We start from the raw sequence: 144,179 nt of genomic DNA, 5'->3' as shown, positions 1-144,179 counted from the left end.
TGAAGTTTGAAAGGGACATTTGCATGAGGACATGCATCCCCTATGGCATGGGGGGATGTTGGGCACTACTTTTGTGCCCTTTTTCACATCTTATCCCACTGTTTTTACTATCATTTACCTTACTTTACCCCTTTTTGGTACCCTAAAACCACTCCACACTAGTTAAACCGCATTACTTTACAATGGAGGTAAGATTTATTAATAAGTGTTATATTCATATGTCTTTGATTGTTTGGGTAGATGTTAAATAACTTTTTAACTCTTGATTCAATTTAACTTATCTATAGAAGGAATCTAAAATATAGGCAGACATTTGAAGTGCGTGGAAAACTCATCAATGATCCAACACCCAGTCCAGCAACGCATCAAGTAGCCATTTTTGGAGCAGTCATTATGTACTCATTTTTGTACTTAAATCAGTACTTTACTCAGCATAAGGCAACCAGTCAACCATCAACATCTCATAATAGTCCTTGTTCTCGAACATGGAATTAGTTTCTTTGGTTCAAGGATAGTTCCATGATTGGGATTGTTTGGTTACAATCTGGGTGAAATAATCCTGAAGATTTCACCTGGCTTAACTTAGTTTAAATCCTAGATATTTTTACTCTCTTTAGTCAATTAGTTGTAACTATTTGATCAGTCTGAACTCCTTAAAAGACTCAATGTTTTGTATGTAAAGTTACACACACATATATACATGCTTAAGCTGAGTTGGTGATTGTGGCACGACACTCTTTGATTCTATCATGTTATGACTGAACTCTTAAACTGATGTTTTACTAATTTAAGTTTTTAATATAATTATTGTCTCGATTTTTGCTCTTATTTAAGCATTTATGTCTTTTTAATATGCAAGTATTGAATTAGATTAGGCTTTTTCTAGGTTGTGGCAAGGTCCCACCATGAACCTTGATCAAGTCCTGCAACAATTTTAGTGTGTAGGAAATGTGTTTTGATTCATTAGATAGAACTGTGCTTAAATTCTCATTTGCTTTCATTATTGACTTTCAGAATTTCTGCACTTGATTATGTAGTCAAGTTTCCTTTGATGTTTTCATAAATCTGAGTTAAAGATAACAAGTGTAATGTTATTGAGTCTTCACAAGCCTATGGAACATTGTTATGATCATACTCTGTACATGTTACTCTTCCGAGTTCGTGAATGCTGGAAAAGGAAGTTTTGATTTAAAATGAATTGATGTGTTAACATTTTGGGAATTGCTTGTCATTTACAGTGTAGTTGTTTGATTTCATGTGTGATATTTACTTGAATTGTAGTGCAACAATCATTTGAATAGACATCTCATTATTTATGTGATTTCGTAGTAAGCTTTAGTAGATTTATTCTTGTTTGTCATTAGATAAATTGAAGTTGTATGTGTTGATTCAAAATTGGTTCTAAGTTAGAAAATCATAAGTTATGTCTTTTAAATGTTGAGTTTGCTTTGGATAAAGGGAATGGTTTGAGTTATTATTGAGTTTACCTTTGATTCATAGTACCCTGGGGATTAGCTTTGTGTAATGGTTTTGAATAGAGTTAATGTTAAATTGGTTTGAGAACATAGTTAGTGATAGTTGTCCACTTTATTTCTGAATGATTTTTTGAGTTAATATATCATAGTTAGGAATAGAATATTGATTTGATTTTTGAACACAAAATAGATTTTGTTGACAGTGATTTAGATTGCAACAAAATAGGTTTCTTCACTTTAGCAATTCTAGGCGTGATTATTAGGAATAGAGTTTGACCATTTTGTACTTAATTTTGCATTAAAACTATATAGGATAAGTTTGAATCTGAACTGAAATGCATTGCAACTCAAATTTTATCAACTCCGGTTGAGATTTTAATTTAGGGAATTCAACAACATATAAAAGCCCTAAAAACTATAGCCATAAAATTTCGACACTAAAGGATTTCCTTATTAATTGTTGATATACGCTTTTAGAACACTTCACTCATCTTTAGGACAAAAAACTCACATTTAAGTTAGGAAGAGTGCCAAACCAAGAATGTATAGAGAAAGGATATGACCATTTGGGAGCATGATGAGGATGAGAACGTTTGTTAATAATTAATAATTTTGTATTCCAACTAATAGATGAAATGACATTTATGAGTGCATTTTTTTGGTTGATTTTAACCAAAATCCGATAGAGATTTTTAAAAACTTGATATTAAGTTGTTTAATCTGTAGAATGTCAATGCCCCAAGGGTTTTTCATGGTGTTGAATCCATTTGTGCATTCAAAAATCTATTTTAATGTAAAAAAAACTCGCAATATTCCTTAAAATTGTATTGCTATATTTTTGTGAAAAAAATACCATTTTGTAGACTATGCTAGAGTCCATGGGATTTGGATAGATGGTGATTAGGTGTCTTCTTAAGGCACTCCTAGATGTTAAGTCATTGGTTCAATTCCTTTCCCTATCTGGGTGTTATTCTTGGACATGACCATGATATAGCCTCACCATGGTTGAACTTTACTAAAAAAAACCAAAACAAAACAAAACAAAAACAAAAACAAAACAAAAAACAAAAACAAAAACAAAAACAAAACAAAACAAAACAAAACCAAAAACAAAAACAAAATAGAACAAAACAAAACAAAAACTATGTCACTATTTGTTAATAATTAATAATTATTAATTTCAGAAAGTAAAATTAAATTAGAATAAATAGAAATAATCAAAATAAGTTAAATCAATGAAGTTATAGTGGAATGAAAGATCAAATAAAATAACAAAATAATATAATTTCGTTATACTAAGATCAAGACTAATGAGGTAAGGGTTAATTATGTATACTAAAAATAATAAAAAAGATTATGGTTAATATCAAAGGAATGAGGATTAATTAATTTATTATTTTATTTGATATTATAATTAAGCCTCATCTGCTCAGATTGAAGCTACTAAGAGTGTCAAACCAAGAATATATAGATATATAGAGAAAGGATATGACCTTTAGGTAGCATGAAGAGGTTGTGAACATTTTTTAATAATTATTAATTATTAATTTCAGAATGTAAAGTTAAATTAGAATAAATCAAAGTAATCAAAATAAATTAAATTAATGAAGTTAAAGTGGAATGAAAGATAAAATAAAATAATAGAATTAACCCTCCAAGATAAGTACAAACTACATGGTGCTTATAGAGTGTGAGATAAACACAAGTTATGCTCATAGTATAGGGCTCATTATGTTGATTCTGGGTTTTGGGGATGTTAGAAAAGGTTTTTCTCCCTCCTAACTCACACCATGCAGCCTAAACCTTAAAATCTAAAGCTTAAAGGTTGAAAGTCATGTGCTCACAATGGGGCATCTATATGATATATACAACACTGACCTATGGGGATAGAGTAATTAGATTGAAGGGTCTTTTGGTTGTTCAATAAAAATAATAAAAGTGACACAACAATTTTTTGTTTGATTTTGAGACTTTTTATATAGTTTGTTTAATGTTAATATGTTGACGATAGATCCTGATTTTTATAAAATGGATCTATTTTATGGTTGTAAATGGAAATCTCTAATGGACATTTATCATGGCTCATGTGAATTCTATAAATTCATAATTGAATCTAAACATCGCTAGGTTTGGGCCTTTCAAATTCAAATCTTAGAATGTCATTTAGAGAGATTAGTCCTTGTCAAAATATCATAATTTTTTTTACAACACATGCCTTTGTATATGATTATTGGTTTACCTTTATATTGATATTAGAAATATTAGAATTCCCCAAATCCTCATTTTAAAGTAAAGATGTGTTCATATTTCTTTTGTTATTTATAAGATTGTATCTCAATCTAACTCATCATGTTGAAAGTTGAGATCAATTGCTCCTCTTCAAAATAAATTACATCTAATGAGTTTGAGCATGTTAATTGATAAATTTTGTAAAATAATTCAATATGACTTGCAAAAACTCTGAAATTACATAAACAATGATTATGCATAATTTCCAAAAATCATTAGCTAATTTCATAGTAATGAACATGATTCAATATATTTGTTTTTTAATGTATATATCTATAATTTTAGATGATTTTATTTTGCTTCATAATGAAGCTAAAATTGATAAGATAAAACACACAACTTATATCAACATAAAAACTGCTTTAGTAAAAAATTTAAGAAAACAAAGATAATGATAAAATTTAAATGACATGCATAAATAAATTTAAGGCATAAATTAATGTAAAACGCGTGGCAATTTAAAAAAAAAAAAAACTAATTTACTTGACAGGACCGTCCAATTTATACCTTGGGTGAAGTGTTTGGACGGCTCGTATGGTTTTACCCATTATAAGAGAAGAAGGCCTTAACATCATAAATGCATTTAAAAAAAAATTAATTGAATATTAAATTAGTGTAAAAGTTATATGTATATTAAATTTTTTGGAAGTTAATTTATATATATTAAATTTGTTGAAATTTTAGTCATAAATTTGGTTCTAGTAAATTTTTAAAAAGTTAGGATTAATCACATCATTATTATTTGGTTGATATATGGAACCCACTAATATGGTTCATTCTCAATATAAACATGAAAAAATCCATTGATCTTAAAAAAATAAATAGCAAGAATGCATCAGAGTCCAGAATTAGCCACTAAAAACTCGTTGTTAGGAATTAGTTATTTATTTAATTAAAAACTAATTAATATAAACTAGCTATTTATTTATATAAATATTAAATTATTTATTAATAATATTAAATTATTATTTATATATTATCTATCAAAATATAATAACAAATTTATTTATAAAATGATCAAAGCTAATAAAATCATAAACATATTCTTATTAATTAATAAATTAATCTATCATAAATAAATAAATAATAATAATATATAAATCTAATATCTATTACTTTTTAGTTATATAATAATAATATATAAATATAATACCTATTAATTTTTAGTTATATAATATAATAATAATATATAAATATAATACCTATTAATTTTTAGTTATATAATAGTTGCTCAAAATTAGCCTTTTAATTGTTTATACATATATGAAATTATTTATTAATAATAATAAATTATTTTTTTATTATATATATATATATAGATATAGATATATAACATATTTATAAATAAAAACATAAAGGGTTAAAAAAATCTTTAAAAAAAATTAGAGGGGAGAAATAATGCGGAGAAATAAGACGAAGCCGGAATCGAGCTCTTATTCAATTTCCACCCATCATCTCTATTGAGATTGATTGTATGTTTCTCAATCTCAATAGCCTCTCTTAGCTTCATATGGTGGAAGTGATTAACCCTGTCAATGACCTTCACATCCTCAATGCAAACATGGTGCTTATATTTCTTTGTATACTCCACAAGAGCTGATAAGCGCGATCAGTTATGTCTGATGTCTGTTGCATGCTCTTGGATTCTCTGTTTAATAGACCAATCAGTTTCCCCAATGTAGGGAATCCCACAGGGACATGAGATTGAGTAGACCCCTTTCATGTCTTTAAGGTCTATAGGGTCTTTAACGAGTCTGAGAGAATTTCTAATGGTTTTAAGGGGTTTGAAAGAAGAACAAACTTTATTCCTCTTAAGAATATGGGCAATCCTATCAGTAGTCCCTTGGATAAACGGGAGTCGCGGCTTAGAGATTGGGTCATCACGAAAAGGTTTAACCCTTGATTCTTTATGGGCACTTTGAAAAGCTTTGAGGCCTTGAGATCTGCTATAGCCATTATTTTCAAAAACTTTAAGAAGATGAGATTTTTCCTCTTTTAGGTGTTTCTCATCCGAAATTCTTAAAGCACGGGTGGCTAGAGTACTTACAACCCCAAATTTTTGTGCCAAAAAATGATGAGAATTGCAATGAAGATATTGTTCCGTGCGAGTTTTTTTGCAAAATTCTCGGTGAGAAACGAAACCATCATTCATTCTAGAGAGAAGGATGCCAAGGAAAGGAAGACACACATTCACTTCAACCTCCATTGTGAATTTGATGGAGTCGGATTGAGAATTAAGATGGTTAAGAAACAAATCCAATTTTTCGCATCCATGAGGCCAAACGACACAAGTATCATCAACAAACCTCTCCCATTTCTTAGGGAAAAATTGGGCAAAGGCTAATTCTTTAGTCTCAAAATCTTCTATGAATAAGTTAGCAACTATAGGGAAAAGATGAGAACCCATCGCTACCCACAAGTGTGTTCAAAGAACTCACCTTGGAAACTGAAAAGGGTAGAGGTGAGGTAGAGATCAACTAATTTGGTAGTGTCATTGTTAGTGATCCGATTTATGACGCCAATGACCTCTTCCTTATATATTTACATTTGATAATACTACATTTGGGTGGTATTTTTTGAAATATATATATATATATATATATATATATATATATATAATTGGATTTTGTATTTTTATGATATTAAGTTATTTCACCATTACCACTCTAATTTCTTGGATGAAGCGAGTTGACTATATCATTAGAGATTTGAACTTACATTTACTTTACAAACTATTTTTAGTTTGGTGAACCTTAAAATATCATTTCATTTTATTACCTTTTCACATGCTTGCCAAAAATTTATTGATAATATTATACAAAATTTAAAATAATTATTAGCTAATTTTTAATTGATAATATAAATTCTTAATAATGTTATTTATATATTATTTTTTAATTAATAATATAAATTTTTAATAATAATTATTTTGAAATTTAAAATTTTAACAGATAAAAAAATGTTAGTAATCTAATTAATAAAAGAAATGACTTTAATAAATACTGTTTTTTATTAGATTTAAACCATATAATTTGGAGCAAAATTATGATTTTTGTTATTTAGAAACATTATTTGAATGAATAAATAAATTCAATTCCTAAAACACTGCTAAATAATCAAAATTTACTTATTAAACAACTTCAATTTATGATTTTTAAAATTTTCTACCAAATTTTAAATAAAATTTATTTCATTTCAAAAAAAATATATCAAACATTTAATGGTTATTTAAAAATTCATATTTAAATATATAAACAAATTCAACTCTCTCAAAAACTATTAAATAATCAAAATTTTCTTATTAAACAACTTCAATCTATAATTTTTAAAATTATCTAACAAATTTTAAATAAAATTTATTTCATTTCAAACAGACCAACCATTGTCCCACCGTTGTAAAATTCAGTGTCGGGTACCGTTAGAAAAGGAAAAAGAAAAACTGCCGACCATTGTGCCGGCCACGCGTTGTAAAATGTATTACCAGTGTGGGGTACGAGCGAGGATTAAAGTCTGCCATATTTTTGATTGGATGTTGGAGACCCCCAAATTCTTATCTTTTCACGCGGAATTTGCAATCCACCCCTAACCACATACTCATTTCATCGAATCTGCTGTGCAGCAGCATTGGATACAGTTATGGTTAATTTATTTTTATTTATTTTTATTTTATTTTTTTAATTTATATTTATTTTTTATTAAAAAAAATTGATATTATAAAATTAAACTAATATTAAAGAGACAATACATCCGTTCAATTGCAGACCCTCCTTAAACGTCATGTAATAGTCACTGAATCTCATACGGAAACCACCTTTAGCAAGTGGCCGACCAAGGTGAGCTTGCCGTGAGAACCCATGTCGGTGCTTCATTATTATATTCATTATGAAAAATAATAGTAATTAAAAGCCACATACATGAACATCAGGACAGCTGTTAGTAACATAGGAAAATGTTTGGAAAATATAAAACTTTTAAAGTTTTTGGGATGTTTTAATGAAATGAAATGATATTTTAAGGTTTATGAAATTAAAAATAGTCTATAAGATTATTAGTTTTTGTAATTCAATTCTTTTTTAATTCAAATTGATGAGTTGGTGGAACCTTCCAAAAATCCAACAATCTCCTGACTAAAAAAACAATGCCAAAAAATTAATACTAACATGTTTTCATGACTCTCTGAAAAAATCACATTCCATAAAAAAAAAATCACAGCATAAAATAAATATCAAAACATTTATTGAGTATTAAATAAATATATATATATATACATTTAAAAATTATTATATAATATTTTTGGATTTTTTTTCGCAAGGAACCAATAACAATCTTATAATACCCACAAATATGAATGCAATATGTTTATTGCAATAACCTGGAAAAGACAGCTGATCAATGACCAAGCCAGCAAATGTAAAATGAATTGAATTGAGGAATTTTAATGATGTCCACAAAAAACAACACTATTTAAAAATCCATATATTCAACCAAAAAAACATCAAGTATAAAAGGGTACACAAATTAGTAAGTATAAAAGCATACACAGTCCCTAAAAGATCCAGATATTCAACAAACAAAACATCAAATTAGATAAGTATAAAAGCATATACAAATTAGATAAATATAAAAGCGTACACAGTACACTTGTGAGGGTTGTCAAAGAAAATCCACATCAATTCACTTGTGAGGGTTGTCAAAGAAAATCCACATCAATTCAGAAAAGTTATCAGAAATAAATAAATCAAAACATTTAAAAATTATAATAAAAATAAATATATAATATTAAATTATGAAAAACGGATGTTAAATTCATAAACGGTAAAGTTAATAAATTCATATACAGTAAAGTATAGTGATATATTTCATAGATAAAAAATAATTTATTTAATTGTAAAATATTATTATAAGAATATATTGAATTTAATTAAAGTGGAGAAATTTTTTTATTTTTCACAGTTAATTCTTATTTTCGATTTTTATAAAATTTAAATTAGAATTATATTTATTTATATATATATATATATATATATATGAAAACAATGTTCATTAAAATTTCAATAATTAATTTTCTTAAAATTAGTTTGTTGGAATTTTAGAGGTTACTCATGGAGACACAGTTAGGGCTTATTGCAGAAGATAAAGACATAATTTGCTTTATAGAAACACATTAGCATGAAGGGTGCAAGACACCTATGTTTGAAGGAAACTGGAAGATAGAGAATGGCAAAGGGTACAGGGGTATCATGGTTTTAGTAAGGGAGAAAGAATGTTGTCTCATTCAGTTAGAAAAAGAAGACTCAAATAAGCAATTCATTTGATTTAAAATTTCAAAAAATGGAAACCACGTCAGAATTGCAACATGTTAATGCTTGGTTTGACGATAAATGCAAAAAGGCAAGGAGAATGTGGAAAGAGTCAAACAATGATAACATAAAGCTTACAAGTAGTTATTAAGCAAGAAAAAGGTTGATTTCATGGTTTCAAGGAGAGAAGAACTAATCTTCCTTGGGAAAAATAATCCCAAATTATTATGGAAGGAGCTCCAACCGAAAAAGATACAAACTGGAAATAGTATTACAGCTTCTAAATGGTTTGACTATGCAAGACAACTTTCTGAGCATGATCTCAAGGTTGACCCCCCCCTTGGTCAACGCGGATACCGAACTCTTCACAATGCAAGAAGTAGAGATGGGTATCAAGAAGTTGGGTGTTGGAAAAGCAAAAGACTTAGTGAACTCCAAGCAGAATATCTAAAGTGAGGCTCAAAGATCCTTGCACCTCACATTACAAAAAATTTCAACAACATCATACAACAGGAGCTCCCCACATATTGGACAACTAGTCTGGCAATACCTCTTTTCAAGAGCAGTGGCATCAATAATCCCTCAAATTATAGGACCATCATGATAAACCCTTTGTTTGCAAGGCTATTTGGAAGCATGCTAGAAAATAAAATTAGTAGTTGGGAAGAAGAAAGAGATAAGCGTGCTAAAGGGAAAGCAGGTTTTAGACCAAAACATTCCATAGTTGATCATTACATAACTTGAAGGCACATCATTGAAAATGTTTGGGAGAAAAAGGAAGAAGTCCTTTGTTGCTTTGTTGATTTCAGAAAAAGTATTTGACTCGGTTCCTAGGGATAATCTTTGGCACAGAATGGAAGAACTTGGGGTTCCTAAACATTTGAGAGTAGTTATGCATAGGCTGTATGGAAAGGTGAAAGTCAAAATTAGAACTTCAGCAGGCATTTCTGAAAGTTTTAGAAGCGATATCGGGGTCAAGCAAGGTTGCCGACTATCTCCTACCCTTTTTGGTTTATATATGGACAAGCTTGAGGAGTGCTTAAATTTGCAAGGGGGTGGTGGCATCTATTTGGGCAAGTTTGTTATAAGGCTTCTTTTGCATGCAGATGACCTTATTCTGATTAATAAATTGGCTTTTGGTTTGTAAGAGCACTTACTATCCCTTGAGCATTTTTGTAGAAGTGTGGGGCTGCAAGTCAATATCAACAAAACAAAAGTAGTGGTTTTCTCTAAGAAAAGGAAACATAACCAGCATAATTTCTACGTTGAAAGCAACATTATGGAAGAAGTTGTGGATTACAAATACCTCAGAATTGACTTCAACAAAAATCTAAGCTGGGATGGTTGTAGAAAGAAAATAACTTTTTGGGGTTGGAAAGCATTTTATGCTCTTCAAAGGAGGTGTAGAGAGGCCAAGTTATGAGACTGGAAAACCACTCAAACTATTTTTGGGCTTCTAATGATTCCAGTGATTCTCTATGGTTGTGAACTATGGGCCAACAGTACATCCGACATGCAGTGGAGACAAATTGAGAAAATTCAGAAGCGTTTGATTACAAACAAATTCAAGATTAAAAGTGCAGTTCCTTATGCTATCTTGTTAAGTGAAACAGGGGCTACTCCTATTGAAGCAATTGCTATGGTGCGAGTCATAAGGTATTTAAAAAAAAATGAGCAAATGGAAGAGGGTAGATGGCCTAAGGTTGTCTTTAATGACAGATTGTGCAAAAAAAAAAAACTTGGATGCAACAAAATAACAAATGGTTTAGTAAATGAGGTATTTGCTTGAATGTGTGTCCCATAAATAGCAAAGAGATAAAAGCTTTTGTTATGGATAAGTTCCACAAGCGTACTTGGGATAAGGAGCTAGCAAGAAAGAAAACGTATTGTATTTAAGTGTTTAATCCCACTCGTAGTCATCAACCAAAAGCATACATAGAGGTCAATATCTCTTGGAGAGAAAAAATTATTATTGCTCAGTTAAGGACTAATTCTAATCAACTCCATTGTGAAACAGGGCGCTGGAAAAGGCCAAAAGAACTGTGGGAAGAAAGAGTATGCATTTTTTGTTCTTCCGGAAAAGTGGAAACAGAAAAATATTTCATTTTAGAAGGTGAGGCCTTCAAAGACAACAGGGAACATTATGCAGATATGCCGGCAGCTAGCTCTTGGGATAATCTATTTAGCGAGGGGTTTGTCGAGAAGCTGAGAGCATTTATTGTGAAGCTTCACAGAAAAAGGGTCAAATACATCAAGCAGATGAAGAAGCAATATGTCCCATAGGCTATCTTTAGCCTCGTGGACGTTAAAATAATTTCTTTCTTTCTTCTTTCTTCTTTCTTCTTTCTTCTTTCTTTCTTTCAAACTCTTCATTATCAAATTTGAATTTGAAACTTCAACCGCACATAAATTAACTTAACTGGGATATAAATGTTATACTCATGATAAAACTCATTGTAAAATTTGATTTTATAGTTAAGGCAACAATGTTCACTAAAATTTCAATAATTGATTTCAAATTCCTTGTTATGAATTTTGAATATGAAACTTCAACCTCACATAAATGAAATTAGGTGGGATAATAAATGTTATACTCATGATAAAACTGACCGTAAAGTTTGATTATTTTGATAAGGAACGAGTTTCCTAATAACTCGGAAGAAGAATTATTTTAATAATAATTATTTAATAAAATATCCAGCACTGATATGACAACATGCAATAATTTTAGATTTATTTCACTTCATTCACATAGTTTATGGAAAGCAAGAAATGGTATATCATACACCTACTTTACCTGACCATCAACAAATTTCGTTCTATATATACTCTGCCACGATTTAGGCCACTGAATAACATAAGTAGTTCTCAATTGCGAGTATTGAGAAAGAGAAAACTACAGGTAGCCACTTTTCCAGTTGGGTTCAAGGGAATCTAAGTGGGAAAAACCTCTTCCAATCTATTGCATTAATATAAAGGTAAAATTTCTTTCTCTTTGAATGAGAACTTCTAGCCAATACTTAGCCATTATATGCCTTCACTAGCCTTATATTTCCTTGCACAAATCTGAGTTAATTGGAGCTCCTAAATAATAGGGAAGTCCCTATTTCCTTATGCAATTCCCAAGGAATTGATCTCCTTCTTGCATGTATAATTGTACACTCAACTGGGAAAGTGTAATTGATCTCCTATGAGGAAACCGCTTTTTCGGATGGTTAATTCTTGCACTACTTGCCCACCCAATATCGACGTGGACCGTTGAATCCACGACGGGTTGATCAACAATGGAGGTTGATCGTGCAAGTGGTGCTCAGCGATTCAAACCCGAAAAAGTTTAGAGAGATGACCTAAGGTTCTCTTCGGGTCCATAAAAAAGGTTAATATGTGGGGCTGATGTCGGTCCGAAAGAAGCGCGTGATCGTTGGATATTGGAAGGTCGGATCGCACAATCTTCGAGCTAGCAAGTTTAATGAAGATTAAGGTTAGTCTTTGGTTGCAGTTTTGTGGACCTATGATGGGTCACATGTGGCAGTTTTGTGGGTCTTAGATCTAAGGCATTCAGGTTTTCATTTGATGCACGACAGCACGACTAGCAGGTTTCCTGGTCGCTATATGTCCAAAGTGACTAGTATCAACTCCTCGATTGTCTTGTTCGGGCTTTTCATGGTTTTGGGTGTTAGGTTCGGAATTCTGCCAGCCCAGCTACCTGATGAACTCTCACAGAGCTGGTGCGGCTCCATGTAAATTATGCATCTTGGCTAGATTAATAGAAGGTCCCACTCTTAGCAAAAAAAAAGGAAAAGTTTGTGGTATGTAAAATTGTGTGAGTGAAAATTAATTTAGATTTAAATCTTTGAATCAATTTGTTTATTAAAAAATATTAATCTAATAAAATATTATGAATTATTTATTATAGAAAAGATGGCGGCGACGGTGGCAGACCTTAAGAATGATGATGATGATGATGATGACCTTAAGAAAGAAAAAGATTAATTAAGAAACTCTAATATTTTATTTCCATGATTGAAAAGAAGGGCAAAAATCACTCCTAAATCACTATAGTTTTGTTGACTTAATAAGTCAAGAAAAGCACTCTAGATCACTATAGTTTTATTGAATTAATAAGTCAAGAAGGTTGGTAGTGACAATGATGATAATGATGATGAAAAAAAGCATCCACTATGAATAATATGACTAATAGGACCTTAAGAAAGAAAGAGATGAATTGAGAAACTTTAACATTTTATTTATGTGATCGAAAAGAAAGGAAATAAGTGCATAGTTTTGTTGACTTAACAAGTCAAGAAGGTTGGTAGTGTGGAAAATATTTTGAAAATTAGAATGAATGTGAGTAAGAGTTAGGCAATCCAGGAGAAAGTGTTTTTCATCTTCAACCCTCTTAGTATCACAAAGGCGACAGACTCTTTGTCCCAAGGTATTTTGGAAATCAACAAATGCCTAGTTTCACTTTGAAGCTTATGAGAGTTAGTTCTTATCTAGGCAATGTTCATTTCCTTCTTAGCAGTGGTCAAGATAGAAAAATAATTCTGGTTATCAAGGGTGGCGTTGATCGCCTTCTTAGAATACCTTAGCCTCCTTCTCCCCTTTAACTCCTTATTATCCCACAATTTATCCTTAAATTTGGAAGTAATAATATTTTTAATATTATCCTTATTCTCTTAGATGATCTCCTCCTTCACCCCCCAATTGTCTAGCTAAGATTAGACATCCTTATGCCAACCTCTCTTAAGCCAAATGTGGGGGTTTTGGCTAGATTTAGAAGCAATTTTTGTAGAAATTTAACCTGTAGATCAACTGATAATGCAATGTTCTAAAGCAGTATACTAGATCTCCTTTTACAATCAAACTTTGCGGAAGCTTAATCTTCAATGAGAAATATCAAACAAGAATACATATAACTGAGAAGAGAAGCAAACACACATGAACATAGAAGATAAACACTGGGAAAATCCTCAACCTAAAACCCCACTCTCTGTATTATCATACAAGTGGAAAATATCTCAGATTACAGAAAGCCTTAGCTTGTAAACCAACCAGCTCTCAGTACAATCTCAGAATACCGCTCACAGACTGAACAGACAACACATATGTCCATCCACAACCCTCCAAGCCTCCTATTTCCTTGTGCAATATTTCTTGGGGTCCAATGGTGTCACATGTGTGAATTGGCCTCATCACACTCACTAAACTGAAGAAGTAACTGTGAAATCTCCAAGGAATAAATTCCTTCTGCATGCAAGAGATATTCATAATAGAATATTCTTGCAACTGATAGTACACTGTCCCTCCATCTGATCTCAACTGGGTCTCTGATAGAACTAACATGCATGAGTTATTTATGAGAGAACATTGAGTTATCTGAAATGAAGTAGTTACATGCATGCAAGCATTAATTAACTGAACTCACAATCAGTTCCTCCAACTGTTGGAACTAATCTAACTGGACTTAACTTAGTTAACTGAGCTAACTAATTACAACTCACTCTTATCTCTTTAACTAATGGATAAATCCCTTAATCAAAAGAATAACTATTGCATGTCCTCACATAGACTTCATGTTTATTTTTCCTTAACTAATTAACTCAAGATGAATTAATTAATTAATTTACAAATAGTTGCTAAGATCAAATTCAAATTTTACTTCACTATTTTAGTTCAGGGACTAACTAAAATAGGAAGGTATCCCTAAATGCCAGTTATGGCAGTGCTATTTTTAGCATTTCTTGTTGCTATTTTCAACACTCCCTCTCAACAAGAAAGGGATTATCAGTCACCCCAATCCTGTCTCTGTGGATCTCGAACTTGCATTTTGACAATGCCTTAGTCAAAATATCTGCATCATGTTCCTCTGTTGAAATATACAGCAATATCATGATCTTCTTGAAGATGATGGTACCGGATATCTATTTGCTTGGCCCTGTCATGAAACACTGGATTCTCAGAGAGTTTTATGCAACTCTAATTATCGCAATATATCACTGTAGGATCCATCATCTGACCAAACAATCCCACTAGAATCTTCCGCATCCAAATGGCCTCGCATGCTGCCTGAATGGTAGCCATGTATTCAGCCTCTGCTGAGCTAAGTGCAACTAACCTCTGTTTCCTGATGTACCAAGAAACTGCAATTGAACCAAGGTTGAAGATTCCTCCAGAAGTGCTCTTCCGGTCTGATGGACTCCTTACCCAATCAACATCTGTGAAGCCCTAAAGCTTCACTCCCTCTGTCCATCTGTACCACAATCCATATTGAGATGTGCCTCTTAGGTATCTCAGCACATGCTTCGCTGCCTTCCAAAATAGCTTGGTTGGCTGAACCATAGCTTGACTCAGTTGGTTCACCGAAAAGCACAAATCTGGTTGTGTGTTCACTAGATACATGAGTGAACCCACAAGTTGCTGATAAACAGTAGCAGCTACTACCTCACCTGCAGTAGCATCCTCCTTCCTCTAGTTACTAGCTAGAGGAGTTTGCATGGGCTTGCACTTCTCCATGTGGAATCGCCTAAGTATCTCATTAGCATACTTGCCTTGAGACAAATGCTTCCCCATCCTTATGCCACACTTCCATGCATAGAAAGTAGTGCATGAGGCCCATGTCCTTCATCTCAAACTCTCTTGCAAGGTCGTCCCTGCAAGACTTGATCAACTTATCATCACCTGTCAAAATCAGATCATCAACATAAAGTACAATGATCAAGGGCTTACCTTCTACCATGATGTGGTAGAGGTTTGCATCTGCTTCACTCTTTGTGAAGCCCAACCTGGTGAAATAGTTGTCAATCCTGGTGTACCAAGCATGGGGTGCTTGCTTCAGCCCATACACTGCTCGCTTGAGTTGGTACACATGTGACTCATGATCGAAGGTCTCAAATCCTTCAGGCTGCTCAATGTACACCTCTTCCTCAATCTTCCCATTGAGGAACGTCGTCTTCACATCCATCTGATGGATCTTCTAACCCATCTGAGCTGATAGTGCCAACATTGATCTGATATATGAGTACCTTGCTACAGGAGCAAAAGTCTCATCATAGTCGATCCCCTCGACCTGTGAGAAACCATGGGCAACGAACCTTGCGTTATGTTTCTCAACACTACCATCAATTGCCTGCTTTGCCTTTAAAGCCATCGGGAACTCACCATTGACTTGTCCGCTGGTCTTGGGACAACATCCCACACACTGTTCCGAATGATAGAGTCATAATCCTATACCATTGCATCGGCCCAGACTGGTTGTTGCACTGCTTCCTCGAAAGAAGAAGGTTTGGTCGCTACACAGTCCCCAACCAGGGCCATGTAACCAGTGTACCACTTGGGAGATCTCCTCTGTCTGCGCTGAGAGGATGGCTGCCCCACATTCTCTTGCGCATCTATCATCAACCTGTCAGCTTCCCATGAGCATTTCCTCCCATCTCTAGAAGACTATGCATTACTGGATGTCTCCACTCCCAGATCCTCTGCATGTGGCTGCTCTGCATCATCCTGAGGTTCCTCATCCTTTGGAATCAAAAATTCCTCATCTGCATGCAACTTGAGCTCCCTCTCAAGTGATACTCGCATGGCTTTCTGCTCGTCAAACTTCACATCTCTGCATACCACAGTCCTCTGACTAGTAGGCAGGAACACCTGATAGTTGTGGGGTGTATCTGTGTACCCCACAAGTATCCCCATCTTAGCTGTAGGATCTAGCTTCTTTTAGGCATCTTTGGTCACATGGCAAAAAGCCGATGATCCAAAGATCCTGAAGTGACTCACATCTGGTCACTTCCCGGAAAAGGCCTCCATAGGTGTCTTCATCCCCAATATACGGTGACGAATTCTGTTTTGCAAGTATACTGTTGTATTGCATGCATCATCCCACAGATGAAGTGGTAGGCTTTGGTCATGCAACATCGCACAAGCTGCTCCCATAATAGATCGGTTCTTCCTTTCGGCCACCCCATTCTGCTATAGGTTATGAGGTGTCGTCAACTCCCGTTTAATCCCTTCTACTACACAGAAGTCTTTAAACTAATGGGAGACATACTCTCCACCATTGTCGCTATGCAAGGCTCTTATTTTCTTTTTAGATTGTCTCTGCCGAGGCTTTAAACTCACAAAACCTCAAGAAGGTCTGATCCTTCTTTTGCATAAAGTAGATCCAACATCTACAAGAAAAATCATCAATAAAAATAACATAGTACCTTTGTTTAGCAATGGAGGTTGTAGAGAATGGTCCATATACATCTAAGTGAACTCGCTCTAGGATTTCTCTAGCTCTACTGTCTCGATCCAGAAAGGAAGCTTTCACATACTTACCCAAGGTACATCCTTTGCATGTATCCACTTGATCCAACTTTCCCTTGGGTAGTCCGGTAGAATTTGATGCATGGTCTTCAAGGCCTCGTGATGCAAGTGACCCAATATTCTATGCCATAAGTCGCTAACATCTTGGCTTTGCACCACCTCTGCTTTGGAAATCAGTGCAGCACAGTCATCTACCTCCAGCTTGTAGAGATTCTTTACTCGAATCCCAATTCACTTAGTCTGTCCAGTGCTGACATGCCTCAAGAATACCTTTCCTTGACTAAAGACTACATCATAGCCTTCATCTTCTAGCATAGCAATGGACACAAGATTCTTCTTTAGACCTGGTACATACTTTACATTAGTAAGGGTGAGAGGAGCTCCATGCTCCCTCTGAAACACAACCATACCTTCACCTGAGACACGGTACTTTCCATCATCGCCCATCTCGATGTGCATCTGGAGATCCTTCTCCTCAAGGGTATTGAAAACTAGTGTTATATTATACATACCTGCAAGCAAATGAGAACAATAAATCTTACAAAACTGGTGTTATATAATGCATTACCTTAAATATTAAATGAAAGGAACAAATCTTTATCATTCTATTTTAAGGGTGCAGAAAGCACCTCTCAACCAACCAAATCATTTTAGGGGTGCATAAAGCACCTCTCAACCAACCAGATAAAAAAACAACAAATTCCTGCCCCTAAAATTGAAGACTATGAAATCCTATGGGTTCATACGAAAAGAAACATTTGTAGTCTGTATATATGAAAACAATGATTTCCTACGGATAGACGTGGGGTTATTTAATGCATAACTTGGATGTTATATAACACGTCAGCAGGAACCCATCATTGTTTAAATCGTCCTTACCCGTTTGCAGGAACCCATCATTGTTTAAATCGTCCTTACCCGTTAGCAAGAACCGATCATTGTAACACATGGCGTTCACCGTATGACACAACAAAGAATCCCATCATTGTACCACATGGCGTTCACTGTATGAAATTATAAAATAAAATCACAGATGCATGTTGAGGGAAAATTGCCACTTCAATCACCTTGAGACTCCATGCAGATTTCTTTTAAGATAATTTCCAACCTGTTTCATCTGTATCACAGATGCATGTTGAGGGAAAATTGCCACTTCAATCACCTTGAGACTCCATGCAGATTTCTTTTAAGATAATTTCCAACCTGTTTCATCTGTGACCTATTACACGCAAATTATTTTGTCCGTGCATAATTTGTTTTCAAGGTATTGTGTAATTATTTTATTTTTCAAATTAGAAGATTTTTTTTCTTAAATAATTTAAAATATATAAATAAATTCAATCTAATGAGAAACTTTTGAAACATTTACAAGTTTAAGTCTCTAATTTTTTTAAATTTTAATTGAAAAATATTTCTGAAAAAGCTCTAAAATGTAAGACAATCAAACTACAGATACTTATTCCTATAAACTTCCTATTCTTATAATGTATTATAAATCTAAATTTTATTATTATTATTTATAGATTGGAGTGTAAATATAATGGATTTTTTTAAAAAAATATTATTATTTATTTTTTAATTAGAATTAGAAATTTTGAAAAATGTCATTTTCAACTTTTTGTTTTTTTTGGAAACAAATTATTCAACAACTTTTTATTTTGACAAAACCTTAAAATATTATCTAACTAATAAAATTATAATTTTTTGATTGTTTAAAAATATTTTGAACATATAAATGAATTTAGAATTATTCCATTTTAAATCAAATCTAAAATTAAAAAATAAAAAAAATATTTAAAGTGTCTGAGAATGTTTAAAAAATAAATAAAATATTTAAAGTGTCCGAAAAGACATTTGTACCCGTACATATGAAAACAATAATTTCTTACTGGTCCACCCCTAACGACATCACTCATTTCATCGACTCTGCTGTGCAGCAGCGTTGGATACCAGTGGTTACGTCTAGAATTTGACGTTTTACATTTATTATTTTTCCGCATTTATATCTTATTTAAAAAAATAATATTATAAAATTAAGCCAATTATGTCTAGAGGAAGAGTTGTTTTTAGTAAGATTTTTTAAATTTTTTGGTGTTAAAATAGGGTTAAAAAAATTTAATGTGAAATTTTGATTTGTGCTCTTTAAACTGGTTTTTTTTTAATTGTATATAGAGATTCAGTACCTTGAAAAACTTTTAAGGCAATTTCATTATGCCACTTGCATTATGCAAAAATTACCAATCAAAAATTGTGATTTCAATAAATTCCAACCAGAATTTAGAAAAATTAAATCAGAATATGTCACCAAAAAAACTTTTCAAAAATCTCACTAAAAACAATTTACTTAGAAAATATATATATATATATATATATTCTAAATTATAACTTACTACAAATAAATTTGAAAATTCTAAACCTGCCCACTGCTGTGGAGAATTGACCACTGCAAATTTCCAGGAATTTCCACCTTTTTTCTTTCTGCTAAGTCAAAAATGGTTGTACCGCATCTCTCCGTTCCTGTTGTTTTCATCCTACCTTCCTCCAATATTTATTTAAACATAAAATTAATTACACCCGTGAGGGTTGTCAAAGAAAATCCACATCAATTTAGAAAAGTTATCAGAAATAAATAAATCAAAACATTTAAAAATTATAATAAAAATAAATATATAATATTAAATTATGAAAAAGGGATGTTAAATTCATAAGTAAAGTTAATAAATTCATATACGGTAAAGTGATATATTTCGTAGATAAAAATAATTTATTTAATTGTAAAATGTTATTATAAGAATATATTGAATTTAATTAAAATTTAGGAAAAAAATATTTTGCAGAGTTAATTTTTATTTATTTTTTATAAAATTTAAATTAGAGTTTAATATATATAATTAAAAAATTAATGTTCACTAAAATTTCAATAATTTATTTCTTTAAGATCAGTGTGTTGGAACTGCAAAGGTTATCCATAGAAAGGAGGACATAGGTTAGGGCCTATTGCGGAAGATAGAGACATAATTTGCCTCATAGAAACACATGAGCATGAAGGGTGCAAGACACTTTTGTTTGAAGAATACTCTAAGATGGGAGTGTGGAACAACACAGCAGGGAATGGCAAAGGGCACGTGGGTATCATGGTTTTAGTAAGGGAGAAAGAAGGTTGCCTCATTCGATTAGAAAAAGAAGACTCAAATAAGCAATTCATTTGGTTTAAAATATCAGAAAATTGAAACCACGTGAGAATTGCAACATGCTATTTTGTGTTGCGAGTTTCAAAAATCTACAAAGGTAGAGGACTTGACCACAAAGATCCATTCGCAACCTTAAAAGCGAATATTGCAACATATTCGCAACTAGGTGAAGTCCTTATAGTGGGTGATTTTAATGCTAGCACTGTAAGTGAGCAAGCTAACATTCTTTGTTGTAAAGATGATTGCAACCCTATTTGGCTTACAAAAGAGAGTAATCATCAGTGGGAAAGAATTTCAGAGGACAAGGGCTGCAATTTCTTTGGTGAACAATTGCTTACTCTATGTGGGGCCTTTGATTTAGTCATTTGTAATGGCTTGACTATATGGGCAAAGTTCAGTTATTTCACTTGCAATACTTACAATGGAGCAAGTGTAGTAGATTATGTAATTTGTTCGCATGGTTTGTGTGATAAAATGGAGGAAGTTTTAATTGAAGATCAGTGGTGGGACTTAAAATCAAATCAAAAGCCAATTTATTTATGTTTCTCTTGGACTAGAAAGAAACAATTAGAGTCCAAAATTCAGCATGTCCAACAAAATCTCCCACAGGGTAGAATTCTTTTGACTCCACAAAATTGTAATACCTTCAAAATGACGCTAGAGAGGCTATTTGAGAAGGAGAAAATCATAATTCACAACCTTCATAGTCATGAATCAACACATTTAATTCAATGCGCACTTGCAAAGTGCAAAAGAGCATAAATTAAGAAGTCTGAGACAAATTTATTTCCGATTAATACTTGGTTTGATGAGGAATGCAAAAAGGAAAGGAGAATGTATAACTTTAAGGCACATCATTGAAAAAGTTTGGGAGAAAAAGAGAGAATTCCTTTGTTGCTTTGTTGATTTCAAAAAAGTGTTTGACTCTGTTCCTAGGGATAAGCTTTGGCACAGAATGGAGGAACTTGGGGTTCCTAAACATTTGAGAGCAGCTGTGCATACGCTGTATGGAGAGGTGAAAGTCAAAATTAGAACTTCAGCAAGCATTTCTGAATGTTTTAGAAGCGATATCTAGGTCAAGCAAGGTTGCCCATTGTCTCCTACCCTTTTTGGTTTATATATCAACAAGCTTGAGGAGTGGTTAAATTCGCAAGGGGGTGATGGTATCTATTTGGGCAAGTTTGCTATAAGGCTTCTTTTGTATGCAAATGACCTTATTTTGATTACTAAATCAACGCTTGGTTTGCAAAAGCACTTACTATCCCTTGTGCATTTTTGTAAAAGTGTGGGGATGCAAGTCAATATCAGCAAAAAGAAAGTAGTGGTTTTATCTAAGAAAAGAAAACATAACCAGTGTTATGCTCCTATACCAATAGGTGTCATATTTCATGATTGGCATTGATGAGTTCTTTAATATGTTCATACCTTTTTCTGGTTGCAAAGGTTTTCCATATTGTCACAAAATCAGAAAATTTAAAAAATGTAAAGAGGGTACCCTAAAAGAAAAATCAAAGGGCAAAAGAATGAAATGGTCAAAAAATGAAAGAAATGAGCCCCAAATCAGATAGACCAGGAAAGTGTGCGAGTTCAAAATGCCACTACTATCCCATTTTTGCAATAATCTGATGGTGTGCAGCTTGCTGATTCATGCCACCATTGATGTATGGCCAAACAGCTTAATCTTGGCTAGTTCATGTTTCAATTTACTGGTTTTGGAGATAGAGAATAAAATCTATCCAAACTGTTCAATCTTGGCAGATAAATAGATAGGTAGAGAAGCAAAGGAGCTCAACAGGTAAACCTGAGCCCTTGGAAGAGATAAGTGCAGGCTTAGATAGGCTTATCATGCAAAGAAAAGAAAATTTATGAGGGTTTGCCAATCTAAGTGCACCCAAAGAAAAGAAGAAAAAATGTTAGGCAAAGTAGGTTGGGTAGGCAGAATGATGTTAAAGAATGTGACCTGTGATGTATTGTGTGAATATGTTAACTTTCAGTCCCATCACAAGTGCAAAGTAGTTACTTTGATGCAGCTCAGGTGAGGCAGATTTTATGACTAACTCCCCTTCACACTTCTCCCCGATCACTTACTAATCTCCCCCCAAAGATATTAAGAATCTGCTTAATATCACCAAACAACTCCTTCCATCCATCTCATTTCATTTCATAAACATTTGCCTAAGGTAAATTCCCATTTTACTTAGGAGAAATGCACAAATATCACATAAACCCCTCTTTTCCCCTTTTAAGCCTAAGTTTCCTAACATTAAACTTCGCGCTTCTAGTCTTTTTTCATATTAACAATTAACTTTTATTCTATAATTCCCGTGCAAATATACCCTTCCCCGCATTAATGTAAATATAATATAATCCTCAAATATTAATATCCCGCCCCTGGTTAAACTATAACCATAGCACTGTATAAACGAGGGTTTAATGGTTCATCTGGAATTTATTAAAAACCTCCGCGTGCAAAACCTAGAGATTAATTAACATCTGATTAATTAATAACCTAACTTAATCACCCCGCAAGCCAATCAAATCCGCCTCGATACCATTGAAAAATGCATTTTAATATATCGGGACCACGCATTTAAACCTCAGCCATCTCCGCCAAGCGCCCGCCGTCAGATCTGGGCCCGCTCATCCAACGGTCCACAATAATATCGCGACCCCGCCATCGGCCGCACGTTAAGTCTTAGGGAGCCGGCGGTATTACTCCCGTACCCTGGACACGGTCGCGCTCCCCTGTGATCGCTGCCTCCCCGCCCGAAACCGCTCGAACCCAAAAGATGTGCGGGGGGAAATCGCTTACCACCCTTTGCGTCACGACAAAAAGTCCCGTCATTGTGACGTCACCCATGCAATTAATGCCAAAACCCCCGCCAAAGCCAAATTTTGTTAAAACCTCGGTAAAATGTCATTTTCGCCCATTCTTTCTCTGCAAATTGTTTTCATGCATAATACGTCCAGTTGATTGCAAATCACGTCCAGTTCGCCACTGGGCCAAAACTCCAGCGTCTTGCTCTCCAGTTCGTCGGTCAACCTGAAATTGCACTGTTCGCCTCTAAAGACAGGTATTTACCCCAATTCTCTTCCCGAACCGGTAATTTCGTTCTTTCCTCTGCGAATTTCACCCAATGAGCTTAATTCAAGTTAAATTCAGTTTGTAACTCTCGTATAAATACACCCAAAACTGTGGTTTTTCCCATTGATTCCACAGGAGCCCGACCTCCAGTTTGAAACACAAGAACCAAACATGGAAGCTCCCGTAGCCCTGAACATCGCTCCCCTCAATGCACCTCATAAAGACCAGCACTATTCACCCTTGGCTGACAGAGATTTTCAAATAAAGGAGTTATCTGGTGACATGAACCACCTCCAGGCATTTTGCCAAATTAGGAATAGTTATCTGAGCAACTCTGATATCTATGGAATACGGGAATCTAATCTTCCCATGTATTACCTTCCCTCAACCAATGTTTTCCCAGATATTATTCACCAATGCTGTGCCAACTATGACCCTATCCAGAGAGTAGTTATGACCCTATTCCAGACTGTCCTTGAGTAAATAACTGCTGAATCTATCAATGAGATGTTACAATTCCATCCCACTCAGCCCCTTGCTCCCCTCTCCATGAGATTTTTGCTTGAGAAAGGCTCTAAATTGTCCAATTCCGAGATAACCCGTATTGCTCAAACGTTTATGAGACCAAATTGCCAGCCCCAAGGACCACCTCCTTATCTGCATGTTTGGTTCCCTGAAGCTGGAAGACTCATTATTGATATGATATCCTACATCTTGGGATTTAAAACCAGTGAATTTGTTGATGAAACCACCTTAGTTCTGTTGTTAATGTTTACTCCAGGATAGCCCCCTGCTGTCAAATATGACTATGCCACTTTCATTGCCAACAAAATCAATGAACAATTCATAAATCTAGACAGAGAAGGAGTCTTCAAGTACACCTCATTCATATACCACCTTCTGTTATATCATCATCCAGACAACGTTCAATTTCACATCAGAAAATTGGATTCCAAAGGAGAGCGGAGGTCTGTGATCTTTTGGACCTCAGTCTTCCACAATGTCTATGAATCCCCTTATACCTACTGTGAATTCATTGACTTGTTTATACATCCAGCCACCACTCTATTGACAGGGGCTCCTCCTCCTAGGCTTTCTGGTGATATAAAGAAGATTTTACAGCTTTCCAGACAGTACAGGATAGGTGACTGGTACCTCTACCAAAATCACACAAAAATCAGATTTTATGGATGTGAACTGTGTCCTTTCAAATTGCCCAAATATGTATCCATGAGGTTATTTGCATTAAAATATTTCAGACAGCTTATCAATGCAAATTTAACCCACTTTTGCAATGCAAAGAAAAAGGCTCAGCTGAGAATAAAAAACCAGTTAGGCCCCTTTATCATCCATAAGAGGGAAGCATGGGAAGAGGCTAAGAAGATTATAGGGGAACACCTTCAGTTAAAGCAAAGTTTTTACTGGGCACCATATGACCCAAATAAATTTATAAGTGACAAAAAAGTAAGAAACAGGCTGTCGGTTTATACACATCATATCATCCCTGAAATTGAACAGTTTGTTAATCAAGATGAGTGGGTAGAGGGTACATTAGTAGAAGAAATTACTGAGCAAGAAAAAATGGAAAAAGATATGAAAGACCTTGAAAAAACCCTTGACCTGGATTCTTTTGGACAGGTATCTTTCAATCTGCCTCAACAAACAGAAGCTGGTACATCCTCTACTAGAACTTTTCAGCAGCCTGTACAAGAGACCAGCACACTAGTTACAGGGTCTTCCAAGGGCAAGGAGGTGGCATACACAGAGCAGCCAGCAATGACTGATTAGAAAGAACAAATTCCTCCAGTCCAAACCAAAGCAGCAGAGATTCCTGCATTGCAGACTCCTCTAAATGAGGAAAAAGGAAAGAAGAGGGACAGGGAAGAAGGCACACCTATCAGTGGACCGACATAGCAACTTGGGGCAAAAAGGCAAAGACTAAATCCTCTGTCTGAAGGGGAAATCATTAAAGAAACAACAGACAACCTAAGAGGGGAAAAGATAGTCAGCCAGTAGACATCCCCGGTGGTGGATACATCAACCAGCTCACACAGGCAGGAGCTAGAAAGGCAGCGTAGTGTGGAAATTTCATCTACTAGGCCACATAGCAAACATGCCTCCGACATCAAAAGAACATTCACGGAGATAAAGGCTAGAAATGACCAACTGAGGCTGCAAATTTACAATCAATACCTTAAGATGGCCCCCACAAACCAGCAAAGGTTAATGTCAGCCTTTGACATTAAAGAGGGCAAAATGGTTATGAGTTACTTTAAGCCCAAAGTGCAACAACCACAGTCAACAGCTGACTACATCGGGACAAATCTAGAGGTCCTAGCCAAGGACATTCATCCTATAGACCAGATTGATCTTCATAAACAGACTGGTGAGATGGTATATTCCACACTGGCAGATAAAGCTATGTTGGCTCATAAATTGAAAAACTCCTTGGAAAACACTTCTGCTCAACTAGATTTGGAGAAAGCCTCTTCTCTAGCCAAGGACAACAGGATAAAATCTTTGGAGGATATTATCATTGAACTGGGACATGATCCCAAAGATGCCAAAGGCATAAAGGCACTAATGAAGAAGAAAGAAGAGGACATTGCTGCCCTCAGAAAACAGCTGAAGATGCCTCCTACCATGCATCCACAGACCACAAAATTTGTACAGTAGAAATCAAAGGAGGACATGATGGACCTGCTCATGAGACTGAATGAGAGATTGAGTGAGACAGAGCAGGCATTGGAGAAAGCTCTAAAAGAAAAGCAGGGAGAGTCAACCTCCCAGCCACCTGAAGTAGTCCCAGCAGTTACAACTGCCCCCTCCACATCTGAAACAACATTTCCTCCCAATGTTCCAGCAACAACAACACCAGCAGCACCAGGCAGCAGTACCAGCATGACCACAGAGGAATTGATAAAAGCCATGGAGGAATTAAAACTCCAAGTATCAGAATTGAAACAGGTCAAGGAACAATTAGCAAAAGTAGAAAAAAGTTATGATAAATCCAAGATAAGTGTGGCAGAGAAAATAAGGGAGGTTAAAACATTAGAGAATAAAGTGAAAGCATTGGAAAAGGATCTCTCTCTGGACAAACCTCTGGCAGAAATCAAAGGAATTTTGTGGGCCAACATCAATCAGTCCCTTGGTAATGTGTGGAGATCTATCCAAGTTATTTATGAGCAGATTGACTTGATAAGAGCAGCCCAAGTGGAGATTCAAAAGACAAGAGCTTTATTGGGACAGATGCCTGAACAAGCTAACAGGCTAATACATTTTTTGAACACCAAGACCAGTGAAGAACTAGAAGCACTGGAAATCACAGACAGGACAGGCACCATTCTGGAGATCAAGAGAGTTCTAACCAAGAGAACTCTAATGCAAAATTTGGAAAGGAGATGCCAGGACATGCAGGTGGAAATTAATTCTTTCACAGAAAAGTTTACAATTTTGCATAAAAAAGGTTTACCAAGTCCCTTGGGAAGTAATGATCGCCTGATGAAACACATAGACTATACACATAAATTGGATAAGTATGTTACTGATCAAATTACTGCATCAATAAGTACTTCAGGAGTGAAGGCACTTCCATCTAGCCAAAGCCTCCACGACAGCTTGGAAATTTATTTTACATTGAACACGAGGTGAAGCATCTATTCACCATCCCAACTAATTTCTTCAGGTACACAGAGACTGATGAAACTTTGAGAAAGCTTGAGAGACATAAGTTACCAGAAGAGCAGTGGTGGCAAAGTATGTTGGAAATTCTATAAACTTGTTTTGGTATCTTTGGTATCTTTGGCAAATGAAAGTTTAGCACCATTTACCATAAAGTGGTAAACAAGAATGAATGAGGGTCGTATGGGTCAAAGTGTATCACATCAGAATTGAAGACACCCGAGAAAGCCGGAGCAGCGAGTACAGAATATCAGTGGAAAACAGCTATAGACTGACTCACAGAACCTAAGGCCAGCACATCTGACCAAATGGAGTAGCCAACACAACATCATTTATTTCTTCCCTGTTTTCAAGACTACGTGTTTCTATATTTTGTAAAAAATGATGAATCATCACTAGATATTATCTCCTTGAGATATTTTGTAAGATTTTTTTGTATAATACCCCCCTTAACGAAGTATTTGGGGTTGGTGATGCATTTCTTAGACATCGCTATAATATTGAAATTTCTGAATACAAAAGCGGTTGGAACTAATTGTTGCGGGACTGACTAGATGTGGAATCGAAGCAAGGGACTTATTACAGAATTCTTGAATCAATCAGTGGATCAATAAGTCCCCTTATCTTCTGTTTTGTAGTTTTTCTAGTTTCATTATATCACCTATGTTTCACAATCTAAATGGTAATGATAAAGATTAATTCAGAATTTGCTTGACTGCACTCTGTGTTTCATTCATTATCATTCTCTGTGTTTTCTTCAGGATTAGAATAAACAGTGTAACTCTTAATTGCTCCTGTTTCCTAATTCTATCATATTGATTATTTGCTAGGGAATTCTTAACTGCTCCTTAGTAGTAATCATCCATTTTCCTGTGTTAAATATGTTGAAGGATTCTTAACTGCCCTTCAACCAATTTAAGCCCATTCCATCCGATACAAATCTTTGTTTGCTCCCTGTTTGACTACCTTGCTCTGTGAAACCATCCTCTGTTAAGAAACCAAATCCAGAAAGCCATCCTCGTTGACTCCATTAGCCCAATGGACTGAACTTCTCAGATTTACACCCCTGTTCTATTGAATCTCACCATCCAAAATCAAACAAAACCCCTGAACTTCATAACTAGCCTAATACCTTTCAAAACAAAGTTAAATCATAAAGAGAGAGCCCTCTCTGGATACAGATTGGCTAGAATCTGTGTCTAAAAGATTGGTCTGTGGTTACCTCGACCGTATTCCCTTTCTTACAACTTTTGGGAACAACCTGAGTGATAACATCATTGGCGACTCCACTGGGGACGTATACTTGTTTGTTCCGGTTGTCTACCTTATAAGCTACAGACAGAGCCTGAAGTTAGCCAGGAAGCCTTTGAAATTCTTTTGTTTTGCAATAGCAGAAGTAAATGAATGTTACTTCAGTCTATCTCTCGTCTAGCTTATAGATTGAACAGTTAGTTTCAAAATGATAGATCAGTTCCTTGTTTACTAATCTTTAAGAAAGTTCAAAATTGTCATACCAAAAGTCTCTTAAAGAAACTATTAAAGTTGTAGTGTTAAACCCATTTACCGAAAACCAATAATACACCTATAAGCCTGGCTTCAAAAAAGATTCGTTACACTAGATCAAATCCTGATCCAAACCCACCACCTGTGTTTGAAAATCCTAATCTGATTTCTAGGATTCTTAGAAGACAGTAGAGCCCAGAAAATTCTGCTATTTCTCGGCCTTTATCCAGATCAAAATCCTGTCCTGTAAGGTCAACTTACCTTGAGGACAAACCTTCTACTAACTATCTTGAAAACCCTTCATTTGAGACCCTTTCCAAATCTGGATTAGCCCAAACAGTTCAAGATCCAATATTCACTGAAAATTTATAGTTAGAAGCCGTTACTCCACATCTTGACCGACATTTGCAGAGCTCCATCCAACCTGAGCTTACCTCTGAAAGAACACCAAATCTTCCTGTAATTACTACCCCTTCTCCAAGTTCACCATTAGCACCTCACTTTTCCCAACCTCAAGCTACCCCTTCCACTCTTCCATCCACTGTCCATATTCCTGTTGTTGTCCCTACTGCACCAGTTGTCACATATATCCCTGTTAACATGGCAAACAGATATGCTCCTCTGAACTTACCTACCAATCTAGGGGCTATGCCCCAAGACTATCAAAGAAAAATCACTCCTTTTGATGGTACAGGCTCATACACAGCTCAACAGCATACTAAAAAAATGACAGATTACTTTGAAATAAATGAGGTTGATGATGATGATGTTAGAATGAGAATTTTATTCAAAGTTTGACGGGAGATGTTAGAACTTGGTTTAGAGCCCTCCCTACAAACAGTATCAATGACCCACAAGCTCTTTATCAGACCTTCTTGAACAGATGGGAAAAGAAGAAAGATCCTCTCCACATTTTATCAGAATATGAAGGCTTAAAAAGAGGTACACAAGAAACTGTCCAAGATTACTGTACCAGATTCAATAATGTCTACAATGCTATTCCTCAAAATCTTAGGCCTCCTCCTGATCTAGCCCTGATTAAATTCCCTGATGCATTTGACTCTGACATGGCGTATCAACTTAGGGAAAAAGCTCCTCGAGACTTAGAAGAAATGCAGAGTATAGCTGTTAGCGTCGAGGCCAACCTGATTTCTAAGCGAGCTCGGGCCAGAGCTGAAAGGAGGATACCTTTCAAAGAAGAACCTTCTGCCTTTGAGCAGAAATTGGATGTTATTATTAAAGGTATGGACAGACTTGGTGATAGAGTAGAAACAATTGAGAGGAAATCCTCTTGGGATGGTCAACCAAGTAATGTTGGAAGAAATCCAAATTTCAGGAAGAACCAGAACCCTAACATGGGAGAGTCTGGACCTGACCAAAATATTAGGCTCCCATTCCAAGAAAATTTTTCTGAAACCTCAAATTCTCAGGAACCACCAGAAGACACTCAAATTAACTTAATGGGCCTCAATAATGAACAACAAGTTTTCTTGACCCAAGAGGACCAAGAAGCCCACACTCTTGAAAAATTCCAAACGCAGTCAGGTGAGTCATTTGATTTCAGGGAAGGATATGATACAACAATTTATGAAGTCCATAAACAATAAAATCTGAGAAGCAGAAGAATAGATGTCCCTGAAACCAATAAACAGAAAAATACTAAACAACCCAACAAAGCCAAAGTCAATGATCCCTCTGCACAAGTCCCTCCTGGAAAAGATCCTAATCCAAACAATCCAATAGTTGAAGACATATCAGATAATCAACAACCTAACACAGAACCTTCATCTTCCATTCCTCCTAAAGGAAATGTGGAAGACACCCCAGAAACTGATTTGGAGGCAACTTCAGTTCATAACACTGCTCCTCAAAAAGAGAAAAACAAACAAAATACAGCAGAAAAAGAGAATTTCATTGTCAGAAATGCAAAAACTCAAACTGAAAAACCTTTCAATCTTGAGATAGAAATAGGCAAATTAAAGATAGCCATTCATTTGTCAGAATTGGCTAAACATGATGTCTACAGAAGTCAAATCAACAGATCACTCCAAATTGCTGAGGACAAAGATTCAGTAAATGTCTTTGATGACCAGCCTGAATTAATTTTTGGCCCTGAAGTAAACGGAAAATCAGTAGATGGAGGTGTTCCTCCTTTCTATGTAAGTCTGAGTATACATAACAAAATACTCCATAATACAATGTTTGATTCTGGTGCTTCTCACAACTTGATGCCTAAATCTGTAATGGAGAAGTTGGAACTAGATATTACCAGGCCATACAAAGATTTATTCTCTTTTGACTCAAGCCAGGTCAGATGTCTAGGATTGATCAAAGATTTATGTGTGTCATTAGTCCAATACCCTGCCAAAACAATTTTAATGGACATAGTGGTAGCTGATATTCCACCAAAATATGGCATGTTATTGTCTAGGTCCTGGGGTGCAAAGCTTCAAGGATCACTACAGTTGGACATGTCCTATGCTACTATTTCAGTATTTGGTCAACCAAAGAAGCTATACAGGGAAACTTTAATGAAATATGTGGTTAGTAGTCAGTAGAAACCCCAGAATTTCCCTATCTACTCCATGCATTCTGATTTGGACTCCTTCATTCTCTATAATGCTGAAACAGACCTTCCAACTGATCTCAAGGTTTTAACATTTGAACAAGCAGAAATTTCAAATGAAAACTCTAGTGCCCACATTCCAGAAAATTCCGAGAACAACGATATATCAGATACTCAAGAAAAACCAGTTGAAACTAAAGAAATATATCTTCCCATAAAGCAAATTACTAAGACTCCTGATACTGACTACAAACATGAAACCCTTTGGTACTTAGAATTTGACGGTTCAGTTAACAAATTAGGGGCAGGGGCTGGAATTTGGGTGCACAATCTAGAAAATGATCATGCCGAAGGTCATGCTTACAGGTTAAATTTTAATGCACCAATACTATGGTTGAATATGAGGCCTTATTACTAGGACTTAAATTGGTCAAAAGTTTAGGGGCAACCAGGATATTAGTTTTGGGGATTCTGATTTGGTCCTCCAACAGATAAAAGGAAATTTCCTGACAATTGATCCCAAACTTAGAGCTTATAGAGGAACAACAATTGACATCCTCAACACATTTCTTGAAACACAGCTTGCTAAAGTTCCAAGAAAGCATAATTTGCATGCTCACAGCTTAGCAACATTTGCCAGCACTTGTAAATTACTGTTTGAACCTAATCATCAGTTCACAGCTGAGATTAGACATAGGCCAACAATACCTGACAATATAAAGAACTGGCAAGTGTTTGACAATGATATTCAGATCAACAATTTTTTAACTCTAGAGGAAGAGTTTTCTAGTACAAATATAGACATGGACACTGTCAGTGAGTCTGATCAAACAAAAGAAATACAAACAAACATTTCAGCAGAAAATGCAAGTCAAAGGCTTCACCCAACCAAATTTACCAATGAAAAAATGCAAGATCTTGAGGAAATGGATATTGAAGAGATAATTGTTTGCCCAAAGCATTAACTCCGTTAGAAGATTTCTTTGATTTTAATGATATCCCAAAGAAACCCAAAATGAAACCTCCAAAAGCTGACATTGAAGACTGTAACATAGGTACTGAAGAAAATCCAAAAATGATAAAATTATCCAAAACTTTGTCCCCTGATCAAAAGCTTAAATATATTGAACTGTTCAAAGAATTCTAGGATGTTTTTGCTTGGGGTTATGAGGATCTCAAATCTTATGACACCTCTGTAATCCAACATACAATACCCCTCAAAGAAAATCAGAAACCTTTCAAACAAAAACTCAGAAGAATTAACCCTGTACTACTTCCCTTAATTGAAAAAGAAATCAAACGAATGTACAAAGCAGGGATAATTTCTCCCATTAGGTTTTTAGAGTGGGTGTCTAATTTAGTACCCACTAGGAAGAAAACTGGAGAAATTAGACTGTGTGTTGATTTAAGGAATGTGAATAAGGTTTCTTTAAAAGACAATTACTCCTTGCCCAAGATGGACCACATTTTACAAAGAGTATTAGGTGCCTCTAGGATTTCACTTTTAGATGGATTCTCAGGTTTTAATCAGATTCTGGTCCACCCTGATGACCAGGAAAAAACTGCCTTTACAACACCATGGGGAACTTTCAAATATGTTAAAATTCCATTCGGACTTAAGAATGCAGGGGCAACCTTTCAACGAGCAATGGATATAGATTTTGCAAAGGAAATTCACGATTTTCTAGTCATATATATGGATGACCTTACTGCATTTTCTAAATCAGATTAGCAACATCTAGATCATTTGAGACAAGTATTTTTAAAATGCAGTATGGTATTTCACTAAACCCTAAGAAATCGTTGTTTGGTCTAGAAGAAGGCAAATTGTTAGGCCACATCATCTCCAAAGATGGCATCAGAATTGATCCTGATAGAATACAAGCCATTCTACAAGTACCTCACCCCAGAAATGTCAAAGAACTTCAAGCTTTCCTAGGGAAGATCAACTTTCTAAGAAGATTCATACCCAATTTGGCTAAATTAATCAGATTGTTAAACAACATGTTAAAAAAGAATTCCAAAGTTAAATGGACAGTAGAAGAAAAACAAGCATTTGAAGAAATCAAAATGGCTTTGACTAAAATACCGGTCCTTACAAGTCCAAAGTTTGATAGAGATTTCATAATATTCTCATCTACATTAGAACACACCATTGCTGCTGTTTTACTACAAAAAGATGATCAAGGATGTGAAAAACCTATAACATTTTTCAGTAAAGCACTTAGAGATGCACCGTTAAAATACCAAATCATGAAAAAACAGGCTTATGCACTTGTGAAAGCTATTAAAGACTTTAGAGTTTATATACTATACTCCCATGTAATAGCTTATGTACCAAATGCTGTCGTCAAGGACATCCTAACTCAGGAGGGAATTGAAGGCAAAAGTGGGAAATGGATAGCTAATATTTTGGAGTACGATATTGAAATAAAACCAACAAAGCTTATAAAAGGCCAGGGATTAGCTAAACTCATGACTAAAACCAATTTTCAAGCCCTTGATATCAATGAACTGGATAATGAACAGGAGATGGCGACTCCACAGATCAACCAGGCCTTCTTAGAATCACCTTGGTATGCTGATATAATTCATGTATTATTAAACCTGCAAGCTCCTCCAGGGTTATCTAGAACAAAGAAAAGATTTCTGAAAATGAAAGCTTCAAAATTCTGTAGTTTAGATAATGCTTTATTTTGGAAAAATCATGAAGGTATTCTACTGACTTGTTTAATAAAAGATGAAGCTGACAAAGTGCTCCAAGAATTTCATGCAGGGGATTGTGGTGGACATCTTTACTGGAAATCAACAGCAGATAAAATCCTAAGGGCTGGATTTTACTGGCCCACCTTGTTCACAAATGCAAAGAAATTTGTTACTTCTTGCCATAAATGTCAAATTTTTGAAGGCAAGAGGAAGCTTTTACCTCTACCCCTTAAACCAATTTCCACAGAAAAGCCCTTCCAACAATGGGGTTTGGATTTCATTGGAGAAATCCATCCTCCCTCTTCTGGCCAGCATAAGTGGATCCTCACTGCCACAGATTATTTCACCAAGTGGATAGAATCCATTCCTACCAGACAAGCCAATGATATAGTTATTATAGGATTCTTGGAAACCAACATACTCTCCCGATTTGGCTATCCTGAAAAGATCATAACTGACAATGCTGCTATTTTTAAATCCAGGAAAATGATAAGTTTCTGTCATAAATACCATATCACTCTAGGTTATTCCACAACCTATTACCCTCAAGGTAATGGTCTAGCCGAGTCTTCCAATAAAAGTCTTATCAATATTATTAAGAAATTCCTAGAATAAAAAAAGAAAAACTAGAACAAAAAGCTTACAAATGCACTATGGGTAGATAGATTAACTACAAAGAGATCCATTGGAACAAGCCCCTATGAGTTGGTTTATGGCATGGAGGTTGTGTTTCCTTCATCTTTAGGAGTCCCTGTAATGAAGTTGCTGCAAGAAGTTCAGGTGGAACCCAATGACATTCAGAAAAGAATAAATCAGACCATCCATTTACAGCAGACTAGGCAGGAAATATATCAAAAATCTCAAGTGCTACAAGAAAAACTCAAGAAGATATTTGATAAGAGGACCAAGGCAGAAGATTTCTATATTGGAGATAAAGTTTTAAAGTGGGATTCCAGGAGAGAAGACAAAGGAAAACATGGGAAGTTTGACTTCCTATGGAAGGGACCTTATATTATTCAGGCATTGCAAGGGAATAATACTTACTTTTTGAAGAACTTGGATGGCACAGAGATAGAGGAAGGGCCAGTCAATGGTCGGATGCTCAAGCACTACTTTGATCCGACTGTCTGATGTATTTTTGTCTTAACCTGTACATACTTTATATTTGGTAATGTATCCGCTTGGATTGAAAGTAACTTGCTGAGGTTAAAGCCTGAAGAGAAGGCCCTAAGCTTCACAAGGTACAACTATCATCAATATAATAAAGAAAACAACAAAAAGAGGTTTTAGAGCACAGTCAAAAGTTATGGAGAAGGCTAGCTGACCTGTTGTTCTTGACTTTCCATCAAGGAAAGCCATCCCCAAGTGGAGCCACTGTTATGCTCCTATACCAATAGGTGTCATATTTCATGATTGGCATTGATGAGTTCTCTAATATGTTCACACCTTTTTATGGTTGCAAAGGTTTTCCATATTGTCACAAAATCAGAAAATTTAAAAAATGTAAAGAGGGTATGCCCTAAAAGAAAAATCAAAGGGAAAAAAGAATGAAATGGTCAAAAAATGAAAGAAATGAACCCCAAATCAGATAGACCAGGAAAGTGGGCAAGTTTAAAATGCCACTACTATCCCATTTTTGCAATAATCTAATGGTGTGCAGCTTGCTGATTCATGCCACCATTGATGAATGGCCAAACAACTTAATCTTGGCTAGTTCATGTTTCAATTTACTGGTTTTGGAGATAGAGAATAAAATCTATCCAAACTGTTCAATCTTGGCAGATAAATAGATAGGTAGAGAAGCAAAGGAGCTCAACAGGTAAACCTGAGCCCTTGGAAGAGATAAGTGCAGGCTTAGATAGGCTTATCATGCAAAGAAAAGAAAATTTATGAGGGTTTGCCAATCTAAGTGCACCCAAAGAAAAGAAGAAAAAATGTTAGGCAAAGTAGGCTGGGTAGGCAGAATGATGTTAAAGAATGTGACCTGTGATGTATTGTGTGAATATGTTAACTTCCAGTCCCATCACAAGTGCAAAGCAGTTAATTTGATGTAGCTCAGGCGAGGCAGATTTTATGACTAACTCCCCTTCACACTTCTCCCCAATAACTTACTAATCTCCCCCCAAAGATATTAAGACTCTGCTTAATATCACCAAACAACTCCTTCCATCCATCTCATTTCATTTCATAAACATTTGCCTAAGGTAAATTCCCATTTTACTTAGGAGAAATGCACAAATATCACATAAACCCCTCTTTTCCCCTTTTAAGCCTAAGTTTCCTAACATTAAACTTGGCACTTCCAGTGTTTTTCCATATTAACAATTAACTTTTATTCTATAATTCCTGTGCAAATATACCCTTCCCCGCATTAATGTAAACATATAATATAATCCTCAAATATTAATATCTTGCCCCTGGTTAAACTATAACCATAGCACTGTATAAATGAGGGTTTAATAGTTCATCTGGAATTTATTAAAAACCTCCGCGTGCAAAACCTAGAGATTAATTAACATCTAGTTAATTAATAACCTAACTTAATCACCCCGCAAGCCAATCAAATCTATCCGATACCATTGAAAAACACATTTTAATATATCGGGCCCACGCATTTAAACCTCCGCCATCTCCGCCAAGCGCTAACCGTCAGATCTGGGCCCGCTCATCCAACGGTCCACGATCATATCGCGACCCCGCCATTCGCTGCACGTTAAGTCTTAGGGAGCCGGCGGTATTACTCTTGTACCTTGGACACGCGTCGCGCTCCCCTGTGATCGCTGCCTCCCCGCTCGAAACCGCTCGACCCCAAAAGTTGTGCGGGGGGAAACTGCTTACCACCTTCTGCGTCATGACAAAACGTCCCGTCATTGTGACGTCACCCATGCAATTAATGCCAAAACCCCCGCCAAAGCCAAATTTTGTTAAAACCTCGGTAAAACGTCATTTTCGCCCATTCTTTCTCTGCGAACTGTTTTCATGCATAATACATCCAGTTGATTGCGAATCACGTCCAGTTCGCCACCCGGCCAAAACTCCAGCGTCCTGCTCTCCAGCTCGTCGGTCAACCTGCAATTGCACTATTTGCCTCTAAAGACAGGTATTTACCCCAATTCTCTTCCCGAATCGGTAATTTCATTCTTTCCTCTACGAATTTCACCCAATGAGCTGAATTCAAGTTAAATTTAGTCTGTAACTCTCGTATAAATACACCCAGAACTGCTGTTTTGTCCATTGATTCCATAGGAGCCCGACCTCCAGTTTGAAACACAAGAACCAAACATGGAAGCTCCTGTAGCCCTAAACATCGCTCCCCTCAATGCACCTCATAAAGACCAGGACTATTTACCCTTGGCTGACAAAGATTTTCAAATAAAGGAGTTATCTGGTGACATGAACTACCTCCAGGCATTTTTCCAAATTAGGAATAGTTATCTGAGCAACTCTGATATCTATGGAATATGGGAATCTAATCTTCCCATGTATTACCTTCCCTCAATCAATGTTTTCCCAGATATTATTCACCAATGCTGTGCGAACTATGACCCTATCCAAAGAGCAGTTATGACCCCATTCAGACTATCCTTTTTTACATAACTGTTGAATCTATCAATGAGATGTTACAGTTCCATCCCACTCAGCCCCTTGCTCCCCTCTCCATGGGATTTTTGCTTGAGAAAGGCTCTAAATTGCCTAATTACGCGATAACCTTTATTGCTCAAACGTTTATGAGACCAAATTGCCAGCCCCAAGGACCACCTCCCTATCTGCATGTTTGGTTCACTGAAGCGGGAAGACTCATTATTGATATGATATCCTACATCTTGGGATTTAAAACCAGTGAATTTGTTGATGAAACCACCTTAGTTCTGTTGTCAATGTTTACTTTAGGACAACCCCCTGCTGTCAAATATGACTATGCCACTTTCATTGCCAACAAAATCAATGAACAATTCATAAATCTGGACAGAGAAGGAGTATTCAAGTACACCTCATTCATATACCACCTTCTGCTATATCATCATCCAGACAGCTTTCCATTTCACATCAGAAAATTGGATTCCAAAGGAGAGCGGAGGTTTGTGATCTTTTGGACCTCAGTCTTCCACAATGTCTGTGAATCCCTTTATACCTACTGTGAATTCATTGAATTTTTTATACATCCAACCACCACTCTATTGACAGGGACTCCTCTTCCTAGGATTTCTGGTGATATAAAGAAGATTTTACAGCTTTCCAGACAGTACAGGATAGGTGATTGGTACCTCTACCAAAATCACACAGAAATCAGATTTTATGGATGTGAACTGTGTCTTTTCAAATTACGCAAATATGTACCCATGAGGTTATTTGCATTAGAATATTTCAGGCAGCTTATCAATGCAAATTTAACCCACTTTTGCAATGCAAAGAAAAAGGCTCAGCTGAGAATAAAAAACTAGTTAGGCCCCTTTATCATCCATAAGAGGGAAGCATGGGAAGAGGCTGAGAAGATTTTAGGGGAACACCTTAAGTTGAAGCAAAGTTTTTACTAGGCACCATATGACCCAAATAGTTTTATAAGTGACAAAAAAGTAAGAAACAGGCTGTCGGTTTATACACATCATAGCATCCCTGAAATTGAACAGTTTTCTAATCAAGATGAGTGGGTAGAGGATACATTAGTAGAAGAAATTACTGAGCAAGAAAAAATGGAAAAAGCTATGAAAGACCTTGAAAAACCCTTGACCTGGATTCTTTTGGACAGGTATCTTTCAAGCTGCCTCAACAAACAGAAGCTGGTACATCCTCTGCTGGAACTTCTCAACAGCCTGTACAAGAGACCAGAACACCAGTTACAAGGTCTTCCAAGGGCAAGGAGGTGGCATACAAAGAGCAGCCAACAATGACTGATTAGCAAGAACAAATTCCTCCAGTCCAAACCAAAGCAACAGAGATTCCTGCATTGCAGACTCCTCTAAATGAGGAAAAAGGAAAGAAGAGGGATAGGGAAGAAGGCACACCTATCAGTGGGCCGGCAGAGCAACCCGGGGCAAAAAGGCAAAGACTAAATCCTCTGTCTGAAGGGGAAATCATTGAAGAAACAATAGACAGCCTAAGAGGGGAAAAGATAGTCAGCCAGCAGACATCTCCGATGGTGGATACGTCAACCAGCTCACACAGGCAGGAGCTAGAAAGGTAGCATAGTGTGGAAGTTTCATCTACTAGGCCACATAGCAAACAGGCCTCCGACATCATAAGAACATTTACGGAGATAAAGGCTAGAAATGACCCACTGAGGCTGCAAATTTACAATCAATACCTCAATATGGCCCCCAAAAACTAGCAAAGGTTAATGTCAGCCTTTGACATTAAAGAGGGCAAAATGGTTATGAGGTACTTTAAGCCCAAAGTGCAACAGCCACAGTCAGCAGCTGACTACATCAGGACAAATCTGGAGGTCCTAGCCAAGGACATTCATCCTATAGACCAGATTGAGCTTCATAAACAGACTGGTGAGATGGTATATTCCACACTGGCAGATAAAGCTATGTTGGCTCATAAATTGCAAAACTCCTTGGACAACACTTCTGTTCAACTAGATTTGGAGAAAGCCGCTTCTCCAGCCAAGGACAACAGGATAAAATCTTTGGAGGATATTATTATTGAACTGGGACATGATCCCAAAGATTCCAAAGGCATAAAGGCACTAATGAAGAAGAAAGAAGAGGACATTGCTGCCCTCAGAAAACAGCTGAAAATGCCTCCTACCATGCATCCACAGACCGCAAAAGTTGTACAACAGAAATCAGAGGAGGACATGATGGACCTGCTCATGAGACTGAATGAGAGATTGAGTGAGACAGGGCAGGCATTGGAGAAATCTCTAAAATAAAAGCAAGGAGAGTCAACCTCCCAGCCACCTGAAGTAGTCCCAAAAATTACAACTGCTCCCTCCACATTTGAAACAACATTGCCTCCCAATGTTCCAGCAACAGCAACACCAGTAGCACCAGGCAGCCGTACCAGTATGACCACAGAGCAACTGATAAAAGCCATGGAGGAATTAAAACTCCAAGTATCAAAATTGAAACAGGTCAAGGAACAATTGGCAAAAGTAGAAACAAGTTATGATAAATCTAAGATAAGTGTGGCAGAGAAAATAAGGGAGGTTAAAACATTAGAAAATAAAGTGAGAACATTGGAAAAGGATCTCTCTCTGGAAAAACCTCTGGCAGAAATCAAAGGAATTCTGTGGGCCAACATCAATTAGTCCCTTAGTAATGTGTGGAGATCTATCCAAGTTATTTATGAGCTGATTGACTTGATAAGAGCAGCCCAAGTAGAGATTCAAAAGACAAGAGCTTTATTGGGACAGATGCTTGAACAAGCTAACAAGCTAATACATTTTTTGAACACCAAGACCACTGAAGAACTAGAAGCACTGGAAATCACGGACAGAACAGGCACCATTGTGGAGATCAAGAGAGTTCTGACCAAGGGAACTCTAATGAAAAACTTGGAAAGGAGATGCCAGGACATGCAGGTGGAAATTAATTCTTTCACAGAAAAGTTTACAGTTTTGCATAAAAAAGGTTTACCAAGTCCCTTGGGAAGTAATGACTACCTGATGAAACACATAGACTATACACATAAATTGAATAAGTATGTTACTGATCAAATTACTGCATCAGCAAGTACTTCAGGAGTGAAGGAACTTCCATCTGGCCAAAGCCTCTACGACAGCTTGGAAAATTTATTTTACATTGAACACGAGGTGAAGCATCTGTTCACCATCCCACCTAATTTCTTTAGGTACACAGAGATTGATGAAACTTTGAGAAAGCTTGAGAGACATAAGTTACCAGAAGAGCAGTGGTGGCAAAGTATTTTGTTCTATAAAATTGTTTGGGTATCTTTGGTATCTTTGGCAAATGAAATTTTAGCACCATTTACCATAAGGTGGTAAACATGAATGAATGAGGGTCGTATGGGTCAAAGCGTATCACATTAGAATTGAAGACAGCCGAGAAAGTCGGAGCAGCCAGTACAGAATATTAGTGGAAAATAGCTGTAGACCGACTCATAGAGCCTACCGCCAGCACATCTGACCAAACGGAGCGGCCATCACAACATCATTTATTTCTTCCCTATTTTCAAGACTACGTGTCTCTATATTTTGTAAAAAATGATGAATCATCACTAGATATTATCTCCTTGAGATATTTTGTATAAATTCCCCCCTTAACAAAGTATTTGGTGTTGGTGATGCATTTCTTAGATTGCATTGTAATATTGAAATTTCTGAATACAAAAGCGGTTGGAACTAATTGTTGCGGGACTGACTGGATGTGGAATCGAAGCAGAGGACTTGTTACAAAATTCTTGAATCAATCAGTGGATCAATAAGTCCCCTTATCTTTTGTTTTGAATTTTTTCTAAGTTTCATTATATCACCTATGTTTCACAATCTAAATGGTAATGATAAAGATTAATTCAAAATTTGCTTGACTGCACTTTGTGTTTCATTCATTATCATTATCTGTGTTTTCTTCAGGATTAGAATAAACAGTGTAACTCTTAATTGCTCCTGTTTCCTAATTCTATCATATTGATTATTTGGTAGGGAATTCTTAACTACTCCTTAGTAGTAATCATCCATTTTCCTATGTTAAACATGTTGAAGGATTCTTAACTGCCCTTCAACCAGTTTAAGCCCATTCCATCTGATACAAATCTTTGTTTGCTCCCTGTTTGACTACCTTGCTCTGTGAAACCATCCTCTGTCAAGAAACCAAATCCAGAAAGCCATCCTCATTTAATTCATTGGCCCAATGGACTGAACTTCTCAGATTTACACCTCTGTTCTATTGAATCTCACCATCCAAAATCAAACAAAACCCCTGAACTTCATAACTAGCCAATTACCTTTCAAAACAAAGTTAAATCATAAAGAGAGAGCCCTTTCTGGATACAGATTGGCTAGAATTTGTGTCTAAAATATTGGTCTGTGGTTACCTCGACCATATTCCCTTTCTTGCAACTTTTGGGAACAACCTGAGTGATAACAACCAGCATAAGTTATACTTTGAAGACAACATTCTGGAAGAAAATAACTTTTTGGGGTTGGAAAGCATTTTATGCTCTTCAAAATAGGTGTAGAGAGGCAGAGTTATGAGACTAGAAAACCACTCAAACTATTTTTGGGCTTCTAGTGATTCTAGTGATTCTCCATGGCTGTGAACTATGGGCCACCAGTACATCTGACTTGCAGTGGAGACAAAGTGAGAAAATTCAGAAGCGTTTGATTACAAACAATTTCAAGATTAAAAGTGCAGTTCCTTATGCTATCTTGTTAAGTGAAACAGGGGCTGCTCCTATTGAAGCAATTGCTATGGTGCGAGTGATAAGGTATTTAAAAAAAATTGAGCAAATTGAAGAGGGTAGATGGCCTAAGGTTGTCTTTAATGACAGATTGTGCAAAAAAAAAAAATGGATGTAGCAAAATAACAAATGGTTTAGTAAATGGGGTATTTGCTTGAACGCGTCCCATAAATAGAAAATAGATAAAATCTTTTGCTATGGATAAGTTCCACAAGTGTACTTGGGACAAGGAGTTAGGAATAAAGAAAAAGTATTGTATTGAAGTGTTTGATCCCACTCATAGTCATCAACCAAAAGCATACATAGAGGCCAATATCTCTTGGAGAGCCAAAATTCTTATTGCTCAGTTAAGGACTAATTCTCATAAACTCTATTGTGAAATAGGACGCTGAAAAAAGCCAAAAGAAGTGTGGGAGGAAAGAGTATGCATTTTTTGTTCTTCCGGAAAAGTGGAAATAGAAAAACATTTCATTTTAAAATGTGAGGCCTTCAAAAACAACAGGGAACGTTATGCAGATATGTTGGAAGCTAGCTCTTAGGATAATCTACTTAGCGAGGGGTTTATCAAGAAGCTCAGAGCATTTATTGTGAAGCTTCACAAAAAAAGGGCCGAATACATCAAGCAGATGAAGAAGCAATATGTCCCATATATTTAACCTCGTGGACGTTAAAATAATTTCTTTATTTCTTCTTTCTTTTTTTCAAACTCTTCATTGTCAAATTTGAATTTGAAACTTCAACCGCACATAGATTAACTTAAGTGGTATATAAATGTTATACTCATAATAAAACTCATTGTAAAATTTGATTATATAGTTAAGGCAACAATGTTCACTAAAATTTCAATAATTGATTTCAAACTCCGCATTATGAATTTTGAATATGAAACTTCAATCTCACATAGATGAAATTAGATGGGATCATAAATGTTATACTCATGATAAAACTGGCCGTAAAGTTTGATTATTTTGATAAGGAACGAGTTTCCTAATAACTCGGAAGAAGAATCATTTTAATAATTATTATTTAATAAAATATCTAGCACTGATATGACAACTTGCAATCATTTTAGATTTATTTCGCGTCATTCACATAATTTATGGAAAGCAAGAAATGGTATATCATACACCTACTTTACCTTACCATCAACAAATTCCATTCTATATATACTCTCCTAGAGTTTAGGTCGTTGAATAACATAGGTAATTCTCAATTGCGAGTATTGAGAAAGAGAGAACAACGGGTAGCCACTTTTCCAGTTGGGTTCTAAGCGAATTTAAGTGGGAAAAACATCTTCCAATCTATTGAATTAATATAAAGGTAAAATTTCTTTCTCTTTGAAGGGAACTTCTAGCCAATACTTAGCAATTTTATGCCTTCACTATCCTTATATTTCCTTGCACAAATATGAGTCAATTGGAGCTCCTAAATAATAGGGAAGTCCCTATTTCCTTGTGCAAGGAATTGATTTCCTGCTTGCATGCATAATTGTACACTCAACTAGTATACAATAAATGTTTCACTGCCTTGGGATCTCCACCACAGCTGAGCAATTCAAATTCCTTGCATGCATTAGTTATTTTGGGTTGATTGATCAGTTAACTAACAAATCTGTAAGTTAAACTATTGTCCCACTACACAATTGATGCTCCACTCACTCTATTAAAGTTTTACAATCAAAATTCTGAATCCTACTGGGTTTCTAGGCCTCTCTACTTATGCGTCTGAAGTCTCCAACGACTTCCTTAAAATTAAGGAGGCTCGGCTACTAAACTCGAGATAAACTGGTGCTTTTATTTTCACTTGCTCGGCTGCCTTCTAGTCCTCATGATTTGGCTATTTGCACTCCGAGCTAATGGAGGAATATTCGAATGGAGGGGTAGTCAATGAGGAGGATTTACCTCCTATAATTTCTCTCCCTTGTCCCATTTGAGTTTTGACCAAGGTCTTTGCCAAAATTCCTTGCTTTTATCCTTTAATCCTGCATTAAATGCACATTAAACCACAAAGCAAAATATCCAACTCTAACTAATCTCATAAACAAAATATAATCAAAAGTATGCAATAAGTTGTGAGAATAGTTGGTTTGACTAAGCGAGGAGGTGAATTAAGGTCCATATAATTACCTGATGATGAGGCTCATCAGTTGCCGGGACTGGAATCTGCATAGAGATGTCTGATGTCGTATCATTAGAATCCAACTAAGAAGGAAATTGAAGGCTGGTTGAACAGGAGAATTCATGAGTTCGCAGTGTGGGAGAATAAGAATCCACGATTGTCAAAAGAAGAGTGGTTAGACTGCTACCTATACACAGAGATCCACGAAATCTTCTTCGCGTCCTTCCCTACTGAGTTGTATGAGTGGATCATGAAGCTAGTAGATAGCCAAGGAATGTGGAAACTCAACGGTCATATTGTGCGCACCGTAGAGTTAGTGCGCAGGTTGGAAGTGTCAAAGGATAATATTGTGCGCGTCGTTGATCATTGGCTCGATCGGATTATAGGAGGATTCATTACCGAGTTTGTGGTTGACACCTCAGTTAGCTATAGCGAGGCAGAGCGACGCTTTCTCAAAGGACCGCGAGGTAAGTACGTAAAGTCTTTAAATACTTGGATTAAAATTTTATTGTGCGAAAAGAGGATTATGCAGTTGCATTGATGTTCAGGGCTACGTGAAGTGGAAAATCTTACAGAAACGAAGGAAATAAGGGACCAAAAAATATCCCTTTGATTTCACGTCCACGAGGGGACGAGGAAGAGCTTGCGAACGTCTCTCCGTGAAGTGCGATCCATTTGATAAGGCAAAGAATTCCACGCATACCACCCCCACCCACATCGCCACCAGCTTCACCGCCATCACCTCCATCTTCACCCGTACCACCTCCACCACCACCGTGATTCAATATGGCAAGCACAGTGAAGTTGCATGTGTTCAAGGGATTGGGAAATGAGGATCCGAATCAATTTTGGTTTGTGGTAAGAGCCGTATGGGAAGCACAAGGAGTTACAGATGATAATATAAAGAAAGCGACACTGGTTAACACTCTATAGGATCATGCCCTGACCTGGTATATTAAGCATTCTAATGATAATCCGAATGCGTGAATCACAGATTTCCAAATTGCACTAAATAAGGAATTTAGCAGGCCGAAGTCTAAAGCATAGTCGATCATTGGATTCAAAGAGATCACAATGCTACTAGGCAAGACTCCTTGGGAGCTAGATCAGAGGCTGAAATGTACAATTCACGAAGCTAATATGAATCTGACGGATGGACAACATCGTGAATGGTTTGTAGTGTCACTAACGCCACATTTAAGGAGTGCGCTATCGCAGCAGAAGCTAACGAATCAGGCAGAGGCTTTAGAGATCGCGATGAGACTGCACGAGACCCTGATGCAGGATCCTAACTTAGGAGTTCAGCAGATCCATGCACAGTTGAAGAACCTATGCCTTGAGATGCAGAGTCTGAAATAGGACAATATAGCTAAACCAGAAGTGTGCGAAAAGGTGTGGTGCGCAAACTGCAAGGGACAGGGTCAGGACAAGGACCATTGCCCGGTGTTCACAAATTATCTCGTTCAAGGAGGACCAATGTCGTTAAGGTCGTAAGCGGAAGCAGGACCTAGCGCGGTGCCTGCTTTGTGGTGCACAATTTGTCAAATAGCTGGAAAACATGCCACGGACAACTGCCATTTGTTACAGAAGTACACACAGAATTCGCAACAGTTGTTGTGTAATTTTTGTAGGTCGGTGGGATACGATGAGTGAACTTGTAGAAGCTATGAGTTGATGATGGATAGAAATCCTGCGTACAGAGTTCAGGCCGAAATGCGGCCCCTAGACCAGAATGAAGGAGTGGCACGAACAAGATTTCAGGGGCGCGAACGAGGCCAAGGTGGAGGAGGACCTAGAAGAGGTCACATACAGTTGATATGCTACAATTGCGAAGGGCCAAGACATGATGCCCGCGATCACACGAATCCGACACGCCCGTCATTCTTGTATTTCACCTTGTTTGACCATGAGACAGATGATTGTCCTACGCTGATAGCTAGGATTCGTGACAAAGGAGCGCTACCACCTCCCCCGACTCAGAACCTATCGATGATGAGGTCTGAGCCACGTGAGGAAGATCTGAATGTGAAGATTGTGCTCCAAAGTGGCATTGCAACGGGAGATGATAAAGGAAAACAAACAAAAGATAGTACTTGGGTTCGCAAAACTTTGGTGAAAGAAGCGGAATTTGATTTGGAGTGCACTCGGGAAACCTTCATGGAAGCTAAGAAGATCTTCATTGATGCCTCTACTTTAGGAAGAAAAGATAGACTGGAGCTAGAGAGGACCCATCTATGCTCACAATGTTCCTGGAAATGTGTATGAAGTTACTACGTGATAGTAAGGCTGTAAAAGGATTACAGGAACTCATTAACAGATACGCTGGGACCACATCAGGAGAACCATGCGTAGTCCAAAATATTGGAAAGCATAAGACAAGCACGGGAAGAGAAATGAGGCTAATCGCACAGATTGGAGAATATGAAATGGACTAAGTAATTCTAGATTTAGGATCGAGTGCGAATGTTCTACTGAAACAGACATGGGAGCAAATGGGGAGACCTACGCTGTAGTGGTCTCCTATTTAGTTGTGAATGGTGAACCAATAGAAAATAATAGCCATGGGGAAATTGCAGGAATAACCATGGATATTGAGGGAGCAAGTGCGCTAGCAGACTTTGAAGTGATAGAGATTGTTGATGACAACAATCCCTACCTTGTGCTCTTAGGAATTGATTAGGCCACTGACATGAACGGGGTGATTAATCTGAAGAAGCACAAGATGAATTTTGAGAAGAAGTCACTACGTGTAGTTATACCCCTAGACCCTGCTGAAGGATCGCGTTATACAGAGTTGGTGTGCAACTATGAAAGTGATGATGATTTGGACTGTATCTACAAGATAACAACATGAGAGCAAGATTGGGTAAATCCCACCGCGGATGGGTGAATTTCATGGGAGCGCGAGAGCTCCTGTACTTTGGATTCTGATGAGGAGATAAAACGATGGCAGAATAAGTTACATGAAGTAACCATGCTGAACTGTAATATGATGACCAGGTCACTACACTGCGTATCGAAAGAGGTAAGAGATCTACCTACATATGATGAGTTTAGTGAGATAGATACCTTCTTGGAAAAAATTGAAAGGGAGGTGTCGGAAAAGAAACGTTTCCAGGCCTTGGATTGGTTACTGCGTGCTATGCTCACGGGGTGGTAGGGTACGCACAAAGGGGGCTTTGACAACTAGCGTGAATGTAGGAGAATGATGCGCACACGATTTGGGAAGCCTAGGGTGCGATTGATAGACAAATACAATGGATAAGATGATCCACCCGCGCATCTAGCCAGGTTGGTGCAGGCATATGGAAAACAACCTACGTGGATGCACATGAACTCCGTGTTGAGAGGTATGATCAATAAGAATGTGTTGGGGGGCAAATGTGCAAATGGCTCTTCATGTTGGAAATACTTTATGTAGGAAGAAAAAACACGCAAAAGGTTATCCACGCGGAAGTGTTCAATAAGGTATGAACACGTTGAACAAGGTAGGCAATGCGCAGTGAAGTGTTTGGGACCTGTGCGTACTTGCAGTATTTTGGGTTTATAGGATGACATGCAAGAAACTGACGGGACAAACACCTTTCAGGCTGGTCTATGGAGTAGAAGCGGTAATTCTGATGGAATACATCGTGCCTAGTCTACGCATAGCAGCGCTCACAGGTATGACGGACCGCAGAGCCCTGGAGGAGAGGCTCGCGCAGTTGGAGAAGCTCGAAGAAGAACGGTTTTTGGTTGGATTCCATCAGCAGGTGCAAAAGCAACATGAAAAGGCTTGGCACGATCGACATATCAAGTTGTGAACCTTTAAGGTGCATGATTTGGTGTTGTTATATGATAGTAAGTTTGATAAATTCCTAGGGAAGCTCAGAATGCATTGGATGGGACCATATGTTATTAAGGAAATCACAGATAGTGACACGGTGCAGTTGGTGAAATTAAATGGTGAACTCTTCCCAGAAAAAGTAAATGATAGTCATTTGAAGCCATATACAGGTGGCTCGACCATCTAACTAGCCGCATTAAGTATAGTCATAGTGCTCCAGGCAGCTGAAAGGAAGCACGGGGCTATAAACTACTTTGCCAGGGAGCTGTGCGATGTCAAGACTGCGCGCAGTAGAGAAGTGTCACAGGGTTCGCGATAGTGTGAGGGTAACTGTGCTACTTCGCGGGTTGGCTAGAAAGTGATTGTTACAGTCACTATTCAGGATGTGATGCTTGGTTTGAGACCAAATGGAGTGGGCGACAAACATTTAAGGTGAACTTTATGGGCTAGATTCTTGAAAATGTGCCGCCAAGGGGGCATTAATGGACCGAATGTGGGGGGAACAATCGAATTAAAATTCAAAAGGTGCTATAAATTGCAAAGGGTTGTCTAGCAAACAACACTTGGTCATTTGAAATTGAGTTGTTGCATGCCCAGACGTTCATGAACCCAAACTTGTTCAATCTTTTGAAGTCAAAGGCATTGTTTGAGCACTTACCTTAGCCGTTGGGAGAATTGAGGAATAGCACTATGGCTGCACCTGAGGAAGCCATGGATACCGAAGTAATGACCGTTGAGGAGGCCGCGTAGGCCATGACAGAAGTAGAAGCCCCAGAAAGTGCTAGGATAGTCGCAGAAATCCCTAAATCGCCGCTCACGTCGAGACCCAAGAAAGACAAGCAAGCTATGGTACTAGTGTTTGTATCCCCTAGAAATCTGTGAAGGACCAAGCTTACCATGGAAGAGAAAGGAAAGGTGATAAATTTGGAAACCGATGAGGGGAGGAAGACTTTGAAGAAATCCTGGTCGAGGAGGAGGAGGACGTAGAAATGGAGGTGGAAACCCAGGATGCGGACCCTCTGACCAGGCTGCCCACGTATGTTCCTCCACAGAAGGGGAAAGCAAGGGTGCCCAAGGACCTAGATGAGAGCAAGAGCTCTCTATAGACCCCGCTGCTACCCGACGACATCATTTTTGAAGGAGCGCACTTGGGGCGAGTTCCGGTTCTAAAATTTGAAGATTGGGATCTTGCGGACCACGAGAAATTCCCACATTTGGAAACTGCGAAGCTAATGTGCCAGAATAAAAAGACACCGACGAGAGTTATAGAGTTGGAGCCGCGCCAATGGTTGAGAGGTGTGGAGAAGGCAGGACTATTAAACCTACTCTGGGTGCCGCATTACCATCGCGCCCCAGTAACCATTTTCGTCATCAGGAAACTGCTCTATCTGGTGCATGATGGGTGCTTGTGGCTAGAGGAGCCCATCCCCATCATGAATCATTTGATTCATAGAATTACCCGGCTCCCTTGCAAAGGGCAAGATCCAACAAACATCTCGGGGGATAAAAGTGATGATTTGGCCATCGCGGAGGCCATGAAGAAGAAGTTCAAGTTAGAGAAGAAGAAGAGAGGATATGCAATCTCCAGCATAAACAACGTTGCGGTCAAAGTCGTGACGCAGATACTGGCCGAAAAGGTTATGTAGAAGTGCCTCGCGGATGAGGTGCCCACGCTGGTGGTTGCACTTTCCACGTAGTGTGCAGAGGGGGTCCAGTTCGACTAGGCAGACTACTTGTGTAGATAGTTCCTAGAGAACTACCGCGAGGCATAGGAGCAGGGGAAGACTTTCCATTATGCATGGCTTCTGCTATCAATAGTGCTAGTGGCTTGGGAATTTCCCGAGTACAGCCAATTCTCAATTATTGCATAGGATCTTCCAGGGGCAGCAAAGTACGCTTCACTGTGGCCAACTAGAGATGCGCAGAGAATCAAGGATAGGAATATATTCTGGGTGTTCATGGAGATGAACATCAGAATAGGGATTAATCGCAAGCCGCGGTTATCACACATTGTCTACAACACTCTGCAGAGCTTCGCAGAGTTCAAGGCAGACTTCCACAACGTATACGTTAGGGTGAGGAAGGACCCCATGAAGACATGGCGCGAGCTCCCTTATCTGGCGACGAACGATTTCATATTCGCCGTCCTTGAGTCGTGACCATCAGAGTGGCACGTTCCAGCCAGCTTTGTGGTGGAAGCAGAGAAGTCTGTCGCGCAAAGGAAAAAGGAGGATGAAAAACTATATATGGCCTAGTTGGCAGAGAAGCGACAGAACGAAGCAACAGTAGCCAAGGCCCAGGCGGCGTGGGACTCTGTGAAAGTAGCAGAAGGCAACTAAGGAAGAGCGAGAGGGAGAAAAGTTGCCTTCACCCAAACAGGAGACAAAAATAGAGAAATGTGGCGCAGACCTGCAGGCAGCGTCCACACAGTTGAAATGACAACACCTAATAGAGCAAGTAGGGTCACAAAAGAAGTCGAAGGCTTCAAAGACTTCCTTTGACCCGATCACTCTTACTAAGGGGGATCTACATGAAATTGGGGAGACGGTGAGGGACGTCACAGCGGAGGCCCTCCAGCAGTTCATGAAGGAACACCAAATGGTGTTGGGGGATCTTCGAGTGCAGATACAAGAGTTGCAGGTGCGCACTCCACAGGCTGGTACTGTTCCAACCAGCCTTGCACTAGGCACGATAGCGACTGAGGAAATGTTGCACGCCCACATGACCAACACTATTGTGCTGTCAGAGGGAGCACTTGTGACAGAAAATGAGGTTGAAAAGCCTATGGTCAGCATATTAAAGGGGATCGAGATAAATATGGCTGCACTCCCTTGGGAGACGCTCTATGTTTTGCAAGATGGAGTTACTGCAGAACTGCAAGCTAGGGAGGGTCGCGCGCTCTAGGTCATGAGCGAGCAGCGCATAAATATTGAAAAATTGAGTCTGCAACGCAACGACGTAGTGGCATAGAACTGACAGCTAATACAGGTGGTCGAGGAAGCTTGCCAGATGGTCCCGGAGTTGGCCATCCAAGCAGAGGAACCAGCGGAGGTGCGCATCTGAAAACTAGCAACAGGGGTGCGCGAGGCGAAGGAAGAGATGGCCAAGGTTCAGTTGGAGCTGAACCTTCAAATAGCTGAGATACAATTGAAGGCACAGCCTTCAACTCCACCAGAGATCAAGGAACAACAATTACAGTAGCCATAGCGGAGGTCAATAATGCAGTGAAAGACTGCACAAAGTTATTTGAAGATTCGTTCGAGGTTCTCACCACTCTGCAGGAGGACCCAAACATACAGTGCTTAGAAACAGAGGCACGCAAGCTACAACAGAAGTATGATGAAGTAAAAGGGACCGCGCAGACGATGGCCCTTACACAGAGGCTAGCGCAGATGTAGCAAGAAAAAGCGCTCAAGGAGTAGGTAGACACTGCGCGACATAAGGAAACAGTTTTGAAGGCGCACTTACAGCTATGGATTGATGAGGTCTATGTCATTACCACGTCCGTTGAAGCCAAGCTCGTGCAAATGTAGGGAACACTGGAACAGGTTCAGGGAAGCAATTCAGCTACAATGGTCTCTAAACAGTGCGTCCAGGAAGTGTAGTAGGCAGCTGCTCAGTGCGTTCCTAATCTTGCAATGATCCAGGTAGAGTTGGGAGGTCTTCGTGCAAAGATCTTCGCACCGACAGAGTGACTCGAGGGCGAGTCAAGATGTTTGTGTTGGGGGCCTATTGGGCGCGGGATCCCCCAAGGGAAGTTTTGGGGCTTAAAGCCCAGATTTTGATCAAAAGTTGTAACTCCAATGTAAAGACTCGACATTTCATGGGCGCAAAACACGTAGAGTGTAAAAGAGTCATAAGGTTGTCTGCCCTCAATTTTGTAATGTAATGTTGGCTTTAGAGATATACCCATGGTCCACGGACCATGGGATTATATAAATAGAGCGAGGCTCTAAGTTGTAGATAAAGGAATAAGAGTTATGAAGGATGAAGAGTTGATGCATATCTAAAGTGTAAAGTCTAGTTTTGTGTCGTAGAGTAGGAGAAGGTTTTGCAGCTAAGTGTGCAGAGGCCTAGTAGTCTGCAGCTGAGCACGTGGACCCTTGCAGTTGAGTGCGCAAGGTGAGTCAAGTCTATAACAGTTGAAGCATTGAATAGAGAGAAGTTTTATATAAGTTTAGTGTATTTATTTCTTATTTTCTGCATTGAATTTATTGGGTATGAATTACATTTCTACCATTTATATTATGCACGAATATGTATGAATGTGTTGAATAAGTGAATGCAAGACAAAATATCTGGTTATGCAAAGTTAACTAACATCTTTAAGAAGATAAGTAAGATATGCGGTGTAGTTTGGGGAAATAACATAGGTTGCTGCCATAGTAGTGCGAAAGCATATTATCCCCTGGTTAGGGCCGTGCGAAAGGCGATTATAACATATCGTGAAGGTCTCGCAGGTCAAGACAGTGCATGAAGTGACCTGCACGAAGGTCGACACAGTTGGACTAAATCGACACCTCAGACATCTCAAGGGTGTGGAAACTTGGTTCCAGCATCCCCCCATACTGCTTCGGGTGAGACTTCAGTCTACGCTCCGCGGGATGATGCCAAAAGGGCCAATAGTGTAGAGATTTGTTTGGCTAATTAAATCAGAACCTGGGTCAGGCCCCATCAAGCCAACAACGAAGGGCCTGATGGCCTGTAGGGGAATGTTCTCGAAATCACCTGGGTTACTATTCCAATGGCTATGGAATTTGTGAGTAGATGTAGCGACCGTGAGATGCAAGCTTTGATTTTTCCTGAATTACTAGCTTGATTCATTCAAGGAGCCTCTATGGAGAGCCAAGTTGGGGTCTTGACTGGTGGAGAAGAATGACTATGGTTTTAGATTGACCTTATGAAGTCGCTCTACATGCAGTGGTAGCTCAAATTGTAATATTGAACCCTGAGTCGGCTCGCGCTTGGAAGTTTGATATTTCTATTTGTCAACCTCATGTCTTTGGCTCAATCGGTGAGAGGCTAACCTTGATACCTAGGCATAGTTATGTTGTGGCCATTAGTGAAGGGGATAGAGCTGCCTCTCAAGTAATTCAAATACTCTTGGTTGTTACAGTGTTTACATTTATGCTTTAGTTGTATGGCTTAACGGTCAGTGTGAGTAGTGGTTTCCAGTCCCACTTTCCTTTGGTTGGTAGGCCAAGCGAGTGTGTTTTCTTTGTTTCTCGGGTTTTAGTCTCAATTGGGAAGGTAGTCGTTTTCAACCAAGAGAGGTTTGGGTACTCGTGCTTTTCAGGAACCCCGTGTTTCAATTCGATTGTGAATGTTTGGGTGGGGTTTAGGTACAGTGGTTCACCAATGCATTTGTGGGTGCTACAATTGGACCTTCTTTGTGGACCTAGAGTGGGGATAACTCTGGAGTAGCCAATAATCTAGGAAGTTTGTGGCCACCTTGGGCCCTAGAGGTAGATGATGGCGGTTCTTCTAGGAAGGGAGAGGAGATCATTGGCTAGGGAGAGGGTGTTTTGTCGATTTTGTGGGGGAGGAGAGACATTTGATACCCCTCGTAGTGGGCGTGCACAAGAGTCGAGGGTGCAGGAATCTGGGTTTTTACTTGGTGGTGTGGTCCGGTGTTGAGAGGTAGTGTGCGTGGCCTCCCCATGCAACATCAGTGAGGCAGGCCACAACGGTGTGGTGGACAGAGGGGTCAAGAGGACCATGACTCTGTGGGGTAACAAGCAGATGAGGGTGAGCTGGAACAAACGATTGGCGGTTCTCCTAGACGGGTGGTCCTTCCTCCCCCCCTTCGATTATTTTAAAGCTCAAATTTTCCTTCTCTAGATATCAATTGAGGAGCAAGCCCTAGATCGACACAAAGACAGGAATGAAATTATCAGTTTTATCAATGATATTCAACATGACCAACAGGACTCACTTCGTTGTGGCCAAAATGGGCTCCAAGATCAGATGGACAACTTCGAGGACCACATAACGCATAAGGAATCCCATGTTCATGATGCTTTTCACCGCCTAGCTAAGGAAGGTAATGTTGACCAAGGTCTCGATAATGTTAACGTATAATGAGAAGAGAAGAGAGGGTTTCATTTTGTTTTTTGAAGAATTTTGGGCCTTTTGGGCCATTGACATGTGGTCCTATAGCTTTGTTTTTATGATCTCGATGTTCTTTTGATTGTACTTGATGGACAAAAAATCCAGTAGGAGTGAAGCCTTAATTATATGATAGAAGATCTTCTCACAATGTATCATTTTCAAGAATTAATAGATACCACATCCTTGGTGACTGTTTTAACCCATACAGAGACTTCTTTAACTTGCATACTAGTTCTTTCTTACCCTTCACAACAAAGCCTTTAGGTTGCTTCATGTAGATTTCCTCTTCCAAATCCCCATCAAGAAATGTTGTCTTCGCATCCATATATTCTACCTCAAAATCAAAAGCAGCAGCAACAAATAAAAGTAATGTAATAGAAGTTACCTTGGCAACAAGAGAAAAAATATCACAAAATCAATTCCCGTTACCTGGGAATAACCTTTTTCTACCAACTGAGCTTTGTATTTCTCCACCTTTCCTTCTACATTTGTCTTATTCTTGAACACTCATTTGCTGCCAATGGGTTTCCTTCCAGCCGGAAACTCCACCAGATCCCAAGCATCATTTTTGTGCAAAGATGCCATTTCATCAACCATGGCATCTTTCCAGAGTTTTCCATCCTCTAAATCTACTACTTCCTTCACAGTTCTGGGATCATCATCAGTAATAGATAAAGAAAAATTTGAACAAAAAGCAGATGGACTATACCTTTCTGGCTTTCTTCTTTCTTAAACTAATCTTCTCACTCCCGGAGTTTGTGGCTCTTCATCTTCTGATTCCTCCTGTTATCTCAAAATCAGGCCCTGGAAGGCTGTAGACCAGGAATACTTCAAGTAACTGTTTCAAACCAATCTTTTGGCTAAGGCTTAGCCTCCTTAGCCTGAGAGGGCTCTCTCAAAGGATTAAAGGTTTTTGATTATGATCAAGATGGCTAACTCTTTGTGAAACAATTAAAAATGAAAATGGTGGAAACAAAATTAACAAGTATCCATTGGGCTTATGGAGTCATATGTGATCTAGTATTAACAGTAGGATTGGCTTTGCATAAAAGTCAAGGCATTCAGATTTCAATATAGGTAGAGCACACCAAACACAAAGAAGACAGTCAATGAGTATATGAAGGAAATTAGAACACTGCAAGTGATTTCTAAGTAATCAAATACTCATAACACTGTAGATAACATGAAAAGACAACAAAAGAAACTCATATATTGAACTCTATATGATTCTTGAGAAGCATAAGCCAATACTGTATTACCAGAAAAACAGAGTCTTTACATAGGCCAAATATTAGAGCTTTTTCTATAAATTTCCAACCCTTATTACATTTTTCTTTCTCCTATATATAGAGCTCTTCTACCTGACTGAGATTCCTCCTCAAGCATGAGGGGAACTCGAAATCTACTTCTAATGACACCTATTCAACTTTTAACTGCCTATTAAATGTAACAAACTGCAACTAGACTTTCTAGAGATCTAAATCAAATAGGAGTCTAACTCCATATTATGCTAATAATAGCCTTAATTACAATCATTCTCGTTCTTTGACATGTGGTCCCTTTTTAGTTTGGCTGTGGTGGATGTTCAAAGCTCCATACTGGTCTTCAATGTCACATCTTCTCCATTGCCCCTGAAAGATAGAAAACTGTCCCTGTTTATCGGCCTTTGGTTTTCCTCAAAGATGTTCGAATCCAATGAACTATGCCCTTCATCTTTGATTATACAAAACATCTCAGAATGCCACGTCCTTGATGTGCTGTCAACCTTTTCCATGTGTGAAGACAAAAGCTCCTCCAAGCTGTCTGACATATCTTGGACTGTAGTAAATGAGATCACTTTATCACAAAAAGTTTAGAGTTGGATTCGAATATATGTTTCTTCCACCTGTCTTGACCTTGTTGAGAGTTGATAGCTTTAGATGATCCCTTGAAGATATTCCCTTTTCAAAATTTCCACTTGTATTTCAAAATCGGTTGACTAAGAATAGATTGTGTAGCTTCAGCAGTTTCGTAGCGCGCTACGAAACTGCTGAGCGTTAGTCATCATCTTCAGCAGTTTTGTAGCGCGCTACGAAACTGCTGTGTTATTCCAAAAAACACAGTTTCAACCCAAAATTTTGCTATTTTGAGCCTCTTGCTATTTAAACATTCTTTCAACTGCTCCAACGCCTTTCAAAACTGAATGGAAATGTATGATTCTTCAAGAAAGATTATACCAAGCAAAACCATCAAAATTTGAAACACAACCTTACTTGAAGTGGGATTTCTTTAAGGAGATTCTTTCAGTTGGCTTAACTGTATCTTTAAGTCTTCAATTTGTTTCTTCATGCCTCTAATCCCATCTCTCAAGTTTGAATTAACCCTTCTGATGAATTGCACTTCCTTTATAGTAGGGACAGTCCAGCTACGGAATTGAACATTAAAATCAACTACCTCAGGTATTTGAAATGTTTGGTCCTCCCACCGAGCTTGCATTTGGTTAAAATAAGCCTCTTTGATTGCAAATTTCCTGGCAGCTTTCTTCAGTCTAGCAATTTCAAAGTTTGCCAATTCCAACCTCCTTTTCAACTCTTCCACACTATCTTCTTCTTGAATGGTAACTGCTTTGCTTTTATCCTTTCTTTCATGAAGCTATGTTACCTCCCCTGTTTCATCTGCTCTTGGCAGTACCTCCTGTACTTGTTTGAAATTCCTTGTTATGGGTCTCCTGGGCTTAAAGACAAATTGATCAACTTGATCATCAAACTTGAGTTTCTTCGAGGCTTTAACTCTCTTAGCCTTATCTTTTCCTGACTCTATCAAATCTGCTTGAACTAGTGGTGATTCTTCAATGTCAATGGCTTGCAATAAGTCATTTAAGTCTCCCTTTGAAACAAGGCTTTCTTCAATAATCATTGATTTTCCTTTCTCTTTAGCTACCTGGCTCCTAGTCCTTCTTCTTTGAACTCCTTCACCTGTGCTTGATTCATGTGCACTTTCTTTAACCTGAGTTTTCTCTTTAAAGGACTGTTGAGGTGTATCCTGGATAGTCAGTGGCCTGGTGGATTCTCTTACTTGTTTCCTTGCCTTTAACTTTGAAAACCTCTTGGATCTTGTTTCTGCCTGATGACCAGTTGTTGTTGGAAGATCTTTTGCAGCTTGAGGGCTGAGACCGGTCTCGTTCTTGAAACCAGACATGAAAATGAATGTGTGCCAGTCCCTACCTACCCTCTGGAGTTCATGCAGAACAATCAACTTAACCAAGCCATGGTGGAACAATGAAGTCTCACAGGCTTCTTTCCTTAGCTGCACCTTGTCACACATTTTGCTTAAGCTGCGGAATAAGTAAAAAGGTAGATCAATAGATGTCTTTCCTGTGAAATGCAACAGAAGTTTAAAATGATATGAATACACCTTATTATATCTCCCTTCACAGGTAAGGTACTTCTGTATACAGGTAAGCAAATGGGCATATGATTCTTTGACATAACTTCTAGGAACAGACTTGTTTAAATCTGAGTTAATGAACTCATGCTTTAGAAATTATTTGCATGGGGTCATATCAAATTTGAAATTCTTGAACCAACTTTCTTGCCCCCTTGGAATCTTCGTAACTGTGGATATTATGTCTAGTGAGACCTGCAATTCCAGCATACCAACCTTTGAGTTTAGTCCTGTGAAATTCAGGGAAAATTCCTTGGTGACTTGTGCATGACCTCCCTGGAGTTTCTTGCAAAAATTCCAACATCCAGCTTGTTTAAATGCATGCTCGACTTCTCTGTTCTTCAAGGTTATGTCTAAACCTTCAGGTTCGTTTCTCAAACATCTGCCTGATCTGTGGTCTTTTCTTTCTGCCGATCCCTCCATGAAGGTTTGAAACATTGTCGCTGCTCAAACTTCAATCTCTGCCTTGCTTGAATGGCTGCCTCGCTTGATAACTGCCTCGCTTGATAACAATGTATTCAAATTGAAAACTTGCAGACTTGTTCCTCATGCAACGAATACAATCATCATTAAGACTGTGAATACCTGGCTTTTCTTGGAACTTGCAATCCGTGTGTACCAATGTACCTAGTGGCTGTAATAATGGAGATAAGCGGTTGGACATGATATGTGGAGTGCATAAACTGACAATGAATGACGCAACCATAACTTAACTTGACAGATTTGACAGTTAGGAAAGATTCGCTGCAGAATGCACGAATCTCCGATTTCGTAGCGCAGTCAGTGTAAATTTTGAATTATGCACTACGAAATCACCTAAAACATGTTGCGCTGCGAAACTGCTAAAAAGGATTTATGCGCTGCGAAAACACTTCAAAATGATTACATGCGCTACGAAATCACCTAAAGAGTTTTGTGGCACATGGTAACCTTTGAACAAACTGACACATGGTTATGAGACCGGTAATGAATGAGAATGACCGGTGAGAATGCATAGTTGACTTAAGACTCCTAAGACTCAGACTCTAAGGCAAACAAAAATCAAACTTAGACTAGCACTGACCTTTACCATCAAACTAATGTGAGACATTTTGGCATTAGAATTCTTAAGTGATAACACCTCCTCTGTTGTAGAGTCAGATTCTTCCTCCTTTAGCTCAAACTCTATCTTCTCATGTTCCTTTGGTTGGACTTCATGTTTAATAACATCTTTCACCTCTCTGAACACCACATATCGGCTATACACAACCTTCCTTGTTACTAGGTTCCAAAGCTTATAACCCTTTAAACCATCCTTATACTCAATAAAGATGCACTTTTCAGATTTACTATCCAACTTGGTTCATTTTTCCTTTGGAATATGTACATATGCATCACATCCAAATACCCTCAGATGTGAAAGAGAGGGTTTCTTACCAGTCCATACCTCTTGTGGAGTCTTATCCTCCAACGCTGATGAAGGTGATCCGTTGACCAGGTAACATGTTGTCTCCACCGCCTCTACCCAGAATTCCTGTCCTAACCCCGCACCGCTGAGCATGCTTCTTGCCCTTTCCATGAACCTCTTGTTCATTCTTTCTGCAACTCCATTTTGTTGAGGTGTATATAACACACTTCTTACAAAATTATTCAAATTCCTTACTGCAAAACTCTCCACTGCTATCTGTCCTCAGCACCTTTATCTTCTTCTCTGTCTGGTTTTCCACCAAAGCCTTAAATTATTTAAACCTCTCAAAGACTTCATATTTCTTATTAAGGAAATATATCCATGTATTCCTTGAGAATTCATCTATAAATGATACATAGTACATACACTTACCCAGTGATGGAACCTTCACAGGTCCAAACACATCACTGTGCACAAGCTTTAATATATGTTTCACCCTTTTACCACCAAAGGGGAAACTCAACCGATTCTGCTTCCCATATACACAATTTTCACAGAAATCAAAATCCAGAGAGATATTACTCATACCTTCTACCATACCTTTACCATGAAGTATTCGAAGGCCCTTCTCTCCAATATGTCCAAGCCTTTGATGCCACAACATGGTCTTCTCTCTGGAGACCACTAGATTTTCTGCTCCACTTTCAGGAACCACCGAGCTCTTGCACCCATCAACAACTTTGCTACCTTTCAGCTTGTACATAGTTCCAATCCGAACTCCCCATATTAATACCAGTCCTCCCCTAACCATCTTGTAGGTATCCTTCTCGAACACTGTTTTTACACCTGCATCATCCAGCTTGCTTATAGAAATCAGATCTTTGGCCAATGCAGGAATACGCAGAACACTCGGAAGTGTTCTAACCCTTCCACCTTGCAACTTCAACTTTACTTTTCCACGACCAACGATTCTAGCCTTCGTATCGTCCCCTAAGAAGACATCACCACCATCGTATTTCTCATACTCGTATAACCACTCTCTATGGGGAGTGAAGTGAAAGGATGCACTTGAGTCAATCAACCATGCCTCATGATCTACATGTGTACTTGAAGAAGCCAAGTACACATCCCCACCTTCATCTGAGGTGTTTTTCGCATTTGCAGAAGGAGCATCATCGGATCCCTTTCCTTTATCAAGAGCTTTAGATTTACAGTCCCTTTTGTAGTGCCCTTCCTTTCCACATTTCCAGCACACCACCTTTACAGGTTTTCCTGGAGATTTAGATCTCCCTCTAGTTTTAGATCTCCCACTCGATGACTTATTTTTGTTTCTATTTTGGGACCATCCTCGTATAGACAAGGCATCACCATTATGGCTCTCCATATTTTTCCGTCTCATCTCCTTCGTCAGCAACGATGAGACTATTTCATCAAACCGCAAGGTAGTTGTATTGCTACCTATTGCAATAACCAGACTATCCCACGAATCTGGTAGAGAACACAACAAAATGATGCACTTATCTTCATCTAAAATTTTAATATCAATAGATAATAATTGACTTACCAAAGTATTAAATGCGTTCAAATGCTCTTTCATCGAGTCTCCATCTTTCATCCTCATGTTATACAACCTTTTCTGTAGGAACAGTTTATTCGCCAGAGACTTAAATTGGTACGAAGTCCCTAACTTGTCCCACAAAGCCTTCGTCGTAGCTTCCCCTGATACATTCAACAATACTGAATTTGAGACACACAATCGTATTGTGCTCTTTGCCTTCCGATCCAACTTCTTCCATTCTTCATGGGACACTCGCTGGTTTAGTACCCGAATCTACCACGATCCACTGATCTTTATCCACCAACAGATCCTCCATCTTGAGTTTCTACAACTCAAAACTCTGACCATTAAATTTCTTGATCTCTATCTTTCCACTACTTGTCGTCTTCTTTCACCACCAGAATCGATCTCGCAGATCCCCCACTGAACGGGATCTACCACAGGCCCGAGCGAAACCCCTCAGCAACAAAGGCATCCCCTTGAAGCCAAAAAAGCTCTGATACCAAATGTAGGTTTTAACCTCGTACAGAAATTACCTGCATACGAATTCTAAAACATGAAAAATAAACAATGCGAGAGCATAACACATAAAACACATATACACAGAGATTTTCCCTTGGATCCCAAAACCGAGACTACCAGCTTGATTTTTTTCATTATGTTCCTTGCAATGTTACAATACATATTTATACATGCTGAAGCATCCAATACCATGGACCAAAAACCATCGCGTCCAAAACCATGGACCGAAAACCATTGCGTCCAAAACAATGTGTGAAAATCATGCACAAAACCATAGGTAGGTCCGCCCAACCTAATATAGGGTCCAAAAACAAAATTTTCTGGGGCGCTGCCCTGGACCCCATAGAGGGTGGTTACCTACACCACTCGAACCCCCTGTGACCCCCCCCGCTACGCAATCAGCGCAACAAAGGGGGGGCTATGCCCCCCCTCTAACCCCTCGGTTAACTACGTGGGTTAGTCATGGAAAGAATATAGCACAACCCAACAAGGAGGTCTAGTTGGGACTTGCCATTGGGTATTTATCCTATTTGATTTAAGAATTTTACTACATTTAGTGGCTAACTAAGCCCACATATTAGTAAAAAAATATCGTCACAGACGAAATTAGGTCCAGTTGGGGCTTGCCATTCGGTAATTTCTCCTAGTTGATATAGAAATTTTTGTACATATCAACACCATTATAAATCTAGCTTAAGCTTGGATATATCAAGCATTGAGTTGGATCAAATATCTTGAGGTGCAAACCTTTGTTCAAATTTTGCATATATATATATATATAATATATCTATATCTATATCTATATATATATATATATATATATATATATATATATATATATATATATATATATATATATATATATGTATAGCCAATGAACCCTCTATTTATCAAGTATCGAGAAAGATCAAATCACTTTGAGGTTTAAACCTTTCTTAAACTTTTTAACTCTAAAGGAGATTTACACCTCAATAGATCTTATCCCTCTCAGTGCCTGATAGATGCAGGGTGATGATGTGGCTACACTAGTCACTATTGTCTAGCTAGGATGGGAATCAAATTACGCATATACAAAAAATGACATAAACTGAGAGTTAAAAAAAGGGTAAAAGATAATGAAGCATAGATAGTTACAAAGGCGTGGATAGAAAAAACATGAATATCTTAAGTAATTGATCATTTACAATAAAAAAAAATTATCCATAAAACAGAAAAATCTAAATGTATTGCATAGAATGAATGAATTCATCATAACAAACATGAATTATCATTGACCTACACATTACCTTAACACATGAATCTAGAATTTACCATCTTAATTTCACAAAGAATTTAATGACAAGTGAAAACCATGATCCCTAAGGGTTAGTTCAATTGGTAGATTCTCTTATGCGAAAATTAATAAGAGTTTTGGCTTAATAAAGTTCCATTGATTCACTTGAGGTTACTAATTAGTAATTTGGATAGCAAATATGACAGTAATTGTCATCCTCCATTTAGAAACTACAAAAAAGGGGAGAAATCCATGAGGGATGGAAAGGTAAAAGGTAAAATCCATGAGGTTTGGAAACATACTACTATCCTTACTTGGAATGCTTAATACGTGGGTAGGCTAGAGGAGGACTCTGAATTGAAACATAAATAAGATTCCTATTATAAACTATAATGATATTTAGCATAACAGAATACCAAAAAAAATGGGAGAAAATATATTCATCTATGCACAATCAATTTGGTAATATTTCTCTTTGTCAAGAAAAAGCTCTTCAGTAATTAATGGTTAATTCCATTATAATGAATTACAAATATGATAGCTAAACCACATTTTTTAGTATCGATTTCAAAGGAAGCATTGGAACACATTTAAATTTTGTAGGTTGGCAAGAGTAGGATAATGTGGGAGAGGAGAGGATGAACTAAATTTTATGCATAAATGAAATTTGGGCTTAATCCTTACAATGAAAAGTGCAAAGGAATCTATGATATAATTACCAATTTGAGGGTCTTGGTAAGAATATAATTTGAAATCATTGTGGTTTATTTTTTGGTCTGCTACTTTAAAATTGTACCTTGAAAATGGAGATAATTGGAATTATAGAAAGTGCACAATCTCTAGGGGTAAGTAATTTGCTAGGTAGTTTAATAGTTGACTAAACAAATTATCAACTAAGTTGAGTCAATTGAGGATAATCAACTAATCAAGAGATAACATGAAGAGAACTTATGTGAGATAATCCTGCTAGGCATAATAAACTAGAGGATAACATTATCAATCAAAGAAATGGGGTAATGATTGCGTGTTAATGGAATATTATCAGGGGATTGTCTAGATGGTTAAAGGAATAGTTTTGTGAGCCATTGTTGATGCATTTATCAAATGAATAGTTATTTGATCCATATTTATGTAGGAACATAATTAAATTCATATTTAAACATAAACACAGAGAAATAGCATAAAATTAACTTTAATTCATTAATTAAAAAACACTGAAAAATGTTTACATGCAGAACAAAAGTAAACAAGCTCAGGAAATGGTAGCTATCTTCGAGAAGAGATGTGGCAGCTATATGCGTTCTAAATTATGTTACAATGAGGCTTGAAGGCCTTTTTAGTATTGAGAAACAATTTAAAACCCGAAACATCCAAAAACCTAACCCTAGGAGGTGATGCACCAAAGGCACCGTTGGGGTGTCACACAGAATCAGTCAAGAGTGCGGACACAACCGACCTTCCTAGAAGTCTAAGACATTCTAATGACAAACAAAACAAACTGGAACTATCCTTCTCTAAACATACATTATGATATGAGAAATCAAGTGTTTCGTTCTTACCTTTGTCCAAACGCTGTTGTAGAAGTCCAAGCTTTGTTGATATGGACGAGCTCCTCCTTTTCTCCAAAACCTGCAATCACCAATAGTCAAACAATTAAATAGCACCTGATTATAACATAAAACAAAGCATATTCAACATATAGACCAAGGAGTACATGAAATAACCCATTAACAACAAGTTATTAAGAAGAATGGACCAATTTGCATTAAAGGTAATCAAAAGGAACCATTACAACCTGAGCCTTGGTGTTGTGCAAGCTCCTTCCAGGGTCCACAAGAGTCTTCCTCTACTTTGACAAAGCTCACCCACTTCCAAATAGAACAAGCAAAGATGGCAATCTCTCCTCACAAGCTTCTAAATGGGAGTCCTAATTCCTGCAACATTTACCCTTAGAAATGTATAGCTTTCAACCTCCCTCCTTCTGGCCCAATGCCTGTATTTATAGTGCTCAAGAGGAAGTTAATCAGGTCCACCATCAATGGGATAGTCCCCTCTTTGGATGGGATCACTCCCTTATTGATGGGATAAGTTCCTCTTTGGTAGGAGTGCATGAACCATCTGGAGGCGCTCAATACACGTCAAACAACCTTCTAGAATGCTCTAGAAATGACCACAAGTAAGTTTTCGAAGATAAAACTTGCGCATTTTAACCTTTTCAGAGGGACGCACCTGCCCCTTTAGATACAGAGCGTCCTTGGACGCAGACCTTATGAACAATAGGTGCGTACCCATAGGCAAGGTTTGAGAGAACCTGCGTACCCAGAGATAAACATATTTATAAAGACTTTCTCTCTTTCTTGGAGTTTGACATGAATAGCAGAGGCATAAGACTTGCTTAAGAGGGTAGTATGACTGTTGATAGAGCCATACCAACTGTAAATAGCCATGGTGACATTTTTTAGTGTAACAGATTGCCCCCTAAAGTGCGAAGCCTGGAATAGATTAGGGTTTTGTATTATCTAGGAAGGGTGAAGCGCTTTATCATTTCGAGGATTATCTCGTGGAGAACCTGGTCAGAACCTGCAATTTTCAACACAAAATACATGTATAAGATTATATCATCACTGAGGTAGGCATTCCCATACTCAGATTAAAATTTAACTAACAGACTAACTACTCTGATACAGAAATGATTTTGCAGTACATCATAATCATAGACTTTTGTAGACACAGTATGGGCGCAGCCATCTGTTTATGGTTAGTCTACTTAGATAATGAATACAAAACTCCTCGCAGCCTGGATGGTAAAGATTCGATCCAGGGTCTTCATTCCTACTTCTCGAATTGGTACGATTCTAGCCATGCGAATAAATGAGTCGATGTCGAACATGGTAGAAACCACTTGATTACCAGTCGATGATGTGAACTGTTAACAAGCGTGAGAGAGACCACCAGTAATGTCAATGGTTCTCAAAGTACCCAGTACAATCCATGAGATGTGAATGAATGAGTTGATGTCGAACATTTCACGGAATCCTTCGATCGAAAGTCAATGATGTAAACTGACGTCAAAGGCGAGAAACCTGCCATTGATGCATGCAGACTTCAAGGCACTGACGATTTCTAAGTCATCTCTCTAGATAATGTGCTGATGTCGATAGAAAGTGACCCGTTGCAGGCAAGCCCACAACACGAAATCATTGTTCAAGTTGAAGAAATGTTGCTGTAAGGACTGACTCAGGGATGGTCAAATGGATGACAAGTATTTTGCAGATGAAAGTTTTGTTTGCAGACCTCTTGGACACATAACGACACGACAGATGGTTTGGTGCTAAATAACTCAAAGTTAATCCCCGGAACCCGGTTGAAAACTTTCAAAAGTGGTTTGATCAACTGTGAGGTAAAGGATTTCCCAACCCAGGTGAATGAAAAGTGTCGTGTCCAAGAGTGGTAATAAAGTTTCTTCTGAGACAAAAGGTAACAAATAGGCTCATTCTTCTCTTTTTTCCCCCACCATTTCTGGCAAGTACCTCTTTATTTTTAACAAGCTTGAGGAGGATAACATATGCTTGATTATAAGCTCATCCTTCGGATGAGTCCAACCCAGTTTTGATTCGAACCCTAGGAAGGAGTGGTTCGTTCCTGTTTGTAATTGAACAGGTCCTTTACTGTGAAATGTTTAACGAGCCCAGTATAGGAGAAACTCGGCGTTTTTCAATTTTAGAGAGTCTGAAAAACTTAAGAAAACTCCAAGTTGAACTTTTTCGTAAATTTGTGTCCCTCAAGCCCGAAAAAGTATAAAATAATACCTGGGGGAACCGCTTGATCTTGCGACCAAGGAGTACTTTCATAATTAGTGTCACTGACCTGAAAAGTAAAAAGCGATCAAGGACACGTCGTTTTATTTCCGTATCGAGTTTGAAACGACAAAAACACGGCAATCTTTTCCTGATTTTACGGTCAGAAAAGAGCTATAAGGGGACCGTCTTTTAATTCCGTTTTAACGAGTGTAAAAGAAACGCTCGGCAATCTTTTCATGTTTTAGGAGTCAGAAAAGGGCTTAAAAGATGACTCTGATATTTTGTTTGTGAAAAAATGACAATTTTCCCTCTAAGTCCCTTTGTCCTGCACAAAAGCGACACATTACTCATACCTGTTTAAGATAGGCAAAAATTCATCGAAAAACATCTTTCCATGGTGAAAAATGAACAAATTCATCCAAAAAACCTATAAAAAGACTTTTTACCATGTCATTTTTACCGTTTGACTGTTGAGGTTGAAAAAGGAGCTTTTGACAAGAAACTTCCCGTGGTCGCTGCGGAAAATCCGACCGTTAGAATCGAACGCCGTCTCTTCCAGGTATTTCACAACATCCTCCTTGTCAATTTCATCCGTTTAGAATTTTATTTTAGGTTTCATTTTTGATTTTTGGGGGGTTTTGGGTTTTGAAAACCGCTCTGTGGGGGACGCAGGTTTCCTAAAGGCTGGCTTGCGTCCCCCGACTTTTTCCTACACAGGGAAAAGGTCGGGGGACAGGTTACCTTCAGGCCACCTGCGTCCCGGCGCACTGTGCGCCAAACGCGGGGTGCGTCCTCCGCAAAACGCGGATTTTGAAACCCCAAGCTCCCAAATTAACCATTGAAATTACCCAAAATTTATTTTAATGCCTGTTTGTTCATGTGTAGGGCACTTATCATGCTGGATTGGAGAGAAAGAGAGCATGAGGAGGTTGATGAAGCTGCAATCAATCATCAACCTTCCCTCGATGCCCTAAGAGGATGTGGATTATACAAATACTGGGCCATACCTGGCATGAGAGCTCAGGTAAGATTCTTGGAGTGGCTGGTCGAGAGATGGAATGTTCAAGAGCAATGCTTTTATATCGGCGGGCAACAACTCGAGATAGAGCCCGCTGATATTTACTTTCTCACTGGCTTGCCGAATAGAGGTGAGCAACTCAATCTGGCTGGGACTAGGCCGGGTGGCCAATCCCTTGATAGTCTCCGAGCAGATTGGTGCCTACCTGATCGACACCATGCGAAAGGCATAGAGATCAAATATGTCTCTCGGCCTGAACTCATGGTCTTAGCTTTCACTGTGACCAGGATTTGTGGCTCAGCCACTTTACATATTGCTACTGGGTCTCAATTTCGGATGGCAATTGACTGTCTCCAAGGCACCATCTTCAACTGGTGTGATGCGTTGTCGGCTAACTTGAAAGCCCAACTGACCAGGGCAAAGACCGGGAGACTAAAGACCTTTGGATATGGGCCTATAGTCGTGAGCTTTGCCCTAGAGAGAATTCCAATGCTGATCCCTCAGCATCTCACTGTTGATATTTCGGGTCCTCAGGAGCCAAAGCTGGTACGATGGGTTGCGGTGATGGCCCGGCATCCGGACGAGGGTGCGGCAGTTGTTCGATTCACTGACAGTTATTTTCACTGGTTAGAGGACCAGGTGTTTGCGATTCAGGACTTTCCGTATGCCGGAGTAGATTTTCGAGGTGATCCGGACATGGTTCTTCCACAGGGAGAACAATGGGATGACAGAGGTACTTTATTTTTCACGAGTTTTCAAATTATGTATTTTTTTTGTTTTTTATATATATCGTCTCAAAACTGACAGTAAAATTTTCAAAATGCAGATGTTGGTCCACAGCGTCCAGCCAACCTCCGGCCTTTCGAGAGGAGACATCCAGTTGCACCGGTACCGGCCCCACAGGACGCGGCGGCTGCAGAGGTACTAGCTGAGTTGGAGCATGATCTACAGCGTCTGACGGCGGATATACCTGAGACTACTATGGATGATATTCCTATCAGACTTCAGCGCTATGTAGTCGCGGTCCCTGGACCGTTTAGGAGATTTTTGCGCAAGGTAGCCCGTGCAGTGGTGTCGTACAGGGAGCACCACCAGTGATTGGCTAGTCACTTTGTAGACACATGTGACATTTTTGACTTTTTGTACTCTATCATTTTTGCCGATCATAAGGTGTTTTTCAACCTATGATCGAAGACGATGTATATTTTTTGACACACTCCTATCTATATATATATCACTATTACCGGCTTATCTTGTTTAACATGTATGATGAAATGTTTTTAAATTTACTTGCATGATTATCGTAAATGTCTGTCCAACACTCGAGAAGCAATTGCATCTGCTAATGTATTTAAGGACCTTGGAATATGCTGATATTCAATGTAATCAAATTCACGTTCCAAGAGACGCACTCTCAAAAACAACCTTAATAACACAGGATTTCTAATGGCATAAACTCTATTAAGCTGTAATACAACAAGTTCAGAATCTAACCTCACTATCAAACGTCGAATTCCAAATGAAATAGATTCGGATAATAATTCAACCACTGCACTGTATTCTGCAATGTTATTCGTTGTTTGACCGAGGCTTACCCCATGCATAGAAACTAACTCGTCAGAGGGTGAATAGATAACCCAAGCTGCGGAAGAGATATTCCGTGTACTACGACAAGCACCATCAGCAAATCCAATGTATGTTTGGAGGGGCGTCGACATCTACAATATCAAGAGCAAAACCAAGATAAGCCAGAATAACGACGAAAAACACACTCACTAAGCTAAGCACACTGACTAACTAACAATCATACTAGCTAGAAAGAAAACCTAACCTAACTAAAAATTCTCCATACCCACCATTTAAGCATAATACCTCTTTAGGTAAAGTCCATTTCTGGGTTTACCCAAAGAGTCCCCATCAAAATCTACCAGCTCATAAGCCCCTTTTGCTAGCTTTCGCTTTACAATATAGGGTCCATGCCACATAGGAACGAATTTTCCAGCACCTAGCTTATCGTTAGCTTGATCATATAAAAGCACTAGGTCTCCCTCCGAAAAACTTCGAGGGGTCACATTTATCATACTGAGCTTTCATTCGCTTCGCGTGAGTCTCGATTGCCAATGCAGCGTCACGTCGAGTCTCATCTAATTTAGCTAAGTACAATAAACGTTTCTCCTCTTCGGAAGTAGCTGGAAGTAATTCGACAGCCATTTGAAGTGATGGGATTTCACATTCAATGGGTAACACTGCTTCCAAGCCATAAACTAGCTGGAAAGGAGTGAACCCTGTTGAGGTTTTTACTGAGGTTCGGTATGCCCATAGCGCCGAAAATAACATGTTGTGCCAATTCGACCGATGAATACCAATGGTTCGTCGGATCATGATAACCAGAACTTTGTTGATAGACTCAACCAAACCGTTGGCTTGCGGATAATAAGGAGTAGAGCTGTCATGGCGCAAACCAAGCTGGCTTGTAAGTTCAGTCATCATGGTGTTTCGAAAATGGCTCCCATGGTCAGTAATGATTGCTTGTGGGACACCAAACCTAGTTATTATATGATTGAATATGAAAACTGCAGCTGTTTTGCCGCTTGCGTCGAATGTAGGCATCGCCTCGGCCCATTTAGTGAAATAATCAACCGCGAGGATGATATACGCATGCCCCCCGGCCGAGTGAGGGTTACAAGTAATAAAGTCGATACCCCATTTGGCGAATGGACCAACGGCAATTATAGGGTGGAGAGGAGCAGGTGGTGCGCGCATCTTTCGATCAAACACTTGGCAGTTGTGGCACTTCCGGACTGCAATGATACAATCTTTAAACATAGATGGCCAGAAGTAACCAGCGCGCAACACCTTCTGAGCTGTGGCATACCCAGACATATGACCGCCACATGCTCCAGAGTGACAATCATTCAAAACTCTCTCAGCCTCTTCGTGAGTTAGACAACGTCGAAAAACTAAGTCTGCCCCCCGGCGATAAAGTGTATCTCCAATAATTTTGTATTGCTGGGATTGAAACCTAATTTTTCGACGTTCCGCCTTTGAAGCTTCAGGCCGAAAGGTTTGGGTTTGGAGATAGATGATTATATCCCCGTACCACGGATCTAAAGTACTGATAAGAAACAAAGATTCGTCCGCAATGGACTCTTCTGCCACAGTCTCTGTGTCAGTACGCGGGAAATCACACATCAATTCCGCAAAAACTAAGGATTTCTTAGACTTGGACTTCTCGAACTCCAAGTCGAACTCTTGCAGGATAACGATCCATTTAGAGTACTTGCCCCCTAGCAATTGTTTTGTCAAAATGTAAATCATAGGGTTGCAATCCGAAATAACTGTAGTTTTACGGAGAAGAATGTAGTGACGAAAACGCTGGACAGCTTGAACGGCTGCCAGGGCCAATTTCTCCACATGCGAATATTTTAGCTCAGTGGGATTTAAGGTCCGACTGAGATAATATATCACATGTTCCGCTCCGAATTCATCTTCTTGAACTAACACCATTCCAATGGTGGAATGCGAAGCTGCGAGGTATAAGAAGTAGTCCTGGTTGTAGTTGGGAGGATGCAACAACGGTGCATGGGTCAACGCGTGTTTAAGTGCATCAAAAGATTGTTGGGCAATCTCGTCCCAAAAGAATTGAACGTTCTGTTTCAACAACCGTGTAAAACCTTTAGTGACCTCGGCGTAGTTTGGGATGAATCGGCGTAAAAAGTTCGCTTTCCCTTGCAAACTTTGGAGTTGGCGCAAACTCGAAGGAGGAGGCAATTTGATGATAGCCTCGACTTTCGAGGGATCGACGCGAATGCCGGCTTTTGAAACAACAAATCCCAGCAATCGACCTGTTTCTATACAGAAAACACACTTGTGGGGATTCAACCGAATTCGATAATGCCTACACCTCATAAAGATTGCTCGTAGGTGGACAAGGTGATCAGCTCGACGTAAAGAATGAGCAGGCAAATCATCGAGATACGGTTGCACAATGTGCTTGATGTCGTGAAATGCATAAGACATCGCCCGTTGAAAAGTGGCCCCGGCATTCTTAAGCCCAAAAGGTAATTTGCAATAAGCAAATGTCCCCCATGGACAAATGAATGCCGTTTTTGGTTGGTCGGCAGGTAGAATATTGATTTGATTATAGCCCGAAAAACCATCCATGAAGGAAAACATTTCACTTCCGGCACAATCATCAATAATTTGATCGATATAAGGCGTAGGATAGTTGTCTTTTGGACAAGCTCGATTGATATCCCTATAGTCGATACAGATTCTTATTGTTCCTTGTTTCTTATTGACCGGAACAATATTCGATACCCAATCCGTTAACGGGATCGGATAAATGAAACCTGCTTTCAACAGCTTTTCGACTTCTGCTTTAATCGCAGCCGCTTTTCGAGGGTGAATCTGACGCAACCGTTGCCGGATGGGTTTAGCATCCGGGTAGGTTTTGATTTCATGAACAACAATGGCAGGATCGATTCCCGGCATTTCCTCGTAAGACCAGGCAAACACATCGCGGAATTCTTGGAATAGGGCCTTGTAAGTTTGGATTTCTTCTTCTGTACATGCGGCACCTATATGAATGTTCTCCTCAATTCCGGGCTTCACTGAAATATCAATGGGAATAGTACGAGAAATATTCCCTAAATTCAACTCTGAATCAGAATGTTTCGTTGGATCCTGAGCGTCTTTGACATATTCAGCGGTAAAGATAGATGAAAAATCATTTTCAAATGCATCATCCTTAGGTAAAAACGAAGATCTGTGATGGAGATCTTCCCATGGTAGATCGTCTACACTTAGGATTTCGCGAAGTTGTTCGTCAGATGACACGACTTCGGGAAACGCTATCCGTTCTAAGGTTGAGGTGAAAAGTGATTCTTCACTGACCACATTCATTTGGTCGACCTTGGTTGAATGAAAGTCGGTAAAAGACATGAGAGCTTCATAAGCAATTTCATATGGACTCAAGGGCATAGCATTACCGAATGAGTCTATCTCAGAGTCAGATGGGACATACCAAGGATCATCATAAATAATGTTTTCTGATGTAATCATATGAATTGTTGCAAACGAAGGTTCTACGCTGAGTGGAGGGAGAGGAAAAGTTCCCAGTAAACCGGAATCCTTAACTAAACCTACACCAACGTCCCTATAAGGGATTGTCGTCTTACCGACATGCTGGATACTCTCTGAAGAGGCTGGGTCGGATGAAAAGTATGTCAGCTGATCAATAGTCACGATCTTACCGTTATGTGGAAACTTAATTACTCTGAAGACCGATGAAACGACCGCTGTCATAGCATATGACCAACTTCGACCCAAAAGAAGGTTGTAGTCTAGAGGGGCATCAACCACTTCCACATCCAGACTAACGGTTTTACCTTCTACCCCTATAGGCAATTCTTGTAGAATACCAAACGGACGGAACCCACGGCCATCAAAGGCCTTAAGGATGGTGGGGGATTGGTTCAACGAAGGAGAACCAAGGGATCTCCAACATTGAATTGACATAATACACGTAGAAGCTCCCTCATCAATCACAGTTCTATGAATAGGCCTGTTTTTTACTATCACTGGAATTTGGAAAGCCATTTGATGGGGGAGTCGTGGTGTACTATTTTCTAGATCGAAGATCATTAGATTCGGATCCTGAACATCAACAGCTCCTATAGCCGACAAAAGCAATTTTCGTTGTGCTGGGCATGATTGCAGCACTTCTAACGCCGACATTGCTGAGGGTGAAACAGCTAAGTCCTCAACAATGTTGTAATTCTGGGCCGCTCTCGCATGTGGATTGAAAGCAGACCTTCGAAGTACACCCTTGGCGGGCGGTTTAATTACTAAGTCTGGGTTAGGTTTCTCGATCTGTAGTGGATCGGAACCAGGAGCTGAGGTTGATGGGTTAGAGTGAGAAGATTCTGCTTCCTTACCATCAACAGGATTCTTACTACCATAATCTTGCGATCGAGTCGCAATCCTCACATGAGACATCATCAAAATGGGTTCTTCACTGGCATTCGAGGAAGAACCTATCATCTTATTCTCCTGCTCTGGAAATGGATTTTTTAACACAGCAGGAGTGGGAGAACCTTTGACTATTTTCACTACCTCGGCCCGATGAGGGCAATCTCTCGTAAAATGATCCTCTTCACAAATAAGACAAGGATATCGAGGTTTGCGCTTTTCGTCATTGGTTTCCGACTTTTCAGTTTTCTCCTTCGGAGCCTTGTCTGCTTTAGCCTTCTTCTTTCCTTTCTTCTTTCCACCGTTTTTTGATTTGGCCGTAGATGACTCTACAGCGTGAATATCGGCGGTAAGTTCAGGAGAAGACTCTCCTGTCGGGGAATCGGGCAAAGTGATAATAGGAGTAGTTGAAGCCTTGGAAGACTTCTTCTTGCTCTTTGTATTCACGATACCAATCATACCATCAGCGGCATGAGATCCCGAAGGAGCAGCAGCGATTTGATTCGACTTTGGAAGATCCGGAATCTTCTCGTGTAATGTACCCGACTGAGTGTAAACTAAGTCAAGGTATTGTGCCTGAGCAATGACTTGCTCCTCAGTAACTACTCCGGCCTTAGCTACATCTTCAGTAATCCTTGGTAATAATGATTTAACAAACCATTCAGCTAAGATTTGGTCCGGGATAAAAACTTTCACTAGCCTTCTTCGACGTCTCCACTCATGAATGTGATCGGAAATATACGTGGAGGTTGATTGTTTTAGTGAAGTTAATAACTCCGTACCGTTATCGTATCTGACCGGTAACTGAAAGTGAGTTAAGAACGAGGTAGCTAACTGGCTAAAATTGTAAAAAGAGGCCCGTGGTAACTCAATGTACCACTTGGCCGCGAGACCAATGAGTGTACGCTGGAAAAGACGTAAGCGGATCGAATCATCCGAGATGGAATTTGAAGCACACCAGAGGTGGTAAGTCATCACGTGATTGGACGGATCCTCTCCAGACTTACCTTCGAACTTGGGTATATCGCTGGGCAACTTATTTGGCATTGGCGGCCAGAACGAAAGATATTGAATTGGATCGTTCGTTAGGCGCGTCAAGTCTGGTAAATCCAAAGTTGCGATAAACGGTAACTGCCGGTTAGGATCTCTAAAACTCTGGGTCACAATACCGGCCCCAGGAGGAGGATATCCAGGATAACTAGGAACAGGAGTTGCATTTGGGATATTATATCCTCCTGGAAAACCAGGATTAACCGGACCGTACTGGGGTTGCTGAGGTTGTTGATAAGTGTACCCAGGATACGGTTGATACTGGTAAACCGGTTGTTGGACAGCTTGCCCAGGTTGATACTGTCCCTGGTACGGAGGTTGAACAAATTGAGGTTGAGTAGTAACAACCGTACTTATACCAGGTTGGCCTACAGGCATCTGGACTGTGGTTTGAATCGTAGATCCAGACAACGGTACAGATGTCTGAGGAGTGGTTACAGAGACAGTAGAAACCGGAGCCGTCGATACTCCAGAAGTAAGTATGGTAGATGTGGCGGTAGTTGCAGCAGCCGTTTGAGATGGAGTACTAGGTGCAATTGGCGGCTGAGTAACTACCGAAGTTACAGAGGTCTGAACACTTGACTGGACAGGTTGCGGTTGCTGGGGTGGACCAGAAACTACAGGTTGTCCCGCTTGAGGTACCGACTGTATACTTGGCTGCAACATCTGTTGACCCTGTGACGGATCCCACACTAACATTCCAGGGTATTGACCCATAACAGGTTGAGGGTACTGAGATCCATAGCCGGATTGAGGATAGGATTGATAACTGTAAGGTGCAGTTCCCATACCTTGACCATATGATTGACCTTGAGGTGGTTGATAACCTTGACCTGAGTATTGACCTTGAGGTTGATAACCTTGAGGTAAATACGGGTACTGGGGTTGACCTTGACCTTGAGGTTGGTATCCTTGAGGTTGATACCCTTGGGGTTGATACCCTTGGGGTTGCCATCCTTGAGGTTGCCATCCTTGAGGTTGATATTGATACTGAGGTTGACCTTGGGGTACATATTGAGGCTGGGGTTGACCTTGAGGTATGTATTGCCCCATAGGAGCGTACTGACCTTGAGGTTGCCCCCAGACACGAATGAAGTACCTTGAGGTTGCCCCCCAGGCGATAATTGGCCACCTTGAGGTTGGGTAACGGGAACTGAACCTGACATCATGTAAATGTCTCCTACACCCAATGGTACATTACCACTGTTTCCAACTAATAACCCATGATCAACGGGTTGAGGAGATGCTCCCGCAAAGGTACCAGAAAGAGATTGATACCCAGTAGGAACAGAAGGACCGCCATGTAAAAAAGATTCAGGACTTTGTGTAAACACAGATGACTGACCAGACATATTTACAGGAGTATGAATACCTCCAGGTGGAAAAGGAGTACGAGGTGTGGAAAAACCTAGCCCAAAGTTGTCTAAATAATTGGTTAACGAAAGGTACCAAGTAGTACTTCTAGGAGGACTGTAAAAGATAGATTCACGCTCCCTTAGATCAAGGGTAATTTGATCTTCAGGATCAGAGACGCCTATTTCTTCCTCTGGAACAAGTTCTTCAATAGCAATCAAACCAACAGGAAGATTTTCGGTGATAATTCTTTCTATTCTCGGTGAATCAGGAACACTAGGAGTCGGAGTAACAGGTTCGGATATTTCTGGTTCTTCGCCTGTATCACTAGCAGACGAAAAACTACCAACAAGCTCAGAAACTGTAACAGCTTCGGGATTATAACCTGTCTCTAAACTTTGGTAATCTGGATGGACTACCAAGGAAGATTCTCCTTCTTCAGGTGAACCTACTCTACTGCCACTAGGAGGAGTTACAAGGACCTTTAAACCTTCTAGATGACTGGACTCGTCTTGAGGAGGTTCACCCCTAAGTCTACGGGATCTTCTCAACAATTCGGCCACAGAAACAACTTCAGGAGACTGGCCCCGAAGTCTACGGGACTGTCTCGGTAATTCCGCCACAGCTAAAAACTTTTAACTACTACACACGAAAACAAAATAAAATTTCAAATCAAACCACCTAAAGTCTCTAAAGAACCAAACAAATTTGAATCACACGCCTAAAGAATCTAGGGCGTCAAACCAAACACAAACAGTATTCTTCCGGACCAAAAGCGCTAGTTGGTGATGAAGCCCAACCTCGCTGGATTCAGTACAGAAATGGCGGGTGGAACAGTTACGCCGACAACCTGCTTAATGAATAGACTGGACCAAGTTCCTCCACTTTAACCGTCTCGAGTGAAGTGAACCCCCCAGAAAATCCAAGTGAGTATAGCCGACGTCTGCTCCAGGTACAGTGGGACCTTCCCTCCACCGTCACCTCGGTAGAATCCTAAAGATAATGGCCACTAAGGTTACCAACCGCAACAAATGCACCTGGGGGAACAGTCTAAACTCCGACAGCACGCAAGGGCAGAGTAGCAAGCTCAATCCCCTTGCCGGCTCCTTGACAATAATCCAAGGTTTACCGACAAGTGACCCCTGGCTCCTCGACAATGGTTAATCCGAGGTTTACCGTTTGTAATACGTGCGTGTCTGGCGTCGTTCCCAACGAGGGGGAATGATCCCCTCACTGGTTCGGACACGAGCTCGTGCTTCTCCTTTAAGAGGAGCTTTCCCAGAGTACAAGTGAGACAATTGGATTTATTCTATCACAAGATAAGCTACTTGTTTGGTTTTGTTGTCTTGGAGAGTTAATTACTCACCTACTCCAAGACACTAGCCTGATCTAAATTGGTGCTTCAGAGCCCTAGTAAATAAACGTTACTATTTCAATTTTACTTTAAGCGTTACTTTTATGGTTGTTCTTTAAAGTCACAAGGTAATGGAAGTGAAACCAATGGTGTGTAGACTCGACTCCAACCACTAGAAAGATGCACCTAAGATGATTTACGATACTTTGTTTTTTCAATGAAATTCTTAACTAAGAGAGTTGAGAGAACGTAATTTTTAGAGAAAACAACTTCCTTAGAAAAGACAATCAAAGAAACAATTCTATTTTTCTTTTCAAGCATACAAACATAACCACTCTTTACTTGCACGAAAAACTCTTTTTCTTTCAAAACTTTCAAAGCTACTTGAAACAAAACTTTTCAAAGGAGATGTTTTTATATTTTCTCTTTTTAATAAAGCATGTAAACCTACCTTTAACAAAAAACAATCTCAAAAGCTACAAAACTATGAAAACTTGACTCACAAGCAAATCAAAAGAGAGATTACTCTAAGCAAACCTAACAAGGCAAAAGCTCACAAAGATGATTTTAGGTTGTTTTACTTGATCAAAATCAAATCAAGGACCAGCTAATGCAGAATCAAAAGACTAGTCAAAACAAAACTCAAATCTTTTTGTTCTTTTTGTAAAATGGAATTCAAGACTTAAACAACAAGCACTTCGAAAATGGCCCAAAAGACAACTCGATGGTAAGTTGCTCTCACAGGTAGACTTTATGACAGGTCTGACTTCTTAGAATGTTGACAAAACCAGAGAGATCTAAGGCTTGACAACTCCTACCGCTAAAGTCACTACAAGACCTACTCAAAATCAAACCCTAGGGCTTACACTTCGATGAAATCCACTAAAACACTCAATGCTATTGAAACAAGTTCAGGTGAAGATTCTGGGCAAGGGACTAATGAATCTGGGCAGAAAAAACTAAGAAAAAACAAAATCTAAGAGCAAAAAAGGCAAACAATGGAATTTTCTCAAATTTTGGCAGGGGACGCAGGCAACCCGTTAGCACAGGTGCGGGCCCGCTCTGTGCACACAGCAAAAGTGCGTCCAGGGACGCACTGTGCAGCACTCAGAGGGTGCGTCCTACTGAAAAACTCAAGAAAACCCAAAATAAAACTAATCCTAAGCTAACCCACCCAGAGACAAGGTCACAGAGTCAAAACCAGAAAAATAAACTAATTTTCTCAAAGCAAAGTTCACACAAAAGAAAAGACTCTTCTCATCAATGGAATCTATCCCCAGTGGAGTCGCCAATTTGTCACACGGAATCAGTCAAGAGTGCGGATACAACCGACCTTCCTAGAAGTCTAAGACATTCTAATGACAAACAAAACAAACTGGAACTATCCTTCTCTAAACATACATTATGATATGAGAAATCAAGTGTTTCGTTCTTACCTTTGTCCAAACGCTGTTGTAGAAGTCCAAGCTTTGTTGATCTGGACGAGCTCCTCCTTTTCTCCAAAACCTGCAATCACCAACAGTCAAACAATTAAATAACACCTGATTATAACATAAAACAAAGCATATTCAACATATAGACCAAGGAGTACATGAAATAACCCATAAACAACAAGTTATTGAGAAGAATGGACCAATTTGCATTAAAGGTAATCAAAAGGAACCATTACAACCCGAGCCTTGGTGTTGTGCAAGCTCCTTCCAGGGTCCACAAGAGTCTTCCTCTACTTTGACAAAGCTCACCCACTTCCAAATAGAACAAGCAAAGATGGCAATCTCTCCTCACAAGCTTCTAAATGGGAGTCCTAATTCCTGCAGCATTTACCCTTAGAAATGTATAGCTTTCAACCTCCCTCCTTCTAGCCCAATGCCTGTATTTATAGTGCTCAAGAGGAAGTTAATCAGGTCCACCATCAATGGGATAGTCCCCTCTTTGGATGGGATCACTCCCTTATTGATGGGATAAGTTCCTCTTTGGTAGGAGTGCATGAACCATCTGGAGGCGCTCAATACACGTCAAACAACCTTCTAGAATGCTCTAGAAATGACCACAAGTAAGTTTTTGAAGATAAAACTTGCGCATTTTAACCTTTTAAGAGGGACGCACCTGCCCCTTTAGATACAGAGCGTCCTTGGACGCAAACCTTATGAACAATAGGTGCGTACCCGCAGGCAAGGTTTGAGAGAACCTGTGTACCCAGAGATAAACATATTTATAAAGACTTTCTCTCTTTCTTGGAGTTTGACATGAATAGCAGAGGCATAAGACTTGCTTAAGAGGGTAGTATGACTGTTGATAGAGCCATACCAACTGTAAATAGCCATGGTGACATTTTTTAGTGTAACATGGGGTTAGTTGGAACACTAATTTCTAGGGGTCATATTTTAGGGATATGATCTATGTTTGGCATGCATGATACCTTGTTAGAAATATCTATCTGAGTACAAAAAAATCTCAACGAGCCCTTATCGAAGAATTATGGACTTAGCGGGTTTTTCAAAACAGACATTGTTTAGGGCCTCAAAACAAATCTGGAAGTTCAAGACTCAAAAAACTTGTAAACATAGAAAGTTGTGCTAGAATTAAGGAAACTAAAACAAAACACTATAGGGGGTCCAAGTATTCTTGAGCAACACCAAAACACTACAGGGGGTCCGTGGTGGAGCCTCCCAATGGTGTATAGATGTGGGTATGGTGTGGTCGGCAGACCCAACCACTTAACGACCTCTGCTAAGATGAGGTTCCTTTGCCTTCTGTTGTCGACAATAAATTGCAATGGAAACCCCTTCACCCGCATTTATTATTGGAAGAGACGCTCCCCTTCCTTTGGATCTTTGGGATCAATATTTTGAACCTTGGTGGTAGAAACAGTGATGTTGTGCTCTACATCGATAACCTACTTCCCCTTGTGATTCCCCTTATCAGGTTCTGACTAAGATTCAAAACATGCATCTGACTCTAATTATTTCAGCACAACCACCAATGATTTATTAGCATGATACTCATTGGTGTTGTGAGTGGGGATTTTGTGGAACTCACACCACTTTCTGATGTCCTTCTTTGTCTCTGTGGTTCTATTATTTTCTTATGGCTTCGGTGATTTGTCCTAAGTCTCCCCACCTTGGCTCTGTCCTTTTTTCTGCGGTTTGGAGGGGGATTTTCCCTACTTTGGGTTCGCATAACCAAATTCGTGCTTCTTATGTTTAAATTTATGCTTTATCTTGACAACATACTAGTATTTGGTGCTCAGTGAGCAGATGTCCAAGAACTCCATCTCGTTCTTGATGTATTTGTGTAAATAGTCAACGTACTTGAGTACCAAATTTCGCTCATAATCCTTGATACCTAACTTCGTGCAAAGGGTATGAAAAATGTTTGTAACCTCTGGCACATCTTGGTCCCTTCCCTGCCACAATTTACTCCATTTTGTGTATTTATCTTCATAGCTTCTGACAAGGTAATATTGTTACTTGACAACAGCCCAAAAATAATTCCAAGTAGGTGCAACCAAAAATAGTGAGGGTTGCTTCCTATCCCTTTACTCACAGTAGATTTCCCACCAATCCTTGACGTGGGGGGCAACTTTGAGGAGTGAAAAAGTAATATTTTCCCTATTAGAAAAATTATGGAATAAAAAGTATCCTTCCAAGAGATTTAACTATTTATCTACAGCATCTATATTTATTTTGTTACGCAACCATCCCACAAAATAAAATAAAAGATAGATCAAAGACTTAAAAATTAACCTCTTCAAAGGGGAAACATCATTTACATTACATAAATGAACAATTATTGGATGATACTAATGATAAGACCTCCTTGGTATATATAGGAGTCTAAGGGGTCAGAATATAATCAGAGCCTACATAACAATAATAATGTAAGGGCACAATAATAACAATAGTGGGTTTCTATGGGGCACAACAATAACAATAGGGGGCTACAGTAAAAAACAACAATAAGGGGAATACACTAGTATTGTAGGGACCTAACATGCCGCTCTCCTTAAAAAAATTGTTGTCCTCAACACTTGAGTAGTTTTGGATGCTTTTGTATAAAATTCTTATCATCCCATGTAGAATCTTCAGTGGGTAAGTTCTTCCACTTAATGAGATATTCTGAAATTAATCGATTCCATAGTTGTTAGGTTCTTTTTTCCGTGATTGCTTCAGGCTCAAATATGATTTTTCCTTCTTTTTCAAGTTCTAGCAACACTGTTTTAATTGGGATCCTGTCACCGCCAATCTTCTTTAGGCATGGAACATGGAAAACTAGGTGAACTTGGGAAGATGCAGGAAACTCCAATTTGTATTCCATAGTACCAATATTTTGTGACACCTTGTAAGGACCATAGTACTTGGGTGATAATTTATTATCCTTCTTAGCTTGCTTGAGGGACATTTTTTTGTATGGTTGTAGTCGTAAAAGTACCCAGTCACCTACATAAAAACTTCTTTCAATGTGATACTAATTTGCTTTTTATTTCATTTGATTTCACGCTAGAGTGAGGTTATCCTTTAAGAGTTGGAGAACTTATTGTTGATGCTCTATGTGATATTCCACTGCTTGAACCTTAGATTTTTCTCTTAAAGTTGATGTGGTGGATGGTGTATGATATCCATAAAGTTCCATAAATGGTGTCATTTTTGTTGCAGTATAGAAGGAAGTTTTATACCACCATTCATCTAGAGGTAACCACTTGACCCATTGTGTTTGTTTATTAGATACAAAGTAACGAAGATATCCTTCCAAACATATGTTCACTATCTCATTTTTCCCATCATATTAAGGATGATAAGATGATCTATGAGCTAATTGAGTACCAAGAGAAGAAAATAATTCCATCCAAAAATTTCCAATGAAAATGGGATCTTTGTCACTTACAATCATCTTTGGGTTTCCATGTATCTTTTGAATTGTTTCCATAAATGTAGCAGCAAGTGTAATGGCTTTAAAAGGATGAGATAATGCACAAAATTGTGCATACTTGGTAAGTCTATCAACTACCACAATGATGAAACTCTTTCATTCAAACTTGGGTAAACCTGTGATAAAATAATTTGAGACCTCCTCCCAATGTTGAATTGAAATGGATAAAGTTTGTAACAAACCCAGGGTCTTAATTGTATCAACTTTATTTTCTTGGCAAACCAAACATTCTACCACATACTTTTGAATATCATATTTAATTCCATCCCAAAAAAAATCCTTCTTGACCCTGTAGTAAGTTTTTAAAAATCCTAAGTGCCATCCTGAGAGGGAGGTGTGAATTTCCAAAAGAATATTTTGCTTGAGTTGGGAATTCTTACAAATATATAAGCGATATTTGTACCATAATGAATCATTTTTCCAGTTAAATGTATCAGATGTAATGGGATCTTGTTGTAACTTCTGAGTGAGTGTTCACACTTCTTCTTCATTCTTCCATTCATCCCTTACTTCAGTTATCCAATCAGGTTGGATAATAGAAATGTCACAACGCAATGCTTCCACATCCTCATCCTTTCTTGAGAGTGCATATGAAACAAATTTTTTCTTCCCTTTTCTGTGGATTATTTCAAAGTCATGACCTAACATCTTTGTGACCCATTTTTGTTGCTCTTCTAATGGTAATATTTGTACCAAAAATTATTTAAGACTATCATGATATTTTTTTACCTTGAAGTGTCTTCCTATTAGGTAAGGTCACCATTTCTTTTGTGCGTGTAGTATTGCCAACATTTCCTTCTAATAAATAGTTTTTTCTAAATATTTTCCTTTGATTGGAAAACTTTCAAAAGCAATGGGTCTTCCTTCTTGCATTAAAAAAGCACCAATTCCATTTCTTGAGGTATCACATTCCACAATAAATGTTCTTTTGAAGTCTGGCATAGCTAAGACCAGTGCTTGGCACATTTCCTATTTAAGATGTTCAAAGGCCTTAGTTTCTTCTGGAGTCCAAGAAAATGTGTCTTTCTTCAGTAATGTTGTTAGAGGTGCTGCTATTATCCGATAATTCTTAACAAAATTCTGATAATGCCCTATCAACTTGAGAAATCCTTGAATATGCTTTATGTTTGTGGGGATTTTCCATTCCTTAATGTCTTTAATTTTGTTAAGATCTACCCTAACACCCTCATGAGATACAATATGACCCAAACATTCTACCTCCTATACTCCAAAGAAACATTTGGAGGTTTTTGCATATAATTGTTTCTCCTCCAATAGTTTGAGCACCCTATCAACATGTTGAACATGATCCTTCCAAGACTTGTTATAGATTAGCATATCATCAAAAAATATTAACACAAAATTTCTAAGGGTTTGAAAATGGAATTCATCAAACCTTTAAATGTGGAAGGTGCATTAGTAAGGCCAAAAGGCATGACCAAAAACTCATGATGACCCTCATGAGTTACGAATGTTGTTTTTAGAATGTCTTTAGTCTTCATTATAAATTGATGATATCATGAATGATGATCCAACTTTTTGAAGTAAATTGCTCCATGCAATTCATCCAACAATTCATCAATGATAATAATTAGAAATTTATCTTTAATAGTGAGCTTGTTGAGCTGCCTATAATCTAGACACATATTCCATGATCCATCCTTCTTGTGAACCAATACTGCTAGAACATAGAAAGAACTTTGATTAGGTTGATTACACCAGTCTCTAGAATTTCTGCAACCATATGTCAATTTAACTCTTTTGGGCATAAGGATATCTGTAAGGTTTGATGTTTGGAGGAAAATTTCCAATCAAATGAATAGCATGATCATGATCACAAATAGGTGGGAGGCCTTTGGAAGTCTCAAATACCTTGGAATAATTGTCCAAGAATTTTTGGAGATCTAGAGAAATAGATGATTTCGATGTTTGAACCTCTAGTGAGCATAATTGTGCAATTACACCTTATTGTTATTTCTTATTAAGCTTTGTCATGTCAATAGAGTTTATTATATTTCCTAGTTTCCCTATGATACCACTTAATTCAAATTCCTTTCCTTCTCAAAAAACATTCAAGAAAAGTTCTTTAAAATTAAAAGTTATTGTCCCCAAAGATTGTAACCATTAGACTCCTAGTACAACATCAGTGCTATCTATTAGAGAAAACCTTGGCTGCAGGAAAAAATATAAGATAACCTTGAACCTCTTTGAGATTGAAAGTTGCCCCTTGAACCTGGAGAGGGATCTTTCCCTAAACTCAACTACTCAAGGTCACTATAGTAGAAGGTTTACAATTAAGTCTTATGGCTAGATTTATCTAACAAAAACTGAGTTTGGTTAGACTATGTAAAAATTCCACCATTGGGCATGGACTCTGGCCCAATCAGAATTTATATAATTACAGTTTCAATGAGCATAACACAAAAGAAAGGTAGTGATAATTAATTTCACTTTAAATATTTTGGAATAAAATGAAGGAAGTTAGTGTAATGGTTAAGTGAACAACAATTATTAAATTCCTGAGAATAAATAAAAAGGAGCATGAACGTATGAATCCCAATTTCAAATACTCAGTATTTCAGACATGCAGAAATATAAAACGAAAAAATACATACAAGAAATCATAACACAAGAATTTTTGTAAACTACTCATGAAGACTGTTTTCATTAAGATATGCTCATTAATACACAAAAGATGATATATTTCAAATAAACTCCAACCCCTTCTTCTTCTACAATCTTTGCTTATATAGACAATACAATAGCTAAAATAGGTTTGTTGCTCAAATTAATTAAATTAATCCAACAATTGCAGTATAAATCTCTTACGTACATGCATATTGAAATATATTTTAAACAAATCAAGTTTTTAAATCAAAACAACTTGCTGAAATCTATGCTAAAAATGGGGCTGAGAAAAGGTATCACTGTTATTCCTCCTTCATTGTAGATCAGGCCTTGTCATCCTTCAAAAACGAACTTATGTTGTAGCTCCTACCTTCTCGAGTATCGCTCTTGCGATACAATGATAATGTTGTTTTCAATCCTTTAGCTATTGAAACTGATGATTTCTCTTACAGGCCAAATGTTAGAGTTTTCTTTCATACTGTTCTTCCAAAATTCACTGACAATGAAAATGTCAGTGCTTCTCTGCAAAATATGTTGACAATGAGAATAGAAGTGCTCCTCTACACCTTTCTATTCTTAAACTCTCACAGGTGCTTGATCAAAATTCACTATGATAGTGAAAGATAAAAAACTTAAAAAGATGGCTACCAGCTTCTTAGGTGAGGGTACTTGTTGTTTCCAATAAAAAATCCACCTTATCCATCCAATGCCTCTTGCTCTGTCTAGTTTCCATGGGGATTTTCTTCTTGGTTGCCTTTGTTTTATTCAACCCTTTTAAACTTGTAGCTTTATCCTTGTTTATGATTAGGTCTTTTAGTGGAATATTATCCATGTATATTACTTCTTTGGAAAGGTCGGAGTTTTTATTCAAGTTTATATTCAACCTCAATTTGTTTAAGGGCCCAGTGTGAGGTTTTTTACCTCCTTTGAATATCTCAAACAGGGTGGGTCCTTTTTCAGCTGGAACTTTTTCACCATGGGGTTCAGGGTCAACCCTCTTTCCTTTGGTTTGTTCTCATAGCTAGATTTTTGCAGGGGAACCTTCAGTGGGTGGATTTTTGGCATGATTGGAATTCACAGTAGGAGAAAAATTTGCAGTAGGAGGGTTTGCAATAGACTATATTTTTCTAAGCCTGTCACTTATTCTAGAATAAACCTTGGGTTGGTCTTGCTTCTTTTGACTTTTGGTTTACATAGTGGGGGTACCCTAAGAGGAGGTTCCTACCTAAGGGTTCTTGATTTTTTTGGTACCTTTTTTCCTTCCTCATTTAGACTTAGGGGGATGGGGTTGAAACCCTCCCTAGAACACAAAATGGTTCCATGTTCTTCCAACATTTTCCAACTGAGTTTCAATTAATAATTTAATTAAATCCTTGTGATATATGAAGTGTGGAGATGGGTCTTCCCTGGCCCGAAACCAAGAAACCATATGCTTCAGACTTTCTAATAAAAAATAGCATGCATTTATTCTCAATTGTCCTTCCAGATGAGCTAAGAAATGAAAATGATATAAGTTTACCCAGTTAAAATTCCCTTCACATGTGAAATACGATTGAGTAATTCACAACAACCCATGCCATTTGTCTTCCAATGAAGATCTCTACACCCCTGCCTTCCAATTTCTTTCTTTGAACTCAACCTTTATGAATAATGGGACATCAATCCTAGCTAAGACATGGCTCGTAAAGACTCTTTATCCATCTGTAGGCAGAGCTATGACCTATGAAATCAACTCCTATGTCACATAGAATGAAATCCCTCCAATCTCCACACATTGACCATAAAAACCTTGGGAAAATGCTCATGCAACCTCATCATGGAATTCAGTGCATCGTTTGAAAAAATCCGTGCCCTTCCAACCTATTAAATTTTTTTTTGAATGTTCGGGTAGATCTCGAGAAGATCGGGTCCTTTTGGTTAATTTCTATTTAACCTCCCACTTTTCCCCTTTGTCTTAACAGTCTGGCAATCATGTAAAAGAGAGGATCATGATTCGATAATGTATATTCATCGAGTAGATTTAACAGAACAATTTTCCAGCAATACATGATAACAAAAATCACAATGGAAACAAACGATCACTATATGAGGAAAAACAATGATTTTTCAAGCATGTGTGTTAGATAGCTGATTGATGGGTAAAAGAATGACTTAACCCTTCGATGATTACCAAATAATCACATACCTCTTGTTGAAGAATCTAGGGCAATTAGAGTTAAAGAGATTCTTCTAGTCATGATAACTATTTGTGAGGTATTTTTATATTTTTCATCTTAGCACAATCTTCACTTGTTATTATTATTAAGGCGTGTCTTCTTTAGTTCATCAAAGAGCTACCAAAACAAATAGACAAGCTCACACAATGTTGGATTTCTGCCAAGGCCAAAACCTCTCCTGCTTGGAGAGGAAAACCCGCACAAAATTCTTCTTACAGAGATTTCAATTGAAGAATACCAATACCATGACACTTGACCTACTATGCCCTTCCAAGACCAGGACACCAATCCTCTTTTTTGTCACTATTGAGATCATCATAATAGTTGCAACACTGAGGCCATCACTACTACACCACCGATATCATTACTACTTGCATCATTGAGGCCGTCACTGTGATCGTTACTTCTGCAACACTGATGCACCTTCATCAGGATCATTGTTGCTCCTTCACATGACACTTGTTTCCCCTTCACTATAACAACGAGTGTATATATATATATATATATATATATATATATATATATATATATATATATATATATATATATATATATATATATGACTGAGATCATGATTACCATCGTCCAGAATACATGCCAATATAGAGTGTCACTATTGGATAACCGAGATTCTTCTCATTGCAACAATGCCTAAACTGTTACTACGTCTAGATAGTATGTTAGGAGTGTATTACAAAGATCCTTATCCTCACAATGATGCCTAGATTGTGACTGTGTTTTAGGCAGTAAACAAAAAAACAATGAGGAGGCCGAGACACAGAGATGTTGTCCATCAAAATTCTAACCTTCCTGTACCCATCTGAAAATCTGAACTTCATCTGAAAATATGAGTTTTATGCTTTGTTGTACGCATCCAAAAGTTATATTAATATGAGTTATGTGTCTCCCTTTTGCACAGACCCTAATGGGGTATATAAAGTGGTTCGTCTTCCATATTTAGCCGATGTGTCATTGTGAATCATTGTGTCTATTTCTTTGAGCCAACATGACTATTCTTAATTCATTTTTGTTGGCTGACATAAGAAGAGGGTTGTGCTTGTCTTTTGGAGGGCTACTTGACATTTTTTATGACACAAATATATTTTTCTCATGTTCAATAAGAGCGAATTCATACATGACTTGACCCTTTGACATTATGACAAATCCTAAAGACATCAAGAAGAAGTCTTTAACCTATGAATGACACTTCTTGCTCATGAAACCCATACAGCAAGGCATACAAAAAAATTAATATTATTCTCTTTTATTACATCATTTACATTAGTCATAATTACATGTCATTATGAAAACCGAACCTAGTTACATTTTCTTCAACACCTCTTCGGCGGTAGAAAACACTCTTTCAACACGTACCTTTCACCTTTGGATTTATCGTGGCATGACCAGGTAATCATTATTTCGTTGCTAATTTGGAACGTGTCAGCGCATTTCAAAAATTGAAATTCAAATGTTAAGTTTGTCGTTGATACTCAAGTTACTAGCAAATACCTGATAATGCTGGCACTCCCATTCTCAGTGTATTTCTCTAAAAAAAAATATTGAACTCACAAAAGTGTTGATAGTCCCATTATCATCATTATTTCTTATTTATTACAAATATTTCGTTGACACTATAATTGTCAGCATCTCTTAAAAACTTTGAAAGTTAAATAAAATGTGATAATAGCTAGCTACATGGGGATGTTGTCGATCATTAATGGGAGCAAGAATCCTACAGACCATAGGCCTATTTATTACAAAAATATTTCTTAAAGAAATACTCCAACTGAATCTATCTAAGAAAAATATCTTTCAAGAACATGTTCTTTTTTACAGACTCTGTTAGGATTTAAAAAAAAAAACATAGCTATTGTAAAACAAATTTTTTCTCTGATAAACATTATTAGAACCTTAAGGCCTTCTCCTCTAGCTTTAAGTTCTTCATAATGCTCATCCACACCTGCAAATACTTCAAAAAATATAGATATTTGCAATGAAATTTGAAACATCCTTTGTTCAGAAAATGTAATGTTTCGAGAAACATCCCATGTGTTAGTGCTTGAAATTTCACCTCAGGCTGAGAAAGGTAAACCTCAAGGCAAAATCAAACCATTCAGCCCCGTAGCTAGCCCTACGGGGTAGGAGAAGGCTCTCTCTGGTCTATCTCGTAAAATCTTCAATTAGGGAGATGACCAATAAAGTAACACTGATATTAGGCTAGTAAACTGATCAAAGAGTTGATTTTGGGGTTTTTAATTAAATAACGGGGTTTTTCTGGGCTGCATGGGCAAAATCACAGCTTGAAACAGAGAAATATAATGAACAACACAGGTTATCGACTGAGGCAAGGTAGGCAAGAAATTTACAATCAAATCTAGATTTTAAATGAGATGGCAAGACTGGTGAGGAGCTAAGGAGGGCAAACAATAACTTTGAATCCTCCTTAAACAGAAGAAAACATTTAAACATGAACAAACTTATAGGAAGAGCATGGCAGGCATGAATTCTTACCCAAACACTTCATTTGTTCAGTTAGAAATGATCATGTAGTGAAATGAAACATAACAGATTACATATGAAACAAGAGAAAAACTTATGCTAAATCATCATGCCACAGGATTCTCAGAAGTCAGAGCTGTGAAATTTCATTAAAAATCCCTGCCAAAAACTGTACATTGAAAGCTCTGTTCTCCAGCACTCTCAGTACTCAGAAATCTCTCCTCTAACTCTCTACACTAAGAATTTACAATTAAAATAATACTATCTGTAGGAAAAAACCGATCGACCCACATTGATTCAATTTGCCTACAAAAGTTATTTATTGGAGCAATCAATTGTAATACAGTTCCAGCAGGTTCACCCATAGGGCAACTGCAGTCATGATTAAAGAATTCCTTCAATACATCCCGATGTGAAGAATGAAAAGAAGAGCACCAAGAACGGACATATTTTTGCACCATACCTTCATGCTGGCAAAACCATGAAATTTATGCCTGAAGCATGCAGTTACAAGTAACACCCAAAATCCAGCTGTAAAAGAAAGACACTCTATATATATGCTTAAGATACTCCTGGCATAAGGCCTGGCATTAAACAAGGGTATATGAGGCTATGAATATTTGATCAAGATCTGGACCTGCAACATCAATTTTCCAGAAGAATTCTCTTTCCCACGCGACCCCTTTCTAACTTCATTCAACACACTTGCAAGGTGACGTCGTTGAGTTGCATTGATCTCATTCATTGCCTTCTGTACTGAAGGATCCAGAACTATATCAACCACAAGTATCTGTTGTATGTTATACCCATATGACCCCATTGCTTTTTCAAGCTCTTCTAACACAACTTTGGCAACATCGCCCTTTTGCTCAAATAATTCATCCAAATTCATCTTTGGAACATTTGCTCGAACCACATCAAACACATAAGCTTGAATTTGTTCTTGAGGATTTTGCAGCTCATAAAATGCGTCGTCAGCATTTGGTTTCACAACACGATACTGGATGGAGCAAAATAATTGCACAAAGACATTGTCCTGAAATTTATCTGAAGCCATATGACGAAGTCGTTGATAGTAAACTGGACCAATGAATATTTCACAAGTAAGCTCTGTACCAAGGGTGCCACTGTAGAGAACCTCTATGCCACGATAGTTGAAACCATATGAAGATAAACTTGACCAAATTCATCAACAGTAGAGTCTGATGTATGCTTTTTTTTCTTTGTGCTTTTACAGAGGTAGGAGCTTGAAGTCGCTGCCATTTGAAGAGCTGAAGATAAATTACATAATCTAAAACAACACATTAATTATTTCTTCTTCAAAACAGGGTTTTGAAGAAGAATCAATCTCTGACATGAGACGGAGTCTAACATCGGCTCCACTTGGGATGGCAGCTGCCGCTTCGTGGAGGTGCCAAGAACCGCAAAACTTTGGGAGAGCAGACAGTGCCTCTACCCATTGGGCAATGGAGTCATCATCAACACAACTCTTGACTTATTTTCAAACTGAAACTGAACTCAAACAATCTTCAAGCAAACTAAAACAAGATGCTGCCCTTATGGCTGCTTATTTATTTACAAAGCTACCCTACTTTGCTGTACAAACACTAGATCATGTAATACTAAAATGCCAAATTAACCATTCAAGTAAACCTGAGAATGACGCCGCTTGAAAATGCTACCACGAAGTCACAGATGCAGTTGCTGGCAGCCCTTCACGCACGTACTGAGCCTGATCACGGAAAAGACAGCTTGATCTGTCAATCAAACTGAAAAAAATGTCCATGTATCCTGCAATATTATCACGGAAGCCAGACTCTGTTGGCTGCCCCAACTCTGCAATGCATACTTCCAGCTGCACATTGTCAATGTATACATCTATAGGAAAGTCTACGATTTCTGGTTTCAATGGAGGAAGGATTTCCAAGAACTTTTTAGGGTCTTGGAAATCATATGACTGAATCTGCTCATCGAGATACTGAATCTCATTTTCAACTCTTTCAACAACTAACTCACAAAATCTAGTTTTGCTTTCAAGATGAAGCTTCGGAGATTTCAAACATTGAAGGAAAATACTGAAAAATTCTTCATTAATTTCAATATCTACTAACCACTCTCTAACTCCGTTTAGAGCTTCACGAAGTGCAGGGTCTGCCACATACCCTACCATTGCATGAACAGATCAGCATGCGTTGGAATGTCTGGATCGAGTTGGAGTCGCCAGGTGAATGGTTCAGCCTGCATAAGTGTCTGACTGCTGTCCACCATCAGCATCAGATCTGCACCTTGATTACATGTACTGGGGTAAAATGCGAATGAAGTGTTATATCCACAAGCTCACGGAGATTGACTGAAGCAGCGTTTATCTACTAACGCTGATGTAAAACAAGAGCGTTTTCGAAGGCTACCTGGCATAACTTCAGGCTCTATCTAAGCTTATGAATTAAACACATCAATGAGCAAACAATCAATTTGTTCTCCCCAGTATGGTCGCCAGTATGTTAGCGCATGAAATTTCACCTCAGGCTGAGAAAGGTAAACCTCAAGGCAACATCAAACCATTCAGCCCCGTAGCTAGCCCTACGGGGCAGGAGAAGGCTCTCTCCGGTCTATCTCGTAAAATCTTCAATTAGGGAGATGACCAATAAAGTAACACTGATATTAGGCTAGTAAACTGATCAAAGAGTTGATTTTGGGGTTTTTAATTAAATAACGGGGTTTTTCTGGGCTGCATGGGCAAAATCATAGCTTGAAACAGAGAAATATAATGAACAACACAGGTTATCGACTGAGGCAAGGTAGGCAAGAAATTTAGCATCAAATCTAGATTTTAAATGAGATGGCAAGACTGGTGAGGAGCTAAGGAGGGCAAACAATAACTTTGAATCCTCCTTAAACAGAAGAAAACGTTTAAACATGAACAAACTTATAGGCAGAGCATGGCAGGCATGAATTCTTACCCAAACACTTCATTTGTTCAGTTAGAAATGATCATGTAGTGAAATGAAACATAACAGATTACATATGAAACAAGAGAAAAACTTATGCTAAATCATCATGCCACAAGATTCTCAGAAGTCAGAGCTGTGAAATTTCATTAAAAATCCCTGCCAAAAACTATACATTGAAAGCTCTGTTCTCCAACACTCTCATCACTCAGAAATCTCTCCTCTAACTCTCTACACTAAGAATTTACAATTAAAATAATACTATCTGTAGGAAAAAACCGATCGACCCACATTGATTCAATTTGCCTACAAAAGTTATTTATTGGAGCAATCAATTGTAATACAGTTCCAGCAGGTTCACCCACAGGGCAACTGCAGTCATGATTAAAGAATTCCTTCAATACATCCCGATGTGAAGAATGAAAAGAAGAGCACCAAGAACGGACATATTTTTGCACCATACCTTCACGCTGGCAAAACCATGAAATTTATGCCTGAAGCATGCAGTTACAAGTAACACCCAAAATCCAGCTGTAAAAGAAAGACACTCTATATATCTGCTTAAGATACTCCTGGCATAAGGCCTGGCATTAAACAAGGGTATATGAGGCTATGAATATTTGATCAAGATCTGGACCTGCAACATCAATTTTCCAGCATCAATTTTCCAGAAGAATTCTCTTTCCCACGCGACCCCTTTCTAACTTCATTCAACACACTTGCAAGGTGAAGTCGTTGAGCTGCATTGATCTCATTCATTGCCTTCTGTACTGAAGGATCCAGAACTATATCAACCACAAGTATCTGTTGTATGTTATACCCATATGACCCCATTGCTTTTTCAAGATCTTCTAACACAACTTTGGCAACATCGCCCTTTTGCTCAAATAATTCATCCAAATTCATCTTTGGAACATTTGCTCGAACCACATCAAACACATAAGCTTGAATTTGTTCTTGAGGATTTTGCAGCTCATAAAATGCGTCGTCAGCATTTGGTTTCACAACACGATACTGGATGGAGCAAAATAATTGCACAAAGACATTGTCCTGAAATTTATCTGAAGCCATATGACGAAGTCGTTGATAGTAAACTGGACCAATGAATATTTCACAAGTAAGCTCTGTACCAAGGGTGCCACTGTAGAGAACCTCTGTGCCACGATAGTTGAAACCATATGAAGATAAACTTGACCAAATTCATCAACAGTAGAGTCTGATGTATGCTTTGTTTTCTTTGTGCTTTTACAGAAGTAGGAGCTTGAAGTCGCTGCCATTTGAAGAGCTGAAGATAAATTACATAATCTAAAACAACACATTAATGATTTCTTCTTCAAAACAGGGTTTTGAAGAAGAATCAATCTCTGACATGAGACGGAGTCTAACACCATGAATGGACCTTTAAGCAACAACACACCTTCCAAATTTTCTAAAATTAAACTATTCTTACCATGGAAAGTTGCGATTATGTATGGACCTTCCAGATGTTGTCAAACTTCCCATGCTTACCTTTCTCCTCAATGCGAGCATCCCACTTCAAGACTAGTGTCTTTTTATCAAAAAATTTCTTGATTTGATTTTGAACTTCTTGATACTTTTCATACACCTTCTCTCTATTCTCTTGTACGTCTATTAACTTATTTATCCTCCTTTGCATATAATTTGGTTCTTCTCCTAATTCCTCTAAATATCTCATAACATGATTCCAATTGAAACCAGGAATGTTGCATCAACAATGTATACTAACTGAAGAGAGGTAGTACCTATTGACCTTTTAGCACTAATCTTGTCTACCCACAAACCAAATTTAAGTTTTGTATGCCAAGCCTTCTTGTTGTCTTCTAATAGATTTTTGATAATTCTGATAAGGCTTTTGTTTGAGGACTCTGCCAGTCCATTACCTTGAGGGTAATAGGTTGTGGAATGACTAAGTTTAATATGGTACTCATCACAGAATTTTATAGTCTTTTGGATTTGAAACATCGTGCATTATCAGTAACAATTCTTTTTGGACTACCAAACCCGAAAAGGATGTTTTCTAAAATTTGAATAACAACGAGATCAATATATTTCCTCCTTTGGAGTGCCTTAATCCATTTGGTAAAGTAATATCTTCCTGTTAAGATCCATATTCATTGTGTTGAAAACATCAGTTGAATTTCGCCTTTGAAGTCAAGGCCCCATTGCTGAAATGGTGCTTCTACAGAAATGGGTTTCAAAGCTAGAGATATTAATTTGGCCTTGCCTTCAAACAACTCACATTTATGGCAGACTACAACTTCTTTTCTGACATCATAAAAAACCGTAGGCCAATATAATCCTGCTCTTAAGATCTTATCAACAGTAGCCTTCTAGTAATGATGTACTCCACAACCTCCTTCATGAAATTATTTGATCATTTTTTGGCTTCATTTCCTAATAGGAAATTCAATAAGATGTCTTGCAGATCTTTCCAAAATAAATAACCATCCGGAAGACAGTATTAACAGATTTGAGCCTCAAAAATCTGGCCCGTAGATTTTGTAGTATGTAAATGATATCATTATACCATGAATAATATCTGAAATGGTCATCCACTTTAACCATTGACTCATCCTCTGGAAAATCTAATAATTCCATAATTGAATTCACACCAAAAGTGTCAAGATTTGTTTCAGACAATAGTCTATAGATAAACCATGTCCTTTGATTAGTTTGGTAGGCATGATTTCCAAATCATATTCCATAATCTTAGTAATCCACTTCCCCCTCCTTCCATCATTATCATGCTATATCAAAATACTTTTTATTACAACATATGGTACATAGGAAATTACGTGAGAATGCAATATAAGGACCATAAAATCTATGAGTGATTTAATCCTTTCATATGCATTTTTGTCCATTGTGTTGTATTTCAGTTCATAATTTCTCAATTCCCTACTAAAAAATGAAATGGGTTGTTCCTGACCTGCCTCATTCTTTTGAAGTAAAACACCAAAGATGGTGTACTCAGAAGCAAATGAAAAATTTACAAAATCTTTAGAGAAATTTGGACTAATGAGTAAAGGATATTAACCTAAAGCCTTTTTGATATCATTAAAGCATGGAAAATTTTAGGGGCTAATGTTCGCCCAGTGGGCTAATTTTCCATGATTTTTCCACAAAAAAGATTCGCCAATTTCCAATTTTATAAAAGATGATTCGCCCAAATTTTAGAATATAAAATTATTTTACCTTAAAAATCGCCAACATTATATAGAGACTATATATAAAATAATTATAAATTTGATTAATTTTACAAATATATCAATAAACATTTATAATTTGCATATTAGGGATTAGTGAGATTCGCCAACGTTTTAAACTTCAAGAAAATTTTCCATCCTTAAAATTTTCCTTGCATTAAAGGATCTCTTTGCTTGTTCAATCCATTTTATCTCGTTTCCTTTCTTAAGCATGTTCGACATCACCTTCAAATTTTCTACAAAATTTGGGATAAATATTAGCAGAAAATTTACTTTACCTAGAAATGACTGCACTTCTTTCCTATTGCTTGGTTGTTCAATTTTTTTATATTTTTGTCACTCAATTGGTATCTATATGAATTCTCTCCTTTGATAGTATGTGACACAACAACGTCCCCTCCTTCATAGTGCAATGGGATTTTTCTAGATTTAAAGAAACTCTGAACTTCCTGCACTTAGTGAAGGTTGTCCTCAAATGTTTTAAATGAGCAATTTTAGATTTTGAAAATATAGTAATATCATCTAGATAAATTACAACAAACTTATCTCTTTCATCAGCGAAAGTTATATTCATCACTCTCTAGAAGGTACCTTCGGCATTCATGAGTTCGAATGGAATTTTTGAATACATAAATTTTCCCCATGGCGTGGTAAAAGCAGTGTTATCCTAGTCTTTTAGATTAACTAGTATCTGATTATATCTAGAAGACTCATCCAAAATGGAAATCCTTTCTAAGCCAACCAAATTTTGTAAATTAGGTCAATTTTTGGCAATGATTATCCTTCAATGAAACATTATTCAAATTTCTTAAATCCACACACAGACGGATTTCCCCACTCTTTTTTCTCACTGGCACCAAGTTTGCTATCCATTTTGAAAATATCAGTGGGATGATGATTTTTGCGGCCAACAGTCTCTTCACCTCTTTTTCAATCAGTGACATCAGCTTTGGATTGATCCTCCTTAACTTATGTTTGAAGGGTTTTTCATTTTCCTTGAGTGGTATAGTGTGTTGGATAACCGTTTTGTCATAGACTTGTAAATCCTCATATCTCCAAGCAAATATATCTGCAAACTCCTTCAACAATTTTGCATACTTCAGCTTCTGCTCTGCTTTAAAAGTGTTAGAAAATTTGACCATCTTTGGATTATGTTCAGTTTCCAAATTGTATTCTTCCATCTCCCCATCACTTGGCAAGATTCTAGGCTTAACTACCACATCATTTGAATCAAATAATCTCTCTAAAGGAACTAAAACTCTAGGGATTATATTATTACTTAACTAAGTTATATCATGTCTAGCAACAATATTCAAGAAGACTGTTTTTTCAATATCTTTCTTTGTGGTATGATCTTCATCTTTATCAATTGGAGTGCTAAGAAATTCATCTATTATTTCAAGAAATAATCTAATTTTTTGATCGTCTTCAAAAACCTGCTAGTGCCTAGTATTGTCCGCGGTAGAAGGCCTATGTCTTACATTGATCTCATATTTTTCATTAGGATAGATAGGAATTCTGAATGCACTAGCAGTGGTTGCTAATGAGTTTGCAATTCCATTTTCTTCTCTAGGGACAAGAGAGATTTCATGTTTAGAGAAAACATTTAAAAACAAATCCCATAACTCATTCCGGTAAGCTCTCATCCTTGGGTGTCTAGTTTGATAAGTGCCTTTGACTTGATTCACAATTAGCTTCGAATCTCAAAAAATATCAACTTTCTTTATTTTCTACTTTCTTAAGAGATTCAGCCCAATAATCAGAGCTTCATAATCCTCCATTTTGTTTGTACAATCAAAATACCATTTGTATGAATGTAACTGACTGGTAAAATCTGGTGGAACAATCAAAATTCCTTCCCCAAAACCCTTCTCACAAGTGGAGGCATCAAAATACAAATTCTAAAATTCATCTGAAAATGCTTAAACCTAGTTTTGTTGAACACCGACCTCAACCTATTATGATACTTCACCATCAATACAAAAATCATTAAATAAAATTTGTGATCCCACCTCTTTATCTACTACATAAATGGGATGATTATATGGATGAGTTCTACTACTTACCATATAGGCCACTTTGACTTCTCTATATAACCTTTTTAACTCAACGAACAATGGGATTGATGTGTAAGACATGTCCATTTGCAATGTTCCTCCTAATCTTGTTGTCCAAGACTGAGACAATAGCATGTCAAATCTAGCTAGAATATCTTCTACCACTATGTCCATCATTACACATTTGGTAGGTTTTGTGCCAAAGTTACAACTAGATCTTTTATTAGCCATAAAAATTTTACTTTTTTGGAATCAAATGAGAACAATTCCTTGTAAGGTTTGGTAATCTGAAGTCCTAGATGGTCCATGACTGACTTAGGCATCAGGTTATGCGAAGCTCCATAGTCTAACATAGCATTATGAAGGATCATATCGTGTATGTTCAGACTTACATAGAATGGGGGAACATCATCATTTATACTAGTGACATGTGGACCAAAAAAAAATTCAGGAGCATCATCATCTAAATTTAGGGAATCATGTGAGTTTATATTAACCTGATCACTCTTTGAACATTTAATCATTGTAAAAATTATCTTTCTGTATTATGCATTTCTTAAAATTTCAGCAAAAGGAATGGATATTTTCAACTTAATAATTTCACTTTCCAGATTGAACGATGACTGCGTTTTTTCCAAATCTTTGATCTCGTTCTTAGCTTCTTTCGCTTTTCTTGGACTATATTTCTTAGGCTTCTCTGGTCTCTTCAGTATTTCCTTCTGTGAATCAGCTTGTTGCTCAGATGTTGTTTTTTGTGGCGAAGTCTTAATAGGAACAGTCTGGCCTCTAAGATTGTATTGCCTCTAAAAATATGCTACTACGTTGTTATAACCCTGTTGATAAACTATTGAATAAAAAATGTGAATGTTATCCTTTTCTCCTGAGCACCTAGCAGAAATATCATTCTCCTCATTGGTAGAAAATACTTGTGTTTCTTTATCATCAAAACATCCAATATGATGACCTTCTTCCTCAATGACATCCTCGTCAACAAACCCCTCTGGAAAAGGAGGTTGAACAACAACTTTCTGATCTTTAAGACCCTTATGCTCTCTTGAACAATTCTGAGCACCTTTAGGTCTCCTTAAATTCGGATTTCTCACCTGAGGTTGATTTTCAGCCCTAGAAGGAGTTATCTTATCAACCAGTGCTTCCATCATCTTCAACATCACATCAAATTTCACATCGGGTGAAGAAGATGATTTTTCTTTGAATACCACTCTCTTCTTAGTTTTCATTTTTTCCTTCTTGGCCAACAGATTGGCTTCTACTCCAATTGCATTACTTGTCATTGCTTCTAAAGTGGAAAGATTTCTCTCTCGAAGTTGATAAGCCATTTTTCCATTAAAATTGTCGGGATAATGCAACAAGGCTAATTCAGGGGGAGGTTTTATCTTAGCTAGAATTGAATTGTAAACTCTATTAAATTTAGTTGTGAATTCTTAAACTAACTCCCCTGGATTCCTTTTTAGACCTTCATATTCAGCTAAAATCTGTAGGGGATATTTCTTCACCTCTCGCCTGGTGAGAAATTGTTGTTAGAACTACTAGAAAATATTAATACTTGCCTCAGGTAAGGATCTAAGCCATCTCTTTTATTCTCCTGACAGACTTTGTGAAAAAATTCTCAATTTGACGTCATCATGGTCAACCTCCTCTAAATCAATAAAATCATTAAGCTTGTCTACATGTTGCTAAGTTGTGAAAATCCCAATGCCATCAAACTAGATCAAGTGTAGCCCATAATTCAATGGGAGGTCATGTAATGGACCTTGAAGGTTTAAAGGTGCATATCTAACATCCATAGCGCTGGGAGATGAATTTATACTGACAATAGGAGTTTGAAAAGTAGTTGTCAATGGTAATAAAGTTGTTGCAGTAGGGGTTGATGAAATGGGACTTTTAGATCCCACAAAGATAGAGGAGTGGTTGAACAAGAAAAATATGGAACTAAAAATGGAAGGGTTGAAGACTTAGCCACAACTACCTAGAGTTCATGGACTTTTTTTCTAATTCCTAAAAATGAGACCAAATCTTGAAATATTTTGGTAGTAGCTCTAATTATTTTGGTAGTAGCTCTAATTATGGGATCTGAGAACTAGGGATAAAGGTCTTTAAATTTGTTTGATAAAGGACAGTGTCTGAAAGATTACTTTTGGACTTAGATATGAGTAAAGTACTTTCAAATTTAATATCTAACTATAAATCATCGAGAGCTTCAACCTTTGTAGGTAGTGAATAAGTCCTTTCTATGTGAATCGTACCTTATTTCTTTGGAGCTTTCCTCCTCGAAAAAAAATAGGTCTTGACAAAATCTAGGGTGGATTTGGATCAGGGTTCCTTCGAGTATGGACACCTCTATGAGCTATAACTTCGTCAATAAGCAAACTTTAGATTATAGAGTGGAGTCACTAGAGAAAACACCTTGCAGCCAAAACCGATATCCAAATCTTTGTTTGCCCTCGGAGATCTAATCTCAACCAATAAAACTGCTTGGGGAAAATATGCCTTTCCCTCCCCAGGAACGACACCAAATTGTTATCTCTTAGATAAACCCTAGTTGTAGGAAAACTTCTAAGGTAACCTCAAAACTCTTTGAGATTGAAAGTTGGCCCTTCAACCTGGAGAGGGATATCTTCCTAAACTAAACTACTCAAGGTCACTATAGTAGAAGGTTTGCAATTAAGTCCTATGACACAATTTATCTAAGAATCATTGAGTTTAGTTGGACTATGTGAAAATTCCACCATTAGGCATGGAGTCTGACCCAATTAGTATTTATATAACTATAGTTTCAATGATTAAGACAACTAAAGAAAGGTATTGATAATTCCTTTGACACTTTAAGGAATTTGGAAGAAAATGAAGGAAATTAGTGCAATGGTTAAGTGAACAATAATTGTTAAATTTCTGAGAATAAAGAAAAAGGAGCATAAACATATGAAACCCAATTTCAAACACTCATTGTTTTAGACATGAGGAAATAAAAAACAAATAAAGATGAATAGGGAATCATAACACAAGAAATTCTATAAACTACTCATGAAGATTGTTGTCATTAAGATATGCTCACTAATACACAAAAGATGGTATATCTCAAATAAGCTTCAACCCTTTCTTCTTCTATAGTCTTCGTGTATATAGACAATACAATAACTGAAACAGGTTTGTAGCTCAAATTAATTACAGTAATCTAACAATAGAAGTATAAATATATTAGGTACATGCATATGAAAATATCTTTTAAACATATCAAGTTTTCAAATAAAAAAAGCTCGCTGAAATCTATGATAAAAATGGGGTTGAGAAAATGTATCATTGTTATGCCTCCTTCGTTTTAGATCAGGCCTTGTCATCCTTCAAAAATGGAATTTTGTTGTATCTCCTTCCTTCTCGGGTATGGCTCCTGCAATTCATTGATAATTCCAATGTCAATCCTTTAGCTGCTGGAACTAATGATTTCACTGACAGGCCGACTATCAGCGTTTTATTTTAGACTATTCTGCCAAAATGCACTGACAATGAAAATGTCAACCCTTCTTTGCAAAATGCGCTGACAATGAGAATATTAGAGATCCTTTATTCCTTTTTATGGATAAACGCTAACAGGTGCTTGATCAAAATTTCACTCTCATAATGAAAGATCAAAAAATAAAAAATATGACTACCAGCTTCTTAGCTGAGGGTATTGGTTGCTTCCAATAAAACATCCACATTATCCTTCATCTGCCTCTTTCTCCGTCTAGTTTCCATGGGGATTTTATTCTTGGTTGCCTTTGTTTTCTTCGACCCTTTTGAACTTGTAGCTTTATCCCTGATTATGATTAGGTCTTTAAGTGGAATATTATCTGTGTCTATGACTTCTTTAGCAAGGCCAGGGTTTTGCTTCAACTTGTTTAAGGACCCAGTGTGAGGTTTTTTACCTCCTTTGAACATCTCAAATAGTGTGGGTTCTTTTTCAGTTGGAAATTCTTCATCATGGGGTTCAAGATCAGCCCTCTTTCCTTTGTTTTTTTCTAGTAGCTGGATTTCTGCAGGGGAACCTTCAGTAGGTGGATTTTCAACATGAGGGTAATTCATAGTAGTAGGAAAATTTGCAGTAGGAGGGTTTGCAGTAGACTATATTTTTATAAGCCTATCACTTCTTCTAGAATAAACCTTAGGTATTTTAGGAAAAAAAGTTGAGGGTTGGTCTTCTGTCTTTCGACTTCTGGTTTGCACAGTGGGGGTTCCTCAGAGGATATTCCTACCTCAGGGTTCTTGATTTGTTTGGTACCCTTTTTCCTTCCTCGTTTAGAGTTAGAAGGTTGGGGTTGAAACCATCCCCAGAACAGAAGGTTCCATGTTCTTCCATCCTTTCCCAACTGACTTTCAATTAATAATTTAATTAAATCCTTGTGATAAATGAAGTGTGGAGATGGGTTTGTCTTGGCCTGACCCGAGTAGCCATATGCTTCATACTTTCTAATAAAAAATAACATGTATTAATTCTCAATTGTCCTCCTAAGTGAGATAAGAAATGAAAATGATATAAGTTTACCCGGTTAAAATTCCCTTCACATGTGAAATATGACCAGGTAATTCATAGCAGCCCATGCCATTTTTCTTCCAACCAAGACCTCTGCACCCTTGCCTTCCAATTCCTTTCTTTGAACTTAGCCTTTAGGAATTATGGGACATCAATATCATCTAAGATGTGGCTCTTAAAGACTCTTTCTCCATATGTAGGTAGAGTTTTGACCTCTGAAATTAGCTCCACATGCTGACCATCAAAACCCTAGGCAAATTCTTGTGCAACCTCATCGTGGAAGTTGGTGCAACATTTGAAAAATTCCACCCATCCAGCTTGTTGAAATTTTTGTTGAATGTCCGGGTAGATCTCAACAAGATCGAGTCCTTTTGGTTCATTTTTGTTTAACCTCACACTTTTTCCCATTATCTTTAAATTATGGCGATCACACAGAAGAGAAGATCAAGATTCAATCATGTATCTCCATCGAGTATCTTTAATAGAACGGTTTTCTAGTGATAAAAAATAACATAGATCACAATGGAAATGAAAAATTACTATATGAGGAAAAACAATGATGTTTCAGGCATGTGCGTTATATAACTGATTGATGGGTAAAACGATGACTTAATCCTTCGATGGTTACAAAATAATCATATACCTCTTCTGTGGTAGAAAACAATTTTTTAGCACATTCCTTTAACCTTTGGATTTGTCATTATTTTGTTGCCGACGTGGAACATTTCAAAAATTGAAATTGAAATTTTAATTTTGTCATTGATACTTCAGTTACTAGCAAACACCGATAATGCTGACACTCCCATTGTTAGCGTATTCCTCTAATTTTTTTTACTAAACTCACAAAAGTGTTGATAGCTCCATATTAGCATTGTTTCCTGTTTATTACAAATGTTTTTCTAACATTGTAATTGTCAGCATATCTTAAAAAAATTGAAACTTAAATAAAATTTGATAACAATCAGCACCACCAATAAGAATGGAACAAATTGGACTATTCAATACATATTCCCCCATGGTTAGCTTTATATTATGGCACTTTCCAAAGCAATTTCTAGTTCCTCAATTTGAAACCATCACTTGACACTCCGGTGTTAGATATAGGAAGCAATTCAATTCCTTGGCTATCTTACAATGAATAAAATTATAGGTACCACCTGAATCAATCAACATTATTACCTTTTTCTTCTTGATATATCCTTATATATTAAGATTTTGAGGAGTGGTAACTCCTACCAATGCATTACAAGATATGATTAGATTCATTTCTTCTTTCTCTAGGGTCGGTTCCTGGTGTATATCCTTCTATTTTGATGTTTCCTATTTCTTTTCTTCCTCCTCTTCACAATCTATATAGAATAATTTATTCTCAGCACACTTAAGACCTTTAGTTTATTTTCTATCACAACTGTAACAAACATATTTTTCTCTTTTTTCCACCAATTATTGTGGCATCAACCTTATAGGTTGTGGAAGGCTAGCAGCAACAACACTTCCATATTTATAGTTGTGAGTGGTAAACTTCCTTATTGCCATAATTTTTCTTTCAAATTTTCTTGCAACCTTGAATGCCTTCTCCAATGAATTAGGTTCCCAAAGGCAAACCTCATGTTGTATTTTATCTTTCCAAGTCCCTTTGAAGACATCAATCATATGCTCCTTTGGGATATCAGTTACCCTAATATTCAATTTTTGGAAGTCCTAAATGTGCTCCTGCATTAAACCCTTTTGTTTGAGATTTATCAATTGGCTAAAGAAGGTGTTGCTTCTTGTATCCTCATAATGTGCTATCATTTCCTCCGTAAAAACTAACGAAATGACAAGTGGTTTACAATAACAAAACCATCAATACCATACATATTGATTGGGTTCTAAATATAAAGATGCAATGCGTAACATTTTATTGTGTTGCACATCATGAAGATCAAAATATTGCTCTATATATAGTATCCATGTTACTAGATCCTTACCATCAAACTTCCTAAAATCAATGTTTGGAATGTGTTGGGTCTTAAACCCAACATTGGAGTCTCTAAAATCATAATTCATATTCCTTTTATTCTCCTCATGAGTTTCATGTAATACTTATTTGCCATTAGGAAGCATTTCTCATAGTAACTTTGTCAAATCTTCCTTCAAACATTTTTTGTTTGATTTTATTTTTGTTTTTAAACCATTCATGTCTCCTTTTATTTCTTATTTTAAACCATCCATGTGCACTTTTATTTCATCATTGGTTTCTCTTTGTGAGAGTGAAATTTGTTGCACTTGGTCCTGTAATTTTGATATAACATGTTGCAATTATTTCTCTTCATGAGTCATAGTAGAGAATTTTGAGGGCTTAATGGGTGTAGAATTATTTTGTTTTGGAGGAATTTTATAACTAAATACTGATATGAATTCTTGAATATTCCCTTTGTATCACTTCAAACTGATTTTTCAAACAAAGGTTATGAAAAATTTGAAAAAAAATACACACCTTTTTCTTGCGTTTTAGGAGCTCGATATTGAAGTTGTTTTATCTTTGTAATTTCGATCTCTAAGGCATAAAATTTTGTCTTTTTGTAGCCCTATGAGTCTTCCTTCCAACCCTACAAGTCATACTGATATTGGATTCTTCAAGAAAGTGTTATGCTCAATCTCACATGATGACCTGATTATATACTAGTTTAGTAGAGCGAACTTGTAAGGAGTGCGACGTGTCACTGTTTCGGCCTTCGGATTTGGAAATGATAGAAAGAAAACTATAGCCTATGTACTTTCCATTAATTTTTACAAATTTTAAATCCGATTCTCAGAGATAAAGCTATGACAATTTTCCCTAGGTCACCTGTTTCATATTGTATTTTGGAGCCTACAAAACCCCTAACATCCTTGGGTCATATCTTCGAAAATATAGTGAACCAAGATCTAAAATCAATACATGAAGTTCACTAATATTTTTTCTTCATGTGGTTGAAATTTCATCTTCTAAATCCTTCTAAAAACAAATTTATAGCAAAAATTCCAAGATGACCTATTTAAAGAAGTGAAACCCTAGAATCCAAAACTTTGAAACCAAATGTTATGTAACCAACTCCAAAAATAGAAGAAAAGATAGATCAAAGACTTAAAAATTAGCCTCTTCAAAGGGTAAAACTCATTTACATTACATAGATGAAATATTCTTGGAGGATACAAATGATAAGACATTCTTGGTATATATAGGAGTCTAAGGGGTCACAATATAATTAGAGCCTACATAACAATAATAATGTAAGGGCACAACAATAACAATAGTGGGATTCTATGGGGCACAACAATAACAACATGGGGGGTACATGGGCACAATAATGACAATAGGGGGCTACACTAACAATAACAATAAGGTGAATACACTAGTATTATAGGGACCTAACATAATTTCCCTTCAAATATACGAATGCCAAAGTTTACTTGTATCTTGAAGGGGGTGGTGCCCCCAAGATGGCTGCTAGATGATGATGTTTTGCCCATTACTACCCACCAAAGAATCTCGAAAAATTTATCCATCATCTTGTTCCTTTTTAGTTCGACACCTTCTTTGAGCAACATTTTGAAAGGATCTCTTACTCCCTCATATTTCCTTTCTTTTGTCATGGGAGGTCATCAGGGTCGGCGAGGCTAGTCTTGCAAGGGTTCAACCAGTTCAAGTCCTAGATACTTATGCCCCGACCTCATTGGGGACATGCACAAAAAATAGAGGAAGAGCATACCTCTTTGATACCACTGATCCATATTTATGCAGGAACAAAATGAAATTCAGATTTAAACATAAACACAGAGTTATAGCAAAAACTAAACTTTAATTGATTAATAACAAAATGCTGAAAATTGTTGACATGCAAAAAAGAAATAAAGGAGCTTGGGGAATGGTATCTATCTTTGAGAAGAGAAGTGGCAGCTACATGCCTTCTAAATTGTTTTACAATGAGGCTTGGAGGCCTTTTTATTATTGAGAAATAATGGTAAACCCCAAACATCTAAAAACCTAACCCTAGGAGATGAAGCGCCAAAGGCCTCGTTGGGGTTAGTTGGAACACTAACTTCCCAATGTCATATTTTTGGTGTATGATCTCCGTTCAACACGCATTATACCTTGTTAGAAATATTTATCTAAGAATAAAAAAAATTCTCAACAATCCCCTGCCATTACTATGAGCTCAATGCATTAAAAAAAAAAAAGTCATTTAGGGCCTCAAAACAACTCTGGAAGTTCAAGACCTGAAAAACTACGAAAAATAGAATGTTGTGCTGGAATTAAGGAAATTGAAACAAAATAGTGTATGATGTCCAAGTGGAATAGGCGATTGGCCACTAATATCCGCCTAGATTATTAGTGAACTAGTATGTTGTTGATAGAAGCACTGATTGATTTTAATGTGATTAACAATCACCATGAAGTTCAACCACCCATAAAAATTTCTTTGGGGACTTGTAATTGAACCTCAAATAAAAGGCCATGTGGATGAGTAATAGATTGTTTTGAAGAATCACATGACACCATGATTATGCTAGATCAACAATAATTGTTGAATTGATTGATTGATTATTTTCTTAGAATTGTTCTATTGTCCATTTAATAGAGGGAATTAGTTACAAAATAGGTGTTGACCTAATGTGTAATTTGAAGGATGTTGGTGATGAATGGTTGTAAATTACTCATATAGATGCCCCATAAGAAGGTGGAGTATAGGAGACAAAGGGTTGAGAGATTTAGGGAAGATATTATTAGTGGGTTAGAAAAGATATGATGTGATTGTAGCAACAATCTGTAGTCAAGAAGCGATAGAGAGGGCCATGTACACCAAGCATTCCTCAAACAATATAAGTGTAGTAAAGGGTTATTGTAGTTGAGAGAGAATTAAGGTAAATATGGAGTTGTTTTAGTTGAGAAAACACATGCATCGATTATTGTGGTGAACAAATGGAGGGCCGAAGAATTTTAAGTGGGGTTGAAATTTGATGGTCAAAATACCCATCACATGGCATTTTAAACATCAAATATGCCCCAAGTTTTTTATTTCTATCATCAATGATGACCAATTTAATTCATGGTATATAAGTTTGACATTTGAAAAGTTTAAAAACATCATTATAATAAGCATAATTTTAAAAAATTGAAGTTTGAAACTAGTTTCAAAAGTCATTATTATGCATGTTTGATAGTAGAATTAAAAAGATATCATTAGAAGGTGGTTATGGTTGATAACATTTGATCTGAATCGATCGTTATATTATTTTTCATTTATCTTGATGCTTTCAAATTGGTAAAAATGGGAGGAATCAACATGCAGGGTCATTTTAATAGCAGGTCCTAGTTTGGAGAATTAAGGTTTGAAATTTTCTAGAGCCATTTTGAGGCATTAAATGATATTTTTTTGTGTGAAAAAACTTTCGCTAGTTCCAAACGTCTAACTTTTTTCTATGCTTAGATGCATTTGCAACAATGAAACAATTGTGTCAAACAGAGCTCATATGCAAGAATTACACCTTCTAGAACTTAACCTATTGTGTTGACCACCATGGTACGAGAGGATGCCACATCAAACCCCATTACTCGTGCAAATTGGGATCGCCAAGTGTGGAATTTCAAGAATACTCTAGAAGGTCCAAAATCATAACTCTAGTTGAGGGTTAAGAGAGTCAAACCTTACCCCTAGTTGGCTATCAAGCTATGTTAGATACTTATCGCTAAGACGAGTATGGGTTTCATTCTACACTATTGTATTTTGTTCCATAAATGAGCAAAGGAACTAGGAGTGGGAAGTTAGAGAGCATAACAAAGGGGGTTGAATTTTTGTAGTTGTTTTACAGGCCACAAGTCTCAAACAACTCCACATAGAGTACTTCTTCCTTTATACTTGCATATTTCCACACCAAAGAAAAGAGAGCAGACAACCTCACCTTCTAGCTAGATTTCTCTCATAAGGATTTCCTTGTGGAAAACTTTTGCCTATTGTGGATAGTGTGTGTATTTGTTTTCTCTATATTTCCTAAATTTTAGATAATTTATTCGTTAAAAATTTCAATATTTTATCATATTTATTGTGATGAATTTTTCTAATGAAATATCCATAGTAATTTCGGGCCTACCGTGGAGGTTCAAAGCCTTTTACCAAAAGTTGGAAAAATCTAAAGTGAGAATGGAAGAAACAAGTTTGACTCCAATTAGCTTCTATTCCCCAAGTTCAAATCGTTGGACGAAGTTCTTATCTTAGGTTAGGCACTCTAGAGAAGGGAAATCTCTCTCGCCTGAGTCATACCAACCATGTGTTAGAGGGGGCTAAGGCTTCTTTCTTATGCATGAACCGAAGGTGGCATACATTGGTTGCGCTCTCTGTTTAACTCCAAGCACCTGAAATCTATTCCTAAGGCTCGTGTGACTGGAAATGAATAATTTTGTAATAATACAATATTATGTGTTTTTCTTTGCGCTATTTCTTGTGTTGTGGTGCCTTTTCCTTCCTCTCTGAATTGAAGCTACCCTTCCCTCGAATATATATATATATATATATATATATATATATATATATATATATATATATATATATATATATATATATATATATATATATATATATATATATATATATGGGGTTGTAGTGTGTTTGTTGGATCCTGCTACTTAGTTTCAGGCATCCTCCTCCGGTGGCCCCAAAGGTGAATGGTTAAAGCACATACGTTAAAATTACAAGCTATAAGGTGGTTGTGATTAATAACATTGGAGAAAAATTATCGATATTATTTCAGTTACAAAATGTATTCTCAAAGATTAATAATCTACAAATGTTAAATGCCACTAAAGCAACATTAAAACTATGATTCTTTATTCCCTCTTGGACACCTACTATAAGCAAAAGTAAATAAAGTGAAATTTTATACATTGATGTAACAATATATACTCATTTTACCATTTATCATGGTGAGAATTTATGGAACAAAGCTTTTGCTTTATTCTCTCACCATATTATGTTAAGATTTATGAAACAAAACTTTCTATTATAAAAGAATTGACAGGTTTTTGGAAGATTATATGTTCTTGAAAACAGTGTATTTTCATGAATAAAGAGGTAGTAGTACATGGAAACATTTTTTATTTCTTATATGTTTATTTCCAAGTGGGATTAAGCATGTTTTTAGACCAAAGTAAAAGTATTTTCATGTAGCCCATATTAGTTTTATTTCTAAGTAGGATTAAGCAATTTTTTAGACTAAAGTAAGGCAAATGTCCTTTAGCATCCTAGGCACATTTATATGTTTATAATTCACCTATTAAATCAAAAAATTTCCACATATAATAAGCTCTTGCTTGTCCAATTTAATGATCGGAGAACTTGAACAATGGGGTAGGTCTAAGTAGAGGCAAGCTTGCGATTTTCTTGTTCTTTGAGTTGGGTAATTTAAATAAAAGTTCAAACTTGCATTAACTGTGGCATCACTCATGAGCACTTGGAGAACTTGAAATATTTTTTAGTGCAAAATGGGATCATTGTATCAAGCATACAAGTCATATTTTTATGGATGAATAATGTTAAAACAATATTTAATAGATTTTTGTGATGATTTAATTTTTGCGCAGAAAAGCACTTTACAACCCAGTATAGGGGTAATTTGTAGATGTAATGTAAGAAAGTTTGTAAACATAATATATAGATGTAATGTAAGAAATTTTGTAAACATTTTTACATGTTCGCTTTATTTGTTGAATTTATATTAATATGTCCAATTTATAATACATAAATTTCTAAACATTTACATGTTGGTTAAAATTAATATAGATCCCAAGGGAGATGTTGTAGTGTCCATAAAAAGTTAAAAGTAATAAAATAATAAAATTCAAATTTGTTACATTGTAATTTCATTTTTATTAATAAAATTTTGAATAACCTTTTAGATTCAAAAAAAATGATAATATACCTATTACATTAAAATATATAAGTAGCAACAATAAGTTAAGATCCATTTTACCTTATAAGAGAATAATGATTATGTAACCATATTTAAATTTAATTAATAAGCACATAAAATTACAATATAACAATATGTTTAACCATGGATATTCACGTTCAATTTGCCATAGATATTACTAACTTGTAAATAAGCTTTGTTACAATATCATGGGCCAATACCATGGATCCTCAATACAACATGCCTAAAAGTCATTTGTCATTTCACACTCAAAATATTTTATAAATATTTTATTTGAATTTAATTTTATAACGTTTTTTAATTAAATTTAAAAGGAAAATATTATAATTACTTTTGAGATATATCTACACCTCTATCACATGAAAATATATATGATATAAATAGTAGCTATAAATTAAGATCTATTTCACCATATAAATTAAAAGAATGATTTTGTAACCATATTTAAATTTCATCAGTGAACACAAAAAAACTTAATACTTACAATACAACAAGATTTTTAACCATTGATATTCACCACCACTTTACCAAATATATTATTAACCATAGCATACCATACCATGGACCAATACGATGACTCATCAATACCACATGCCCAAAAACCATTTTAACTTGCTGAAATTATATAAAAATAAAAAATAAACTTAAAAATAAAATTAATAATTAAACCATCTTAGATCCATCTTAACTTCGGATCTATCAAGCTCCAAGAGGGATCAAATTTCTAGAGGTGCAAACATTTCTTCAAGTTATGCACTCATAAAAGAGGCTTGCACTTTGAGAGATTTGACCCCTCTTAGTGCTTGATAGATTCAGAGTTAAGATGGATCCGGAGTTATGTAATTTATTTTTTATATATAATATTTATCACTAAAATGTTTTTTAAGGAATTGAGTGGTGGAGCAAAAAGGGTACCCTAGTTTAAGTATAATATGAAATGTTGTTGCATAGTACTTACTTCTAATGCAAAAAGTAATTGATAATTTTAAATGATAATAATAACCAACCTAAATCCATATTAACCCCGGATCTATTAAGCATCAGAAGGGATCAAATCCCTCGAGGTGAAAACCTCTTTTTTTAGTGCAAAACATGAGGAAAGGTTTGCACCTCGAGAGTTTTGATCCCTCTTGATGCTTAACATATCTAAGGTTAAGATGGATCTAGGCTGGTTTCAGTCATGCGTGGTCATGCAAAATTTGTGGAACATCTAATTCTTCCAATCATTTTAAATATGCTAAATATGTCAAAGATTAATTTGGTAAATTTAATTTTAAATTTTCTAATTACCTCAGTTTGTTGAGATGGTATTGATCTGAAAATGGGGCTCTTAGGCTTCTTGTCTAACTTTCAAGAACCTCTCCCACTTCCAAAGCTTTAAATTTTCCCAAGTCTATTTGATCAACCAATGCGGAAATAAGAAATGCTTGAAGATATGGGTGTATGCTTGTATTTGTTTTCAGCTGATTATTTACTTTAAAATCTGTTGTTTGTGCTGATATGGGAAGGTACTTAAACTGATATATAAATGCATATAATAGTAGTTAAAGCAGCAGTAAAAACAAACACATAAGACAACAATATAATATGAAGTTCACCCTGATATCTTAGGCTACGTCTCCTTGAGCTCTAATCAATTCGATTAGGCTCTATGAGATTATGGCTTCAATTCTTTTACAAGTGCTACACTTAACTCCAATGTTTTATACAAGAACATTGTGCTCAAAACACCATCTTATCCCTTTGCTCTTGGAGCTCTTTGGCTTTCCAGCTCTGGCTCTTGGCTCTGGCTCTGACTCTTGCTCTAGCTGTGGCTCTGACTCTCTGCTCTAGCTCTTTGGCTCTAGCTCTGGTTCTGGCTCTCAGCTCTTGCTTTCGGAACTAGCTCTCGCTCTTGGCTCTAGGTTATCTAAGCTCTTTCTCTCGGCCTTTGCATGCCTCTGTGATTCGCTCGACCTCCAAGCAACTCCAACAACAATATACTACTGTCAACTGAGCTCTCTGGCTTTCATCGACCTCCGAGTGGCTCCAAAGACTCTCTTCTCATTCAACTTTTTTTTGTTGTTCCTTTTTTTTTTCCGTCTGTTCGTCTCTACTTTTCAGCTCTCTCGTTCCCTGCCTCTGTCTGTTCGAATCCCTTCTTTCGGCTATTACAATCACTGCATCACCTCATAGGGAAGCGACCACCTATTCTGTAATGGATAAGTGTCAGGTTCACCAGAAACACTCGATCGTTTGAAACGATCGTTATTTCCATTTACTCCAAGAATGCCTGCGAAACACGAATCCCTGCCAACTCATCGCCCATGTCGGACTTCAAATATTTATGCGTCGTAGCCTATTTCTCCCTCGGGTCCGGTCATCCATCGGGTGCAATCTCCGCCATTAGATCTAGAGCCTCTAGATCCTACGGTTATCGCTCTTATCGCGCGGTTGACTTGCTCGACTATTAGCCCGCGATGAGAGCAGTTTTCTATCTCATCCGCCTGACACGCATTGTTTAACATATGGAATCGTTGGGTCCTCTGACAAACCCGCTTATTGCCCGAAACGCCTTCGATATTCCGTTGGTTTTGGAGCGCGAGACCCGCCTGTTTCTTTAGCACTTTTCCCACGGTTTCATGGTTCCCCTTGTGACCGAGCATTCGGGGCTTTCCTTCTCGAGGGGTTTTGCTTTTTGCTAATCGCGCATCAGAAACAGCCTCTGTTTCCTGATCTAGATTTCCCAATTACTAGTTTTCGCCACTATGCGGTCTCCATGGGCCTCAGTCAGCGTACTTTGACCGAAATTCCTCATTGCTCCATGCTGGCTGCAAATTGTCGTTGTTCAGAGGTTATTTCTGATAGGCTTCGACATCCACAAGACTTTAAACTTCGGTATGAGTTTTTACAAAGTTCGGGTAGCTTTGAGAGAGTTTAAGGATCCAATTTGGATCAGATATAAACTGTTAGTAACTTGAATGATGAAAATTATGAAATAAAAATTTTGAATGCAAAGTGACAATATAACAATGTTGAATGAGAGAAAATGTGAATAATAAGAATGTAGTCAATTACAAACAATATTCATTATGATCAATCTCACATTGTTTTCTTCTACTGTTCTTATTGTCACACCTATTTGTTTTGAAATATTTTCATATCAATCATATGAAAAGGGCACTTGAAATCATAGATCATTCAAATATTTAACTCAAGCTACTGTAGTAAACACCATACCTTGTCTCTCTTGCTCTCCAATATTAATAGTAGTTTTCTCCAAAGTCAATCATTGTAACTTATGGAGAGTTAAACCCCAAATAATTTTCAATGGTAGTTGTTTTCTATTACCTCATTTGAATGCAAAGTGATTAACAATGTTGAATGATGGAAAATGGGAATAATAAGAAAGAATTCAATTACAAATAGCTTACAATTTCAGGAAGAAAGCATTTTGGGTAATTGAACATCTTATTTAGGATGAAAATTCAAGTATTGTATTTATGGTTGAATTACTGTAACACAAAATTCAATGCATGTCATCAATAAATTTTATGTGCTTACACTGAAATCAATGCACAATATTAATTTAATTACTTGGAAATTAATGTACATCATACATCTAGTTGCATCAAATCAGAAATCAACATCTACACTGAAATCAATGCATCTAATGCAAACAATAAAATAAGATTAGAAATCAACATCTATACTGAAATCAATGCATCTACTGCAAGCAATCAAATAGGATTAAAAATCAATATATACAATAAAACCAATGTATCCAGTGCAAGCAATTAAATAGAAGCAGAAATCAACATATACACTAAAATAAATGCATCTAGTGCAAACTATCAAATAGGATTAGAAATCGACGTCTACACTGAAACCAGTGAATCTAGTGCAAGAAATCAAATAGGATTAGAAATCATCAACTGCACTAATCAATACATCTATTTTAGTGAAAAACCAAAATATTCATGAATTTCTAGATCTAACATCTATATCTGTATTTGTGTTTATGTGTCGCTTTCTTCTTCGCTCTCTTTCCACCTTCCATCTTTTTTCTATCTCCCTCTGTCTCTCCTCTCTCTCCCCCTCCCTCTCTCCCCCATATCTCTCTCTCCACTTCTTCGTCCCTCTCTCCATCTCTCCCTTCTTCCCTCTCTCCCCCTGCCGTCTATATCTATACCTCCCTGCATATCTCCTTATTTGTCTATCTATCTCACCCCACTAAACACATGTTACACACACTCTGTCTCTCCATATCTATATCTCCTCCTCCCTCCCTCTGTCTATGTCTTCTTCCCTCTCGCCCCCTCCATCTATATATCTATCTCCCTCTATCTCTCCTTATTTATCTCTCTATATCATCTCGCAAACATACACTCACTCTATCTCCATATCAATCTATCAATCTCTCCATCTTCCTCCCCCTCTCTCTCTTCCCCTTCTCTCTCTCTTCCTCTTCTCTCTACATATCTACCTCTCTTCCTCCCTCCCTCTCTTTGTCTCTTTCTTCTTCCTTTGTTTCCCCCTCCATCTATATCTCTATCTCTTATTGTCTCCCTTTTTTCTCTTTATCTTTCCCCCCAAATATGTACTCTCTCTCTCTCTCTCTTCCACTTCTTGCTCCATATCGATATCTTTTCCTCTCTCCCTCTATCTTCCTCTCTCTTCTTCCCTCTCTCACCCCTCCATCTATATCTCTATCTCCCCTTATCTCTCCTTCTCACCCCCAAAACATATACACTCTATATATATATATATATATATATATATATATATATATATAGATATATATATATAACTCTATCGCCCTCCCTCTCTCTCTCTCTCCGCTTGTCTCTCTCTCTCTTCCCTCACACTCTCGTCTCTCCCGCTCTCCTCTCCCCTCATTGTCTCTCCATCTCTCCCTTGTCACTCCCTCTACCTCTCTACCTTTCTCTCTCTACGTATTTCTTCGTCCCTCCCCCTCTCTCCTTCCTCTCTCTCAAGTCCTCTCTCTCTTCATTTGTCTCTATCCCTTTATCTCCCACCCCCTGTCTCTCCCCCCATCACACTCTCTCTTCCTCCACTCTCCAACTCTATCACTATCTCCCTCCCTCTCTCCTTCTCTCTCTCCCCTCTCTTCCCCTCCATATCTATATCTCCTTCTCTCTCTCTTCCCCTTCTTTCCCTGTCTCTATCCTCTCATTTTCTCTGTCTTCCCTCGTCTCCTCTCTCTCATTTTGTCTTCATCTCTCCATTCCCACTCTTTCTCCACCTCTATTTGTTATTTATATTTTTGTATTTTTATCTATATATTTCAATTTATATACTTAGCTACATAAATTAAAAGACTAATTTATATGCTAAATTATATGAATCGGGAGTTATTAAAAAAAAGGCATGCTTGTATGAATGGGGAGTTATTAAAGGAAAAGGCATGCTTTGTACAAAACAATGGGATGAATATGTACCAACATAAATGGAGAGATGCATTAAAGAGGGAAAAAAACGAATTCTTCACCATTGTTAAGAAGAATATGGATCCACATCACTTAACTTGGAAATTGGGAGATATATTTACAAATAATAAAAAATAAAAAAAGTTATATACACTTGTAGATCATAAATTAAAATATTATTTTTTATTTTTATTAAATTATTAATTCAAATTCAATGACAAAAATACAAAGTAAAAGCTATATTTAAAAATAAAAATGGTCTTAATAAACAAAATAAGCCCAACCTCTTAAAATCCGAATAACAATATCTCACCGGCGAACAACAATCGATTCAAAATATTGAAAGTAGTCATACCTAAACTATTTAAAAAAAAAAAAAAAAACCTTTATCCAAATCAACTTTAGACAAAATGCTCCGAGGGGCTGTGAGCACATTCTCCACTTTGAGGAATAATTGAAGAAACAGCGTAAAAAGTAGAGCCTACATGGTCACGCATGTTGTAAAGGCTTATCGTGCTTTCAACGAGTGGACCCCACAAAATGTCCATTCAATAAAAGGATCACTTTTGTCACTCATCCATTCTCTTCTCCACTCTCATCGTTACTTCATAAATAAATTCTTAATAACGAAGGTTGCAAATTCATTTTGGCCTTAAAATACAAAATTAAGTTTCTTTCCATACATTTTATATATAATTAAGTTTATATTGGACCAAATAACATTCTTTACCAAATGCATACCTTGTTGATAATGATGGGAGTTTAACTGAATAATCAATTAATTAAAAAATAAACTGTCGTAAACTTTTATCAAAATCAACTTTACACGGAGGCAAGAAAAAGACAAAATGCTCTGTCGCTCACGTAAAGCGGAAACCCACAGAATGGCAGACAAAAAAGACTCTTGACTCTGAGGAAGTGGGTCTACTGAGCACGTTCTCCAGTTTGAGAAATAAAAAAGAAACAACATAAAAAGTGGACCCTAATTCCATGGGCTATAATTAGATGATCACGTATATGGTAAAGGATCACTTTGTTTTCAATGAGTAGTCCCCACAAAATATCCAATCAATTAAAAAAAACAAATTTGTTATTGTCATCATTTTCTTCTTTATTTTTATTAATTTTTTATAAAAAAATTCATAATGAGTATTCTTTACCACTTAATTTAATATTTTAATATCATAATATATTATATGTACTCCAAACAATAATAAAATTATAAATAAATTTTACAATTTTCAATAATTTCAAATAATTTCAAAACATTGCAAACTTATTTACACTTTAAAATACATTTTCCATAAAACAAAATTTCCTTCCGTACGTTTTATATATAAAACTTTATATTTAATTAAATGTAATTCACCTATATACCCACTCAAGATGCCCATTTATCTTTTTTTTTCTCAAATATTTCTCCACAGCAAAGACCAGGGTCAATACCTCTTTATGTCTTGTCACGCATTTCAAGTCTCTCAAGATGCGTTTGTCTACTTATTTACCCACCACCACACGACATGGGTTTGAATGTGAGAGAAATGGTTCATAAAGGAGTTCTTCTCAGCAACCTTTGATGTTGTTGCAACAACTATTAATCATTTATATTGTGTATAAGTTCACTTTAATATTTCTCCAAAATTTTAATAACATTTTTGGTCAATACTTTATTTGAGTGGTTAGACCTAATAAGAAAACCAATTAGAAAGTGAGTTTCTTTTATAGCCTGGAAATTTTTAATGTTCGAGAGTGCTAATTATTAGTTATAATAATTTTCATATTGGTATTTCTCAATCAATTACAAATCTCGCTAAAAGTGTTAAATGTATTCAACAATCAATTGAAGGGAAGAATATTATATAATTTTGGGGAAGCTTAGTGATGATATTGGAGTGTCATTTTCCATTATTATTAAAAGAGAGGAGTATACTAGGATATATGTGATTGCAATAAGCATAATAATTGACTTATCAAGCAATAATCTCATTAGAGAAATATTAATGAAAATAAGTATAACACCTAAGTCATTAATCGTCCACTGATATTGTATTTAATTATGTTGACGATGCCCGTTGAAGCAACTGAATGTAAATGGGTCAAAACTTGAAACAATTGTAATGTGCATACAGTGATATATATATATAAAGTTGGAGGAAAACCAACACAAACATTAACATTGAGAGGGTAAAGTTGTAAGGGGAAAACTTGGGAGATTTTTCCTGTCCAACCGAATAATCCAACTACTCCAGAGTATGGACCATATACCCCCTTCTAGAGATTTCAGATTGATCTTATAACCCAATGGAGAAAATTGAATTCTAGTGACAAGCAGTGAGGCATAGAGTAAAAGCAATCATAGGGGTGTGTGTTAGGGTCCAACCGTAACCCCCTTATTTATGTAATAGGGTCGAATCATAGTTATAGTTAGTTAAAGAGTCAGTAAAGCTCATATTAATAATTGTAAGTGGTTGACCCACATTTAAAGAAAGGGACCACAGTTAGTTGCAAACGGGCCATGGTATTAGATAGATGGTATTAAGAGAATCATGGTACTGACCCATGGTATTGCATGTATGAATCCTATATAAAGGATAGAGACTCCCCATTGAGGAGCATCGTGTCTTCTTTTGTAATCAAGACCTGCACTATTGGAGGTTGCCCCCTCGAAGAGGCAAGTGAACATTGCTTTCATCTCTGAATAATAAGGTACATGTTGTCATTTCTCATTTTGTTCTGTGTTCTGGGTTGTATTTCTTCGTATATTCAGTATTTTGGCATCTTCTCGCAAGTCAAGAGCATAACAAGTGGTATCAGAGTGCTTTCTAGGGCCAACGATATCTCCATTTTTAGCAGAATTATTTTTGGCTAGAGACGTGTTACGACGTCTTTAAACCACAGGATCCGTCATTGAGCGCATAAACTTGCAGATTTGGGGAGGCATGCACGCAGGAAATACAAGAGGTGGTCACGCTTGTTGGACTCCCTTGTAACCCTGTGGGTACCCCTTCGAGGAGTAGCGCATTAGACAGAACCGCGCACGGACTATCTTCCACGTACCCTCTGGGTATATCGAAAGCCCCCTAGGCTCACTTGAAACCTCACCGTAGATAAACCGTTGACCGTCTTACTGCTACAGTACACCGAGAACAACATTCAGGGAGATTACTCGCGCGTATGATAGGGTAGTCGGGTAGTACGGCTAAGGGTACGGTTGATCCTCCTTAGTTAGTGCCCTGAAAGATTGGGTCGAGTACTATTGTTGGACCCTTATGTATATTGTGATTTGTAGCACCTGACACTCTATGAGACCATAGTTCCCTCGTCTCTCTGAAGATCGCCCATCATCTTCTTTGCCAGATCATATCTAGCAGTTGGGGTTTTTTTTGCCGCTACAATAATTAGATCCACTAGTTCAGGGTCGACCGCCACAATACCATTCAGATCTAGTAGTTGGGGTTCGGTCATTGCCGCAGTCCAACTCACATTCAACAGTTGAGGGTTTCACAGACAGATCTGACCATTTGTGTAGGGAGGCTTGTGGCTCCTATACCCTGGGGCGATTCTCGCAGGACATTGGGCAAGATTAACTTTTTTGGAAATTGGCTACTGCAGTATTGATAAGCGGGGAGTAAAACTCCATTCAGAGTAAAAAAAAAAAGGTCTGAGGCCCGCCCGGGATGCTTATAAGAGACTTAGCCCATAAGAATCAGGATGAGGAGTTGAGCGTGGTGGTACCATTCACTTGTCAGCTTCAATTTTCGGGTGGTCCCAAATTTTTTCACAGTGACGACAAGTGACCAAGATCTGTGTATGGTAGAAACCAGAGCTCAAGCTATGGCCAATGAGAAGATGGAGACCATTGAAAAAAAGTTGTCGGAGTTAACGATGCAAATCCAGACATTACAAGACACCGTCACAAAGGGCAAGTCGGCGTTACAATCGGAGGCATATGCTTTTAATGAAGACCATGAAGGAGAATCTAGCCATCATCTTCACTTCCATGGAAATCACCAACATTCCCACCCTCGACCTCCCAAGCTAGACATGTACAAATTTGATGGCTCTAATCCATCAATATGGGTAGCAAAAATGGAACAATATTTCACTCTGAATGACATCGTAGATGATGAAACTAAACTATGTGTGGGAGGCCTTTACTTGGACCAAGAAAGATGGCAATGGTGGCATGCTAACCAAGGGAAATTACTTGGCAGGTGTTCGCAAAAGCCATTTGTGACCGCTTTGACCATGAATCTAATTTTTTGGGTCGTCTTATTAAGCTTAGACAGACAGGGACAGTAAACAACTATATTATAGCCTTTGAGAAATTAGCCTTCCACACAGCGGGTCTGGGAGATGAATTCTACTTGGAATGTTTTATAAGTGGTCTCAAAGACGCCATCCAAGCCCACGTCTGGATGCACCACCCAGCCACATGGATGGAAGCTTGCAAAAAGTCTATCGAAGTGGAACGTGCTTTAGCGGCCCAGTCGCCTTGTCCAAATTTCATAGCCAAGGGGCGCCCCACCCAGGCTCAGGGCACTACCCAAACACTTAAGGTTCAAAAGGTGTCCCCCGCAGAAATGGCTAAAAGAAGAAAGTTGTGTTACTACTGTGATCGCAAATACTCCTCAAGGCATAAATGCAAAGAACCAAAATTCTTTCAAATTGATGGTATTGACCACAGTTCATCTGATGAAGCCCCACCCTTTGAGGGACTAGAGGAGGAAGATGAGGACAACCAGCAAGACAATGAACTCCCATATACACCAGAAGAACCAGTTATATTGCTCCATGCTTTGGCAGGCATTTCTTCTCCCCAAACTCTCAAAATCAGAGGTTTTATTAAATGTCGCTCTGTAGTAGTATTGATTGATAGTGGTAGCATGCATAACTTTATCCATCAAAGAGTCGCAAAAGCTGTGCATGGTTTTGTTAGAGCAGTCTCTAATTTCCAGGTCCAGATTGCTGATGGGGGGACAATGAAATGTGAAGTCCACTATGAAAATATCAAACTTCAAATGGGAGATTACCACCTAAAGACCCACATATTTTCCATCAACATGGGTGGGTGTGACATTGTCTTGGGTGCTGAGTGGTTCCGCACACTCGGCCCAATCACAATGGATTTCGAGGATTTATATATGAGCTTTAAGCAGAAGGACCACACGCATACCCATGGAGTTAAAAAAGGGCCATCAGATGGAAAACTTGTTAAAAAAGGGCCACCATGGAGTTATCGCCCAATTTAATGCCATCCAGGCCTTTGAGCCCATTACTCTTCATATTCATCCTGAGATGCAATAGGTCTTAAACAGCCACCTGCAGGGTCTTTGACAAACCTCATGAGCTTCCACCCTCTAGAGGGGAACATGATCATATCATAACTTTGGTCCCAGAGGCACAACCACCGAATGTGCGCCCATATAGATACCCTTTCACCCAAAAGAATGAAATTGAAAAAATCATCAAGGAACTCCTGGAAGACAGTGTCATTCGTCCTAGCATCAGTCCTTATTCATCATCTGTGGTCATGGTGCTTAAGAAATATAGGGAATGGCGCATCTGTCCATACTTAAGGGCCCTCAACAAGCTTACGGTCAAAGATAAATTCCCCATCCCAGTTGTTGATGATTTGCTGGATAAACTAAATGGGGCTCAATTCTTTACTAAGTTAGATCTTCCCTCGAGCTATCACCAAATACACATGAAAGAAGTAGACATTTCGAAGACTGCTTTCCGAACTCATGAAAGCCATTATGAATTCCTAGTCATGCCATTTAGTCTCTGTAATGCCCCATCCACTTTTTAGAGCCTCATGAAACACCTGCTCAAACCATACCTCAGAAAATTTGTCCTTTTTTTCTTTGATGACATTCTCATCTACAACCTCACCTGGGAAAAACATCTTCAGCATGTAGACCTGCTCTTGCAACTGCTCCGGAAGCACAAATTATTGGTCAAATTTTCCAAGTGCTCTTTTCTCATGAAAGAAGTTGAGTATTTGGGCCAGATTGTGGGGCATGAAGGTGTCAGGGTGGATCCCAAAAAGACCCAGGAAATGCAGGATTGGCCCCAACCAAAGACCTTGAAGAGTTTGAGAGGATTCTTGGGTCTCACCGGCTACTATCGCAAATTTGTCCACAATTATGGTTGCATTGCTAGACCCCTCACTCATCTTCTCAAGAAAAATTCATTCCTCTGGATTGATGAAGCACAATAGGGGTTTATAGCTATAAAACATGCCATGTGTTCCACTCCCGTATTGGCACTACCCGACTTCACCAAGTCTTTTGTGATTGAATGTGATGCTTCAGGTACAGGTATTGGGGCTTTCTTAATGCAGGAAGGCCGACCATTGGCCTTCACTAGCCAACAACTAAGTGGGAAACATCTGGGACAACCTACCTATGAGAAGGAGATGATGGACATCTTACATGCAGTGGATACCTAAAGACCATATTTATTGGGGCGGCGTTTCCAAATCCACACAGACCATCAAAGCCTTAAATATTTTTTGGAGCAACAACTATCCTCGCCACAACAAAATAAATGGCTAGCCAAAATGCTGGGATATGATTATGAGATAATTTACAAGAAAGGGCACGAAAATGTCGTAGCGGATGCTTTATCACGCCAATTTGAGGAGGAAAGCACCCTGCTAGCAATATCTCTTCCCATTCCATATTGGATTGAAGAAGCTTGCAAGGAATGGTTTTCACATCCTTCGCTCTCCTAACTCATTAATAACTTGTGATCATATCATAATTCCACAACGGTTTACTCTTGGAAGGATGAGATTCTTCGCTACAAGGACAGAGTAGTGATATCACTGACATCCACCCTCAAAACACACATTTTGGCAGAGTTTCACTCATCTCCCACTGTAGACCATGCAGGCTTTTAGAAGACTTATGTTCGCACTCGTCGTTCCTTATTTTGGACAGGCATGAAAATGGACATTCTTAATTTTGTAGCTGAATTCGATGTGTGTCAGCACCACAAAGGAGAAACAGTCAAGTCCCCAGGCACTTTACAACCATTTCCCATCCCTGCCTCAATCTGGATGGATGTTTCTATGGATTTCATTACTGGTCTTCTGAATTCAGGCAGCAAGTCAGTCATCATGGTGGTTGTGGACAAACTTTCTAAGTATGCTCATTTTTGCACCCTACTCCACCCTTTTACACCCACTTTGATGGCTCAATCTTTCATGGACCAGATCTTCAAATTGCATTGCATGCCCACTTCCATTGTGTTTGATCATGACTCGATCTTCACCAGTAAATTTTGGCAGGAACTTTTCAAGCTACAAGGCACCCAACTACAACTAAGTACTTCCTATCATCCCGAAACTGATGATCAAACTGAAGCCGTCAACAAATGTCTAGAAACCTACCTTAGGTGCCTCACTTCAAAAAAGCAACATCAATGGGTACAATGGTTACCTTTAGCTGAATGGTGGTATAATACTAACTATCATGCCGCCACCAAGATGACTCCCTATGAAGCAGTTTATGGTAAACTCCCCCCTTCACGTACTTCTTATATCCTGGGATGCTCTAAGGTGCAAGCAGTGGATCAACTCCTATAGAACCGTACAACCATGCTAGCCTGTCTCAAAGATAATCTCCATCAAGCTCAAAATCGCATGAAGCAACAGGCATACCAACATCGTTTGGAGCACACATTTCAAGAAGGGGATCAAGTATTCTTGAGGCTGCAACCATACAAGCAAACATCACTCAAAGACAAGGGTCGTCAGAAATTATCTCCAAAATTCTACAGACCTTATCGAATACTTCAGCGCATTGGTGAAGTAGCCAACAAGCTAGCCTTGCCACCCACTGCAAAAATCCATCCCGTCTTCCATGTATCATGCCTCAAGAAAGTGGTGGGGAACAATTGAAAAATTCAAAACAGTCTACTTGAATTGGATGAAGAAGGTTCAATATGGCTCCAACTTGAATAGGTCCTTGACAAGTGAGAAGGACATCTGTGCGACCGCACGATCAAGGAATTCCTCGTCAAGTGGAAAGACACCTCTCCGGAAGATGCAACCTGGGAACCAGCCACTATTCTTCAGCAGTTTCTGCAGCTTCAACCTTGAGGACAAGGTTGTTTTTATGGGGGAGGGCATGTTAGGTCCAACCCTAACCCCCTTATTTATGTAATAGGGTCGAGTCATAGTTATAGTTAGTTAAAGATTCAATAAAGCCCATATTAATAATTGTAAGTGGTTGACCCGCATTTAAAGAAAGGGACCACAGTTAGTTGCAAACATGCCATGGTATTAGATAGATGGTATTAAGAGAACCATGGTATTGCATGTATGAATCCTATATAAAGGATAGAGACTCCCCATTAAGGAGCATCGTGTATTATTTTGTAATCGAGCTATCCTCTATTGGAGGTTGCCCCCTCAAAGAGGTAAGTGAACATTGCTTTCATCTATGAATAATAAAATACATGTTGTTATTTCCCATTGTGTTCTGTATTCTGGGTTGTCTTTCTTTGTATATTTGGTATTCTATCATCTTCTCGCAGGTCAAGGTCATAACAGCGTGAGATAGAGCGTAAGATAATGTGATTATAAACCAAATGAGCAAGAGTGCAAACCTTTGAGATCTAGTAATTAGAGGAGCCTATGAATTGTTTTATAGACTACATGTGGTCTATTCTTGCGGCTCAGAGAAAAAGGTGAGATAAATCCTTATGAGCAACAACAACCCATGTAAGGTCATGGATGATTTGATCAAAGAAATAAGTTAGCAAGTGGAAGCCTTCAAGTTGAGCAAGGGGCCAGAAGATTGTCTAGATAATTGGTCATAAAGTTGCACATAAAGCATAATGAAAGGAGAAATGTTGAGGTATTATGCATTGAATAAAGGGCTCCATTTTCATGTTATGTAGGCTTGTAATGGTTGTAATGTGAATGTGATTTAGCACATAAAGCACCAAAAGGAAGCACAAAGGAACTAGTTACTTAGAGAAGGGGCTTCCTTAGTGGTGTGTAGGCCCATAATGGCTAGATTGTGAATGTTATCAAGTTGTGAATTATCAACTAAAAGGATGAGCATTAATTTCATGAATATGAAGGAGAGTGGCCTCCATGTCCTCTACCCTATCTTGAATCTTATTTGTTAGGCTCACATGGGATGTAAACAATCATAAATGATAGAATAATGAATTGCATATATTATTGACATGATATACATTCATAGTACATGGTGTGACCCTTGGATTCATATTCTAAGTGGTCTCTTGGACTCCGAACGCTGTTCAAATTCCACACCAACCCATAGAGGATTAGGTGTCCAATATTCCCCCCCTTAATATAAAGAGGTATGTATGAGTCCAAGAAGAGATTTGTAATACAAAATGTTCAAAAAATGCATGGCAACACTAGGCTGAATGTACTCTCTGAAATTTTGGTATAGGGGGGTGGTTTAAGGATGACCACCAACACTGGAACGCTTAGTGCAATTCCCGGAACTCTTCCAATTCTAGCAAGAAGATGAAATATTTTGCAAGAAGAAGTGTCCCTAATGCTTTGGAGAGCGAGACCTTCAACCTGAAAAAGGGAGGTCTACAACCTGCAATGGTTTAAGGATGACCACCAACTCTGGAATGCTTAATGTTATTCCTAGAACTCTTCCAAAACTAGCAAGAAGTTGAAGTCTTCTATTAGAGGAAGTGTCCCCAATTCTTTTAAGATATGTCTCAACCCCGGATATATGGTTTAAGGTTGATCATCAACCAAAGGAATGCTCTTGGGCATCTTTGTCTCTGGCTACAACTCTGAATCTGGTATTGCAGGTTGTGGCTCAGGCTCGCTTGATGTGGATTTGAAGCTTGTAGATGACCATCACTTCCTCCCCCATCAGATGAAAGGTGAGATGATGGAGAAAAATCAACTGCAAGACTGTTCAATACTAGAACAAGTTCTGACATATGGCTGTAATATCTTCTTAGTTGTTGAAGCTCATTGCCAAGAAGCGCTCCATCCAAGATGAATTTTGATTCTTTGTTCTTGCAGGAGGCTTGTTTTTGTAGCATATGTTTGAAGAATGAATGGTTTTATGAAAATGCTCACATTGATGAAGATCAAAAAAGTGATCTTTCATATGACCAACTCAGTCACAGTTTTTGCATTTAACAACTTTTGGCTGCAAATGTGGAGGAGTAGAATCTGGAACAACTGAAGGTGAACCATCATGAAGAAACCCAGCGCTCTGAAATTTGATGGGCTTTGAGTAATCTAGAATACGAAAGGAAACTTCCTTATCATATCCAAGACATGTTCTGTGCTTATTTCTGATGAGTTCTTCCCAAGGTCTAATGATGGGCTTGGGATGAGGTAACTGAACTTCTACATATGCATGCAAATATGCTTTGGAACTAGGCATTAAATCAACCACAACTTTATATTCTTGGTGTTGATGGGAGTCTATCTAAATGTTCTGAACAGAAACAAGTTCAGAATGATGACTCCATTATTATAATTCTTCTTGCTGAAGTTGAGACTCCAACTGCAAAAACTCAATATTTTCCTGTGCATTTTGCAGACATATTTGAATGTTAACAAGAGTGGTTTTGTTGATTTTGATAATGTCAGCTATAGTATATTGTATCAAAGTTTCCAGTGACTCTAATACTTCATAAAACTTGGCCATTTTACAAACAAATCAAGCTAAATAAATGAAGGGTGTCGATTTCAACTGATAATGCACCCGTTTACAATGTAAACAAATTGCGAATATTCTTCAATTTGGATTGATCTTCAAAATCAATGTGCCATTGATTTAATAAAAAATATCAAATTAAAATGTTGAATATAGAACCCCACTCTAAGAAAAATTTCAACTATACCTGTAAGATTGTGAGAAGAGATAATGATATTGTCATTACTTACTATGCAATATTTTCAAATGCTAGAAAATATAACATATCCATAGTGAGGGGTTAACAATTATTTGAAGCTTCCTGAAAATGATACAAACACACTCTTAGTTAGAGAAAATCAATCAGACTTTGCTCCCTTCCATCTGGTTCTTCAATTTGTATTTAGGTCGCGGTAATCTGCATTTAGGTCTAGCCAAAATTTGTGGCTTTCCCTTAGATCTGCTTGTTTTCTCCCCTGTTGTTGCACAAAAATTGTCACCATGACATTCTGCAGTATGTGTGAGTCTATCACCACTCATACTTTCCTCCTTTGCAAGTCTTAAACCTCAGTTGTTCATGTCAAGCCTTGAAAATAAGAGAAAGACCTTAAAAGTCTCTAAAACTCTGGTTCTGCACTTTCTCTTAGCATTACCTGCGGTCCCGCACCTAATGGTCATGTCCCATGCGTACCTGACCGCTCTGTCTCTGTGTAATAGGTGTGGACCCCTGTAAAAGTCAAAAAGGCAGAAGCACATTCTTAAAAACTCACTTTGAGTCATTTTAGGAAGCTTCTAGAAGGAATCTTGAGGTGGCAAGTTCTCTCCTTCATGGTTCATGCATCTCATACCTAAAGGAGCTAACCCCTGATGTGAGGAGCTTATCCTTTTGAAGGAGGACTCTATCCCTTCATAGGTGGACCTGTAACCTCCTTCCTTTGCACTATAAAATGAAGCATTGGGCTGGTTATTGAGGAGGTTGAAAGCTGAATATTTTTGAGGTGAAATGCTGCTGGAACTTTGTCTTCTTAATTGAGCTTTTGAGAGGAGAGTTCACATACCTTTTAATCTAATTTGGAAGAGAGTGAGGCTTGTCAAAGTAGAGGAGATTCCTGTTTGGACCCTGGGAAGAGCTTGTACAACATCAAGGCACCAAGGTTGTAAAGTTCTTCTATTTTCAAAGTTAATACAATCAAGTTTATTTTTCTCAATAAGCTGTGTTTTATGGTTTATTTTATGAACTCCTTGATCATCATAATGAACATGATTTGTTATATTAGCTATGCAGGTGTTATTTGATGTGTGCTTGTTTGCGTTTGCAGATTCTCAAAAGGAAACTCTTTCAGACGGTCGAAGCGTGGCTACCACAAACTAGCGTTGGACTTAAGGTAGGGTCTAAAACACCTCTTAGTTTTTATTAATAAATCGCAATATGTTTAGAGAAAGGTAGATTTTCTTGTCCTACTTGTTGCTAGATATCTATTGATACTAGGGAGATCGGTCTTGTCCGCAAGAACGATTTATCCAGCCAACAAATTGGCGACTCCACTAGGGAACTGAATTTGGTTTTTTGTGTTTCCTTTGCCTTTGACTTGAGAGACTTATTTTTTTTTCTAGTTTTTGCCTGATGTGTGTGGGATTGGGTGGTTTTTAGATTCTGAATTCGTTTTTTTTTTTCGAATTTTTTGAAAGAGGACCGCATGTTCTGTTTGTAATACAATGCAGACATCTCCGCACTGTTACTTTATTGCACAGAGCGGTACTGCATCTGGTTATACCGGAACCCTGCGGACCCTGTCAAATTTTTGAAAAACCTAAAATATTTTCGTCCAGTTAGGTTTAGGCTTTGTTTACGACTGTTAGTCTCTACCCAGATCTGCATGTGTCTTGTCAAAAGTTTCTTGTGAGTGAGTTCCATTGGCATTTTTTGTTTTAAGTGATTTTCTAGAAGCTTTGCATGCTTGGTTTGATTTTCACTTGGTCTTTGTAGTGACTCAGATATTAGAAGCCTAAGAGACTTTAGATCACCCTGGTGTCTTTTGTCTTCTTGATGAGTCTGGATGTTTTGTGAAATCTGTCTTTGGGGAGAAGTAGATTTCGTTTTCTCTTTGCAAAACTTTGAACGAACTTGCTTGTAAGTTTTGAATTTCATTTTTATAAAAGAAAACATAGCTGGGTGTTTTTTGATTGATTTGTTATTCTGAACGAATTAATCCTTAGTTGACTGAATAACTAAGTAAAATGTCCTCAAAAAGATTTGAAGCTTTTACCATTTAAGCTTTTAGATCTCAAGATTAGATTTTTATAGTTTTGAGTGTTTTCTAGAAATTGTAGAATCTCTTTTGAAAGAATTGTTTTCTGTAGTATTGAGTGTTGAAAAAGAAAAGGGATTTTCAGTGAGCATAATTAGTAGTCTCATTTTCAGTTTGTTGAAAAAGACAAAAAAGATTTTCTTTTCATTTGTATGTTGAAGGAAAGTTTTGTTTTTCAAAGAATTGCATTCTCAACTCTTTCCTTTAGCTAGAAATTCATTGAAAGGATAAAGGAATTATTTATTATTTTAGGTGCATTTTTTAGTATTTTGGAGTCGAGTCTTCACACCATCAAAGTTTCATCTCCATACCTATTGACTTAAGAAATAACCCATAAAAATAACGCTTAATTAAAATCAATCTAGCAATCTTTTTATTTCTAGGGCTCTTATCACCAATATAACTTAGGCTAGTATCTTGGAGTAGGAAGTAATTAACTCTCCAAGATAGTTAAAACAAACAAGTAGTTGTATCTTGCGGTATGAAACAAATCCAATTGTAATTGATATAATCTGGGAAGCTCCTCTTATAGGAGTCAATCACGAGATCATGTCCGAACCTTTGAGACAATCAAGTCTGTCTCATTGGGAAAGATAGAAGATTTGTGCGTATTAAAAACGGTAAACCTCGGATTAACCATTGTCAAGGAGCTTGGGGTCACTTGTTGGTAAACCTCGGATTGATCATGTCGAGGAGCCTTCAAGGGGATTGAGCTTTGTTACTCTGCCCTTGCGCGTAGATCGGATCGTAGACTGTTCCCCCAGTTGTATTTGTTATTGTTGGTAACCTTAGTGACCATAATCTTAAGATTCTTTCCTAAGGTGATGGTGAAGGATGGGTCTCACTATACCTGACTCTCTGGGGGGTTCTCTTCACTCGATACGGTTTTGTGGAGAAACTTGTGCCAGTCTGTTTCATTAAGCAGGTTGTCGGGGTAACTGTTCCAACCGCCATTTCTGTATTGAATTCTGCGACGTTGGATTTCATCACCAACTAGTGTTTTCGGTACGGAAAGTTACTGTTTGTGTGTGGTTTGACCTCTTAGATTTTTTAGGCGTGTGCTTCAAATGTTTGGTTCTTTAGAGACTTTAGGTGGTTTTATTGAGATTTTTCTTTGTTTGCGTGTGAAGTAATTAAATATTTAATCATGGCTGAATTACTGAGACAATCCCGTAGACTTCGGGGGCAACCTCCCGAATATACACCAAGTCAGCTTGAAGGGCTATGAGCTCTTGTAACACCTAGTGATATACCAAAGTTTGAGGGGAAGTCAGGGGAAGATCCGTCTAATCATGTGATGACTTATCACCTCTGGTGTGCATCTAATTCCATTATAGATTATTCAATTCGCTTACGTCTTTTTCAACGCACTCTGATTGGTCTTGCTGCCAAGTGGTACATTGAGTTGCCACGAGGCTCTTTTTATAATTTTAGTCAGTTAGCCACTTCCTTCCTAACTCATTTTCAGTTGCCTGTCCGATATGACAATGGCACGGAATTATTAAGTTCATTAAAACAATCAATGTCCACCTATATTTCAGATCATATTCATGAATGGCGACGTCAACGACGTTTAGTGAAAGCTTTTATTCCAGATCAAATTTTGGCAGAATGGTTTGTTAAATCATTATTACCTAAAATAACTGAGGATGTAGCTAAGGCAGGATTTGTTACTGAAGAGCAAGTAATTGCTCAGGCTCAGTACCTTGACCTCGTTTATACGCAGTCAGGTACTTTACATGAAAAAATCCCTGACCTTCCGAAACACAACCAAATAACTGCAGCTCCTTCAGGGCCTCATGCCACTGATGGTATGATTGGTTCAGTTAGTACCAAAAGCAAGAAGAAATCTTCAAAGAAATCTTCTCCTATTATAACTTTACCAGATTCCCCGACAAGAGACTCTTCCGCTGAAATTCCTGCCGATGTCCATGTCGTAAAATCATCTACGGCCAAATCAAAATCCGACGATAAAAAGAAGGGGAAGAAGAAAAATAAACAAAACTCAAAAGAGAAATAAGATAAAACTGAATCTACTAACAAGAAACGTAAGCCTCGCTATCCTTGTCTCATTTGTGACGAGGAGCATTTCACAAGAGATTGTCCACACCATGTTGAGGTTGCGAAAATCGTCAAAGGTTCTCAAACGCCTGCTGTCTTGAAGGATCCTTTTCCTAGTCAAGATAGTAAGATGATAGGTTCTTCCTCAAATGCCTCAGAAGAACCCATAATGATGATGTCCCATGTTAGGATTGGGACGCAATCGCAAGATTATGGTAGTAAGAATCCTATTGGTGGTAAGGGAGCAGAATCTTCTAATTCAAACCCATCAACTTCAGCTCCTTCTGGTTCCGATCCGTTACAGATCGAGAAACCTAATCCAGACTTAGTAATCAAACCGCCTGCTAAAGGTATACTTCGAAAGTCAACTTTCAATCCACATGCGAGAGCTGCTCAGAATTATAACATTTTTGAAGACTTAGCTGTTTCTCCTTCAGCAATGTCGGCTTTGGAGGTGCTGCAATCATGTCCAGCACAGTGTAAATTGCTATTGTCGGCTATAGGAGCTGTTGATATTCAGGATTCGAACCTTATAATCTTCGATTTAGAGAATAGTACACCTCGCCTACCTCATCAAATGGCTTTCCATATCCCAGTGTTAGTCAAAAACAGACCTTGCTTTAGGACTGTGATTGATGAGAGAGCTTCTACGTGTATTATGTCGATACAGTGTTGGAGATCGCTTGGCTCTCCTACACTCAATCAATCCCCAACGATTCTAAAGGCTTTTGATGGCCAAGGGTTTCATCCTTACGAAATTTTGCAAGATTTACCTATTGGGGTTGAAGGAAAAACTGTTAATCTAGATGTGGAAGTGGTTGATGCCCCTCTAGATTACAACCTTCTCTTGGGTCGTAGTTGGTCTTACGCTATGACTGTTGTTGTTTCATCAGTCTTTTAGCTTATCAAGTTTCTTCATAATGGAAAGATTGTTACAATAGACCAATTAACTTATTTTTCATCCGACCCAACCCCTTTTGAGAGTATTCAACATGTCAGTAAAACAGCTATCCCTTATAAGTATGTTGGGGTAGGTTTAGTTAAAGATTCTGGTTTACTAGGAACTTTTTTATTTCCTCCTCCTAATGTATCGCCTTATTTTCCAACTATTCATATGATTTCGTCAAACACCATTGCTTTTGATGATCCTTGGGTTGTTCCTTCTGATTCCGAGGTGGACCCTTTTGGTGATACCATGCCTTTGAGTCCCTTTGAAGTTGCATATCAGGCTGTACAATTGTTTTCCGACTCTAGTTCAACCAATTTTGATCTAATGAATGTGGTCCATGGAGAATCACTTTCAATATCAACCTCAGATTCAACAACATTTTCCGATCCTATTGACACTGATGAGCAGATCCACGAACTCTTGTCTGTTGATGATTTACCATGGGAAGATCTTCATCATCGATCTTCGTTTTTACCTGAGCTTGATCATTTTGAAAATGATTTTTCATCTATTTTTACTACTGATTATGTCAAAGAACCACAGAATCCATTGCAACATCCTGATTCTGAGCTAAATTTGGGAAATATTTCTCAAACGATTCCTATTGACATTTTGGTTAAACCCGGAATTGTTGAAAACATTCATATAGGTGCTTCCTGTATGGATGATGAAATCCAAACTTATAAAGCCCTATTTCAAGAATTCTGCGACGTGTTTGCCTGGTCATATGAAGAAATGCCAGGAATCGATCCATCAATTTTTGTTCATGAAATCAAAACTTACATGGATGCCAAACCTGTCCGGCAACGTTTGTGTCAGATACACCCGCGAAAAGCTGCTGCTATTAAAGCTGAAGTTGAGAAGTTACTTCGAGCAGGGTTCATTTATCCAATTCCCTTAACGGATTGGGTATCGAATATTGTTCTTGTTAACAAAAAGCAAGGAACGATAAGAATATGTATTGATTATAGGGATATTAATCGAGCTTGTCCTAAAGACAATTATCCAACCCCCTATATCGATCAAATTATTGATGATTGTGCCGGCAGTGAAATTTTCTCCTTTATGGATGGTTTTTCCGGTTACAATCAAATCAACATACTCCCTGCTGATCAACCAAAAACAGCGTTCATTTGTCCATGGGGGACATTTGCTTATTGTAAATTGCCTTTTGGATTGAAGAACGCCAGAGAAACTTTTCAAAGGGCCATGTCTTACGCATTTCATGACATCAAGCACATTGTGTAGCCTTATCTCGATGATCTACCTACCCATTCATTACGTAGATCTGATCATCTCACTCATTTACGAGCAATCTTTATGAGATGTAGGCATTATCGAATTAGGCTGAATCCACACAAATGTGTGTTCTGTATAGAAATGGGTCGTTTACTGGGATTTGTTGTTTCAAAAGCTGGCATTCGTGTCGATCCCTAGAAGGTTGAAGCTATTGTCAAATTACCTCCTCCTTCGACTCTTCGCCAACTCCAAAGTTTGCAAGAGAAAGCAAACTTTTTACGTCGTTTCATTCCTAACTACGCCGAGATAACGAAAGGTTTCACCAAGTTGTTGAAAAAGAACACTCCATTCTTTTGGGATGAGATATATGACAAATCTTTTGATGCACTTAAACGCACGTTGACTCATGCACCGTTATTGCATCTTCCCAACTACAACTAGGATTACTTCTTGTACCTCGCTGCTTCTTATTCCACTATTGGGATGGTTTTAGTTCAGGAAGATGAATTCAACAGTGAACATGCGATTTACTATCTTAGTCGAACTCTGAATCCGACTGAGCTTAAATATTCGCATGTGGAGAAATTAGCCTTGGCAGCTGTTCAAGCTGTCCAAAGATTTCGTCATTACATCTTATTACGCAAAACCACAGTGATTTCTGACTGTAACCCTATGGTGTATATTTTTACTAAACAATTTCTAGGGGGCAAGTATTCCAAGTCGAAGAAATCTTTGGTTTTTGCAGAACTAATGTGTGATTTCCCGCGTACTGATACTGAGACTATGGCGGAAGAACCCATTGCGGATGAATCCTTGTTTCTTATCAGTACTTTAGATCCATGGTATGGAGATATAATTGTCTATCTCCAAACCCAATCTTTTCGGCCTGAAATCTCACGATCTCAGCGAAGGAAAATACGTTTCCAATCCCAACAATACAATATTATTGGAGATACACTCTATCGTCGTGGGGCAGATTCTATTTTCCGACGTTGTCTAACTCATGAAGAAGTTGAAAAGGTTCTTAATGACTGTCACTCTGGAGCATGTGGCGGTCATATGTCTGGGTATGCCACAACCCAAAAGATATTGCGCGCTGGTTATTTCTGGCCATCCTTATTTAAAGATTGTATCTATGCAGTCCGGAAATGCCACAATTGTCAAATTTTTGATCGTAAGATGCGTGCTCCACCTGCTCCTCTCCACCCTATAATTTCCATCGGTCCTTTTGCAAAGTGGGGTATCGACTTTATTAGATGTAACCCTCACTTGACCGGGGGGAATGCGTATATCATCCTTGCGGTAGATTATTTTACCAAGTGGGCCGAGGCGATGCCTACATTTCCGGCAGATGGAAAAACTGCTGCAATTTTCGTTTTCAATCATATAATTGCTAGATTCGATGTTCCTCAAGCGATTATTACTGATCATGGGAGTCATTTTCGAAACATCATGATGACTGAACTAACATATCAACTTGGCCTGTGTCACGATAGTTCTACTCCATATTACCCACAGGCAAATGGTCTGGTTGAAGCAATCAATAAAGTTCTAGTCACTATGATCCAACGAATCATTGGGATTCATAGGTCGAATTGGCATAACATGTTATTTTCAGCGCTTTGGGCATATCGAACCTCAGTAAAAACATCAACTGGTTTCACTCCTTTTCAACTGGTCTACGGTTTGGAAGCAGTGTTACCCATTGAATGCGAAATTCCGTCATTGCAAATAGCCATAGAATTACTACCAGCCACTTCCGAAGAGGAGAAACGTTTGTTGTACTTAGCTCAGCTAGATGAGAATCGACGTGATGCTGCATTAGCAATCGAGACTCATGCCAAACGAATAAAAGCTCAGTACGATCGAAATGTTACACCCCGTAATTTTTTGGAAGGAGATCTAGTCTTACTATACGATCAAGCAAACGATAAGCTAGGGGCTGGCAAATTTGTACCTATGTGGCATGGTCCGTATATTGTTAAGCGAAAGCTGGCAAAAGGGGCCTATGAATTGGAAGATTTTGACGGTGTCTCTTTAGGTAGACCTAGGAATGGGCTTTATCTGAAAAGATATTATGCTTAAAAGATTGGTGTGGAGATTTTTGTTAGAATAGTTTCTTTCTAGTTGGTGTGTTTTAGATTAGGAATGTGTGCTTAGTTTAGAGAGTGTTTTTATCATTATTCCTGCTTATCTTGATTTTACTCTTGATATTGCAGATGTCGACGTCTCTTCAAACATACATCAGTTTTGCTGATGGCGCTTGTCGTAGTACACGGAACATTTCTTCCGCAACTTGGGTTATCTATTCGCCCTCTGATGAGTTAGTATCTATGCATGGGGTAAGCCTCGGTCAAACAACGAACAACATTGCAGAGTATAGTGCAATGATTAAGTTATTATCTGAATCCATTTCATTTGGGATTCAGAGTTTGATTGTTAAGTTAGATTTTGAACTCGTTGTATTACAACTTAACAGAGTTTATGCCATTAGAAATCCGGTGTTATTAAGATTGTTTTTGAGAGTTCGTCTCTTGGAACGTGAATTTGACTATATTGAATATCAGCATATTCCAAGATATTTAAATACATTAGCAGACGCAGTTCCTTCTCGAATGTTAAATAGACATTTATAATAATCAAGACAGTAAATTTAAAAACATTCCATAACATGTTTTACAAGATAGCTGGTAATAGTGATATATCATAGCATAGGAGTGTGTCAAATATACATCGTCTTCGATCATAGGTTGAAAAACACCTTATGATCGGTAAAAATGATAGTACAAAAAATATATAAAATGTTGTATGAGTCTAAAAAGGCGATTATCCTATCACTGGTGATGATCACGATAAGAAACCACCGCTCAGGCCACCCTACAAAGGAACCTCCTAAAAGGTCCTGGGACCCCAATCACATAGCGCTGTAACCTAAGAGGAATATCGTCTATGCTAGTCTCTAGAATGTCTACTATCAAATGCTCTAGATGATTCTCCAATTTGGTTAGGGTCTCTGTGGATGGGTCCTGTTGGGCCAGTGATGCGGCAGCTGGGTTTCTTCTCTCATAGGGCTGGAGAGCGGCTAGTCACCGTGGACCCACATCTGCATTTAAAACTTTTTACTATCAGTTTTGGACGATTTAAAAACAAAAAAAATTAGTTAAAAATCTAGAAAGTGTTGAAAATGATTTTACCTGAATCATCCCATTGCTCTCCTGGTGGAAGAGCCATGTCTGGATCACCATGATAATCCATCCCAGCATATGGAAAATCCTGAATCACAAAAATTTGGTTTCCCAACTAACGAAAATACTCTGGTGGAAATCGAACAACCTCTGAACCCTCCTCAAGATGACGGGCCATCACTGCAACCCAGCGCATAATCCTAGGCTCTTGAGGAAGTCCATCCTCAACGGAAAGCTACTGTGGGACCAACATTGAGACCCTCTCTAGAACAAAGCTGACAACTAGGAAACCATATCCAAAGTTTTTTAGTTGCCCGTTCTTTGCTCTAGTCAATTGGCCTTTTATATTCGCCAACACAGCTTCGCACCAGTTGAAGATGGTGCCTTGGTAACAGTCTACTGCCATTCGCATTTGGGATCCGATAGCTAAATGCAATGCTGCGCTCCGGCATAGTCTAGTGACAATAAATGCAATCACTTTAAGTTCAGGACGGGAGATAGTCTTAATATCTATCCATTTGTCTGCTGTTTGGTCATTACAAAACTCTAGTCGGAGATTAGTGACAGACTGGCCACCTGGTCTATTCCCGAATAGAGATAATCCTTCACCTCTCTTGGGCAAACCAGTCAAGAAGTATATGTCCTCTAGCTCGATTTCGAGCTGGTGGCCGTCAATAATAAAACATTGGTCCTGTGTTCTCCACCTGTCCACCAGCCATTGCAAGAAGTCTACCTGAGCCCTCATGTCGGGTATGGCCTAGAATTTAAATAGTCTGCATGTTTTTAATGCCTGTATTGAAGGTGGATGAAGTAATGCAGCTAGGTCCACATCTTCATGCTCCTGTTCCCGCCAAATGAGCATTTTGTATATCCTACATTGCACAAGAGGAGGATTAGAACATTTTAGTTGAAAATTTTTGGGCGGAAATGAAAAAGTTGAAATTTTAAACCGTATTTCACGGGGTCCGCACCCGCTAGTTAGGGACAGTGCGTAGGTTCGCACTTGTCCTTAAGAGCAGGTGCAGGACCCCGACCTTTTTCTCTGTACGAAAAAGTTGGGGTCCGCAGGGGCCGCATGGTGCACCTGCGGACCCCCTGCGAGCGATTTTTAATCAAAATTTTCCTTAAAAAATCAATTTTAAAGCCCTAAAACAAAATTTAAATGGTTGAAATGCAAGATTGGGATGATGTGGATTACCTGGAGCTGACGGTTTTCGTTTCCAACGGTCGGATTTTCCGCAATCTTCACAGGAAGTTTCTTACCCAAAAGCTCTTTTTTCTTACTCTGAAGTCAAATGGTAAAAATGAATTTACAAAAGCCCTTTTTATAAGCTTTTTTGAATAAATGAATTTTTAGTTTGTTTATTTTCCACTTTAAAAAGGTAAATTTTTGATGCATTTTTATTTATTTTAAACAGGTATGAGTAATCTTCTGAGTTTTTGTGCAGAATACTAGATTTTCAGGGATAATTGATCATTTTCAACAAAAAGCATTGGAGTCCTCTTTACGCTCTTTTCTGACTCGTAAAATATGAAAAGATTGTCGAGTTTTTCTTTTTAAACTCGTTAAAATGGAATTAAAAAGACGATCCACTTACAGCTCTTTTCTGACCGTGTAAACATGAAAAGATTGCCGGACTTTTGTCATTTCAAGTTCAATATTGGTAATAAAACGACGTGTCTTTGATCGCTTTTTTACTTTTTCGGATCAAGACCACTAATTATGAAAAGTACTCCTTGATCGTAATGGTCAAGCGGTTCTCTCAAGTATTATTTTATACTTTTTTCGGGCTTGGGAGACACAACTTTACGAAAAAGGACAACCATGGAGTTTTCTTAAGTTTTTCTTCTGACTCCCTAAAATTGAAAAACACCGAGTTTTTCCTATACTGGACTCGTTAAAATTTAACAGTAAAGGACCTGTTCAATTTAAACAGGAACAGACCACTCCTTCTTAGGGTTCGAATTTAAACTAAGTTGGACTCATCCGAAGGATGAGCTTATAACCAAGCAAATGTTATCCTCCTCAAGCTTGTCAAAAATAAAGAGGTACTTGCTAGAAATGGTGGGGGAAAAGAGAGAAAAATGAACATGTTTGTTGTACTTTGTGTTTTAGAAAAGCATTCAATCACTCTTGAACACGACACTTTTTGTTCACCTGGGTTGGGAAATCCTTTGCCTAATAGTTAATCAAACCATATTGAAAGTCTTCAGCCGGTTTCTGGGTATTAGCTTTGGGTTAATTGTCACCAAACCATCTGCAGTGTCGTTATGTGTTCAAGAGGTCAGTTCAAATAAACCATTCATCTGCCAAATATCTGTCATCCATTTTGACTATCCCTGAGTTAGTCCTTGCCAAATATATTTCTTCAAACTTGATCTATGATTTCGTGTTGTGGGCTTGCCTATAACGGATCGCTTTCTATCGACCTCAGCTCATTATCTAGAAAGATGATCTAGAAATCGTCAGTACCTTGGAATCTGCATGCCTCAATGGCAGGTTTCTCGCCTTCGACAACAGGTTGCATCATTGACCTTCGATCAAAGGATTCTACCATGTAATCAAGTGGTTTCTACCATGTTCGACTTCGACACATTCATTCGCATGGATAGAATCGTACTAGTTCGAGAAGCAGAAATCAAGACCCTGGATCTAGTTTCCACCATCCAGGCTATGAGGAATTTTGTTATTCATTATACAATGGACTATTCATAAACAGATGGTTGTGCCTATACTGTGTCTACATATGTCTTTACTTGTGATGTATTACAAAATCATTCCTGTATCAAAACAATTTAGTTAGTTCTCTAGTCAGTTTTGATCTGAGTATGGGAATGCCTACCTCAGCGATGTTATCTTCACATATATATATTTTGTATTAAATGTTTTTACAGGTTTCGACCGGGGTATCCACAGGAAGATCCTTGAAATGATAAAGTACTTCACTCTTCTTAGATGACAAATACCATCCTCATTTATTACAGACTTCGCACTTTAGGGGGAAATCTGTTGCACAAAAATTGTCACCATGACATTCTGCAGTCTGTGTGAGTCTATCACCACTCATACTTTCCTCCTTTGCAAGTCTTAAACCTCATTTCTTCATGTCAAGCCTTGAAAATAAGAGAAAGACCTTAAAAGTCTCTAAAACTCTGGTTCCGCACTTTCTCTTAGCATTACCTGTAGTCCCGCACCTAATGGTCATGTCCCCTGCGCACCTGACCGCTCTGTCTCTGTGTAATAGGTGCGGACCCCTGTAAAAGTAAAAAAGGCACAAGTACATTCTTAAAAACTCACTTTGAGTCATTTCTGGAAGCTTCTAGAAGGAATCTTGAGGTGGCAAGTTTGCTCCTTCATGGTTCATGCATCTCATACCTAAAGGAGCTAACCCCTTAATGTGAGGAGCTTATCCCTTTGAAGGAGGACTCTATCCCTTCATAGGTGGACCTGTAACCTCTTTCCTCTGCACTATAAAATCGAGCATTGCGCTGGTTATTGAGGAGGTTGAACGCTGAATATTTTTGAGGTGAAATTCTGTTGGAACTTTGTCTTCTTAATTGAGCTTTTGAGAGGAGAGATCACATACCTTTTAATCTCATTTGGAAGAGAGTGAGGCTTGTCAAAGTAGAGGAGATTCCTGTTTGGACCCTGGGAAGAGCTTGTATAACATCAAGGCACCAAGGTTGTAAAGTTCTTCTATTTTCAAAGTTAATACAATCAAGTTTATTTTTCTCCATAAGCTGTGTTTTATGGTTTATTTTATGAACTCCTTGATCATCATAATGAACATGATTTGTTATATTAGCTATGCAGGTGTTATTTGATGTGTGCTTGTTTGTGTTTGCAGATTCTCAAAAGGAAACTCTTTCAGACGATCGAAGCGTGGCTGCCACAAACTAGCGTTGGACTTAAGGTAGGGTCTAAAACACCTCTTAGTTTTTATTAATAAATCACAATATGTTTAGAGAAAGGTAGATTTGCTTGTCCTGCTTGTTGCTAGATATCTGTTGATACTAGGGAGATCGGTCTTGTCCGCAAGAACGATTTATCTGGCCAACACCTGTCTCTATGCAACAATGGTGCTTCACACTGAGAAAACAGTGTCTGAAAGGGAATACAAGGTTAAGGAAATGTCTCAGGTGGACTTCGAGATGCTGGAGATTGAGTTGGCTATGAAAAGTCACACCGGAGCCGAGGGTCCAAGGCTCGAGAGAGAGAACCGAGTGGAAGGATCCCACAACTAACACACAAGAATGCAATGGGTGTAGAGGGAGTAAACAATGATGTTGGTGTTGGGTCTTGAAATGGTCATTCATTTCCATTACACTTTCACTATTATGTCCATTATATCACCTCCATTTCACCTCCATTTCACTACTATGTCACTACATTCATCCCACTTTCATTATCATTGGGCCACATTTATGTTTTTCCAAACTTTATTAATTCTTAGCCTTTTTAAGTGAATTTGTGGTTAAAAATTATAAAATAATGTGCATATGATTATACCTAACAAGTGGGTTGAGATTGTTAACATGTGTAGATTAAAAGGAGGCTTCTAGAAGACCTTTATGTGGCACCCTATGGCCAAATTCGAATTTGAGTGGAGAGAATCATGGGATCATGAGGATATGTGTCACATCTCCTAATTGTATTGAAACTCTAAGAAGACATGTGTCTTATCAGTTCCTATTTTGATTAGGACTCTAGAGGTAGAGGGAGAGGTTCATGGACTCTCATTAATGAGATGGATTCTCATCTTTTTGTATAAATAGGAGATCTCTCTCCTTCATTTGGGAGCTTAGCTTTTTAGTTCTTAAGATTGTATCTTTTTAGTCTTGATAGCTTTGGAAAGCTTTGGAGAGCTTTGTTGTACTTTGTAATTTTTAAGAATTTGAATAAAGCTTTGATGTTCTCAACATGGAAGGAGATGTGAAGTAGATGTCATGGAGCATGCTAGAATTTAAGGTAGAGTAGATTTTGTTTTGTAGTTTTGCTTTGATTCCATTCAAGTATGTCATTTGATTGCTTTCAAGTTTGATAGATTAGAGTTTCCATTCATGCAATTTTAATTCATGCAAGTGTGTTCAACCGGTTGATTGTAGATTAGTTTTTTTTACATGTTTCTTGTATTTTCTTATTAGATTAGTCTCTCATGCTATATGATGATATTTCTGGAGCCTTTAGCTTAACACTGTTTTAGAAGTTAATTGGCGAAATATTGTGATTATAGGTGAGATGATTGGCTTTGCTTTTCATTAATGTGCAATTAGATAGTTTAGATGTCATTTCTTTCATGCTATATGATGATATTTCCAAAGCCTTTAGCTTAACACCGTTTTAGAAGTTAATTGGCGAAATGTTGTGATTATAGCTGAGATGATTTGCTTTGCTTTTCATTAGTGTGCAATTAGATAGTTTAGATGTCATTTCTTTCATGCTATATGATGATATTTCCAGAGCCTTTAGCTTAACACCGTTTTAGAAGTTAATTGGCGAAATGTTGTGATTATAGCTGAGATGATTTGCTTTGCTTTTCATTAGTGTGCAATTAGATAGTTTAGATGTCATTTCTTTCATGCTATATGATGATATTTCCAGAGCCTTTAGCTTAACACTGTTTTAGAAGTTAATTGGCGAAATATTGTGATTATAGTTGAGATGATTGGCTTTGCTTTTCATTAATGTGAAGTTAGATAGTTTAGATGTCATTTCTTTCATGCTATATGATGATATTTCCAGAGCCTTTAGCTTAACACCGTTTTAGAAGTTAATTGGCAAAATATTGTGATTATAGGTGAGATAATTGGCTTTGCTTTTCATTAGTGTGAAATTAGATAATTTAGATGTCATTTCTTTCATGCCATATGATGATATTTCCGGAGCCTTTATCTTAACACTGATTTAGAAGTTAATTAGCGAAATGTTGTGATTATGGATGAGATTATTGGCTAACCATTAAAAGCAGTTTCAAGTTTTTACTTTTTAATTGCAGTAGTTTTATTTTTGCTTTCTTGGATTTCATTTAGCTATTATCATTTTTGCTTTCATTTCATAGACATTTTGTCGGCTTATATTAAAGTTTTGATTTGTTTCATTTTCTCCTTTCTTTAGAAATTAGGTTCTAACATTAGAAGTCATTATATTTAATTGTCCATTAACATTTAGAAATTTCACCTAGAAGCATAGCTTTTCTTTCTTAGATTAAGCATAAGAAACAATACCCCCAAAAACAACAAAAAACTATAAAACAACGAAGTAAGAAAAAGGGTTAACGAAGCACATATTGTGCATCACACTTCATCAATTTATGATACCCGGATTAATAATTTATGTAGAGCAATTTAGGACACTAAATTGACTAGACAGTTAGGCAATGGGTTTTCTTAGTAGAGAGAATATTCATGCAGAGATGTTAGTATTCATTACATGGGAGCTCCAGGCATTAAAAAATGACGTTTAGGCATGGAATATTAAAAATGCATATGACGTGTATGGAAGGTGGAGCATTATACCAGAGTTAAAAGCACAACATATAGACGAATGACAGAGGACTGGTGCTCAACTATGGTATTCGTATAGAGTACCAGGCACTTGCTAGACCATTAATATATATAAAATCAACCTCCAAATGCAACTGCTCCAGCATGGGCACTTGCTAGACCAAAGACTTGAAAACCTCTCAACTGCAACGTTGTCGTCCAGTGTGAATACCACAACAATTGTTACTTTTATGATGCCTCTCGAATAACATGTGTAGCAAGCACTATACCTACGTTAATTAGAAATCACTATGCCTACTAATTTTGGCATAAGGTGCGATTGCAGACTCTTCTCTGTGGTTGTGTTTTGAAATTTTGGGGGTCTCACTACCTTTTCTCTATTGGAAATAATACTGAGAGGGGGGTGAATCAATATTATCAAATTCTTTTCAATATATCTTCCAGATTTATACTTTAAGTTATTCTTCAGATATTGATCATTAGTTTGTATGTCAGTACCATATAATAATGAGCAAGAACAGGAAAAACAGATAATCACACCAAAGAACACCAGATATAAGGTGGAAACCCAATGTGGGTGAAAACCACATGTTGCAATATGTCTCTATCTTCAATTAGAAACTTCTTTTACAATGATTTTGTACTGGTGCAGTCCTTTACCAGTACGCAGGCTGCAACCTGCAGAGAGCTACAACCCTCTCTCATTTTCCAGTCTCTCCTGGAAGGGAGCTACAACCCCCTACTTCTTTTCTTCCAAGGACCACTTTTCATAAATTTTCAAACTGGATCCATGAATATCAAATAATCATCAAGTACATGTGAATCACCCAATCAAATTTTTCAAACAACCAATGAATCAACCAATAACTTCTCATAATGCAGTAACCAGATCAGCAATACCAGTAATCTAAACCCAGAACTCTTCAGCAATAGATAAAAGACAACCAACAAATGTTTCAAGAAAGGTCTGAAACTTCACCAATAGAAGCCTGCGAATATCCGTAGCTCTTTTGTGTCTAAACTGCGCAGATCCACACCTGGTCCTTCTTCTGCTCTGCGTACCTCTGCACCTACTCCTTCTGCTGCCCTGCGTACCTCTGCTCAGATCCACACCTGCACTGTCTGCCTGACAGTGTACCTCCACACCTGGTCCTTCTGTTCCCCTGCGTACCTCCGCATTGTGCCTTCTTCTGCGCTGCGTACCTCGCACCTGTGCCTTCTGCTGCGCTGCGGATCCCTGCACCTGCGCCTTCTGTTGCGTTGCGAACCCCCGCACCTGCGCTGTGGATCACCTGCGGACCTCTGAATAGAGCCAAATTAATAGTCCTTCAATGTGCCACAGACAGTCAAATCCACAGATCTGATCATGCGTCCGAGAGATCACGACCTATCAATAGATTCGCCTTAAAATTCACCTTGATTTAGATCTAGCTTTTAAAACCGATCACCCAAAATTTCAGATCTTAAGATATTCAATTTTCACAAGTGTCTAGCCAAGTGATCTCCTTTCCTTTTTATAGGCAAGCCCTTATTCACACCATGGGACAAAACCATCAAAAACCAATACAAGGGATCCAAACCGGGGTTCAATACTTTAGATCCTATACCACAGACCAAAACCATA

The 144,179-nt window shown here is 37.7% G+C and overlaps 2 pseudogenes; both read right to left on the bottom strand.

The window, feature by feature from the left end:
* Positions 1–37,046: 37,046 nt before the first annotated feature.
* Positions 37,047–90,562, bottom strand: LOC149194149 (hypersensitive-induced response protein 4 pseudogene; annotated as a pseudogene).
* Positions 90,563–93,098: 2,536 nt separating this feature from the next.
* On the bottom strand, positions 93,099–93,524 carry LOC149194148 (hypersensitive-induced response protein 4 pseudogene; annotated as a pseudogene).
* Positions 93,525–144,179: the final 50,655 nt, after the last annotated feature.

This window comes from Pinus tabuliformis, chromosome 2_2 (assembly GCF_031772625.1).
Source record: "Pinus tabuliformis cultivar Carrire ecotype Pingquan chromosome 2_2, CPIR1, whole genome shotgun sequence".
In the NCBI taxonomy this organism is placed as follows: Eukaryota; Viridiplantae; Streptophyta; class Pinopsida; order Pinales; family Pinaceae; genus Pinus; species Pinus tabuliformis.
The sequence above is the reverse complement of the archived record's forward strand: the minus strand, read 5'-3'. Positions and strand labels throughout refer to the sequence as shown.